Below are 144179 nucleotides of genomic sequence, written 5' to 3'. Positions count from 1 at the left end.
AAGACTGGGAGCTCTCGTCTGCACTGGGAGTGCTTGTTGTTATTGAACTGGCTCGGTCTTTCCTGATCCTTCCTTAGGGGAGCCTCTGAATGCCAGCTGGTTTTAAGTACATTGACACCGAGCTACCATTGGTTCCAGAGGTACCGCTGCTGGTGCTACCCTCACACACTCGGGCTGTGTCTCTCTTTCGACCCAGTTATCTTCTCTTCTCAGGTATTCTCTTGTGCCCTGCTGTAAAAACGCTTCTTCCATTTCAGAAACAAAGTGGCTGTGCTTTGCTGGGGATTCAGGCGGCAGCCCGTGTTTGGCGGACGGCTCTGAACTCTAGTAACCCCGACGAAGAACTCTTTCATTATTACGAGTGCTGCAAGAGGCCGCAAGGCAAAACCAGATCTTCCTGCCTGCCTTGAGTCACAGAAATAGGGAAATGCAAAATTCTCTTTTCCGCATTAGACAATGAAAAAAAAGAAAAAAAAAAAAGCATGTTTCACAAGGTGATAAGTGCTCAAGTGGGCAAGAGACAGAGTTAGGACCTAACTGTTAGGTGCAAATGTAAGGAACAAAGGGCCACATTTTAAATGCTTTGATTTGATTTTGCTATGAAATGCTGTGAAACGATTTTCTTTGTTACTGAAAATCTCACTCGGAGCTTATTGGCCTCTGCAGTCTCTGAACACTCTGTGCTTTCTCCCAGGGTCCCACCACGTGGCTGTCCAGCACAGTTATGGACATACTCTGGGGAGAGCACTCCTACAGTTCTCCCCAGTATATTATCAGGACGATCTCACGATGCCTACATTAAAAGTGTTGTCAGTGAACTGTGGGACCATTCAAGGAGATTTGCAGTGGGCAGACCAACAGGATTTTACTGGCAAAACTGCTGATAGGTCTTCATCTGTCTCTAAAGGCTGTCAGTGTCTCAAAGGCTCTCCTCCATAACAAAATCCAGTTAGTTTAGTAGACCTGGGCTTTTCAAGTGACTCCTTTGCAGCAGCAACACGCCAGGCAGCGTGAAAACAAAGTGGCTTTTAAATTACTCTGTTTGCTACATCCAGATCTCAGGGAAGATTTTGACCTTAATTTTACCAGAGATATTTTCTAATAGCAACCTTGATGCAGAGACTTACCAGATCAAGATAACACCTGCTTCTCCTAGGGCTTTTTCTCACCATGTGATTTTCCAAACAAACTGGAAGGATGGCCTTTTGAAACACAAACAAGACTCGCTGACAGAACCGTCCGCAGGTGGCTCAGTTGCTTTGCCTGGACAGCGTGATGCCAAAGACCAAGGAGGGCACCTCTCAGGCTGCCCTGCAGCCAGCTGCCTGACCCTCCTCTAGGACTTCTTTTTCTACTGGAAATTCAGGAGTGCCACGGTCATAGGCATTTTCCCTTAAATATTTTAAGGTTGGGGCTAAGCTTGGGTTCATAGACTCTGAACTCACAAGGGAAAGAGGAGATGAATCCAAACAGCCAGGACACATTGTCTCCAGAGGAGGATGAGACTGGTTATACCTGTCTTATTCATATGTGGCATCCCACAGTCACTTGGCCTGTGTTCTTGCCTTCATCTCAGCCAGACACTGGGCTAGGAAGGACTCCTCTGTGCCCTCTGGCTTGCTAGTGTGGTTGCACAGATACATCTGACCACTGCTGCTAATTTTTAAAATTAGAAAGAGCAACTTAGCCAGTGGCAGGGAATCAAGAGGCTGAACAGGGAGAATAGTGCAGACACACTTGTGCTGCCCTGATGCTGAAATTCATAATTAGTCTTTATTTATTTATTTATTTATTTTTAATTTAGGGAAAGAAAAAAGGAAAAAAAAAAAAGAGAGAGAGAGATGAAAGAGAATGGGGCAGATTTGGACCTTGCTACAGCCCTTAATACTGGTCTGTTTCACATACATTCATCCTGAGATTACCTGCACAGTCCATAACCTTCTCTTTTCCAGCATAATCTCTCACAGCTGCCAGGATAGAAGCATGCCAAGACAGGGCCAGGGCCTCTGGGTGCATAACAAAGTAGGTGGAAAAAGAGGAATTTAACAATGAACTCCAGAGTTCCCATGAGCTACAAGATTAAATTCCTGTGAATCTGTGCTTTTCTTTTCTTCTGGCCCATCATGTGTTTGGCTTATTTCATAAGTGTCCAGCATGTAAATAAGTTTGCCCTACACACAAGTAAGTCTCAAAATGTCTATGGATACGAAAATAAAACAGATAATGATCATTTCCTTCTCCTGAATAAATGAGTCAATCCCCTAAAGCAAATTCCTATCACTCTTCATGTCCACTTGCATTTAGCTAAATGTAATCCTTTTTGCAGCACTTACCACAAGCATGCCATTATTTAGAGGGTTCAGTTAAAAAAAAGTCTCCATCTGCCAGTGTTAGCATCACTGGTGTTTGAATATCATGGTTCATTAATCATACACGAAGGGCATGTGCAGGTGTGGTCAAGCTTAAGTCTTGGCACAAGCTCAGCTTCTGAATGTCACCTTCCATTGGGATCATCCAAGAAGCTTTTATTTCCAAGGGAAAGTAACACCTCAGGCTTTTCAGGAAGTTTTTACATCTTTCGCATTTTGCCCCCTGCTTCAGCTAAGTTTCATTCCCCTTCTTCTAAGTTACAAACCTGTTTCCTCTGAAGCCACAGTTCCTCGTACCAGCCAGAGGGAGCACTAAAGAACAACTCATGATGCTTTTCTGCAGTCTAATAGTGTTGCTTCTGCAGGGAATAGAGGGCTCACGCACTCAGTCTGTGCACATTTTCTGTCTTTAGCCCTCAGAAATCACTTCCACATTTCAAGTTTTTGTTCACCATCACTTGAATACTTGGGGTACAGGTGGCACAAGTGACAAGGATTAATTGACAAGTAGCCACTTTAATTTTTTATTTTTATTTTTTTTTTCCTGGAGTTGCACATTTTGATCTCTACTGGAGAATTTCTTTAACTGAGCAACAAGAATATATGTCTCAGATCACATTTGGGTCTAACATATGTTTTTGGCTAGCACAGGCTTGTAGTTTATTGTGTTATAAGAGTGCCCTAATTATGTACACATATGCACACATATATGCATTTCTATCAGGAGTTACCATTCTGTGAGAACTGTCTGGACTACTTATACAATCAGGCTTTTAATTTGCTTTTGTGGGAAATAAGTGAGTCATAGGTTTTCACTCAAGCTAAGCAAATCCACGTGTAAGAGCATTTCTGGGAAGTGATATAAAAAGCTTGTGAATGTGTTTAAAATGACCTTTTCTTAGACTTTGAAGCTACTTTCCTGGAGTTCTCCTTTGCCTTGGCTTTTCATTCAGCTCTGGTATTTCAGGAGAAAAAAATAATGAAAGCGGGGGATCTCTAAGGTAAGTCAATAGACAGAGTACCAAACTGCATATCTCAGGAACCAGAAAACTCTGTGGATACAACTTCAGTGCCTTATCTTTCCTCACACATAACCTTTCCTACCCAACTGATCCCCTCTTAGCAGGACCAGGACCTACACAGCAGCTACACCACATCCTATACAGCAGCTAGCACAGTGAGGGCTTGATTTAATGGGCTTCTAGGTGCCACAGGAATAAAAATAATTGTACAGACAGTTATTTCCCAAGTGCTGTAGAAATGTTTTTATTATTGCTTTTGATCACATCAGATAGGAAATAGCATGAAAACCAACTTTTTGGGGATGTTCCACAGAAACACATGCCATTAAAATAGACCACAATTATTAAAAGCCTCTGTATGTTGCTGGTAAATCCACAAAAGAAACAGTGATACTCAGTGACTTTCTAACTGTGTATAAATACTTTTTATAAAAAATAATAAATGGAATGCTCATGATGACAGATGTTTTCATATTTCTCATACAATGTTTAGCCACACAACAACCATTACTATTAATGGAAATCAAAGTCCTAAATATGTGCGTGATACTTCAAAAACTCATACACAGACATATAGTACCTAAAAACAGAATTTAGAATTTATTGGCAGCTAAATAGAGAACTGAGGCAACTCAGGTAGGTAGTATCAAAGTCTCAAAGAGAAGCACACAGGTATGCATTTACACTCTGATTCATACATTACGTGGTTTACATGGCAAGGTTTTGGTAGTGGGGGCTGCAGGGGCGGCCTCTGTGAGCAGAGCCCAGCAGCTGCCCCGTGTCAGAGCAGAGCCAGCTCCAGCTGCTCCAAAAGGGACCTGCTGCTGGCCAGAGCTGAGCCAGGGAGAGATGCTGGGTGGGTCTGTGGGAGAACAGGTTGAAGAAAGGGGAAAAAATACTGCTGTGCAACAGCAGCTGGGAGAGAGAAATGAGAAAATGTGAGAGAAGCAGCCCTGCAGCCCCCCAGGTGAGTACAGCAGGAGGGCAGGAGGTGCTCCAGGCAGGCAGCAGCAGTTCCCCTGCGGCCTGTGCAGGGAGAGGCCCCTGGTGGAGCAGGCTGTCCCCCTGCAGCCCATGGGTCCCACACGGAGCAGATCTCCACGCTGCAGCCCCCCCGTGGAGGAGCCCCCGGTGGAGCAGGTGGATGTGGCCTGGAGGAGGCTGCGGCCCATGGAGAGCCCCCGCAGGAGCAGGCCCCGGGCCGGAGCTGCAGCCCGTGGAGAGGAGCCCACGCAGGAGCAGGGGGTCTGGGGGGAGCTGCCGCCCACCCGGGGGGGACCCGTGCTGGAGCAGTTTGCTCCTGGGGGATGGATGGACCCCGTGGTACGGAGCCATGTGGGAGCTGTTCTTGAAGAGCTGCTGCCTGCGGGCAGCCCCCGCAGGCTCAGTTCGGGAAGGACGGCATCCCGTGGGAGGGACCCCACGGGGAGCAGGGGCTGACCACAAATCCCATTCCCCTGCCCTGCCTGAGGGCTGGAGGTAGTGTTAATAGGGGGAAGGTGTTTCCATCTTTTTTTTTTTTTTTTTTGTTTTTTGTTTCTCACTTCTCTAGCTTGTTAGTAATAGGTAATAAATTTCTCTAATCTCCCTATGCTGAGTCTGTTTTGCTTGTCACAATAACTGTTGAGTGATCCCCCCATCCTTATCTCAACCCTCAAGCCTTTTTCATCATGTCTTCTCCCCCTTTCACTTTGAGGAAGGGGAGTGAAAGAGCAGTTGTGGTGGAGCTCCACTGCCCAGCTGAGTAAAACCAGCACCACATGTCACAGAAAGACCTAGCAAAAAATCTAATGTGGGAATCAGGCAGACTCATATGAGGGGGTACATTACTGTAATTTTAAACCAATGAAAAAATCCCTCACAGTATCACAGTATCACAGATTTCTAGGTTGGAAGAGACCTCAAGATCATCGAGTCCAACCTCCGACCTAACACTAAGTACTCCACTAAACCATATCGCTAAGCTCTACATCTAAACGTCTTTTAAAGACCTCCAGGGATGGTGACTCCACCACCTCCCTGGGCAGCCCATTCCAATGCTTAATAACCCTTTCGGTAAAGAAGTACTTCCTAACATCCAACCTAAAACTCCCCTGTCGCAACTTTCGCCCATTCCCCCTCGTCCTGTCACCAGGCACGTAGGAGAACAGACCAACCCCCACCTCTTTACAGCCTCCTTTAAGGTAACTGTAGAGAGCGATAAGGTCGCCCCTGAGCCTCCTCTTCTCCAGGCTGAACAAGCCCAGCTCCCTCAGCCGCTCCTCGTAAGACTTGTTCTCCAGACCCCTCACCAGCTTGGTCGCCCTTCTCTGGACTCGCTCGAGCACGTCCATGTCCTTCCTGTAGCGAGGGGCCCAAAACTGAACACAGTACTCGAGGTGCGGCCTCACCAGAGCCGAGTATAGGGGCACAATCACTTCCCTAGACCTGCTGGCCACACTGCTTCTTATGCAGGCCAGGATGCTGTTGGCCTTCTTGGCCACCTGGGCACACTGCTGGCTCATATTCAGCCGACTATCAACCAATACTCCCAGGTCCTTCTCGGCCAGGCAGCTTTCCAGCCACTCATCTCCCAGCCTGTAGCTCTGCTTGGGGTTGTTGCAGCCCAGGTGCAGGACCCGGCACTTGGCCTTGTTGAACTTCATACAGTTGACCTCAGCCCATCGCTCCAGCCTATCCAGATCCTCCTGCAGAGCCTTCCTGCCCTCGAGCAGATCGACACACGCACTTAGCTTGGTGTCATCTGCAAACTTACTGAGGGTGCACTGGACGCCCTCATCCAGATCATCGATAAAGATATTAAAGAGGGCCGGCCCCAGTACCGAGCCCTGGGGGACACCACTAGTGACCGGCCTCCAACCAGATTTGACTCCATTCACCACAACTCTCTGAGCCCGGCCATCCAGCCAGTTTCTAACCCAGCGAAGCGTACGCCAGTCCAAGCCCCGAGCAGCCAGTTTCTTGAGGAGAATGTTGTGGGGAACTGTGTCAAAAGCCTTACTGAGGTCAAGGTAAACCACATCCACAGCCTTTCCCTCATCCACCAAGCGCGTCACTTGGTCATAGAAGGAGATCAGGTTCGTCAAGCAGGACCTGCCTTTCGTAAACCCATGCTGACTGGGCCTGATCGCCTGCTTGCCCTGCAAGTGCCGCGTGATGACCCTCAAGATAATCTGCTCCATGAGCTTTCCTGGCACTGAGGTCAAACTGACAGGCCTATAGTTTCCCGGGTCTGCCCTGTGGCCCTTCTTATAGATGGGCGTCACATTGGCTAGCCGCCAGTCAACTGGGACCTCCCCTGATAGCCAGTACTGCCGATAAATGATGGTAAGCGGCTCGGCCAGCTCCTCCGCCAGTTCTTTCAGTACCCTCGGGTGCATCCCATCCGGCCCCATCGACTTGCGCACATCCAAGCTCCGTAGCAGGTCGCCAACCATTTCCTCATGGATAGCGAAGGCCACGTCCTGCTCCCCATCCCCTTCCACCAGCTCAAGGCACTGGGTATCCAGAGAACAACCGGTATTGCCGCTAAAGACTGAGGCAAAGGCGGCATTAAGCACCTCAGCCTTTTCCTCATCCTTAGTAATTAGGTTTCCCCTCGCATCCAGTAAAGGATGGAGATTCTCCTTAGTCCTCCGTTTCGCGTTGATATATTTGTAAAAGGATTTTTTGTTGTCTTTAACGGCAGTAGCCAGGTTGAGCTCCAGATGAGCTTTGGCCTTTCTAATTTTCTCCCTGCACAGCCTCGCTACATCCTTGTAGTCCTCCTCAGTGGCCCGCCCTTTTTTCCAAAGATTATAAACCCTCTTTTTTCTGCTAAGCACAAGCCGCAACTCTCTGTTGAGCCAGGCCGGTCTTCTTCCACGCCGGCTCGTCTTTGGGCACGTGGGGACGGACCGCTCCTGTGCCATCACGATTTCCTTCTTGAGGAGCGCCCAGCCTTCCTGGACTCCTCTGCCCTTCAGAACCGCCTCCCAAGGGACTCGGCCTCCTTTCAAATTACTTTGAAGACATCAGGGTCCACCAATGCTGGTCGATTTTTAAGCACAGTGTCTCGTAGAGCACAGGAACAGGCAATTCCGTGATGTCAAAAGTCAAGCAGGCAGGGCAGAAGGCCAGCTAGGCTGAGCAGGGGACTTCGAGAGCTTAGGCCAAGAGGGAAAGTGAATGGATGCTGAAAGTGAGTTTGGGTTACATGGGAGGACTACAAGGGATGTTGTTCACCACTGCAGGGAGAAAATTTGTGTGGCCAAAGCTCAGTTAGAATTGAAGCTGGCCAATGTGTGGGGGGACAATCTGTGGGGGACAATAAAAAGTTTTATAAAAATATTTTAACAGCAAATGGAGGATTAGAGAAAACACTGGTCTGTTACTTAGTGAGGATGGTCACTTCACAAACAGGGACACAGACAAAGCAGACACATTTAATGCATTCTTCACCTTTGTCTTCAATATAGATGTTTGGCTCTGGGACACCAGGTGCCCTGAGTTGGAGGACTGTGACTGCAGTAATGATAGACTTCCAGACAACCCCAAACCTGTGTGGGATTTGCTGCTCCAGGTGGTTGCACGTAAGTCTATGAGACCCAATGGGTTTCATCCCAGGGTACTCAGAGAGCTGGCTGATGTTATTGCGAGATTTCCCTCAATTTTTTACAACAGTCTTGGGAATCTGGAGAGGTCTCAGTTGACTGGAAGCTGGCAAATGTGGTCCCAATTTTCAAGAAGGGCAATAAATAAGATCCTGATAGTTACAGGCTTGTCAGTCTCACTTCAGTGCCAATTATAGAGAAAATTATTCTGGGAGTTATTGAAAAACACCTGAAAGACAATGAGGTCATTGGTCACAGCCGACGTGGGTTCATGAGGGGAAGGTTCTGCTTAATTAACTTAATTTCCTTTTATGACAAAGTCACCCATCTAGTTGACCAAGGGAATCCAGTTGCTGTAATCTCCTTGGATTTTTGTAAAGCTTTCGATACTGTCTCTCACAGTATCCTTCTGGACAAAATGTCCAGCATGCAGCTAGACAAATACATAATATAATGGGTGAACAATTGGCTGATGGGTTGGGCTCAGAGGGTTATTGTAAAAGGCTGCATCAGGCTGTCACCCAGTCACTAGTGGGGTTCCCTAGGGCCTGTGTTCCTCATGATCCTGGTGTGTCCCTCCTTCCAACTCAGGATATTCTATGATTCTAACTATTACAAAATCGTTAAAAAAGAAAAAAGAATACTACTTACTACTAGCAAGACATAAGTCTCAATAATGATATAGTTAAAAACATTACGCACATAGTTCTTGGTTTCCACACTTTTTCCTGGTGTTATACTCACCCTCTACTGCTTTCCTGGGTCCTAATGTTCAGTTTCCACTTTGTTAGAGGGGAAGGGGTGGAATAAATTGTCAGCATCCACATTTCTTTGACAGGAGGCATATTATGTTGCTTTCTCTTTCTTACACTCTTTCCTATTATTTTTCACATATATGATGCTTTCTATGATGTTTTCAAACCTTGCTCTTTCTCTACCGGTCTGCAGTATTATACCTGAGTTTACTATGTACAATGTATTTTATGTATGTGAAAAACTTGCATTTTTTTGTTTCTCTTTGTTATTCCTACAGAGAGCTTTGCCCAGCTCCAGGTCTGCATTTCTCTAACTTACCACTGGGGATCTGGGGCCAGAACCAACCTGTGTCCTAGCTCTTGCCACTCCATGCCCATGCTCTTCCATACAGCATCCTGTGTCTTCTGCTGTCATACCAGGCCTGTTATTCCTCTACACTACATCAGTGCATTAGAGTCGTGTCTTGATCTAAACTGAATAACTACTTACTACTACTGATATAAAAATCATGGCTGTGCCATTCAATGATATGCAAAACTAAAAAAATCAGACATGGCTGCATGGTCATTAGAACAAATGACACTACAGCTAAATAAAGTAAAAACAAAACTCCAATCAGTCAAGAAAATTTCCAGCAAAGCAAGCCTGCTGTAGTTCTGAGGCCTGGCAAACTCTGTACAAAACCTGTGATTTTTTTGACCACTACTGCATTACTAGGCTATAAGTCTACAAAATCTGCCCCAGCTGTGAAGTTCACTCATGAGACTGTTCTCTCCACATTCAGGATGTATTAGAAGAAGCATTCCCAGTCACCTATGAAAAATAAAAGCAAGTTTTTAGCACTAATCTGCCAGCATCAATTATATGTCAAAGAAGGTGCAGTCCCCATGAAAGGGAGAGTTTGAAGACCTTCCTGTAAGTCATTCCAACCCTATCCCCAAAGCAAATAGGAGGCTTGCAGTGAGTCTCAAGCTCTGGACCCAGCTCTGCTGCAACAGTACCACGTGTCAGACATGCCTTAGAGTAACACCCATGCTTCTAAAAACATGCAGAATTATGCAGAGAGAGGTGACATCTGCTCCTGCCTATGAAAATGAGGGATTTCTAAGATTTCATATTGGTTGGCCAGAAATAGAAAATTTCTGAGTAATAAAAATTATGATTCAGTATTTTTAAATCAAATGGCTAGAAATCCATAATAATCCATAATTCAGCATAAATACCAGAAAAAGGTCCAAAGCAGTTTTGGTGCAGATTTCCAAATTCATAGCTGAAGAGGGAGTGGCACACACTTAACCCCAAATGTTAAATATGTAAACTCTGAATACATGGACACTTTGGCATTCTGCAGAGTAGTATGCCTGAAACAACAATCTAAATTAATGCTACTTTATAGCTCCTTTAGGAAAAAGAACAAACAAAAAATATCACAACTTTCACAAAATCCAACATCTTCTGCATATGTAGTTTAGTATTAATATTACTACATGAATAATTAAGCATCAAGCATAACATGAAGTTCTTTTGGACCTTTTGATTTACATAATAGATAAATATGAACAAAACATTTTATAAATACAGACAAAACTTAGTTAGTAAACATTTCTGCTTTTAAGCTTTGATTTTTGGCTACTAGTCATTAATATTTCCATAATGAATTTCATTCTTTAACTTATTAAATTTGGAGACTTTGGTCTGTCTCTAAAAAGCAAACTGATAGTCTGAGTGTATGCCAAAGTCTAATAGGTGTCTTTTACTAGGCATAGATCAGTACAAATACTGTCTGATTCTTCTTTTGCATTTAATAATGCCTATCATCTATCACTTGTACAGCTTCAGAAGTACTGCATATTCAAATTGCTTTAATATCTCTAAATTAAAGTCTGATCATGAATACACATAGAGCAAATAGCAAATTCACAGCTTTATAAAAGTAATATTAGCTGGGGAGAAAAAATATTTTACCCATAAATAACCATAAATTTTTAATAACTAAATACAGTACAGGAGCTGATATATTCTGATAGAAATTTTTGGTTTTGATAAAGTGACTTTTTCGCCACAGAGTTTCTGCTAAATTATTTGATCAGCATTGTTAAGAGACAATCCAGTAATTACAGAAACATGCAATTATCTTTAATCACCTGATCTGTCCATTTTACTGAGATAAGTGAGATCAGCTCAATGTTAATTTTTGTCCACTTGTCAAATAAAAATGATTCTCCAAGCAATCCATGAGATAATGGTGGTTAATAATTAAAAAAAAAAAAAAAAAAAGCATCCCCCTTTCTTTCGTAATAGGTTTGGGTCTCCTTTTTTACGTTTAAATCCAAGTTTGTGTACTCTTCCCATGGACAAGTATGTCTTGAGAGGATCACTTTTTTAAAACCTTTAGGTTTCATCACTCCTACACATGCCATTTTAAAAAGTTGAATTGATTTTACATTAATTCCTTGTTAAAAAGGGGAAAAAAAAAAAAAGTTGGGTCCCATCTACCCACAAAGGCTTTAAGCAAAGGGTGACCAACTCATGTTCTTGAGCAGATGATGCATTCCAGGTGCCGTTCTGGTGCCAGACAGTAATATTTTGTACAGGTGGGGATTGATGGGTAATCCAGACCCTACACGAAGGAGGAAAGGAGCCAAGAAGTGGCTCTCAGGGTGTCTTGGGTTGCCCTGAGGTCCATAGGCTAACCAGTCCTAACTCCACCTATAGTGGTGTGTAATCAAGCCCTGGTGATCAGTATTATCTCCTGCCTGTGAACAGCCCTGGAAAACCCTACCTCCTTGATCGTCCATGCGTGTAGTGCATTGCTTGTGGTTATCTGCCACGTGAAGACTTTGGTATATGTCTCACTGCCAGGAGGTTGGGTTACCCTTACTTTGACCCCTGCATTAATGTGAGTGATTGCAATATTTTTCTATATATATACAGTCTGTTCACATGGGGAGGTCTGTTCATCCAGGAACTGTCCCTTTGTTTCCTCGTTCTATAAAAACATCTGGAACAACTGTCTGATGGCACACATCAACACTGAATTACTTAGCTCCCTTGTTCATTCCTTGTTCTGCTTGCTTCCATAATCTCCATTAAATAAATAAATAAACAAATACCAATTGCATAGCTTATGTAATCCTCTGTTGTTTTTTGTTGTTGTTGTTGTTTGTTTTTGGGGGAGCGGGGGTGAGGGGATTGTTGTTGGATAGCAAACTAATTCTCTCTCATATAAGACCTAAGTGTAATTTTGGAAGCGGCTAACTCCAGTCAAAAGGCAATCTGGATAAAACAGCATCTCAGGTCTGCCATATATAATCTTTTCAGTCATATCCCAGAAGGTTTTGCACCCTCGAAACACCCCTGCACGCCCTCAGGCCACAGCCATTTCAGTTTCAGGCTAAAAACCATCAAGCTGCTATGCTGAACTCCCCCACCCCCAGCCATCACAGAAAACAGTAGCTGCCTCATGGCCACAGGGCATCACTACACCAAACACTTACGTGGTGTGGATGTGACCACCTAGGTCTTGAGTCACCAACAGCTGCGTACTTAACTCTGCATCACTTGAGCTGAAGAGAAAGAGCTGGATGCAGCTAGGCAGGATATACATCCAAGAACACTTCCCATTATCAATTAACTTGTCACTTCATAAAGTCTGTTTTAGCACAGAACTTCAGCAGCGACCTCAAATGTGTTTATAATAAAGCCAGGTCTGTACCACTGACAGCACACACTGCAGTAATGTTATTTTGTACTAATCTGCTTCAGGTCCTACAGGAGGAATTGGTTCTGCAGGGATTTACAGAAAACAGCTGAAGTATTAGGGAGAATAAGCTGGTCTCCAAGCTTAATGGTTATATGAGTGTTTAAAAAAGCATATTTACATGAAGGTGAAAGAGTGTGTCACATTTGAATTAAAGGTCTAGGCTAGGCTGTATAAAGGTTATTTGTCAGCTCTCTGGTAACATATTTGCAAAGTGGGAGGGTGGCTTATGTATGGTTGCCCTCCAGGACTCTGTCTCCTGCCTTGGTGAAGCACATTTGAATGAAAGTGACAATCTAGAGAGCCATACCCTGCTCTGAGGTGCACTTCAACAGGATGAGAGGTAACGCTACAAATCTGAGAAACTCTAATGTGGTATCAGTAAAAACATTATGAAGGTGGTCAGCCACTGAACAGGGGCCCGGAGTGGCCTGTTGGGGGATCTCCATTCTTCAAGGCTCAGCTGGGTAATGCCCTGAAAAACCTGGTCTCATTGACCTGCTTTGAGAAGGCAGTTGGACCAGAGACCTTCAGAGCTTCTTTCCAACTCAGTTACTCTAGGGATCAATGGTGCTTTCAAGTCTGTGAAAACTTCAATGACAAAATGTGGTTCTCTGGGAAAAGAACACTTTATGCTCTCTAGATCAAACCAATTTGCATCAAAGCACCTAGAAAAAGTAAAACTGCAATATACCTGTGATATATTTTTACTTTTCTAAAGCACTGACAATGAAATGATAAGCAATTCCAGCAGAGAAACATCCAGCAACACTGTAGTTACTAATGTGTATTTTGCCAGTGTTTTGGTTTCTGAGATTTGAATTATATTTGGTCATAGCTTTAAGACCTTCTAAATATGAAGAGTTGGAAACACTTTCAGAAAAATGTAAAAATGAACACCATCATTGCCAGTCATATGAATCCTGCTCCTCCTTTGATGACAACATATAATCTAGGTCTTCTACAGTGTTCTTCATCCATATAATTCAAAGTGTTTTATGAAAGAGACTGTAAACATCATCTTCATTTTATAAAAAGATGCTTGAATATGGAGGGAAGTGTTCAAAGTCACGTTGAAAAGCAGTGTGGTAGAGGTAGAAACTGAACCTGTCTCCCCTACATCAGGATAAATATATGAAGAACCTTTTATCTTTTGGTGATGATCACACCAAAAGTTGGGGAAAAAATCATTCTGGTTCAACCCAATCCAAAGGACATATTGGTAAGTCATCCACATACTGCTGAAGTGCAAAGTAAAAATTACAACATTTTCCATTGTTTTTCAAGCTTTTTTTTTTTTTTCTTTTTCCTGAATTCAATACAGATTCAGAACACTTTTACTACTTGGTGACCGTAATTATTTTTGCCAGCACTACGTGAGAGCTCCAGTTCAGTGTCACCTGGCCACAAATATTTCCAGCACATTGCAAGTGTAACATTGCAGAGCTAGATGTTAAATGAGAGGCCTGAACTTCTTTTTCAAAGGACAATCAGGAAAAAATGCTAGATGTTAAAATAACTTGATAAATAACCTGTAAATAGAACACTATTTTCTTTTGCCTAAATAGCTACTGAAGTATAAAAAGAAAGTTGGTTAAATCTTCTGTCTGTCTTACTTTTCTGGAAAGGGTAGAAGGACAGAAAAGGTGACAAAAGAGCACAATGCATTCGAAGATTATGTCTACAGAAAACATCATGTAAACTGCACCACTGCAAGGGACAGGGGATGTCAACAACAATCCAACTCTGTCTTATATTAACTCGTAGGCACAACTACAAACATGAGACATTCAGACCAGATGCCCACCGATCCAAGATCTTGTCTCAGAAAATGGCCAACGGCAAGGGTGTAGGAAAAACAATATAAGAACAGGATGATTGGAGAGAAAATTGTTACCTGATATACTCTGTTATCTTTCAATGTCTTGAGGGTTAGGGACTTCCTGTGGCAGAAACTGTATCCTCACCTTCGTGTTTATTAGCCTGCGATGGACTTCCATTAGTTCATCTAATGAAATTCAATCAAGTTGCCATCAGTTCTCTGGGGTGGTGCTCGCATGACCATCATGTGTGGTGTAGGAACACATTGTGCTGGCAAACTTTCATATGGACAAGGGCTAACACTATTGTAACACTCCACGTAAACCTGGACCTAGTGCTAGACACTCCCTTACAAATAAAGGTACCACCCATTTTGCTGAAAATGTTCCAAAGTTGAGGTTTTGCTGGTTGCTCTTGTTTTCGGAACAACTCATCAACACAATGATCTACCTTTGTGGCCTGTGTTTTGAGTAACACGTGCAGACTATTGAAAGAGTATTGTCATAAAGGGTGTTGGAAGCTACTGAATGGTGCCTACAGCCTTTTGCTGCAAATACTTCCTCTTCCCCCTCTTCCTGCCCATCCCCTCCATACAGATTTCAGAAGACTAAATTATGACTGCACTTTTATGTGGGTATTGCCTTAGTCATCTCTGGTGTTTTTACATTGTCCATATGCCCTTTGAGTATCACTAGTTTTGCGCATGTTCCTGGATCCCACCCATAGAACCTTTCCAGTGGACCCTGGTACAATAACTGTTCCTATCTGGTTCATTGCATGGCTGTAGATGATCTTCGTTCCCACTCATGGAAGGAGATGTGACAGTGTTATTGGAGGCATGCCGTGCTGTTAGATTGTTTACATTGTAGAGAAGTATCTGTCTGTCCAGCCAGGCAGATGCTACCAGTTCTTTATCTTTTCCATATGCTTAGCCTTTCACATAATGCATCTCTTTATAATGAGGCCTCTAGTGGAGATATTCTGCAAGTGTTAATAAACTCTTAACAACAACAACAACAAAAAGCCTAAAGTGATCAAAATGGAACAAACACCGTCTCAGTAATTCCCTTTCATAACTTCAAGAGTCCGTCTTAAAATAGGGAACATTACCTACAATTATAGGGACAGTCACCTGTCCTTGGGCTATGCAAATGTTGGAAGAAAAGCTTAATCCAATCTCATGTATACAAAACTCTTCTTTAATCCAGAATGTGTCTGATATCAATCACTCTGAATTTACATAATGCTGGAGACAAAGGGTGAGCAAACCCAGCTGCCATGCCTTCTCTTTTTTTTTCTTGTACATAAACATTACACGAGTGACTGACAGAATTTTTAAAACATTTAAAAGGCCTCAGGTGCCTGGTTCTTTTTATTATCATTATAATTTTTAAGCAGAAGAAATATCAAAGAGCAAACATTTTCACAGAAATTGCCGATGTTCCTAACTCAGCACTTTTGGACAATGTTTTCTTGGAGGGGAGGAGTGGGATATAAAATGATTTCAGCCAGATGCATCATTAAGCTTAGATGCTAATGACAAAAATACTGTGTTTAAAGACACTTAAGGTTGCATTAATATATCTGATCTATGAGTTTCAGTACGGGGGCATAAATACAGTAAGAATGTAAAGTCCTTTTGTTTAAAACTCTGAATGCAGGACAGGTTTCCAGAGCTGCTGATCATATATAGCTGTCACTAGCCTCTTTGGGATCAGCATGTACTTAACATCTGGAAATCAGACTAGCTTTGTTAACACACGTCCTGGACACTATAGTTTTGCTTATTGTTCTATATTTGTGAGGAATACAGAATAGTACAGCTAAAAAAAAAAAAAAAGAGAGAGAGAGAAAAACCAAGCTATCACTGTGATTGTTTGTTTGCTTTTAAATTGAATAATTTTTAGTGAATCGTGAGGTCAATTTTCTTTTGTTCGGCTTTAGTAATATTGTCAACTCTTAACTGTCTAGGAAAATACAAAGAATTCTATGTTCAGTGAAATATGCCACAATAAGTTTGCATCCTACTGTCAGGAATTAGTTAATTAAAGTGAGAAAAATGAGATTTCAAAGAACATATTTGTTATAATGAGAGGGCTTGATATCCTGAAAGGGTGGAATTGCACACCAGAAAGAAGGCATCTCTTTTGCCTGTCAGTTATTTTGTTCTAAACAGAGTGATTCAGGGCACAAGGCACAAGAAATGCTGACAATGCAAAGAATAATGTTCTGCTTCTCTGTTGGCTACTGGGCCAATCTTTCAGAGCCTAGGAAATGCTGGAGCTTTCATCCTGTGCCTCTTGATGTTTTCTATCAATGATGCCTTTGGAGAACAATTTAGCACTGTCTGTTACTGTTTCAGTGCTAGTAAAATTCCTATCCCACCGATAAAAACACCAGGAGCAGTATTTGTTTCTTTTGTGCCTCCTGATTTATTATATTATTACTATATTATTATAACTATATTATTACCTAGACTTTCCAGAATTTTCCAATTCCTTCTTGGCTATCTTAAATAATTTTCTTCTCAGCAGGTTTTGCTGCTTTAATGGGAGAGGAGTGTTTATTTTCTAACTAGTAACCAATTGTTAATCTTTCCCAGAGCTTTTTCATCCTGTGGATTTCAGCCTCACATAATAGCCTCCAACAAAGCACTTCAAAAAAGCCATTTAGAAAACTTCAGTTCTTTAGCATGAATGGTTTGTTTCACCCCCCTTTAGCTTATGTAGCTCAGCATTACAACACTGAAGTCGGGATACTCTCCTGTTTGATATTAGTTGGGAATCCACCAGGTAATAATTTGCTCCACTGGTCTTCCTAAGGAGTTTGCTTGAGAAGCGTTATTTATATAGGCACAACTATTTCATCCCCTCTTAGATTGTTCACATCACAATGCTAATTCCATCTGTAATGACTTACTTCAGAATATTTTCTTCCAACAGCTTTCTCAGAAGAGCAGCATAACTTGGGCCACTCTCCAGACAAGCAGCTGTTCTGAATGATAAAGAACATTTGTCACCAGCTCCCTTAGGAACTCCCAGCGAGGTGTCATACAGTCCTGGCAAACACTCGCCGATTCCTCGAGTTTTTATATCACATTTATTTTCAATGTCTCTGCTTATGACAATCACGGAATCACAAAATGGCCGAGTTTGGAAGGGACCTCTGAAGATCACCTAGTCCAACCCCACTGCCAAGCAGGATCACCTACAGCACACTGCACAGGATGGCATCCAGGTGGGTTTTGAACATCCCCAGAGAAGAAGACTCCACAGCCTCTGTGGGCAACCTGTCCCAGTGCTCTGCCACCTTCACAATAAAGAAGTGCCCCCTCTTATTCAGCCAGAACTTCCAATGCTCCATCAGCAGGTAAACATCAACGTATCTTTTCCCTTGCAGTGAGGACCACAGCAAAATGTTAATTTTGCTGCTGCCTTTTGAGGTTCTCCCTTTACAGAAAGTATTTATTTTACTTTATCTATTTATTAAAAGTTATTTATTTTACCTTAGAAGACACAATAAGGAAGAAACAAATGTAATTTCTGAAGAGTTTTTCTCTTTGGAAGGACAGTACCGAAGAGAGAAGAACCTACAATTCTAGAAGTTCAGATTATGATATAATGTTGCTCCAAATCAGGCAAACCCCACTGATTCCCATGCAGAATCAAAGCCTTAGTATTCAAGTCACTGCCAAATAATTAACCAAGAAGAGAAGCAGATGCTTACTTGAAGTTTATTCATACCTGGAGAGCTTATGTAATTTCTGGCATTTCCTGTCTCCAGCTGTACTGTCAACAGTGCTAAACATTTATATCTTCAAAGCTTTAATTGCTCTGTATAGGAATCTTAGCGACATATGTGCTATACCTACTATTATCCGTGTTTATGAAGAGCAGGTGACAGCCACGAAGGGTAGTATAAACACCGCTGGGAAGAGAAGGTAGATTCTGGGGTGAGCACGAGAGTGTTCCTGACATATAACTGTACCAGATCTTCTGTCAACATACACCTTCCCCTAGCTGTATTACCTATTCCACCTGAACTAGGAAATGAATCAAGGATGTAATCACACTTCGGGGGTGTAAATACTCATTCACATTTGGACTAAAGAGGTGCCTTTCACTTAAAAATTATCTGGAATTTCATTACAACCAAACACTTTGGAGATGTCCTCCCTGTTCCTTACACTCTTGCTTGATAGCTTTGACAGTGTACCTGCTGCATGGACATAGTGTCTACTTTGTAAGGAGGCTGCCTGCAGGCAGATTTGATGTGTCTGTTCTCCTTGGAGGCATCTTACCTACTTGCACATCCCAAGGATACCCAAGAATTTTCCTTCCAGAAGCAGCAGCAAATTTGAGACCAAAGTGAGTGCAGACAGACAAGGTGAGCAAGGTGACGGGGAAAGGACAGGTGAGCTTTAACAGCACTCAAGTCCAGGGCACACTGCTGAGTTTCTCAGGGCAGATCAAGGCATGAATGTAGTGCCACAGCAAGACATTGAAGTCCTGGGATGATGCTGGAAGAGTGTCCAAATGCAAAGCATGTCACTTTAGAGCAGAAACCCCTGCTTGCCCAGCTGTTGGTCTTCGTATCCTGGTAGTGTTTTATGAGAAAGATTTTCAGCAGTCACAGGCTGCAAATTTCTATGATTTCCCTAATAATTTCTGAAACCATAGGACAATAACAGTCAAATCAGACAGAGACAGCAATCATAAAGTTATGGAATTGCTTCAAGTTTTATGAAAATAGTTGTATGGATGGCAGAGTCACTGACTATTAGTCCGCTCACTAAGGAAAGGCTGCAGCTTTCACTAAACTCTGATTAGATGCAAAGGACACAAATGGGACAAAGACACTACCAGTTCTCCAACCACTGGAAAGCTCCAGTCAGTCATACTTCACTAACCAGAAAAATCCCCTCTACAATTATTTTACAGGTTTAATAAGGAGTTTACTGTTTAATTAGGAGTAAGTTCTCAAAGCAAACCATTAAAAAACCAAACAACCATAAGATGCATCCAGAGAAACAAGGATTCATGAATTCTCTGCTTCTGGAACTAGTTCTTTTGATTCAAGATGCAGAAATGAAAATTATACTTGTATTTCTATAAGCATCACTTGCTCACACTTTTATATCCATTTTTTTCTTAATTCAGAAAACCACCTCAGTTCAATGTGTACAGGCACAACCTGTTATCCCACCCTTGTTCACCATTCTATTCACAAGAATAAAACCTTTAATAGGACTTAAGCATCTTAGGAGAAAAAGTCATTAGAATGTTCCTGGACTTCAGCACTTTTCAAACTTCTGTTTCTTGAGTGCATCTACAGACATTTTTTTTCAAGTGTTTGAGATGTACACGAACATAACAATGGCTGTGTTGTGCCCTTTGCATGGAGTCTTGGAAATAGAAAAGCTAAGATAAAATTTTGTCAAAACAACACAATGTGACTTCAGAGTCTCTGATGAACTTTTTGTAAGATAGTTAATGTGACAGTAATGTCCAGACTTGCTATTCACATTCACATCTAGGGTTATGTTGACATTTAGGCTCATGCCAGGACTGTGCTGCTTGTCAATTACTCCCAAAATTAAAAAAAAAAATAAAAAAAATCTAGATCTGTCATGATCCTGAGTGTAATTTCTCCATCAAGATAGTCAGCATTTAGTCTTTGCTGTGGATTCTCTGTTTTATTAGCACTATAATATCAAACAAATGCAAAACCTCACACTATCTTTCACTCTCTACTTTATTATGATCTAAATTTCATTCTGCATTTGGCAAGGGTGTTCAGGAGGTGTCTGTTCTATTTTTGATCAGCTTTTCCATATATGAATTTCAAATTGGAGAAAAATACAGAAAGAGCATCTCTGAATTCTCAGCCTGATAAGTCAATGTGTAGTGAGATTTATAAACAAAATCTCTCTTTCCAATGCAATACTGAAAATATATAAATGCAGATTCAAACACAAACAGAAAATATTTTTCAAACCTTCTGTGTCTGAAAAGAAACCCAAACTCCACAGGCTACCTTGGCAGAACTGCCCAAGGAAGTTTTATTTCTCTGCACAGACTAAAACAAAATCCTTTGGGCTGGCCTTTCCCCAGCATTGCATTCCCTTTCTCCATGCTGATCGTCTGAGGCAGGAATGAAAGACCTTACTTGCTCACATCTTTACAATGGTTCAAGAGGTGACAGTGCCAAGAGGGATACTGTACCACCAGCTCACAGCCCTTCTGGAGGATATTCTCCCACTGAAGCGTTTCTGCCTGAAACCAATTCCTGCCTAGATTGCTGCAGATATTGTACTATTGTGCAACCCAGTTTTCTGACTATTATGAGACAATTCATGAGAAAAAGTAGTTACTTGGGATTTGCAAGCCAACACATGCTAAACATTTTAGTCCAGCTATTTCTGTGATGTTTTTGCTATGCTACAGCTCTGCAACATATTGTGAGACAAAAAAAAAATGTGTAGGATAATGCAGGCCTTAAACTTATTTCCCATATTGTGAGCTTGATTCCTTAAGAAAATCCAGGTAACACAAAAACACTGGCTACCCATCTCCTTTTCGGGCAGTCCCAAGTTAATGTAGATTTTTTAATCCACTGAATAGCTTTGCAAACAAACATGAAAGTTACTTATACTATAAATGTAAAAAGTAGAGACGTGGCAGAGGAGACAGGTAGACTTCCATAATTCCCAACAGAAAAGGCAGGCAGAACCCAACCCCTACATTTCTTTGAGCTGTAGTCAGTGGACTGACTGGCACTGACCAGAAGACCACCATGCACGCGGCTCAGGGCAACGTGCTGTTTGTTGCAAGGAGGTGTGTTGGACCTGAATGGGAATGAGGAGAAGCTGGGTTCGTGCGGCGAGGAGAAGAGAGTCATGGGACAGAGGACCCAACTTTAACTCACTGTACTCAATTAGTGCATGTCACGGAGCAATTAATTATCTTCAAATGTAATTAAGAGAAGCATTTTAAGTATTTTATTTCTACTGGGATGAAAGTCTGAAGATAGGCTGATTTACTTTTGCTCTAAGTTCCTTGACATAAATTCAGAATACAGCATCATAGAATCATGGCATATCCTGAGTTGGAAGGGACCCTCAACGATCACCACGTCCAACTCCTGGCTCCACACAGGACCACCCAAAAATCAGACCATATGTCTGAGAGTGATGTCCAAATGGTTCTTGAACTCTGGCAGGCGTGTTGCTTTCACCACTTCCCTGGGGAGCCTGTCCCAGTGCCCGACCACCCTCTGGGTGCAGAACCTTTCCCTAACACCCAGCCTGACCCTCCCCTGTCCCAGCTCCATGCTGTTCCCTCGGGTCCTGTCGCTGTCCCCAGAGAGCAGAGCTCAGCGCCTGCCCCTCTGCTCCCCTCGTGAGGGAGCTGCAGGCCGCCATGAGGCCTCCCCTCAGCCTGCTCCGCTCTGGGCTGAGCAAACCAAGGAACTTCAGCCGCTCCTCATATGCCTTCCTTTCTAGACCCTATGTTAACTTTGTAGCCCTCCTTTAGACACTCTGATAGTTTTATATCTTTCTTACATTGTGGCACCCAAACCTGCACGCAGTGCTCAAGGTGAGGCTGCACCAGGCAGAGTAGAGCAGGACAATTCCTTCCCTTGACCACCTAGCAGTGCCGAGCCTGATACACCCCAGGGTACTGTTGGCCCTTTTGGCTGCCAGGGCACACTGCTGGCTCATATTAAACTTGTTGTTGACTATAATCCCCAGTTCCCTTTCTACAGGACTGCTCTCCAGCCTCTTATCCCCCAGTCTGTACTTATAGCCAAAGTTGCCCCTTCCCATGTGCAGAATCTGGCACTTGATCTTGTTAAATTTCATAAGGTCGGTGATTCACAGCACTCTGTTCTATCAAGATCTCTCTACTGACAATGGAATCAACAGCTCCTCCTAATTTAGTATCACCAGCAAGCTTACTCGGTATGTATTCAAGTCCTGCATCCAGATCATTTACCAAAGTGTTAAAGAGAATCTTGGAGCCTTGGGGAACCCCACTAATGAATGACCGACTGCCAGCCTGATGTAACCCCATTTACTATTACCCTGTGATCCTGACCTATCAGCTCTCATTGTTCACTCATCATACCATGTATTTGTCTAGCTGTATGCTGGACATTTTGTCCAGAAGGATACTATAAGAGACCGTATCAAAAGCTTTACAGAAATCCAAGAAGATTACATCTTTTGGTCTAGCTGGCAAGAAGAATAGTGCCATCTGCCCATATGATGTTCACACTGCGTTCTCAGAAAAAACAGACTTATTTAGTATTTAAACATCCACAGAGGGGGGAGAAGAGGATGTGAATTTATTTTGTGTGCAGATGCTAATTCTGCCAAGTTAAAAACAGCAAGTGATGGGCCAGCCTACTGCACTGGAGGTCTGAAGCATCACTGAGGGTTATGGAGCAGGTATGCAAGAAAGAGGCAGTGAAGATCACATTAAGATTCAAGGGTAAGGACTTGAATGACTAGCATTTCCACACCCTCAGACTGACTACCTCAGAAATAGGAAACTGCAACTTAAGCAAACAAATTTGATTGCCTCTTCTCATACCTGAAGAAAGCCTACAGAGAGCTTGCAAACTCCCAGCTACCCTGAGTGCAGAACTAGGTCCTCTTCTGTAAGAGAATTATGTTTTCTGCCTATGAGATGTTCACACTACTTTTGCATTCTGAAAGTTTAGTGCCAAGCAGTTGGATCTTTTCAGTCTCTTACTTTTGCCAGTTTGTGGGTGAGCTTTCCACAAGCCAGTAACATGTCAAGCAGGATGCAGTCAAGAGGAAGCTGGAGGAGAGGGAGAGAGCTTTGTCAGAAAGCAGACTTCTGTACTTTTTATATTCAGACTGAGCAGGGAGTGTAGGTTTCTTCTGCACAGTGATGTTGACACTGCCCAACTGAAAACACCTCGTGACAACTGGACCAAAGTGCTGCCACAGAGGATTTTGAGCATGATTTTCTTTGAAGAAGGAGGAAATTACTCTGAAAAATCAGGAAATAGCTCTTCACTGGGAGGTGGTCAGGCACTAAAGCAGTTTTCCCAGGGAAGTCATCATGGCACTGAGCCTGCCAGAGTTCAAGAAGCATTTCAACAATGCTCTCAGACACGTGGTCTAATTTTTGTGTGGTCCTGTGTGGAGCCAGCAGTTGGACTTGATGATCCTTGAGGGTTCCTTCTGACTTGAGACATTCTATGATTCCTCCAAAACCTCTTTAGGTTTTTCATTTCTCAAAGGCGGTATGAAAGGTATAAAATTATAACTCGTCCTATGCACATAGAAGTACTCTAGAAAATTTACAAAGAGAAGAAGCTCTACAACTCTGCAGTCCTAAGCAGTGTTATACTTGATAAAGCATGTGTTCTATTTGCTGTTTGAGCAACCTGAAAAAATGAACACCATTCAGCTATAAACAGCCAGCCCAGAGCTGTCCAACTTCCTTTTGCCAGAGCATCAGTGATGGCATGAACTACAGAGTGAACTATGAAGGAAATGTTAACCACTGTATGAGACCAGACAGCTTACAAGGAGGCTTTCCACCCACTCTGATCAGTTCAGACAGAAAATTTACTTTGTTTTCCTCATTTGACCCCCTAAATTGAAAGTCTTTGGTAAAATCCTGTAGTAAGGTTTTAAAGTCACTGGACTCCTCTTTGGATTATTTCCTGGGATTTAGACATGATATGTTGTGCTCACAGAATAGCTTAACTCAGCATAGAATTTTTATTCCAAGCCAGCACCCGTGTTAACCTGCAGACATGAGTTTGATTTGGTAGTTGTATTACTTTAGTCTTACATTGTATTACTTTAATCTTTAATCTAAAGCAGTATAGCTTTAAGGAAATGTTTTCTTGATTTGATAGTTAATCGTATGGATAAAATCGGTCCCAAGTTTCCTTTTTCTTCGGTAGGCGACATGTGTCAAGGCTCCAAATCCACTCGCAGAGGACATTAGAGACTTCATACAAATGCCTCACCACCACACTTGTAGGATCTTACTCCGTCTTTTTAAAAACGCTAGTCTTGCCATTAATGTCTATAATTAAGGAGGAAAATAAATGCAAAGATATTATTTAGTGTCTAAAAATAACAACTAGCTATGCCATGAGATAAAATACACTTCAGCTCTCTGTGATTGCACCATTGGCAAAGGGTGGGGAAAAAAGACATATTCTCCCTGGGCAAATGCAAAACTTCAAAGGCAATATGAGCCTGTCAACCTGCTAATCTCAAGTGGTAACAGAGCTGGAGCTGCCAGGAAGCACTACTTCAGATAGAAATGTTTTTCCATAATAGAAATAATATCATTGAAAACACAGATTAATACTTCACTTAAAAACAAACAAACAAATAAACAAAACTATGCAGCACTATTATTCAGTACTGAATTGCAAACTGAATTCCATGCTTGCCATCTCTCTTCTTATGTTAGTTATTATATTCCACTATGCAGCAGCAGGGTGAGCTCAAAAGGAAGACTATCTGTTGAAGTGTAATGACATTTTTCACCCTGTATCACTTAATCGCAGAGTAATGGAATAATTCAGGTTGGAAGGGACCTCAGGAGCTCTTAAGTCCAACTTCCTGCTCAAAGCAGGGTCAAACAAGAAAGCACAATAGAATATATGACAGAATTGCTGGTGAAACTGGCCTAAGTCACTCTTGAGATAAATCAGCTTTTTAAAGTCAATAGAGCAATATAAACATTATACAGGAGTAATAGGTAGTAATTAGGCAGAGGGCTTTTTCTTAGCTGTAATGTAGTATGTAGCAAGGAAGAGTTGTATAAGTCTTGTAGTAGGGGGTTACATTTGAAAGACATTAGGAAGGGGAAGTGGAGGGATAAGGAAGTATTCTCCTTCCCTTGATGTAAAGCAAGAGAGTTTGTTGGGTTGCATTGTGTGGTCTGTGAAACAACATGTGGCTGGGTAAAACAGGAAGTAGTAAAATCTGCTGAGCTTCGATTGCTGAGGTGGTAAATTAGAGAAAAGGGGCAAATAAGTTTTGCGCCAGACTCAGACTAAGTCAGTAAGAATAGTTCACTGAAGAAAGTCATGCTGCAATGAGTTATCTCAGATCAAAACCTGGCCTGTGGGATGTGTATTTTTCATCCTACAGAAAAGTTAAATTCAAGATAAATTCTAGATTCCTATTCTCTCCTGAGCTCTTCCCAAAGAAAGGCTTACAAAAAAGTAGCAAGGTAGGCATGTAACAGGGAAATATGGAGAAAGAAAGTAAAGACCAAAACAGATATGCTCTAAAACAACAAACTGATAAAATAACTACAGAAAAAGACAGGTTGCTGAGTCATATTGAATATTTTGTGGTTGCCATAATTTCATCCTTATCTTCTCTGCCATACTTGCACCCCCATAAAAATTAGTAATGAAACCATGAAGAACCACATCCCGAGGGAGCTATCCAAGTATGCAGTAACTGAACATCTCACAGAAAGTCATGTTAGACTGCTGAAGCACGGCCACCTAGTGCAGGTTGCCCAGGACCATGTCCGGATGGGTGCTGAAGATCTCCAAGGAGGGAAGCTCCACCACTGGTCTGGGCAGCTGTGCCACCTGCACAATAAAGAATTGCTTCCTGATGTTCAGATGGAACCTCCTGGGTTTCAGTGTGTGCCCATTGCCTCTGAGCCAAAGGTCAAATATTTGATAACAACTTAGTTCAACTGTTACTGCCCATCAGGTTGGATTTAGTGTTGTTTATCCTCAGGAACAACAATCATACACTGTATTTACGGTACTCTCAAGAAGAGGAAAGAAACCATGTCAGAATCTTAACCTCTGTTACTACTATTACCATAAAATAAAAAGCAAAGTTTCAGAGTAGGGAGAGCAACAATGTTGAGATCAGCCTTGCAAATTGGATTTGTTTTGAATGAGAAACCTTCACTTTCTTCCAAAACAACTCGTATCAGGGAATCCAGATTAAAATAAATATTTTGGACAAGACCTCTGCATTCTCCTATACAGCCATAGAAATGGTACTTGTGATTTTATGAAGCCATCCCCTATGGCCCCTACATTGACAGCCTATGTTTAATAACAACCAGAGACTGGCTGTTTCACGTGACAGGATGAACAGCCAGATAATCCAGAAAGGCAGAACACCTTCCATCTCACTTGGAAGGCATCCTCTCAGTGCAGATAACAGCTATTTATCCTGCAATGTTCTCTTGCTCATTGGCAGCAAAAACTCTATGAGAATTGAGTAATCCAAGCTTTATGCAGCCCTTTGGTGAACTCTAGTAACCCTTCTGCCTGCTGCTACTTACTTGTCATGGACTATACAGACAGGTTCAAAAATTCCCTTGTGGGCTGGCACTTCTCAGAGACACGATTTTGCAAACAGTTGTTGATCTGGGTGGCTTCCATTGCACTAGAATAACCCCAGGACTGGGACAAAAACATCCACTGATAAGTGCCCTGCCGGAGAGGCTATTTAAATAACAATAGCATATGTTCTGCATTTAATTATGATTTTGCAAACATGCATTGGTAGTAAACACATTGGCTAAGCAATAACTGTACATGCAAGCACAAGCAATGAGTCCTGTTAAAGAAACAACATCCACTGAAAATTGTAACTATTAACTTAGTGACTGCTTGTTTGCACCTAGTTACTATAACTTCCAGGAGGTGTTGGGACATGTTAAATCAGTGACTTCACTTTGTGATTTTTGATTGTGATTATTCAAATACAATCTACAAGAACGACCATCTGTATCTTTTTCTGGTCAAATATGTAAACTGGGCACAGTAAGAGACAACAGGCACTAACAGAGTAACTCGGATTCAACTACAATGCCTGTAGCAATTACACAATATATCATCAGTACAATTACAGCAAGAAATGGTTCAGCTAGATCTACTGGGGATGTTACAACAACCAATACACCAAGCAGCTGAAGGCATACAGATATATATTACATATATGTAATATGTGTGTATATATGTATGTACATATGTATGTATATATTTATGATTTTATGATCTATAGGTTTGCTCATGAATTCTGGTCAAACAGTCTGGCAACCAAAAAAGTTCCATTAAAGTCTCAGGACACATTACAGCCAGCTCTGAATGGCCCAGAAAGACTTCTCATGCAATTCATGCACGAAGAGCACAGGATCATTAGATAATTCAGCTTGGAAGGGACTGTGGCAAGCCTCTAGTCCAACTTCCTGCTCAAAGCAGGGACAGCCATGAGACCAGATCAAGGTCCTCAGGGCTAGGTCCAGTCACATTCTGAAAACCTCTAAGGACAGAGATGGCACAACCTCTCTGAGCAATGTGCTCCACTGTTGGCTGTCCTCATGGCAGTACAGCTTCTCCTTATATCGTTCTGGACCTCTCCTGTTTCAAATTATGATTGTTGTTTCCTGCCCTCCCACCACGCACTGCTGTCTCCTCCACCGAGTTGCAAAAGTTAACCAACAGGACTCTGACATTAAACCTTCTTCAATTTGCAGACTTTCTATTTTTCCAGTGGAAATATGGATACCTGTATGGTAAATTTAAACCTTCTAACCAGGTAGTGCTTCTCTTGGATCCCCTTACAAGTTGTTGAGGACGATCAGCTGGAAAACACTGTCAAGATACGCTCCCAAACACAGGAGAGAATAGTTTGTCAAGTTTCACCATGGAGGACCGGGGAACAGAAGGGTAGTGTACCAGTCTAAGCAGAAAGATGAGCCTCAGCAACAGACAGCTAACAATGGAGAAACCTTAACACAGCAGCCAGAGTAATTTTATTAAGCTGCAGAGGAAACAGTTATAATGGAGAGAACATAATCTCAGGTCACTAATGAGAAAGAGCTGGCACCTCGACTGCTGTAAATCTGTTGTGCTCCATTTCATTCAGTGGAGATATATGCCTCTCACACCACCTCAGGATTAGGCCTGAAGTATCTTATTCCCTAAGGAGCTGTTGCTTGTCTCACTCTATGCATCATCTTCCACATGCTGCACATTATACACCAGCAAGGAGTTGCTTGTTATGTCTGTACAGTATTGCACTGCATGGTAATTCATTGCTCACTGACATGTCAGAAATTTTTTTAATGAGGTGTCTCTGCTGTTCCAAAATAGGGTGAACGCTGGATGTTAAGTTTTACTGTTTACATTCAGCATTCATTTAGATCAAGTGGCAATTCAAGGTTCTCATGGCATATTTTAAACTCCTTTTGCCACATTCCTACTGTTTAAGCAAATAATCATTACTCATCAGATAACCATTACTATGTCACAAGACAAAGGTGGAAAAGTCATTGCAAAGACAAACAGTTCTGACAGAAAGTTTACATGATGCTAGAAGGATGCTAGGCAGTCTGCTTGTGCAACTATATTGAGACAGAACAAGGACTATGTTAAACAGCTCTCCTTTTGTCTGCAGAATGGAAGGAAAGAGTAGAAGGACCTTGTTCAGGTTTAAAAGAAAAACTATCCCAGAGCAAAAGTAGTACATAATTTTATTCTAAGTGAGGCTGAATTTACAATCTGATGCAATTCTGATAACAGTCACTGAGTTACAAGTCATTCTATGATATCACTCTAGATCTTTAATTACATCCCCTGTCTAGGCAAGTACTTAAGTACATGCTAAACTCTCGCTTCAACAGGATTACTCACATGCTTCAAAACTAAGACACAAGTTTGATTGAGTGTCTATCTTAATCACGGCTGAGTTTGATCCATTCCTAAATCAAACTAAGTAAAGATTGTAACAGATTAGAAGGAAGTTAGATTTGCCTCTCAAAGCATGTGCAATATCCCATGTCAGAGCAGATAAGGCACAAGGGTTAAATAGAAGTGTGATAAACATGATTCACATTGCATTGATTTTTAATGAGGCTGTTAGGTAGATCTTTTGATGATGTAAATCAGCATAACACCATCAAAGCTGACAAAGTAATGCCAATATGCATTTGCTGAGATTTACTAGCAGAACAGTAAGATGGCAGAAAAACTCAAAAGTCCGGTATCCCATGGACACACACCATGTTTTAGCTCTGCTGTCTCATACCTATATGATGCTATTGTAATACAATCTTCAGTCCTACAAAACCTATTCACACTTTCTCTGCTTAGCAAATGAAGAAAATGAACTACATTTACTTTTATGTGAGCAAAAAACTAAGGGCAAATTGTGCCTAAAGAATCTGGTGGCCTTCTATGATGGAGTGACTGCATCAGTTGACAAGGGAAGACTTCTGTCTTCTATGTCATCTACCTGGGCTTCTGTAAGGCTTTTGACATGGTCCCACATGACATCCTGATCTCCAAATTGGAGAGATATGGATTTGAAGGGAGGACCATTCAGTGGATAAGGAATTGCCTTGAAGGTCACACCCAGATAGTGGTGGCCAATGGCTCTGTGTCCAGGTGGAGGCTGGTGACGAGTGGTGTCCCTTAGGGGTCTGTCTTGGACGGTACTGTTTAGTATCTTTAATAACTGTTTATTTTTGAGGAAGCCAGTATTGAACTGAAATAGAAATGTTTAGAGAAAATGTTTTTTTAAAAATATTAGAATGTTACTATATATGACAAACTTGTGTCATCTCTTATAAACTCCATCTCTCCAACACCAAAAATATACAGAAAAAAAATAGGGGCTTGAGATATACATGAAACTTACCTCTTGAGAGATACAAAAAACATATGTTTACTTTAAGAATAAAAAGGGAAAAGCAAAGTTCACTGAGGAACTTCACACTAAAGCTACATGAACTCATGACAGCAATATAGATAATGTGCTTTAACTACTGCTTTCTTTTCTCAATTGTGGTAAACAAGAGTCATCAGTGACTTTTAGGAGTATAAAGGCAGGAAGAGATAAAACTACATTTTTAGTATAGCTTATGTTTGGTGCTTACATTCATGAAATAGTAATTATAGCAAGGACTCTTAACAATATCTACCCCCAAAAAACATACATCAACAGGAATAATAAATCTGCACAGAGTTGCTATGATTTCAGATTAAAAGCTGTCATCAATAGGAGTTTGGTTCTGAAAAAGGAGGTAAACGCCTGGCAACTCTTGTGGATATGACCTCTATATCCATTCTCATCACTGACCATTAACAAGAGGAGTTGCCCAAGTGAGGTTGTAAAGACTCTGGAGCTCTTGAGTCACCTTAAAGAAGTGACAACATTTTAACTTTCCTCCTGAATCCCTCTGCTTTTACATGCTGTTTGTTGTCCTTCCCTCAGCCCACAAGAACACAGAATTTTTCCATAGGGTTAACACCAAACACAAAGCTAAATTGTAGACAGTGGTCATTTTTAGGAAAGCATAAACACAAAGTTAATCACAAAAAAGAGAAAAGGTGAAAGCAGTCCAGTTCTCTCCTCCCTTCTACACCTCATAGGAATTGTCATGGAATAAACACTCAACTAGTCTATTCTGTGGATTCGGGTCAGACAGAAGCAGGTTCTCTCTATAGCAAGAAGAGAGAACACAAAGTGAGAGAGGTTCAGCCCTCTATAAATGAACTCTGACTTAAAAGAAATTATCAGCGCATATATACATTTACAGCAGATATAAATTGCTTTGTGGAGCTGCCTGAAATGGCAGAGCAGCATCAACACAGAAGGGAACTTTTTTCCCGCAGATGTAACTGGGTGTGCCTGCAAACTCAGAATCTACAGCCACGTGGCCTCAACACACCTCTGTCTCGCTCATCCAAGACACTGCTGTGTCCTTGACCAGCATTCATGGTTAGTAAGGCCTGCTTCCGTACAGCTTATTACCTGAAACAAAAGAATGGTTCAAGTGTCAAAAGATTTTTATTTTGCTTCTTCTGTTGCCAACTGGTTTATTAGGACTTAACAATAATTCAGGTGGCATTTCATATTATCTTCCTGGTATGGGAAGATCTATGGCTTGAGGTGTTACTGATGGAACAGTATTGGTTGTTCTTTACTAAACTGTGCTTTACTCTACTGGCTTTGAGTTTATACAAGCTATTGCCCATCTGTTGAGTAATACATCTTTACAACTCTACAACTACCTGAAAGGAGGTTGCAATGAGGACGGTGTTGGTCTCTTTTCTCAGGTGACAAGTGATAGGATGCGAAGAAATGGTCTCAAGTTGCATCACAGAAGGTTTAAATTGGATATTAGGATAAAGTTTATCATGGAAAGGGTGGTCAAGCATGGGAACACGTTGCCCAGGGAACTGGAGTCCCCATTAGTACAGGTATTTATTTAAGAGGCGTATGGTTGTGGCACTAAGGGACATGGTTTAGTGATGGGACTTGATATGTCAGGTTGAAGGTTGGTCTTGATGGTATTGCAGGTTTTTTCCAACCTAGATAATTCTATGATTATATGATCTACGATCTATTCCAGGGACCACTCCCCCCAGTGCCTATGAGGCAATTGGGTACATGAACTTGCAAGCTGACACAATACCACCCTCTTCCCGTCCGGCAATAACTTCTGGCATTACCAAAAGTCCTATGTCTAAACTGCTTTTATTAAGTAACTTGCTACACTAACGAAGTTAAACTAGAAGCACATGATCCTCCAGCACAGTAGTCCACCAGATATGAGACCTTCTATCTGCAAAAAAATAACCTCTTTTCAAATAGTGGAGAAAAACATAATTAAAACGCTCTTCGAGAAGTGATTTTCTATAAGGTTGTTAATTCAAGGCTTGTGGTATTAAAGGATTTTACTTCTTTAAATTGAATTTTGGGAGACTAAAAAAAAAATATGTCATAATACCTACTGACCCAAAGCCACAAGCTGCTCTTGTATTTTCATTCATAATCAGGCAAAAGCTAAAAGGTCCAGGACTAATTTTGAACAGAGATTCTTCCTCCACCCTGAAAGGACAGTTTGTTTCAAAAATAGCACCAAGAAAAAAGGGTTGTCAGGCTCTCAAATTGCCCCTTTGGCACAAGAGTACAAGTGCAGGTTTCCTTCCCCTTTCCTGAGCCATACAAGCTGTCTGTCCCCTTTTTTCACTCACCTAACTCCCACCATACAACTTTCTGTGCTGGGCTCCTTGAGCGGTGCTCCTCTAGATACCACCGTGCTTTCTACTGGGCTTATCTCTAAATGAAAGGAAGACTTTTTGACTCCAGTTCACAGCAGCAAGTTCCTAAAATGATGTGCAAAGGAGTGAGGGGAAGAGGTGAGGGTTAAAGTCACATATTGTAGAGCAAAGCCTGTGGAAGGGCTGAGCAGCTACTACAAGTCAAGTGAAGGACTCTGTGGTGGGGACTATGAACAAGTCAAGAGTTTGAGGGCCACCTAAAGGTCAGCCCATAAGTACAGTACAGGCAGAACCTAATACATGCCAAGGTCAGGCAGGACTTGGCTTGGCATCACTGCAGAGCTCATGGTCACATGTGAAAGACTTGACTTACAAGCATAAAGTGTCCAGGTATTAAAGGCTGAAATGAAAATGTGACTGTCTGAAGAGAGTCTGCTCCCAGTAGGCAGAAAAAAGAATCGTCGTGTCCCAGGCACAAGCAGTTCAATCCCTTCCACCCATGCACATGCAGCCATTGCACTTTACCGTTCCATAGCTGAACATTGCTACTTGCCTGAGAGAGCAGCAACAACCCATGCAACAGCAGCTGAAAAGCTGCACCACTGAGACGTTGTTGAGTGCAGCACATTGGGAAGCTGCATTTCCTAGCAAAGGGTGCTGCCCAGCAAGCCTTCCAGATGGCAGCAGGAGCTGCAAACAGAGGAGCTACAGCTTAGCAAGAGAACAGGCTGCCTTTATATGTTTTGGAGGCTACAACATCCTGCTGTATCTACCAAAATGGGAGGCATATCCTCAAATGGTGTGAATCTGCACAGCATTAATAACTCCAAAGTACTGCTGCAAGTTTATGTAAAAGGAGGCGTAATCTCTGTTTTGGCAGACACCTACAAATGTCTTTGGGGCACTGATGATCATTTTGTCCTCTACTTGTATAACTCTCCCCATAATGGTACTTTGACCTACATGTGGCCCTTAAGTTACTAGGGAAACCAGTAACAATAATAACTAACAGCTCTCACAAAACACTACACAACACAAAAACATGCAAAGGGTAAATTATATGAAAAATTACAGGTTTACCACTTTCCCCTATTTGTAAGACATACACCATGTCCTACAGAGCAAGTAATATTGAGAAATCTATTAGTACTTTAACCACAAAATGCTGAATTGATACCGCTTTTCAGCTTTTATTTCATACAATTTTCCTTTATACGTAACAATTGCTTAGATGGCCTCAGATTTATGTCCTCAGGAAATCTGAGTTTGTTTACAGAACAAGGCAAAAGAAGCCACACTGTCCTTTACATGATGTTTATAACACACCATGCAAATGGTTAATTATCTCTTGAAATATGTGTATGTATAATATATGACTTTCATACCTCTATTTTTTTCCCTAACTTTTATCCAAGGCAGATCTCTGATCTATTTAAAATATTTCTGCCAGCATGAGAGAATGTCAGGCAGGAAACAGAAACAGGGAGTGGAGAGAAAATGCCAGAACTGGGGCTAGGAATGGGATAGATGCTTGCTATATCACAGAAGTCAAACTGCTTATGTGGTAGGTGTTTTTGTTTGTTTGTTTGTTTGTTTTCTGCTAGCACCTACATAGATTGTGTTTGTGATGTCCTAGCCAAAGGCTCAGCATTCAAATTTCTATGCCATAAAAGCAGTCAAAACGCAGAAATACAGCTCCATGAATAGAAAACTCTGTCATCTGAAATACTGCACATTGCAACATGGTATATCACATTAAACAATATTTGATCTGTCAAAAAAATTAAATGAAAGGTGCTTAAATTATCTAAACTCCCAAACATCTCATGTTTTTTTCCCAGTATGTTGCTTAAATGTTTCTGACTTTGCTGAACTGGTTATTTTCTGAGACAAAATTACCATGATAAATTCTGCTACAGAACTTTTATTCTGCTTTGCCTTTTACTTTTCCTAATCATTCTCAAATGTGTAAAGATGTGACAAATGCATTTGGTATGCTCTGAAACTGGAATAGAAGCATGTTATGCTTTGTTCACCCAGGTGTGAACAACATTACGAGGTACAAGCAGAAGGCATGGTCAGCCAGGACTTAAACCAGCTGATGTTGCTTACAGGGCACCAGGAAGGCAGTACAGTGTTGCAAGGTGCTTACCATGGAGCTACTATTTGCCTGCTGACACAGTGCTAGAAAAAGCAAATAGAATTGTGCTTATCATAGAATCATAGAATATCCTGAGTTGGAAGGGACCCACGAGGATCATAAAGTCCAAGTCATGGCTCTGAACAGGACCACCGAAAAATCAGACCTCAGATGTCTAAGAGCATTGTACAAAAGCTTCCTAAATTCCATCAGGCTCAGTGCCATGACCACTGCCCTGGGGGGCCTGTCCCAGTGCCCGACCACCCTCTGGGTGCAGAACCTTTCCTTAACACCCAGCCTGACCCTCCCCTGTCCCAGCTCCATGCCGTGCCTCAGGTCCTGTCGCTGTCCCCAGAGAGCAGAGCTCAGCGCCTGCCCCTCCGCTCCCCTCGTGAGGGAGCTGCAGGCTGCCATGAGGCCTCCCCTCGGCCTGCTCTGCTCTGGGCTGAACAAACCCAGGGACCTCAGCTGCTCCTCATATGTCTTCCCCTCTTGACCCTTCACCATCTTTGTAGCCCTCCTTTGGACACTCTCTGATAGTCCTTCTTATGCTTTGGTACCCAAAACTGCACACTGTATATGCAGCTAAGGTATTGGATTTTGAGCCTTGCTTGGCATGCCTGTTTTTATAAAAGTTTGCTGTTTTTATTATATCTAGATAGGCGCAATTAAGTTGCTAAGACAGGTGTAGGAAGTTAACCTATGTTGTGCCAATTGTTTTTGTCTCTCTTCTTAGCTAATATTAATACTTCTTAGCCTTTGACAACTGAGGGCAAATCTGGCCCTAGTTCTCCAAGAAGCATTGTCTGTGATGTGGACTGGACTTATCAAGAGAAGTGAATTCACTTTGTTGCAGATGAAGCTTTCAATATTACAGAAGTCAAACCGCTTATGTAGTGGCCTTGATCTGAGATAGCGTTTGTGCGTCTTCCATTATTACACTTCTCCAAAATGAAGGAGTAGTCCAGCCTGCAAAATTGATGTTCAGCTTTAATTGCTTAGCACTGTATCTTTTGCCTTACCAGAGACAAACATTGCATGTATATTTCAGCCCTGAATTATTTCAGGTTTCTTTTCATCTGCTGTTAATTCAAAGGCTTTGTTACAATAGTCATTTTCATTCTCTTTCTCTTTCATCACCTGTCACGTTCACTCCCTTCCAGTGTCAGTCTTCACCCTATCTCCTAACTGCAGGAAAAAGAATACCAGCCTCCAAACCAGGGAAGAACACATTTTGAATGACCTACGTATTTTCACCTTATCTTACACTATCTGTTCCTACAGTGATTGTAATGAATAGATACACAAATCAAGCAACCTCTTTTTTTTCCCCTTTATTTTTCTGTATTCTGGAGATGATCAATTTTAATGTCTATGACTCCAAAGCTTTAAAACACACACTTAGAAGAGGGCTTCATCTAAACTTTGTATTTTATTTTTTTTGGTCTGTGTTAAGTTTTTATTTTTCTTTCTTTCCATTTCTGAAGACATTAAACATAAACAAAAGACCTGGGGCATACTAGGTCCTATAGTGCATCCTGTGCTCTCCTTTTAACAGTTCTTTGCAGGAAGCCATACCTACAGAGTGGAAATTAAAACAGGCAAGACTGGGACTAGGAGTTCTGCTGAGGACAGCAGTATAAATCATCTTAGCAGCTACTCATCTGAGCTAAAGCAGCACATTTCTCTGGTACAACCCACTGACCAGGTGAGGACTTTAGTCTTTCGCACTCCTATGTTGTGGAGACTGGTCGTGTTTTAGTGCAGGCCGCAGAGACTAGAGGAAATCCTCCATTTAATCCCCTCACAGCAGCCATCACATCATCAAAGTTGAACTGCCAGCTACCCACATCTTCTAGCAGACACTTTTCTTTCAGAAGCAAATATCTCTCCCAACAAATTCTCAACAACAGTAACTGCTGTACTGTTTATTTTCTTTTTCTATAAATATTGAGATCTTTTAAGACAACTTTAAAAAATATTAGCCAACAAACAAGCACTCTAAAACACCACAGTAGCTATTTCATCAGGTGTGGGGGCATTTCCCACATTCAGGGCCTAGCTCTGTAAATGCCCCTCATCCTGCTCGTGACGCAGAGTACATGAAGTTATAGTGGCAGACTATGACAGGATTGGTCAAGGTAATATGCTGGCACCAGCTTCCTCCTATCACTGGTGGTTCCTGTGCCAATAACTCTACCGCTCAAATCTCTCAAAGTTCAGTTGACATCTCCATCTGCAAAAAAAAAGAGCAGTTGTGTTGGGGAACTCTAAGGCATCCAGCATAAGGAATTACTTTGAATAATTCACCATTCAGCATTTACTTCCTACGGGGTTATATAGTATGCACTATCCAAGCACCACGCACCCTGCCTGCTCCACTCCAGTGAAGCAGTGGGCTGCAACTGTGCTCAGTTTACCCATCAGAGATTGAAAAACATGATTTGCCAAAGCCACATAACACATGGTACTTTACTATGGCTCAGTCATCGCCTTCCCTAAGTACTGCAAGGCGCTCCTTTGAGCTGCTCTCCCCTTTTGTTGGAAGGGTAACAGTTGTATTGTTTTCCTCTCCTCCATCATCCCCTGGTGACTAGTAAGACTAGACACCCATCCTGTCAGAGTCAGGCTGAGCGACACTGATCCAGTGCTTTTGACAGCCAAGTCTAAATAGCATCAACTGTTATGCCTAAGTACAGAGCAGCTGCCCCTTAAAACAGTCACAGCTGGTTTACTGTGCAACAGGCCATCTGCTCAGCGAACACAGATGGCTAAGAACAGAGCAGCTCTGGCGTTTGCTCTCTTCCCTGGCTCCAGGTCAAAATAAGATGGGAGTTTTGATCTTCAGATTATCGGAGAGATGACCTCTCTCTGACTAAGGCTTCTGCAACAAGTAGGACAAAGTCACGGTCAGCATGGAGCCAGGCAGAGCAGCTGCAGGAAGCAGAAAGCTCCCGGGGGCTGCAGCAGCTACTCGGGTCTCTCTCCCACGGGAGATCAAGACGTCCACACAGCACAGCACTCTTCTAAGCACATGCACAGATACAGGAACAGAGAGCTTCTGAGGACCCTCATGTAAAGAGAAAGAAATCTTTTTATGATCTCACTTTACAACATTGCGAAACACTCAGACACCATAGCGGTGTCTAAGAAGAGAAAGATTATTTAAAAAGGAAGTAAGCAAGCTACAGAAGGTGTGAAAAAATAGGGCTTGAAGAAGAATATGGACTAGTCCTAAATCTAGGACTCACACCTCTGGAGTCTCATAGCTCTCCTCTATCTCAGCTGGGTGTATTTAGATGACTGTGTTACACTGCTTTATTTTCTGAGAAATCTCTGAGTAATTATGAAATCTATTCGAATACATGGGTAATTCAGCTGATGTAGAAAAGATTCCTTACGTACCTAAAGTGAATTACATGCGTAAATGTCTTACTGAATAGGGGTTAAAGTAATCAAAGCAATTTCTACAGGTGAAAAATTTGCCACTGACATATACGCATAGTGTATCCCTTACTGGAACCATGAAGCAACATGTTAGCTTTTCTTCCAGCTTTAGAAAATGGAAACAAAGAAAATGGATATATGCAAGATAAGATGTTCAGTGGCAATAACAAACAGTAACATAAGTGACAAATCTTTAGGATTCTCATTGTAAAATAACCTCGGTGTTGCTGTTGAGATGGTTACAGACTTAAAGCTGAACTTGCCCAGTTTCTGAAGGTCCTCTTATTAACATGCAAGTTCCTGAATGGACCAAAAATTCTAGTACAGACAGAAAAAAACAACCAACCAAACAAACAAAAAAACGAGCTTCTTTTAACAATCTGGTGACTGATACAGGCCTGGTTCCTAAAGAGCTCATTGGAGCTCTAGATGAACTGGAACAAAACTATCTGAATGAGAATTTGAATGGAAAGGGAAGGGTAAGGGATACAACAAAGAACAATGCTCTCAATTTCTGTTGCAAATGGGAAGTATCTCTGAGGTTGTTACTCATCTTCACATGAAGCCCATTTCCTATAAAGGTGACTTCTGTGTTTCATTGTCATTTCTTTTAAATGCATAAAGAAAAATAACAGGAATTAATGATTTAATCTTATGTGTCAAAAGTACATCCACAGAGTAGAGCTGAGTAAATTTGGAATTCACTTTCTGATATGGATTACCTGAGCCTCTGCATAATGCAGGGTTATGAGCTGCAGACTGAGAGTTTGCTAGTGCTGTACAAAAGAATGTTCTCTGCTGTTTCATTCTGGTGATTTTTGGGTCTGGATTGTTTATTCTCAGCAGCCTCCTTGTTCTGCATATCTTCACGTGTCCCTCAGCTTACTCTCAATGAATTTTGATTTTTCCCAGACCACCATCAGCTTCTGATCTCAACTGTAGCAAACCAAACACAGACTCAATTCAAAGCCAAAGCAAAACTGTGGCTCACTGAAATCTGTAGAAAAAGTTCTGCAGAACATACACAGGGAGAGCATCATTCTGACTGTGTGCCCTAGAGAAGCCTACCTGCAAAAGCCCAAAATGGCACCTCCCATTGCCTTTCACTCAGACAAGACCAGAAGCTCTCTAAGAAATCACTGACAAAATCTTTGAGATAATCTAGCAGGCATCTGCTTCTTCTTGTCACTGCAGTATGTCAGCATTTCTCATACTTTAACACATGTGCCCATGCCAGTCCTTGGGAGGTAAGCATGGGTTCTGGAAATTTAATTTTTTTCTTGCGACACAGATACTTTGAAGCTTTCATGGAAAGCAAGAAAGCACTTTCATGTCTTCTTTGGCTGATCCCATCTCTCATTCCTTCTCGGGTTCTGAGAAGCTGCTGTAAGTCCCTCTGCTCTCAAGACATGCTCACAGTATCAGAGCAGAGGGTCATCACAACTCAGATGCCGTGAGACAGACCAGTGAGTAAACTTCTCTCATGGCCATCAAAGAGCTCATCATTCATCCAGCACTTATTACACACAGTATTCTTACTGGTGTCACTTTATTCCGCATCTAACCTTTCCTGCAAAAAATGACTGCAATGTGAAACAGGCAAAGAGAGCAAAATCCAAACTGTAGTTATGAGTCAAAACAGAGAGATACTAAATCCTAAAGCTGCTTACTCTTTTCTCATGAAAGTTGTCTGGATTTGTGCCTTACAATTGATAACAATGTCTAGACAAATAGGACAGTGACTAGAAAATGAACTAGCACAATGAGAAGGAAAAAAAAAAAACACACCTGTGAATTCTAGCCTAAGTTTCAAGCAACATGGTATGGTTGCTGACTGAAAATGGATTCAGTACTACATCCAAATTTACATGTTCTGTGCACACATTCTATGAAACTGTCTTCTGTGAGATTCTCTTATCTAACAAAATTATTGTAATAGTGTGCTGCGAACAAGGAGGAGGTTAAATGAGATTTACAATTCCCCAGGATAGTATTTAATAACATGACAACAAGTTGATGGGATGGATGTTACTTCAGTAGCAGCACTCTTCCACCTGACATTGATCATTCTTTGGATCGCTTAGATCACAACATTTCCACTCTTTGTGTCTTGTTATGAAGCTTGCAGCTCCAGATTACAAGCTGTTCTCCAGGTACAAGTTTCTATACTTTGGGCTTTTAACTGCACCTGTTTGTATTTGCACAAGGGCAAGAATTGATGGAGCTGTGAAGTGTTGCCGCATATGCTGGCTGGTGTTGTGCATATGAATTTTGCCAGGCAAATCTTATTCAGGTGGTAGATACCCTGAAAAAGATAAACTGCCAGCATTCAGTGCTGTTCCTCACTGTAGTCGAAGAAGCATATCTCTTATAGAGGGCATGTTGTATAACTTCCCAGCTTCTGGAATTTGCTCTTTCTTAAACATACAAATGACAGTAGGTCTAGGATGCTTTTTTACAAATATGGTCTCAAAAAGCTTTCCTTTGTTGTCTCCTTGACATTACATATATTGTTCTGCATAAAAAGTTCTTTGGGAGGTGAGTGGAGACTCTTAATGCAGTAAGAAACATTATGATCCTGTGAGAAGTGCAGGAAGAAGACTATATTTTGACTCTCCAAACTGAGACTGAACTTGTTCTGTTATATCTCAGATCAGTGACCTAAACAGAAACGGAGAGAGATATATTGCTCTGGTGCTTTTCAATTCTATTTTTCAAAAAGGAGACAGTAGCTATCCCTACTTCTCATCTAGAGACAGATGTATGTATGCTATGGCAAGAGATAACAGCCTTCTTTTGTTACCATGCTCTTATCACCTTCATTTTGTTCTCTGGTCCTGAACACTGAACTCTGGTCCTGAACACATCCTACTCTGTAAAGAAAGTCCCCTCTGAAGGACTTTCTTCTAAAACTTCAAAGTACTTCAAAGATATTTGCTCCAGCCAAATATTTAAATTTAATTTAATCTCAAAGGCTGTAACATGATGAAAACAACTTCACACCCAACTCTAATGTGGTGGGACAAGAGAAAAATACAGCAACATTTGACTGACTACTGACCAGTAGGCTTGGCAGAATCCCACAGACATGCACTTAGGAGGGAGGATGCACAGTTTAAATAAGCACTCATGCTGTCCTGACCTGGGACTGGCAAACAATATTGGAACAACTGTGAGGAATTTTTTAGCAGACATGCATTTGCATGAGAAACTGGCAAATGCAGCTACAACAAATATATGTGTGTGTGTTGCTTGGTTCATTTGAACAGGGCTGCCTGCTGAGAATGACCTTCTGCTTTGCCTGCTTTCCATTTTATAGCTGGCAAGCAAGAGCTTTCTTTCTGAGCACTTCTACCATTAAGCAGTGCAGAGAAAGTGGGATTCAGAGTAAACAACGCTTTAAAGGCTGGATTGCACCTCTGAAAAGTGCAAAAGAGAAGCTTATTTGTTCCAAAAGCATGTTGACTCAGTGGGCAAGTGGGCATATTTGGAACTAGAAGAAGCATACAAAAGCTTGTCAGAGTTAATTCTGAAGTAGAGATTTCTGTCTACAGCCAAGATGGCATAAATGAAAAGATGTAATAACTGGCATTTTCAACTTGTAAAAGAGGTTGCAAGGTGTGCTGCTGCCAATTACAAATCCAGATGTTTGAGCTTCGTAAGATACAGCAAGATTCACTATTTTTAAAGATAAACCTTGTAGATATTCTTACAGAGTTTGTAATGACAATATTTGGTACAGCTGAAGACTATGGCAGAAACAGGTGGAAACAGATAGAAATAGGTAGAAAAAGAAAACGAGGAAACAGCCATCCTAGGGGCATGGACATGTCCTTTTTGGACATCTGAAATAAATACTGCTCCCTTATTAAGTATCCAACCAAGAACTATCTCAATCAAGCAATTGGTCAATGACAGGTATATGACTGGGAAAACAGCTGGAGGTGGATGCTTTTATAAAGGAAATGCCCAGATGGATGTTTTTATCCAGTGTATCTCTGTTATACGTGATAGCAGTAGCATTCTGTTCCCAGATGACCACAGTCTAAGGGAGACTTTACAAAAGAGACATATGCTTAATGTCATCACTTTCATGAAGGCACTGAGCAGCACTCAGGAGGCCTTCAGCTGTGTTATGTATGCCACGTTAATCTATGCAGAGGCTTAAGACCAAGAAGAGCAAAGTATGCATGACTCAGGGCAAAACAAACAAACATGCACCTGTGGTGCATCTCTTCCTGCTGTATAAATAAACAGAGCTGATTAACAGCTCTGAAGCAACTCATGTTTTCTGCAGTCTGCTTGTCTGATACTGATCAGTCAATCTTAGCTGTTACTCGTACTTCGTCTCTTGATTTCATGGAGAATAAGTGATTTGCTACCAGCCTGTTGTAGATGAAAAGCCAGAATTATACTCAAAAGCAAGTCTGACTTTAGTTTTAACGTTGCAAACCCAAGCTGAGGTCAATGTGCCTTTGCTTTCTCTCTGTGAGTGGTTTACAGTTCTTTCTTTGCAGTGTCATGACTACCCCTTTTTATCTTTCTCTTCATTTCCTCCTTCGGTTCTCCACCAACAACTGCATATCAGACTTTTCAATGCAAGGTTATACTTGCTTTACTAGCCTTCTTGTCTCATTGTTTTTGACACTCTGCAGCAAGAATGATATACTTCTGTTTCAATAAAGTGAACACTCAGTTTTGATCTATATGCCAACAAAGTCAACTAGGATAAGAACAGTAAGCCAATACACCCAGAGACAATAGAGGTAGGCTGTATTGTTACATTCAAATCTTTGTTGCATTCTTCTCTTCAACAAGAACTTCGAATCATGAATCTTAAACATAACTGGCTTTATTTTCATGGCACTGATGCATGAACCCATTCAAGAAGTGAAGATGGGGAAAAGTAAATATTATGATGCTTGGCACTGGATCCCCTTATAGCTTTGATGTTCTTTGAAGTTTCATGCTGCTTCAAAGCAGGAGTAGTTAGTTGCTTGTGCTGTTCAGATTACAAAGACCTGCCAACAAGGGTGTAGCTCGCATACTGGTCTACCCAGGTTCAGAGTGGCACAGAATCTGGTGCTTGAGATTCTGCTTCATTTGTTCTCGTGCTCATGATAACAACACAACAAAAGCTACTGGAACTTGTAAGGGTCTTGTACACCCAGGGACTGCAAAGCAGTTTGCAAAAGGTCAGTAAGCATACTGACAACATGTTAATGAGTGATGAATTCATCCACATTTTAAAGGGCTTTCTCCAACTACTTTAAGGTATTCATTGTATACAATGGGCCCACTGAATCCTCATCAGTCATCTGTTATGGCCAACAGATCACCTTTCCATTGTTATAGTAAGCTGACAGCTGGCTAGAATAGCCTCGCTATAAAAATACCATCTTCCATAAAACTAAAGAGTGGGTCATGGAACAGCCATCACGACAATTGCTGTTTCACTCTCACTGGAGCTCTCCATCAACTATTACAAAGCAGTTTCTGCTTCTGTCTTAGTACTTTATTGGCTTCTTAGTTTACCTGTGAACAACGAAGACTGTATATCAAGGCATCTATGTTGGAAAATATTGAGTTGATCAGAGATACATTTATACAGTTAAAGACATTGTTCTGTATTGGGTGCATATTTCTGGTCAGACACAGATTTAATCTCAGGTGGATATTATGCAAGTAGCATTCCAGTGACAGGCAGGTAAGCTGATAAAATTGTCCTTACTGTACAAATGAGTTTGCATGTATGTGGAGAGAAGAAGAAAAAGTGGCTATGAAAGCAGGGGAAGTAATGCCAGAATATTTATATAATAATAGTGGTAGTAACAACAAGAATAATAATAGCAATAATAGGAAACCATGCTTTTTAACCTGAAACAAATAGCACAAAATATTGAACACAGCTTTCAAGGACAGTTGTTTAGAAAAATAGAAAAGATTTACTAGGAAGTGAAATACCACTTATTTCATTAGTAAGACACATGTTAAATGTGAAGATCTCTCCTAACTCCACACAGTCACTATTTCAAAGAGCTAAGTTGACAGATGATTTTTTTTGAAATAAGAATAATAATAACAAAGTCAAACCTGACCCACTCAGTTTAACTTTAGCAGCCAACATTAAACAGCGGAAACACAAGAGTAAATTATGCTAAAATCTCAAGGTCAGAGCTGCTTAAACATACGCTGTTGTGCTGTAAATGCATCTGAAGACTTTGCTTGAGCCTCTTAGTACCAAGCATCATGTAAAAACATTTCCTTTTCTGTAGAGTTAATGGTAAAAATCAAGAAAGAGAAACGATTTGGAATGGAGAGAGGACAAGCACACTTCTGAGTTCCAAATCTTCTTTGTAGCCACTGTGCAGTACTGTCTTTGTGGATTGTTATGTTGTTAGAATCAGATTTGTTAGAAGACAGAAAATCTGGTAGCAGATCATCTTCAGTCTGAATAGCTCTATATGAAAAGCCAGAGTATTGTTTGAAAAAACAATCAGATACCCAGTCCCCTGCTTTCACTGATGAAACAATTTCTGACACGGTCTGCCAGGAATAATAGCATATAATAAACTAAGTGAAAACACAATCAAATTTATTATAACTGGGTCAGCTTAGGCAATTTCAGTTTGATCATTCAATGAAAACAATCCCTGTGTCCTGATCCACAAAACAAACTCAAATCAGAGACTAAATGTAGTGTTGTGCTAGCTGCACAAGCAAGTTCCTTGGTGATGAGAAAGACCAGTCACATGCTGATGGATTACAAGCAGCATGTAAGTAGCACTCTGACAAGTTATACAACTCTGACGCTTCCAGCCAGCAGCTAGCCAAAAGCACAGGGATCACTTTCCCTCTTCTGGAATCATTCCAACATTACTTCAGACCTGGGAGTTGTCACAGGTGCTCCCACTGGTATAGGAGCTATACCATCCGAATACACTACAGACAGATCTGCTTGATTGCTACACAGAAAACACATAGCAGAGAAAGATCTGTGGGAAAAAAAAGTCCCAACGTCCCTACCAAATTCTCTCAGTAGAGTCTGGGAGAACATTGAAGGATCCTTGCCCTGTTCTTACACTTCCCCCTAAAATCCGTGTTTTGGCTCATATTAGAGAACGAGAGCTGAGGTCTGGCCAAATATGACCATTCACATGTTCTTATAAAATAGAACAAAGAGGAGAGAAATGCTGTGGTCTGTCTTTGTGGAAGGGCAGAATAATCACCAGTTTAAACCAGCCACTTTTTGCCCCTTTTGCACATATTGGTGTATTCATATAAGGGTACGAGGCGTGGCTTTCTTCTGCTGTAACGGCTTGGAGAGATGCCTCCTTTCTGTTGCAAACTGCAGTATATTCACATGCTTTGGTTCAGCAATGGCACCCCTGCAGGTAAAGAGAATGACTGGAGAATGTAAGATTTTCTCCATCCCTCTGGTTTCGCTAACTGCCTGCCAGTCCAGCACTGCTCTGCTTAACTAAACACATGCAGATGATTTCTATGTGCTGACTTGCAAAAGCATTGCAAAATACAGGAAGGAGGGGAAAGGCAATGCTATTTTGCTGACTGGACAGAGAAGGAAGAGCCATCAGTCCTGTCAGTGAGAGCTACACCAATATGCCTGGCAAGTGGAAGCTCACAGTGCAGTAAATCTGCTGTTAGTGAATTTCTCATTTTCAAGTCCTGTCATGTTAAGCAGTAAGATTTTCAGATGAACTAATTGCAGCTAGCAGGAAGCAGGCATCATAGCAAAGACTTCGGCAGCTATTTGCAATAGGGTCCTTCCAGAGACAAATTCCCTCATCGGGGAAGGCAGACTCAAGCTGTCTCTCTCGCTGGTATTGCAGAGTTAATTCCTTTCGTCCTGAGTGGTTACCGACTCTACTCGTGCACTCTGAGACTATGCGACAGGACATTCCAACTCACAAACAAATACTGGGCCCAGAAGCCTGAACTCTAGCGTCTGGTAAGCAAAGCACCAGGCAGGCAGTTTAACGTTATGCATGTGTTTGAAGTTCATTATCCTTCAGCCAATTATTTAAGTATATGGTTGAAATCCACTGTGCGTGTAAAGTGCTTAGCTAGACTGGATCCCTATGTCCACCAAGTTCTGAGAGTGAGTTTTGCTACAAAGATGCCAGACAGACCTGCAAGGAGGTACAGTTGGAAGACTTTCTGATAAAGTCATTTAATTATGTTTTAAATAAAGTCACCTCCTGGGGAGAAAACAAACAAACAAACAAAAAAAAACAACAACAAACAAACAAACAAAGAAAACACAAGAGAAGCCTGTGGGGGATGATTTTTGCCAATAATCATCTCTGAAAAGTCATCAAAGGTTCTGAAGCATCCTATTGTCTTCAAAAACCCAGTAATAAAACAAAGTCTTATATCACTATACCAAAACTCCTCCCTTGCAAGAACAGCCAAAATATTGGGATATAAAAACTTGTCATTGCAAAACTATTTTTAATACAGTAGTTAAGAGCATTTCTGCTGACATCCAAATGCTGGGTGCTAAAAATATTTTCCGCCTTCATTCTAGTGCAGAATTCTGGTATGCACAAAGAAGTAGCTGCTGTCTTCTTTGAACACAGAACAGGTCTGACTTCTAAGGCTAGATGCTGAAAAAAAGCAGAATCCTAGGGCTGTGAGCTCTTTTATTCTAAATTAGATATGCAGTTACTGCAGCTCTGTGGCATATCAGGTCTTTGAATGTACAAATGGCAAGATGGCTATCTCACTGCAAATTCCAAATGAGGGTAAATAATATTTTTACGAATTGTACAAACACATTGACTACAGTGTTGTAAGGGACCCTTCCACCTTCTTGAAAATAAAGTATCATACCATATGAATAGTAAAATGAGACTGATTTTTTTTTCTCATGTTAAGCAAAAATACTTATCGAGGGCACTTATTCCCATAGACAGCAGAAATGGAATGACTGGATCCTCCAGAATTTCAGCCAAACAACTTGTCTTCAACAGCTGCCATATATGGCAGAGTCAAAAATAAACATTGCTTCCATCTCAAATGTTTAAGGAGATGCTGTTTCTGATTCCCAACTACAGGCATCACCACAGTATGTCATGAAGCACGGAGATTCCTGCCTTTCTCGGTGGAGAGAGGAGCAAATGCACTCTTAAGACTGTGAGATTTTCTTTACTCTCAAGTTTTCTTTCTATATGACTCCCTCCCTGTCCACCACCACAACCAGTAGCGATGGCCAGGTGTACAAGCGCAGAAGCTTTGCATTTGGCACCTTGATCAGAATATGTAGAAGTTTAATAGTGGGACACAATGTAAGCCTCAGGTTCCTAGCAAACAAAACTCTTGTTTGACATATTAGAGTTTGGATCTCATCTTTTACTATGTGTGTTTTGAATTTGGGTAAGGAACAATGCTGAACTTTTCTTGTGGCTTTTCTTAACATATGTCAAAGATTCCACTTTCACATTCAACAGAAACACTTTATTTTTGCTAAGAAAAATGAGGGAAAAAAAAGCTCTTAAAAGATGGTAACAAGACATTTGAGTACAAAGACCCAAGGGAAGCAGAAAGAAAATATAAAATTACTTGAATCACCACAGCAAACCAATTTCCTTCTGTTAAAAGCACTGAATTGTGCATACAGAATAATTCTCAGCGGGCTCAAGCCACAGAGTTGGTAGCTTGAATCAGGTTTCAAGTTTGAGGACACTGAGACCTGAGAACATGGTTCAGAATATTATGAAGCCTGTGAAATGCAAAACGGGAGCATTTTTTTTTTTTTTTTTTTTTTTAGCACTTGAATTCCTCTCAAGGTCCAAAGATTTTGGTTCAAAATCTTGAAATCTCACTCAGCCTCTGTGAACACTTGGAAGAAGTTCTCATACTAGCAAGTTCCTCCTGAACACTGCTACTACCATGACAACTATTTATTTGAAATGAAATGCATGGGGAGACAGATGTTCCTTCATCATCCATATACTGAAATATTATGCTTCTTCATGGACAGGCAGAAACTTCACTGTTTGGACAAGCTGTACTCCCTCCTCCAGCCATTCTAAGGGGAAAATTACCAAAGAGTCTCTCTCCAAAGTTTATAGGGCTGCAAAATATGATAATTATAGGATTAAGGAAGATGGTAAGAGTGTTTTTTTTTCTATATTGCATGACTGCCCTAGCACAGAACAGTTCCTAACCCTGCCTTTCAGCAGATCTACCAGGACAGGAAACAGCAGGATTATTCCAGACTGGGAGACCCTGTTCTCCCCATTTGTTGCTCCACTTGACCCACCCTTCCTATGGCCAAGGACAGAAGATACAGCAACTTCAGGATGAACTTATCAAACTAGAAGCTGATTGGATCTAAAGCTACTTCATGTATCTTTATGTTTAACTTCTCTGCAATGTGCCTAGATTTTTTTAAGTTTAATCTCTCTGTAAAATCACATTCCTGTTAAATGTGACTCCTGGGCATTCTCCATTGTCAAAAGGTGCTTGGAATTAAATATATTATTTAAATGTTCTCCCTATATTCTGTGGCCTAAAGATTCAAATCAACCTAGAACACTTTGCAAAAAGAGCTTAGCTCAAAAATAACCTGTGCTCTAGCATCAGTTTAGATTTTCGCCAGTGTTAGCCAAAAAAACTACGGGATTTGTCTCAGGGATACATTCCTCTTGAGGAAAAGCAGAAATATTATCCATGAAATAGAAAGGTTCCTTGGAATCAGGGTTGAGCCTCTGTTGATAACAAACCCAAGCCTGAGGATTGCGTGAATAGGAGAACCTGTCAAATCTGCCCGTGCCTTGAATCCAACATAATGCGAGTGACGCACCAGCTGCCGGACAGATCGCATCCTTGAGAGGGAGTCCTGCTTGCTCCTTTCACGTGGCTCCCTCTACCAGGACTTAACTCACCTTCAGGGACGGAGTAGTTTGCAAGCATTGAAAGAAAAAAAAAAAAAAATCCCGCGTGGTTTAATAACGCCAATTCTGCCACCTAGTGACCAAGGAACATTAACCTACAGTCAATGAAAGGCCTGAAGGCAGGTTGGCTCAGCTACAACGTGCCGTACCCCACCAGCGCCGAGGGCTCACCCAGGCAGCCTGCCTGCATGCATGCATGTTGCTCAGAGCGTAAAAGGGAATGGCTGACGGCATGCTGCTCAGCAGTGCATGGAGAAGATGGCTGTGCCAGCATGTAGACACCCACTCTCGAGGTTCATCAGCACGCATCAACTGCCGATGACTCTAGACCTTGCCTTCAGGGAGCTCAGCAAGCGGGTTCAGCTATTGCCTGCACAGAAGCACAACACTGGCAGAGGGGATGAAGGCAGACACCGATGTCCTTTTCCAGTCCTTCAGCTGATGTGGGTGGTGATTCCAGCAGGATCTTCCTGTGTTCAGACTTCGCATATGGAACCCTTGCAGAGTGAGGCTTCGCAGCACTGTTCTCTTACAGACTGCCAGCAATCAGCACCGTCTCCGAAGCACGTTGGCCATTAATATCCTAAATGGCAGGTGGAGTCCTCTGAGCCGAGCTATACATAAAAAGGACACCAATTGCATCCAGTGACAATTTATGTGCTCCTCTCTGTCGAAGATCTTGTGACCTCATTTTCATTGTCCTGTGCATGTGCCAAAGTTCCAGGAGGAGATAAAGTATTTAGCTAGAAAGTGTAGCCATGCCTGCTGTTATAAAGGAAAATGGCAACTAACATGGTGTTTAGAAATGTGTTAAAAAAACTGGCTTCTACGAATCTGCCTTGGAAGTATTCCTAGGACAGACAGTTGCAAACTCCTTACTACCTGTTGCACTTCACAGTGCCTACCTACAGCAGAACACTCTTCAAGCTTTTGTAAAGGGGTGAGCAAATGGATAGAAAACTGCAGTTGAAAAGACGAGCTTCATTTCTACACCTTGTTAAACTAAAGATGCATAAAGCTGAGCTGCTTACAGGCCTGTATTACTAATTAATAAAGCCTGCAATTAATCATTAAAAACATGGCAGGGCCAGAGCTGGAAATAGAACCCAGGCTTGCTATCTCCCTCTTCCTTGCAGAAACTAGTAGAAAATCCTTTGTCTCTGGGTAGTTGTGCATCTGCTTTATATCCTTAGTAACAGTGCTATAGAAAAAGCTACTGGAATGGAAAGCTACAGGGCTTTCATTCCAGTCAGATGGTTTGTTCTTCCTCATACATCTGTAATTCTGTAATTTCCATTAGAATCGGTGGAACTACAACAAAGTGAGAGGAGTGTGCAGTCCAATGTCTACACAAATGACGTGTTTCATACAGCCACTCAGCCTTGTCTTAGGAGAAGAAGGCTAGGTATTCAGGAAGCCTTTCAACTGCACTTCAGCATAGCTAGCTTTAGCTGGTTTCGCGGTTGTAGCTATAGTGTTTAAGCAGAGTTTTTTCAACTGTGAATGGGAAAAAAAAGGAAGTAAAACAGAAAGTATTTACTCCCCCTGATGAATGGCAGACTTTTTGTCACAACGCTATTCCTAAAATCTTTTGGAACCTCCTTCTGTACAGCACATATTTACCACTTGGAAAACAAGGCACCCAGGATTATCACAATGATGCTATGAAATAAATATATGCAAATCAACGGAAAGCCACTTGTTTTTTTTCTCCTCCATACTGTCACGTTAAACAGAAATGCTAAATTGTTGGTGATTAAGCCACGAATTAGAACAACTAAACACATCAAGATTCTGGTAGGAGAGAGAATGATGCCAGATTCTTGTTCCACAATACACATCTTTATCTTCCAGCTCCATCTGGTTTCTCAGCCTGTCCTGTTCTGTTCTGATCAGGGAATAAGAAAATCTAGTTACTGTTTGAAAGCAGAACCACTAAGGCAGCGTTTGTTTCAATAACAAATTGGATTCAAAAAATAACATCGGGGAAAAAATGGAAAGTTGCGAAGATACCAGAAGAGATCCAGAAAACATGCTTTTATCTCCTTCTAGGGAACTGATTAGCGCATATGTTACTGAAGACAGCAACTATGTCTTAGGGGCACAGTGGAGAAGGGTGTTGAGATCTCTGATGCAGTAAATCTAGAAGGTTCAACCCAGGTGAGATACCCTACTATTATATCTGTACTGTTTCTTCATACAGATGTGTAGGCAGCTTTGTTGTTATGAAATATACTGCCCTACAAGTACACTTGAAGACTGAAAATTCCAGCGCTAGCCTGGATATTCCCAGGTTGATACTGCAGACGATCCCTAAATGACTAATGATTTTGGTTCTCCATCCAACTCCATCTCCTCAGGATGGAGAACCAAAGGTCTGCTTTTCAGAGCTAACACTAGGTCTTGCATGTGTGTGTGCATCTTGAGGGTGGTTTTTGTTTAAATGAAAGAAATCAGAATCAAAGCACAGAGGCCTCTGGAAAGCATATAGTGAAAAGTCTTGTATACAGACAATCAGCTTGAAATTCACTCTGCATCAGAACCAGAACTAAAACATTTGTAGTTCTTTACATCAGAAGAGTCCCTAGACCACAACTCAGAACTGGGTACAACTTTCCTACTTCAGAGTAGTGAGGCATACTGGAATGGACACATGGAAATAAGAATTTTTTTCCTTCCAGATTTTTTTTTTTTTTTCAGACAGAACACTCCTTTGCAGAAGTCACAGTCAGCTCTGGATAATGTGTCACTGATTTCAACAACAACACAAAACATCTACTACCCTATCAAACGTGTAATACAGACTGATACTTATACCCACCTAGGATCTAACAGGGAAGAACAACTGCTGCAACATGTGTTCATTCACACCCAGGTCAAAGAAAATACAGTAACAACAGGAGCCAAAATCCTCTACCTGGAGTGAGAGCAGCTCTTCTGCTTCTCCTTTACCAGTGTATCACGTATGCCATTTAATGGCTTCTTGATGACTCACAGTACAAAACCTTCTCACAACCATGTGCATCTGCACTATAAAGCAAATGTGGTCCCTTATCCCACCTCATTAGCTGAGCTGGAGGTTTTTTATTCCTCCAAGTCTGAGAAGAAGATATAGAAATGTCACAGGAAAATACTCCATGGGAAAAATCCGCCACAGAAGAGTTGTTTTGAAGAACCAGATGTGGTCAGCTCTCCTTCATAGGTTACACTCGCCCATTAAAAAAGCTGGATCCACCCACTAGGGGATGATAGTTCCCTCTTCCCTTATCTAGCTACCAGCACTATGCAGCAGAACTCGTACTTTGGAGACGTGGAACTGGTGGCTCTGATCAGAAAAAAGCTTTGCAGCAGGATGACATTTACTCTACGAAAGCCCTAGAGGTTGAGCTGTTTGGCAAACATGATGGGATAAAAGCTGAAAAACAGGGCAAGTCTCTCAATCATAACTGATGCTTTTGAAACTTCTACTTTGTCATCACATTATAGCAATTGGATTCTTTTGCTGTTTTAAGAAATATTGCATAAGCAGTTTCTTACTGAAAACCACAAGCTTTTTGAAACTGAAACGCCTTGTTTCAATGCATAAATTTTGCTGTAAATCTGTGAGAAGATAATTTTGATACCTGAAGTACAATGCCTGGTCTATATTGGAGTCTGCCCTTTGTCATTAGCCCTAACATAACCGACTGTTCAAGGAGTAAGGCTTTCACTTGGAAAATGAGTAAACAGCAGGGGACTAGTTCCAACATCATCTGCAATACCTTAGCAATTAGCTGATCAACTCAGTAAGCAGCTTTTTTATATTTTAAAAAGAAAAAATGTGAAGTCAAATCTTATTTTATTTTTTTAAATTGCAGAACAAACAGCTACTAAAATCTATTATTGTGGGATGGTCACCTTATACCACTGATAAGGAGGTTTTATTGTGTTAAGTCCAATGTCTAACAAAAGCAGTCTGAGAGTCGGAGAAACAGTGTTTTCTCTGTTCATGCACAAGTCTTCTTGCCTTTTACTGGTTTCATTCATTCATCGCTCCTGTTCCCAGACACAGACTTGCCATGTCCTCGGCCAGCTGTCTGCGTGGGGAAGCAGCGAGGGAGCTGGCCCCTCCACAAGGGAAGGGGAACCTGTAGCTTTGTTACGGCTGGTGTGAGCAGGGACCTCACCAACAAGGTGCCAGGATGCAGAGCAGCACATCCAGTTCTGGGTCAGGGCCAGGGAAGGCAGGCAGAGTCAAACACAATCCCGTGACGAGGCAGTCCAGCGTCACGTCTGGCAGAGAGAGCAGTCAAGTGCTGACTGAGAGCTGCTGCCTCTGCTGTGATGCTGCGCAGGCAGGGCTCAGCGGTGAGGCCTCAGCATAAGAGCAGCCCCCAAGGGAGAGGGGGGAAGGCCTTCGCCTCCAGCTTCCTTCACAACAGTTCCTACCAGTGAGGGAGCTGACCTTGGGCTCTGACCGCTAAACTCACGCCAGCCAGCTAAACTCCCTGAAGGGGGTGCCCTCTGGGCCCTACATAACGAAAATCTGGAGCAAGCAAGGAGAGGATTCCTCACCTACTTCAAAATTTGCAAGAAGGCTTTTGGTAACTGGATATTACAAACCACTACCTTGGATAGACTCGATGGATAGGCTCCACCTCTGTAAAAAAATGTTCCCGCAGCACTGTTAAAAATCCACAGCAGCAGCAACAGCAACACAAACCAAGACTCTTCTTTCGTATTTAAATGTTTCCCATCTTTTGGCTTGAAAACTGTCTCACCAAATCTCTGGAATTCGAAAGTGATGCACTCTTTGCTCTTCCCCAACCCCTTACCAGAAATGGCTACAAGAACACCCCTACCAGTCACCGTATCCCACCCTAGGTGTTTTCCAATGTAACATGAAAACTGGTAAAGCCGCAGTTTTTGTACCCAGCATCTGTCGAGGTCTACATGTAGCTGGCTGCTTGGTCAGGTTTCTGGAATCTAATCAGCAAGGGGACAGTGACAGAAGGAATAAGGAGAACCTCTTCAGTTCATTATTAACACTCATCCCACCTTCCCCTCGTGTTCTTATGCCTGCTACCTGGGTCCCTTCACACTAATGTCTCATTTCTGTGTCATAATTGTACTTTCATTAGTACTGCAACAAAAGTTAAACACTTCTGCTTGTCTGCCACCTGTTGCAAGGAGACAGCGAAATAACTGTTTCTCAGTGTCACCTGCTCAACCAGTGAGGCTTCAAGTATCTTAAAGTGAAGCTACAACATTTGGCCTGTCAGCCTGTTATCTGCAGACAAACTATTCCTGCTTTTATTTTCAAAGTATTCTCTTCCCTGGAAACTTAAAAAGTATTGCTAACGGAAGCGGTAATAGCAGGTAAACCTGATGCAGGTGACTAGAGGCTGGCATCTGAATGATGTCAGGAAGAAGCAAAGAGAAACCAGAATATTGTGGAGTACTGTTCAGTTAACCGTTATGGGATGGGCAAATAAAAAAAAAAATCCTATAGACAAAGTCTGGCTTCCCACACATTATAAAACAATTTACTCAGTGGGTATTATTTGCCCATTACTTCACCAAATGAAACAAATGCCGCCAGAAGAAAATAAAAACAAACAAACAAACAAACAAAACACATCAACTGATTGTGTTCCTGTAAAATACTTCTGAGTTTGAATGAACAATGAGAAACAACTGTGTCTCTGCTTATTCTGCAGGCTGTCCATAGCCTCCGGGTAATCAAAGACCTGGTAATCAAAAATAAAACTGCTGATAAGAAGAAATGCTTGAAGAATTTAATAGAACATGCTCTTCTCAAGAATGATGTCAGCCATTATTCAATGTTTTTTTCTTTGGTGCTTATATGACAGTGAGTATTGCAGATGGGCAAGGATTTTTTTTTCACCCACCCATGCTTTTTGTGGCCTTGGACCCCACAGCTGTTAGTATGAGGCTGCATCAGCTACAGAAAGGCTGATATATGTGCCTGCTGATAATCTGGTTCTATGGAAAACTCTCCCTATAGATGCAAAATCCTCTCCCGAGATTGCAGAGCATTCTCCTACAATTAACGATCTTACTGCCCTGTATCTTTTCTGTTACAGGCACAATGCTAGCAGTGTACAGGTGGTATAAACTAGCAGTGTAAGCCACTGGCCAATCTAGAAACGGAACTCAGCTTGCTTGACCACCAGACAATAATCTACTAAACCTCATACAATGCTGACCATTTTATAGTCCTCATTATTGGAGAATTACTATGACTAGACTGCTGGGCTTGTTGTTGCTTTAGTCCTTTTTTTTTTATTTATTTTTATTTTTAAAAAAATTTTTAACCCATCTTCCCCTTGTTCTTTTCATGACATATTTTTGTGTACTAAGTTGATGGCACAAAACAGATACTGCAGATACAATCATCTTGATTTTTGTCAAAGTGCAGGTCAGCTTGCCCTGCACACAGTAAAAAGAGGCTTGTTTTTTTTGTCCATTTTAGTCGGTGGTTCTATTATATGTTTGTAACTTGCAAAAGCCAGTCTTTTCCATGCTGTATTGTTGAGAAAAAAGGCTGTTAAAGTAATTACCCAACTGATTATACATCCACTGCAGTGCACAGTAGATGTCTGCCATTTGTGCCATTGTAGCATGTTGTCACCTTGACCATGGACCTTTGCAGACTACACAGTCCAATACAGAAAGGAAAATGACTTTAAAAGAAATGTAGACCTGTTGGAACAAAGCAATGGAAATACGTGGAATCTGAGCGCTAGAAGAGCTTTATCCAGCCATTTAATTGAAGGGGATAAATTGAAGGTTTTGCAAATGTCATTGAAAATGATACAAGGTAGGAAAATTAATGTAGCACCAGGTCAGATTTTCCAACATTCTTATGAACACCAACAGGCTTTCACTAAGCAAAGCACTTAGTTATGAGCTTAAAGGTAAACATGTCGACAGTACTGTGGACTTCTGTGGTACTATTACAGATAAACACATTTTGCCAAACCGAGGCCTCAATTCTTAATAATCGCAGAATAACTTCTCAAACTGTTAACAAGTATTGTTCTAGAAAAACAAGTGCTGTTATGCTACAGTAATGGCTGAAATACCATTACTCCAGGAACTGCAGAGGAAAATAGATATGCTGTTCCTTTGATACGGGTGCTGTCAGAACACATTAAATCCATTATTCCCATAGGTAACAGAGGTATGCAGATAAATTCTCTCCTGAAACAACAACAGAGATTCTCACCTATCAGATTCACAATATTGCCATTGTCTTCTACAGAGCTCAGCGGAAGCGAATTAAGTAACGAAATGCACACTTCACACCTGTCCTCAGCCAGCAGAAGCCTGGTTCAGGGGTCACGGGCAGTGCAATATCTGATACCACTAAACATATGCAACCTGGAGGCATATATATGTTGTTCACAGCATCATACAGCTGTCCAGGACTGGTAAGGATGGAAGTCCTCCAGATAGGTCACACAAGCTCTATCACATTCAAAGGTTATTTGCTTAAAGAAGGAATGTTATTATTATTATTATTATTTTCTTCGGAAAGAAAGTTGAGATTCACAGGAGCTGATGGGTGCACAGAACTTCTGAAGGTCTCCGTATTTAGTTTGAGGCAGAACAATTAACCTAACACTCGTTTTTCCGACATCCTTATGAGCACTTACAGGCAAAAGCACTTAATAAGCAAAGCACTTTGTTTTGAGCTCAAAGATAAGTACGTCTGCGTTCGTAGGAAATGTAAATTAGGAACCTCAATTTCAAATAGATCTTGATTCCTCTTTACATATATTTGTACTTATTTTAATTGGAATGGGGGCACTGTATAAAAATAAATTGCTTTTCAAATTGTTGATACCCTCATTTTAAAGGTGAACATGAGTGATACAGAGAACAACCACAAGCGAGTTTCTTCAGATAGCCAGTCACAGCAACGCGGTTGGGGCCTTTGAAGCCCATCCTAGAGCAAAAACGCCATGTGCAAATCGTGGAGAAGCCCTTTACATCTTTTGTTAGCTGTCACTGCCGTCTGCACTGGTTGTATATGTGTTCTGCCATCTACAGTATGGAGCTGAGTTAGGTCGAGCCCTTTGACAGTCCCGTCTCTCTAACCACCTTGCTGGTAGAACTCACCCTCAAAGTTTCCAAACAGCCCCTTCCAGGACTCACACGCAGATTACCCATCAGTATTTTGATCTCCGTTGGTGTCTGTTCACCTACAGTGCATCCGTGTTTGTGTCAATGGTAAAGCGCCGTGTTTAGTCTTAAGTCTGCACCTGAATTAAATGCCAGTTCTGCAGGTGACGCAGACATCCACCACAGCCAATTGTCTAGAACAGTGTCATGGAACTGTGGAGCTGAGGAATGGTTTGTGTTGGAAGGCACCTTAAAGATCACCCAGTCCCAACCCCCTGCCATGGGCAGGGATACCTCCCACCAGACCAGGTTGCCCAAAGCCCCATCCAGCCTAGCCTTGAACACTTCCAGGGATGGGGCATCCACAGTCCAGCAACTTCTGCTTGGCCACTAATACAGCTAATGTAAAGTCCACCACAGCTTAAGACAGCTTCTGGATAGCAATGTCTCTGTCTGTCCTTCCCTCTCACACAAAGTACTATAGAGAAAGCCTGAGTCACACAACACACTGAATATTGCCATGTCTCCTTTCTTGTCTTGCTCTGAGAGTAAGCTGAATATTCCTTGACGAATACTTCCTTGCATGACATTAAGGAGTGCAGAGTGGAACAGAGCCTCCCTTCGTACCACCTTCCCTAAGAAAACAAATGACAAGTCCCTTTTAGCATAGATTTTGTTTTCTTTGTTTTATGCAGTAACTTTTCTCCAAGAGATTTACTGCAGCAGTAAAGAGATTTGTAGCAGGCAGTGCTCCATCTGTAGTCATACATCCTCAGTGTGAGAGCCATAATTCTCCTAGAGCGAAATGACAAGAGATTGTAATGGCTAATCATGTATTATGATGATACTGCCTCTGCTGGAAGAATTGCGCCTGGCGTTCTGTGTCTCCTTTGGGCAACACAAAACTTTCTCACAAAGCTGAAACAAATAACATTTTTCTGGTTACTACTGTGACATCAGTTGGACATCTCTCCTTCCCCACCGTGCATCAGCACTATCCCAGCTACTGTAAAGAATATTTTATGAAGAGTCTATTTCTCAGTGAGTTGGATGCTGGATATGGAACATTTCAGCTACAAATTGCCGGCGTGATTCCAGCTCAGGTTGATAATGATATAAATGTCTGACAGATGTTTTGCTTGCATGAAAGGATCTATTCATACAGTTCTTCATGCACAGGTGTCCAATATCAGAATGAAATCCAACAGGTTTTAAATTGTGCAAAGCAACATATTTTAATATAGAAAAGATATTTTACTTTCATTATACCATCTATGGACTACTGTAGGCAGAGAGCAGATGCTTACAGAGGCATTTTGCCAACACACCTAAATATTATTCTTCTAATGAGTCTTGAATTTTTTGGATAGCCACCAATAGACAGGCCCTCTACCGTACACTTCTGACCTCTCACCAAAATCTTACATCTCCTAGACCACAGTAGACCAAAATCTCGATTCAGAACTGGGGAAGTAAAATTTCGCTCTCCTGATTAATTCAGAAAGCTTTCTGTTGCTCTTTCTCTTTCCTTGGAGTCTCCAGTTCTCAAATTGAAACAGACTGAACCTGATCAATTTATGGGACTACAACAAAAAGTAGAATCACAGCAGGTTTTCTGAGCTTCCCGGTAAGTTCATTGAATTATCTGTTCCTTTGTGGTCTGAAAGGTAGCAAGAAGAAAATCTTAGCTCTAACCTGAGAGCTCAGTGTTACTGAGCGCTATGTAACTTCTCTTGGTCAGAGGTGAAAAATTCTGCAAGAATCCTGTCATTCTAACTGCAAAGTGGGATACCTCAAATGCTTTTGCCATGACTGCGTAACGCTTAACCAACAGGACGTTGGGTGTACAAGCTGCAGCTCGCGAGATACAGCTTCAGTTCTCTGCTCCATAACTGGTGTCCTGTGTGACTTAACACAAACACACGTGCCTTAATTCCCTAGTAGTAAACACGTGTAAAAGCACATTTCACTCTTCAAGAAGACAATCAGTTTCAGGTGGTTTATTAGGTATAGAAGATCATGTGGACTCAAAACCCTGAGTAGGGGAATGGGCTTTATCACCACATTGCTCAGAGACATACTATTTGCAGTGTGTTTACTGGAATGCCTTCTTACATTGTACTTTCATTAGTGCTCTGAAATCAGCAGAATCACTCTCAAATCCTGCACACGGACAGACTTGTATAAAGGAAGACAGCTAGTTTGTTCACAGGGCAGATTGTGAAGGGAATGTGTGTTATTCTGTATTAAAACAGATTAAAACAAACAATCAAACAAACAAAAACAAATACTGAGACTCAGCAGGGAGGATAGGATTTTAAAAAATACAGAGTCGTTGCCAAGCATTCATGCGTGCAAATTCAGTGGTAGGTGGAAGAAGTAAGGGTAATGATAACAAGCTGCATTTGTCTTTTAGAAGAGGGAGGGGAACACACTGACTGTGACAACACCTTGCTGCTGCAGTACTCAATATTTAGTCTGCACGGTGTAACTCTTACCTTCCATCAACAGTAAGGGCAGATTTGGACCTCCTTTTGATTAAGCAGCTAGCCCAATACTGAGCTTGCCTGAAAACTCCATCCCAACATTCTTATTTAGGAACATATACAACAAATCTGAATTTTATCTATGCTATTTGACAGGCATGTCTCTTGTTAATTTGTAATAGAAGCTATGGATTTTTTTCTACCTTTGTAAAATACTTAAGTGTTTAAACATGGGTGCCCAAGGTCAGGATCTTACATCTCGTGAGAAAAGGTAAATATCATCACATATTTCACACCTTCTGGAATGTTTCCTTATCTTCTTTTTTGTTCCCCCTCCCCTTCCAACACTTCCTAGAGTGGAAGCAGTCTGGATATACGCTACAATTTATTTAACTCAAGTACCAAAGCCATTTTGTCATTTTAGGGCCTTCTCTGTGGTGCTTCCTTTCGGAATATCAGATGGTACTTCAGAAACTCTAACCTGTCATTCTGAGTCTAGCAATGAAATGAAAATACAGATGAAGCTCATCCTTCTCAGCTGAAGGGAGAAGGGCAGATTCAAATCTGTTACAGAAAAAGACCTAGATTCTTATTAACTCCAAATCTGGGCAGTCAGATTTACACTGTAACAGCTTGCAATGTAAAGATACCTTAGAGCAGATTATAATCAAATTCAGAAAGAAATCCATAAAACATGACTTAAAAAAGGTACTTAGGCATATGCTTAAAGTTCAACTTATGTATTACTGAATTAAGATTCAGCAATCCCCCTTTCTTTACCTTGCAGTTTATTCCTGAAATACTAATCTGAATAAATACAAAAGCAAGTGCAAACATGAATAAGAAAGAACCTTTTAACTCTTCCTCTCCTTTGTGTGACTGGCCAAAGAAAGCAGAGCTGAACTAAGGAAAGCCAGACTTCTATTGCTGCTGCTGCATCCCTGTCAAAAATGCAACTAATTTCCTCAGGGCAAAAGCACAGATAAGGGCAATTACTCTGGTGATTACTTCTAAGGCTCGGATTTGTCCAATTGCTTTCCACAGTTGTCACATACTTACACTAAACCCCCGTTACCTATGCGACAGCTGGTATGTCTTTACAAGCTTTTACATAAATGCTCTTCCAGCCACTGAAGGCCCAGGATTCTTTAATCACTACAAATCTACCATTCCCCCTACGCAGAGCTTTTGACTATTGGCAAGAAAGAGCCCACAAACGTGGAGGGGCAGAGCCTGTGTTTAATCCATTACCATCTTCTGATAATCCTGCTGAACGTGTGAAGTCTGTAACTAGAAAGCAGAAGGCGGTATTTAATTATAATGACAACACTTGGATGAAACGCAAGGACTATTAAAAAAAAAAGGTCTATTTAACAAACTGACTAAATCACGTTTATGGCACTCTCATCATCCTGCTGTTACTGAAGCAAATGAAAAAGAAATGCTGGGACAAAGGTCAATTTTACAAACGGCAATACTGAGGAACAAAGAAACTAAAGTGACATGTCCCAAGACGCACAAGGAGTGTCTAGGGGTTTCTTGTTACCTGTCCCAGTGTCAGCCACAAAAGGCACATGCCTCCTAGAGCGCGTTCCTGCGGAACAGTTCTTTGATGGTCATACTTTCAAACACAACAGAAATATTTGGATAGAATCTGGCAGAGCGACCGAAAATAATGCCAGGGCGTGTACAAGTGGTAAAAAGATATTTTAGCCCAAGTGTTATAAAGTCCAAAGTGAAAATTGCGAAAGTGATGTTATTTGCCATTGAGGAAGAGCTAAAAAAGACTTTTGATTCACAACTCACCCACATGCCAGTTTTAGTTCTATTTTGGAAACCTCTTAAACTAGACTCCTTCTCTAGTCACAAGGCCTCTTTTGCCTCATTCTGCCTGTCAAAGGATCATTTTAAACTGACACCAATATGGTGTTATTCCTACTCATGGATCGCCTATTGTACTGATTGAATTAAACCCGCTGCAAAGATTCAGCAAAACATTTTAAAATTTGGAGTCTCCTAATGTATTCGGGCCACCTTTGGATAAAACTCCTGGGCCACATAAACTTATCTTTTGGGGGGCTGTGAGGTTCCAAGGGGAACGGCGTTTCATTCTGAGGAAAGCTGTTGCCTTTGCCGCCATTAATGACTACAAGGCCTGACCTAGTTCAAAAGCTTTCAGGCGCTTGCTAACCATGTGGTTTACAGCTGTGGTCCAGCCTACACCTGAAGCCTGAATTTATGTGTTATCGATACATCAGACACCGTCCTAATCCGGTTTGCATCGTCTTTATGTGGTTCACATGGTCCTGATGTGGTTCAAAACGTCCTGATGTGGTTCACAATTGTCCTAACATGCTTTGCGTTGCCCTGATGTGGTTCCCGCCACCCTAACGCGGTTCTCATCGCCCTAACGCGTTCCCGAGCCCAACTCTCCACAGCACCACGGGGGCAGGCACTTCAAAACAACCGCCCCCGAAACCCGTGCCGGGGCGGGGGGAAGGCTAAAGCCACTTGCCCACGCCGGGTTCGCAAACACAGGGCAACCAGCTGCCAACGCAGGGGTGAAGCACACGCACACCTCCTGCTGCCGCCGCCGCCGCCGCCACCACCACCACCAGCACCAGCACCACCACCACCACCCCCGCCGCTCCCCCACCCCCCCCACCCCCACCCCCACCCCCGCCGCTCGGGACCGCCATTTCAGGGGGCTGGCTGCCCCGCCGTGCGGCCACAGGGAGACGGGGCCGGGCGGAGAGGGAGAAACGGGGAGCGGGGAGGGGGGGGAGAGGCGAGGCCTGCGCCCGCTGTTGCCATGGCAACAGGGCAGCCGGGCAGACGAGCCTGCGCCACCGGAAGCCGCCGGCCGCGCGGGAAGCGGAGGCGGTGCTGGCCGCTGGCGCAGGTACCCCCCGCGCTGCGGCGCGCACCGGCCCCGGCCCAAGCCCCGCCCTCCCCTCTAAACCCCACCCCCTCCCCACAAGCCACGCCTCCCTCCTCAAGCCCCGCCCCTCAACCGCGGCCGCCGCCGCCGCTGGGGGAGGCTCTGGGGGGGGCGCCGCGGCGGAGCCGGTGCCGTGTCCGCGCTCCGGTGCCCGGCCCCGCGGCTGCGCAGCGCCGCCTCGTCCCCGCCGCCACCGCCACCGCCACCACACACCGCCACACAAACACCACCGCCCCGGGGCGGGCCGTGCCGCCGGGTGGATGCCGAGCGCCTGCCCGCCGCCGCCTGGCGCCTAGCGGGCACCGCCGGGGCGGGGACGCGGGGACGCCATGGGCTGCTGCAGCTCCGCCGCGCAGGTGAGAGCCTCGTCCCCCTGCCCCCTTGTCCCCGTGTTCCCCTTTACCCCGTCCCCCCCCCCCCTTAACCCCATGCCGGCCCCTCGCTCTTCATTTATTTATTCACCCCCCCCCCCCGCCCTGCCCCTTTCCCGAGGCTCCGCGAGGGACCAGCCCCCCCCCCCCCCCCCCCGGCCGTGTGCCCTGCCGAGCGCAGTTTCCCCTCGGCGGTGTCGCTTGTGGTCGCCGGATCCGGATCCCCCCCCCCCCCTTCCCAGCTTCGAAGGGGGGGGAAAAGTCCGCCCGCTGTCCCAGATGACTCATCACAGGGATGACTTTTTGCAAGCCAGCCCTTCAGGCGGGGGCTTTCTTCCTTTCCTTCTTGTTTGTTTGTTTGTTTGTTTATTTATTTATTTATTTATTTATTTTTAACGAGGGCTCCGTCCTTCCCGTGCAAAACGCTGCAGAGAGCTGTCCGGTGGACGTCCTTCCCGCACGGCAGCGCTGCAAAAGGCAGGCAATGAGCCTGTTGGGGGGTGGGGGGGGATAGGGATAACAGGGGTCCGAGTTGCAGAGGGATTTCGTTCCCCCCAAATGCGAGGAGGGGATTTGGGAACTGTCAGGCCACTGCAGCAGCAGGCTGCCGGGGGGAGCCCGTGGGGTCGGTGCCGCGGAGGTCTGCTGGAAGCACGGCAGCAAACAGCTGTCAGGAGCGCCGCAAGTGAAGCCGGTGCAGACTTGGAGCACCGCGAGCGAGTTTGATGTTTGCAAGCGATGTTTTGAAGTCCTTTCCGACCTTGTTTTCCGCGATTTCCCACCCAGATTGCTTTTCGTGAGTGTTTAATAGGCCCGTTCTGGGTGTTCTTCGTCAATCCGAATTGCCGTGCCCTGTTCCGTTCTGCTCTTAAAGGAAAAAGCAGGCTTGTTTGTGGGCGACGCTACACCAAAAGCAGGAAAAATAGAGGATTAGATGTTTTCAGCGTCAGTCCTGTTCAGAGGTTTCATGTAACTGATCTTGTTTTCCAGTGAAATTTGCGCTCCCCTGCCAGATCTCGTGATGTTAATAGTATGCTGCCGAACCTTTCATTTGCTTTCCCTGTGTGTGGCGAGATGTGGTACAGTAATTCACCTCAGCACCCCGTATATGTAACTGAGCTATAAACAGTGGTTGACTGTTTAATTCCTTAACCGTGAGCAATTGTGCATTTCCTCAGGAAATCCAAATCAAAAGGTGGTTGCTGAATATTTCACCAGCAACAGTTTCGTCTGGCATATTGTTTGCAGAAAGCGTTCTACCAATGGTACAACACTGCATTACAGTCTAACGTCTGTCTTCTCCTCCCTTTATCATTAACAATAGAGGTTGGCTTCCTCATCTAGCCTTGCCTTTTTATTTTCCCCTTTCCTTATTTCCTCTTAAGCTTTCCTTGGGCAGGGTTCCACCAGACGTTCCTTCATGTTGCCTCACTTCTTATTTCTACCTGTTTAGCTTCATCTTATTCTCTGATGTACAGTCATCACGATTCTTCACCCTCATTCCTTATGACTTTATCAAGTTGATTTCTCATTAAGTTTATTCTTCAGCTCCCTGGCCTGTTTGATCTTCATCTGCTAATCCTCATTTTTGCTTCTGAGAGAGGTGATTACTTCTGTTGTGACTTTGCCAGCCATTTTCTTGTTTAGTTACTGCATCTCCCAAGTCCTTTCTCATGACTGCCACCTCCTCATCTCATTTACGTTATTGCACATACCTGTGACTCCTTGTTGAGCCAGGTGGATTTCTTTAATGTCTTCTTCCTGTCTTATATTTCATACTCAATTGTCTATTTTGTTTTTTCGATTCATTTCCCATTTCCTTTAATTTGCAAGCTGTCAGGAGCTCTGCCGTAGGCGTTTTCCCGTATCTCTTTCCCTGCAGAATCTAAAGGTTTCCAAAAAAACACAATTGGAATTGGCATGTTTACCTTTGGATTCTTGTGTTTGCTTAAGCCTGGCCCCAAAGTCCCATTCATTCCATTTCAACTTCAAATGTGTGGGTTTTTACCTTTTCCTCGCATCATATTCCCTACCTGGTTTTTATTCTGAGCTACTGTCCTCCATCTGTAAAACTGACAGTCAGCTCTAGTCTGCTCTCCTTCTTTTCCAAACTCGTGGAACATGACATCTGAATCCGTTGTTGTACATTCTTTCCTCTTGCTTCATACTAAGTTCTTCCAATGCTATTTGTGTGCTGAGCTGCAATTTACTTCATTAAGCTCTCCACATACTTCTTCTGGCCAAGTTCAAAGGCTTCCCCTCATTTCTTCCTCTCCCTGGCCTCTGTTGCTTTTGGTACTGCCAATAATTCTCTATGTCTTGATGTTGTATTCTTGCAGAGCTTCTGTGATACTGTCCTGTTGTTACCCTTCATTTGCAAATACATTCTGACTGTTATTTTCTCTTCCCTGCAGCTGTGTGTGCTTGTATTTCCAGTTGTTTTTTGTTTTTTTTCCTTGACAAATCAATTAAATGTTTGTGATCTGAATCATGCACTTGAAAAATATCTGCATGATTATTTAAAAACACATGTTAAAAAAATCACGCTCTTAAAAGCACATGACAAGAATAGAGCATGGTTGCTGTATATCCCTAGAATTTTTTATGTATCATATTCTTTATGGAATCATAGAATGGTTTGGGTTGGAAGGGACCTTAAAGACCATCTAATTCCAACCCCCCTGCCATGGGCAGGGACACCTCCCACCAGACCAGGCTGCCCAAAGCCCCATCCAGCCTGGCCTTGAGCACCTCCAGGGATGGAGCATCCACAGCTTCTCTGGGCAGCCTGTGCCAGTGCCTCACCACTCTCATAGTGAAGAATTTCTTCTTAATATCTAATCTAAATCTCCCCTCTTTTCGTTTAAAGCCCTTACCCCTTGTCCTATCACTACACCCCCTGACAAAAAGTCCCTCCCCAGCTTTCCCATAGGCCCCTTTTAGATACTGGGAGGCCTCTGTAAGGTCAGCCTGGAGCCTTCTCTTCTGCAGGCCCCAACTCCCTCAGCCTGTCTTCATGGGAGAGCTGCTCCAGCCCTCTGATCATCCTCATGGCCTTCCTCTGAACTCGTTCTAATAGGTTTAGTTTCATTGAAGTAGAAAATTCAAGTCTGCAGTTGAGTAGCAATATTCTCTTTCCTGTCTTTCTGGTCTTCTCCTTCACCAGTGGTGTTTTCTGCTGTCTCATTGTGTTAGTCCATGATAAACTGGATTTGCAGAAGGTACTGTATGAGTTCGTCATTCCCATCTCATCATAATGTCAGGCTCTGCTGTAAATCTGTTTGACTGAAGTAATCCATACAGGTGTTTTTAAGCAAGCAACCTTTCTTTAATTGGGATTGTTCCACTGGTCTGGTTTATAGCACAGCTCCACAAAGTTAGCGTTGTTATATATGGAAGTCAGAAATTCATAGTTTATGAAGTGGAACAAGTTGTGGGAAGAAGTGGACCTTCTCAAACTACTTTTTGTTGGAGTAGTTGTGATACGGAATCTTTTCTCCATTCCTGCTCTTCTATAGATCAAGTGAAGAGGCTGACTGTAGTAGTTCCAAGGTATTTGCTTTGGCATGCTGTTCTAGGACCACGTAAACTTATTGGGGTCTTGCTGTTTGCGTTGGGTCTGGGAAATAACTATATTGTTTTTTGTTACTGTTTTAACCTTTACATCTTTCTGTGCTACAAGCTTAATCCAATATATTTGTGGAAGGAGCTTCAAATCTTGCTGGAAACTGGAGGTGCAAGTGAGGTGAACAAAGCACGTGTTATTGTTGGTGGTTTTATTGGTGGCCTTGGTCAAAAGAGCTTTCCATTGTAAAAGGAGGAGAAGACAGATCATCCATTAACTTTCCATTAAGCACCCGCTATCAAAGCATCACAGAATAAATGTAGAATTCTTAGCTTTTTAAGTATTTTCATAGTTCTGGTGACATTTAAGTCTGCTGTGAGGTGCGACGTATAATACCTATCATTAATTGCACTTCATCCATAGCTTTGTCAGAGGTTCTTGCCCTCAAATTTCTGCATATAAGGGGCACCAAACCATGCCTGTTTCATTGTGGACATGGATATGATGAAGGAAGAAGACCAGTTGAGTAACAGTGTTGACGGGCAGAAGCAGAATGAGTTGTGAGTTCTGCTTTCACCAGCTATAAGGTTTCGTTTCCCTTTCAACACCTTGACTCCAGATGAAGCCTCTGGCAAGCAGTATGAAGGATGAAGCATACAAGCAGGATTGAGAACAGAATAAATCAGGCACCTCATGGAGCTCTTTACTTTTTTTTTCTTTTTACTTTTTTTCTGTTGTATTTCTGGTCTGTGAGCTCCGCTCACTTCCTGTGAAGCATCAGGTGTATATGTTACAAATGCTGTCACAAGCAACTGTACAACGTGTGCGAATGATTCCTTTTGATCTTAGCACAGAAGGAAATATTTTAACTACAGAGCTACTTGTGAATACCCTTCTTCAAATTCATTGAGCGATGTTAGCTACTTTTGAAGTTTAGACTGTTTTTCAGCTGGGTCAGATCTTAAAAGTTGTAAGTAGCACATTACTTCCTTCTGCTTTGTGAGACAGGTAGCTCAGACTGGCTTTTTTTTTTTTTGGCACTTCAAAAATGAATTCGTGGATTAAGAGCAAGCATGGAACATTGCATCCTTACAAGACAATTCTTCTGCAAAGTGAGAGTGATTTTAGAAAGGATTAATTATCTTGCATCGTTAATAGTAAATGTTAAATTAAAAGCTTATGTTACAGTAATCTAACTGGCATCTAGATTGCTGTCAGCGATCAGGCTTGTAGGTTGATAATCATAAGGGTGTATTCAGCATCGTGCAACTGTCAACTTTTATTTTTCGTAATGAAGAAATGACACCGTGGTTATGTGGGGAAGTTGTCAGCTGTCTTCATGCTGTTAATTCTAAAGGGGAGCTTTGCGCTAACTATGCATGCCTTTTTTCTCATAATTATAATTCTTGTTCATTTAAACTTCAGTGGTTTTGTTTGTGAAAATCAAAACTTGCAGAAAAAAGATAGAAACTGTGTTTTTTTTTTTTATTGTGTTTGAATCTTTCTCACTTGAGGAAGCTGGGCAGTTGTGTAAATCTTATGGTTTGCTTCTAAAAACCACTTGCACAGAGTGTTGCCAGATTAATTCTACCCATGGAGTAAACTGATTTGCAAATTTTTACCTGTAGAATCATGGAATATCCCGAGTTGGAAGGAACCCACAAGGATCATCAAGTCCAACTCCTGCTTGGACAACCCAAAAATCAAACCGTATGTTTGAATCAAACCGATATGTGATTTGAATGGAGAGCTTTTTTATGCATAACTTTCAGGGGACAAGTCTGTGTTGGTGAATAAATTAGAGGGCTCTTCTAAGTCTTCCAATCACTTTAAACTTTTACAGATTTATGAAGTAAATACATCTCATTGCATTTAATGGCCTCTTATCCCTAGACTGTCCCCCTCTTTTTTTTTTTTTTTTTTTAAAGTCTTTTAGGTAAGCAAATTTGTAATGTGGAATGAAAGTGTATGGTTGTACACAAACAACCTCAAGAATGTTTTAAGTAGAGCAAAGAGTTAAAATTCAAAACCTTTCTTTTTGAAGTTCAGCTTTCCAGTCTTAAGATTAATTTTCTCTGCTTTAGTATAATTTCAGTGCCCAGTGTGCAATGCACTGCAAGAACGGGAGATGATTGCAGCATATAGGAAGGCTGAGATTCTGTCCTGTCTGTTACATGACAGTTTCTAGCTGTAGCTGTTTTAACCAGTAATAGTGCTAGAATAAAGTGGAGCATCGTGGCAAAAAGAATGCAGTAACTTACGCCTGATACCCTCTCTTAATAAATGTGATATAGTTAAGCAGCTGTTTACAACACAAATGAACTCTGGACTGGTTTTTCATTGGAACCACTGTTGCTGTTCTCCAGATGCATTATTTGACTGAGGAAGGGAATTCTGAATACCCTACTGAGGTCTGTAGAAACAAAACAGGAAACCCATTAAAGTGTTTTGTTCAAGGTCATTATCATCGTGTCCTGGGAGTGCTTTTTCAGGCTCCCCCTAGTTTGTTATGAAGAACTGCAAAATAATTGCCTATGTACAAGGAAGTGTGCTTATGTGATAAAGTGCTAGATACATTATTTCCCTTTTTATTCTCCCTCCACTGTTTCTTCCATAAATCATTTAGAGCCTTCTTAGCATTAGTTCTTATTAGTCTAATGCTTTCTAAATGTCTTCAGGCTCTGACTGCCCTCTTACTGTAATCCTGAGTGGTTTTTGTTCTTGTTATGCTAGAATTTTGGACCTGTTAAGTCAGGATTTTTTACTGAGGAAGCTGTGTAAGCTCTAGGTTTTCCTGATCTCCATTAGAGGAAACTGGTGCTGCTGATATCCTTTAGATATGGTTGGATATGCATATTGGCTTCTCCATTTCCATTATAGCTCAGTCTTTCAGCTTTTGTATGCAGTGATGTGGAATAATATAGGTGGCCAGCGTATGCAAGAGTTGGTTCCTAGTGTTCAGTGTAGTGTCACATTTTTTTTTCAGGATCATGTTTGTGTTGACATGTGCTAATATGAGCCCTCTAAATTCACAGAACCCTCTGCCCAGTAGGCCTTTGCCTTTGAACCATAGGATGCTCTTCTGTAACGACTGCAAATGCAATACAAAAATACACGATTTTATGATTTTCTGTTGACAGCTCTGTTTGAATGTGGGATGCATTTTGAAAGAATACTTAGCAAACTGCTATCAGTGCCTCTAGTATATGGTAACATCATTTTTCACAACAGTATTCTACAGGCCATGAGCTCTTAAAAAGTTGTGTTGGTTTTGGTCTTGAATTCTAGCTTTAGACAGTTCAGAAAGGAGAAAGTTCTTTTAGTGCAAATTACTCACAGACGGAGAGAGTGCACAGAAACAGGGGCAGCATTTTCTGAGCATTTTCTTTGTAATGTCCTTATTTTTACATGGAGCCCCACTCGTGGGGGCTTCTACTGTGTTTTTTTCTTCTGTTGCTAATGTCATGTTGTGGCAAAGCTAGCTTGTTTGGAAGCAAAGGGTGTGCTGTAGCTGGACAAAATTTTACTAGTCCAAAGTGTGAAGAAAAAAATTGTAATTTGGGACTTAGTCTCATAATAAGAATAAAATCTGAGGATCTGCTTGATTGATGTACACATAGAAAATTCAGCATGGATGAACTAACTTTTTAGGTGTAAAATATCATCAAACATGTTTCTTTTTATTGATAATCATCAATAAAACTATGGAAATAGGAAACATTCATTGAAATGTATGTTTTAATCATCTGAAAAATATTTGTCATATTTGTGAAGTGTTCTTATTTATTACCGCTTTCAAATAAGTGCTTAACTATGTGTAATGAAGAGAAGAAACAAGAAATAAATACTCTGAGGGTGAAAAACTGAGCTTTTATCTCCAGATGGCCTTATTTCTTAACTTCAAAATATCAGCAGGTGTGCTGATCGTGTTGGCTCTTTTTTAAACAGCTGTGTTATGTTGCAAGATAAATACTTAAGTTGTAGACCATGATGGAAGTGATGTCACAAAGGGAATTTTAGAAGCAGTGTTAAATAAGACTGAAATGATGTGCTAGCTGATACACAACACAGCATATGTCAGATTCGTAAGTGAAGTCTTCAAGTACGAATTTTCAGTGTAAGCATCTTGATATTGCACCATCACTAATATTCTAAGTGCTGTCTTATGTACTTTCTATTTCATTTACGTTATGTTGAAAACTCATATTGTGTGGGGTGTATGGGATCATTAACAAAGTAGCAGGTGCGGAAACACTGAATTGGAGAAGCACAGTATAAGTTCATTACGTTTCGGTCAATAACTTTGAAGTAGTATCACACGTTCAGAACCCTTTTTCTTTTCCTAGCAGGAGCTCAGAGCTTTGTACTTCAAAGAGCAGATACATCTTCTTGGTGGACAAGGTCTCGGGGAATGGCTGGTGATATGGAGCCATTAGGCAGATAAGCACATGGGTGCCAAAAGTTCAGCTAGCATCTATTTTGCAGTATAGTGAAAAATAAAGCATTTTGGAATGAGATTAAAGGAGACATTCCACAAAAATGGGCATTAAGCACCACCGTGACTTGCATATTCTGTAATACAGTCCCTTTTGGAATGGCCCGGAGGTGTTTGTGTTGACTTGCTGTCTGGAGAACGGTATCATTGTGGAGGGTGCGTTGATAGAACACGTTTATTACCAAAAAATAATATTTTATTTTAGAGATAACTGCCACTTGTGGCTGTGTATGCACCTTCTGTAACACAGTAACATGCTCTTTTGCCCCTGGAAGTGGGAGGCCTACTCTCAGTTCTGTAAGTCTGGGGGAATCCAAAACTCCTCTCCACCACCTGGGGAATGCTGTATCGGCAGGCCTTTTGGAGTGGGAGCCACACAAACAGGGGTAGACCCAGAATTTTTTCATTTGTGTGCTTATGGTGGTGTTTTTGTTGATAAAGTGTGGAAGTCTGGTTTTGCTGGTACACGGTCCTACTCTAGTAATGGAGGAGTACCAACAAATAGTTGTGTGATAAATTGGTTGTAACGGGAACCTGAGGGAACTACCAGAATCCACGTTAAGCTGTAGTGTGGCCTGCAGCATGCTGCTGTTAGGTATTTTATCTGAACGCTTTTAAGTAATGGTCAGGAAATCTGTAGTCAATGTTGAGCATTTTAACCAGTTCTGGGGTTCCTTTAATAAACAGTAAGATAGTTGATGAAATTGTGTGCTGCAGATAGTTTGAACACTCCAAGACTTTGCTTTTGCAATGCACATTCATCACAAGAAAATTTTATGTAGAGAGCTAATTTACTTGAGATGGTTCTTTTCTCTCGGAAGTTTGTGTATGTGGTTCCACACATATGCGAGCGTTTTTATTTTTTAGGAACTGAATCATCCAATCTTCAAAGTAATACAAGAGCCTAAAATAATTATAGGCTTCATTCCCCCTAGTGGTAACAAACACCAGCCTTCATATTGGAATTGCTGGGGACTCCAGGCTCAGTTTGTTATTTGTGAAGGCTTTAGAAAATGACCATATTTTTTCCTTTGCTCTCACTATGAATCCTTTTGTGCTGTACCGTAACAGGTTAGAAGCTGTCTAATGCTTTTGTTTGCAAAAGTGAAATGATTTGCTAGACCTTAATTTCACATTCAGATGTTTTACATACTTGCTCATACACAGCCAATTTAGTAGAAAATGACTGATCTGCAGACAAATCCTCTGTTTTTCATGAAGTAGTTTCTGACTCATGATGTTTTTACTGGGACACACTTCTACACCTGTAACTGGTAACACGTGTTTTAACAACGTTGTGGTCAAAACACAATTCAGGTACAGCATACTGGTCGTCTTGTTCACTGCAGCTTAACATTCATCATGAAGGGAGAGAAGTGACTAGATACTTCACTTACGTCAAAATGATGCTGCTGCTTATGGGATGGGAGGACTCTTTCTTGGTTTTGGCCTCCAAGCATAATCTACAGACATCCTGAGCTATTAATGGAGTCAGGACTCATCTCCCCTTCCTCTTGAGGTTCTAGAATTAGGATCTGTTCAGAGAAGTGGAAGAAGTTGTATTAGGACAATGTACAACGTGTTGCTCGTTCTTGTAAGCAGATGGATAGTGTAGAAAGGTGTGCCATACCTTGGACACAAAAGTGCCATGCTCTCTGGTAAACTAGACAATTACATTCTTGCAGTGATTTTTTGTCAACTAGTAAATCATGTTTCTTCTTTTACATAGGTGGCATGCATCACAGTAAATGAAAGCATGTGAATGGGACTATTTTTTAGCTCATAAAGAGATGTAAAATGATTAAAGAACCATCTCTTTAAATGATTGTTAGGAAGCACTGAAAAATGTTTCAAGAACTTTTTTTTTTTTTTTTGTAGTGTGGGGACGTTTCCATAACGTGAACTTGTAGTTTTAAACTTAGCTTGCTGGACACCTTCTGTACATGACACATTTTTGGTAGCAACCTCTTTAACCTGTCTTGACTGTTTCTGAAGGAGAACTCAGGAGTGGACGATGCCTCATGCGCCATTTTGTGCCATGCACAGTGCAGCAATGGGCTCAGCAATTCTGGAACATTAAACTTGCACTGTAGGTGAAGAATGACTACATCTGTACTCACCGTGCAATTCAAATAATCTGAGTGCTCTTCATGGAATTGGTTGAACCTCAGGTACTTCATCAGAACCAGTGTTCCTTGCAGGAAATTTGGCTCTGCAGGACTTAATGGCAGTTTGCCACACAAGATCCTCGTCAAGATGAGTATCTTTTTTTTGCCTCAAAGCACTGTGTATTAATTTTATGTGTGTTCTGTGGCTGTTTATCTCCCGTGTAGATAGATACATAGCTACACAGTCATTTCTGAATTCCTTGATTTACAAACACAAACATGGTTTCCAACAGCAGTCATTTCCTGCAGTGAGCTAGAGTTGCACATACTCTGAATCCAGATGCTACAGAAAAGTGATAAAGCAACAGGGAATTTGAAACGGATGAAGTTAGATGAAGGTGGTTCTTAGACTGGGGTTTTGTCTTTGGCATCTTTAAATGCCATGTCACTAATAATGTCCCTGAGGATTTTTAAAAGTCCAATAAAAACTATCCTTTCATTTAGAAAGGAAAAAAAAAAAAGGAAATACTTACAACCCAATAATTTTAAGTTGAAAAACCCAGAATTTTCAGTACCCCCTTAGCATTATTGGAAGCGGTTAGAAAGGATAACAATATTCCAAATTTTTATATAGTGACTCTCTGCAGAGCAATAAAAATACTAAATGAATTATAGCTATTTGAAAAGTTCATGTATGTGATCCTTTTGCAATAATTTAGACAGTTGGTAATTTATGTTTAAATAACAGCTTTGGAACAAATTGAACACATTTCATTCCTTCAGAAAAATACTTTTTCTCTCCCAAGTAAGTCTTAAAATTGTTGACCCAGCTTCAGCCAGCTTGCCAGTGGTAGCTAATTTGGCAGTGTTGGTTAATTCAAAGCTATTATAGTCCTGTGAATTAATGAAAGATTGAGGTCAAACTGTTGCTGCAGAGAAAGGGGCTGTAACAAGAGCCATTATTCTTAGATATCAGAAATCCTGAACAAGAAAAGAAAAAAAAAGTGTGTGTGGGGGGGGGAACAAAATAAGGAATTGTTTCTACTGCTGGAAGCACAACGATAACAACCTTCACTGTGTGTTACATACAAGAGGAACTGATGTAGTACTGTGTAGAAAGTGCAAGGGAAGTCAAACGTAACTAGTTCCATGCCTTCTGGAACTACTGATTTTTTTTAAGCTAGTTTCTGTGCTTTAAAAAAAAAAAAGTATGTCACCTTCAAAAAACAGAAGTCACAGACACCGTTTTGAGGAACAAACTGGAGTTCGGCTATTCATGTGTAGCAGTGTTTGTAATCAGCAACCCAACAACAGTTCTGTGGAAGCTGTATTTTAAATGTTATTAACTTTCCTAATTTGATATCAACATCCTTCTAGGGGAAAAATCTCTGTAAAGGGTGCGCAGTTGTTGTCGTCACTGAGATACTTGAAACTTGGAAGGTGGATGTGATAGAGGAGGGAGACTAGGGGCCAGAAGAGGAGGTCTAAGAAATTGAGTGCGTGTTGTTTACGAGAGAGTGGAAAGATGGATTTATTTTGTGAATTTATCCAGTCTTTAAGGAAAGGTCTAACAATTACTGAATGTGAATGGTGAAAGCAGTGGTGTGGTTTTTGTACACGAGACGTGTGTCTGTCATTAATGTAACCCAACAAAAGTTTCAGAAGAGCGGTAAAATCAGTCCAGTCTGATTTGGTCGGAAAAAGTCACATCATTAAAGCAAGGAGTGAGCTGCTAAGGGAACTGGGCCAACTGCTGAAGTGCCTGAGAATGCTAGGATCTAAAATCCTGTATAAATCCAGGCCTGATTGTTTAGAGAGATGAGTCAAAATGCCTTGTCTTGTATTCAGTATTGAATAGAAAAATAAGTGGCCATTTTGAAGTGTAGGAAATGTGAAAGCTTATTCTCGATGCCTGCAAATGGGTAGCTGGTTGTTTTGCAGCATCTTCATGTTTTACTAGAACTGGGTTAAAGGTGAAAGAAAACTAAAAGAAAATTGGTTGCTTTCTAAGAAGGAATGTCAAAATGTTTTGTGTACATGTGTTTTAAAATGATTTCTTGTCTGTCTTATCTTCTGTTATTTTTGTCTTCGAGTGGAACTGAATTAAACCAAATGCTGAAGTAGAAGAATAATAGGTCACTATGTTTTATCTGACATGAGTTACAAGTAGAACTAATGAATAATTTGTTCGTGGTTTTGGTTTTGGGTCTTCCAGGAGCTCTGAGGACCTGCACTGGGGAGCCCTCTCTTGAACCAGAATAGCCTATCTCACAACTGATAACTCATGAAGTTTGATTTTGCTTACTATGGACATTGCTTTAAAATGTTGTCTTTGTATGGCTTTGTTAACACTGTGTTTGGTAGTCTTGGAATTAGACTGGTTTTGGAAGATTGCTCTTCCTCATGATTTATGTATCTTGGTATCTTCCTATGGGGTTTTGATGGAACTCCCTTCATCCTGGGTCTTTTCTGAGGTTTGTTTTTGGATGAAAAAACGTGAGAGTTTTTTCCCTTTCTTTTCTTCCCTTTTTCTTTTTTTTTTTTGACCTTAACTACCCTGTCTTTAACTAAGCTGTCTGTATTCTTATAACCTATGCTAAGCAGAGTAGTTCTGTACTTTTCAGTTGCTATGTTAAACCTGCTAGCTAAAATAACCTAGAATCTTACCACTCCATGTCCTCTTCAAGCAGTGGGTATATTTAGGATTTCTTCCTCCTGCCTTTCTCATGGGATGCAACTTCCTCTCTAGATGGCAAATTCTGTCGTTATCCTGATCCTGTTCACATCTTTGCTACTTAACCACAGGCTTGATTACCCATATATATATATATATATATTATATATATATATATATAAAAAATCCTGCAGATGTTCTTTACTTGGCTTCCTGGTTCAGTCATGTTACTCCCAAATTGCCCATTAAACACACAAATGTCTCATGCAAAGAAAGTCTTTGATGCCTAATTTTTATGATACAAACATCTTCTGTGCTGTTTTTTTTTTTTTCTTTCTTCAGACCTTGTCAGGGAAGTTAATGTCCTGGGCATCTATTATAGCTTTTTTTTCTTCATGATTCTTTGTATTCTCTGTAATTTCGAGTATCTGTATTCTTTGCCTGATAGGCCCCATTTTTACACTTTTCATGTGCACTTACATTTGTGTTGCACTCTGGTTGGACAGATGAGTGCTTCTATGGTAGCCTCAAGTACAGTGATTACAATGATTACACACTCATTTGGATTCTTAAGTAAATAACTCTTAACCTCTAAAATCAGCACTGAATAGCTGTTACGGTCAGGCAAATGTTCCCAACTTGCACGTTTATCTTGGAGAGCGCTCTGTTGCATACAGCACTCTGAAAATGCTCCTGATCCTCTGTCGTAGTGGTGTGCAGGTAGCATAGCATAAATTATGAAAGCTCTGTTTGAAGAGGAAAAAAAAATAAGTCAAATTATTTTTAATTAAAAATATTTTTCCTCTATTTCACTTTATTGCATTGTCAAATGTTGAAGAGTCTTAATCTGACTAGAGGAAAGGTGGAAATCCATTAAGAATTGCAGGCAAAGCACGTCTAGTAAAATTTTGATGGGATTTCATTTAAAATGGAGATGGAGCATGGTCTCCAGATGGAAGAACAAACAACACTTGTTAGAGTTTGTGTTGAACATAGGTTGACAATTTCTGTTGCCCAATCATGAATATCAATCAATGTCCGAGTAAATATCTATGTGTGTGAGGGGAGTTGCCACTGGAGAGACCTAGACACCAGCATCAAAGATGAAGATTAAGGGTTGTAAAGCAATGGAAGAAGATTCAGTGAAGATCCAGAGTACAAGGAAGCAACTGAAAAGGAAATAGCGAACAGATACTGGCAGCTAGCTTGTGTTGTGCCAACCTCAGGAAAGAAGAGAGGAGAGCCTAGTGGAGAAGGACACTGTTCTGAAGATGTCATTTCTCATTATGTTAGTCTGATGCGTGGTTAAATTGCCAGCTGATAAGTATCTAGTGCCTTTTGAGTTGTCTCCAATGGCAAATTTCTTACTTAAAATACCTTCCTTAATGCTTTTTTCCTTTTTTTTTTTTTTTTTTTTAAATAGAAACTAATGTTTTGGAGTCAAATAAAGACTGCTGACACAGACTAAATTCTCCTGTGTGACTTTTTACCTACATGTTATGCCAGGGCTTTCCAAGTTTTCTTGTTGAAGTAAAAATTGTAGTCCAGTTAGTAAATGAAATGGGTTAGTTACGGTAACTGTGACTAGTCAGACAACCTAAATTGCCAGAGGATGTCCAGTGGCTTTTAAAAATCCTATTAAAAGATTTTGTTTGCAGATGGTTCAGAGCGGATAAAACAAACAAAAAAACACCGTGCCATCCTGTCCATCTTAGTGTGCTGCCTCTTTTGTCAAGGGCAGCTTACTCTTAGGTGGAGCTAGAGCTGAAGTTTTTCTCTGCTGTTTGTAAATAAAAGTAAATCTCTAAAATATCCAGGGTTCTTGGAGTGGATTTAGGAATATGAAGCTTTACATATTTTATGCAATTCTATTTATGCTAATTAAAACAATATAAATGTCACAATCTTGCTGTAAATGTTAAGTGTGAATAGTGTGTTAGTTCTAAGTGTGAACTCGCCAGGATCAGAAGACAGTTTTATTGAATGAGTGTAGTAGAGTGCATAATGTGACCTTTTAGCACCTCTCGCTAGTGATTATTGAGTAAAATAGAAAGAAGTTTGGCTGTTCAGAACTTGGTGAATTTATGCAATGTGAATTAACAATATAAACACATATATCTGCCAGTGGAGCTTCCTTAACATAAGATGGCAAAAATAGGACGGAATTCCCACATGAAAAGCCAGACTGTTCAGAAAACTACTTTTTGATATATTGTGCATGCAGGATTTCTTTTATATGATATGCAGTTTGTAGTTTTCTAATGGTATTATTTGTAAAGATTGCTTTGTACTTGTGAATTAACAAAAAACAGACAAAAAGTCATGAATACCAAAAAACACTTGCTCGCATCACAAAAGTTACATGCTACAGCTTCTTAATTAATTAATTAATTAAACTCTGCAAAAATACTGGAGATAGAATGGTTGGATGAAATGTCAACAGCATTTGTTTTGATTCAGTATTGATATTTACTGCCCTGTCAACTAAGTCTTGAAGATGCTTCAGAGTCTTGGGAGGAAAAGAAGTCTAAAATTTGAATAGCTAACCCGTTTTGAATCTTTTTCTGATGAGAGCTGTTGTGTATGCTCCCTTCCTCAATCTCCTTTTCTTCCGAAGTAAGTGTTTTTCAGGTCTTGATAGAAATGTGTGAACAGTAAGTACTTGAGAATTAACTGAAAAAGGTTGTCTGTGCAACTATGTACTTTTAAAAGTAGCTATAATTAATATTACCATTCTAATATCCACGTTTTAATATGGTGGCTAGTTTTGTGCTACAGCCTGTGTTCATTCTTTTTTGTAGAAATGGTTCTTTTCTTGAAGTATTGTTTTTTTAAAGCTGTATTGCCTAGACAGCAAAATGACTATTCTTTTCGTCTAGACAGCAAAAAGACTTCATTTTAGTGGTGTGTACACACCTATTTTACCTCATGAGCAGCAAACAATTTGAATTGCTTACAACTGCCTTTTTATTTGCTATATTGCAAAGATTAAACAGCTCTCAACATCATTGAGTGTTTCAACCTTTTAATACAACACTTTCCTTTATGACACCTGGGCAATACTGACTAGGGATTTCTTTGCTGAAGTGTTACGCTCAGCTGCCTCTTGACAGATAGAAAAAATGTTCCTTTAACAGCAATGTATTATATCTTTTCTGTATGTGTTATACTTGTTAAACCTGCCACTAGTGTTTTCAAACTCGAGAGTTTTTGAAAAGTTTAACCTTTTATCCTTTGTGGAAATCAAACTGTTGGAAAGTGGGTGTGGAAAACTACAATAGCAAATACTGCTGATTCCATGCCATTAGCATCTCTTTCCAGTGAATAAAAAAAAAAGTGAAAGGAACCTATTTCTTGGATAAAGAACTGTAAATTCCTGGATAAATTACCTGTTTCTTGGGTAAATAATTCTTTGTCAATCTACCTTCCAATGGAGGCACTTGGTTTGGAGTCTTTCATGAGCCTTACTCTTAAGTTTTTTGACCAAGCTGCTTCAGTTTTATAAGAGCTGAAAGATAACTCCCGCTGTACATTAATGCCCCAGAGAATTATTTGCTGCCTTGTTTCTGTTGAGAATAGGAGGCACTTAAATAAATGTTGTTAACCCCATTTCTCTCTTCTCACACAAGAGCTCCAAGCGAGAGTGGAAGCCTCTGGAGGACCACAGCTGCACAGATGTACCATGGCTGCTCTTGTTCATCCTCTTCTGCGTAGGAATGGTGAGTAAAGCTGAAAGGGTTCAATAAATGTTATGTAGTTGGTGAGTTTGCATTCATTTGAAGGCGGTTTTAAAAATCTTTATCCAGTAACTTATTTACTGGGTAAGGTCAGCAGGATATACTGTCATGGGAGCTGTGAGCTGTAGAACAGAAATGGGTCATACACACAGATGAAAAGCCTTTGATAGGGATTCAGAGTTAGTTGTTCGTGCCAGTTCTTGCTCCAGCTCCCTTTCCCCTGAAACTCCAGTTTCATTTGTATGTGATTTTCAGCACTTTGAGGTGTCACTTGACTCATGTTCCTTGTGGAACTGAGGATGTCCTGGAAATAATACTTTTGAGCCTGGTAAACAGTTCAGTGAATTACTGTATGCTTTTTGCTGAGAAAAAAAGATTGAGTATCCAACAGTTGACTATTTTCTTCTTGGAGGCTTACTAGAAGCACCGACTACTAACAACCATATTTCTAATGGTATGGTGTTTTAATCTGAGTTGTCCTATGTGTTGAAACCCTCATCTTGCTCAAGGCAACTTCACAACTCTGTGCACTTTATATTAAAAGATAAACAAATCTCCAAGAGCTGCAGATTGCTGAAAACTGAAAATCACAGATTCACAGAACAGCTGAAGTTGGAAGGGACCTCTGGAAGTGATCTGGTCCAATCCCCATGCTGGAGCAGGGCCACCTACAGCAGGCTGTGCAGGACCTTGTCCAGGTGGCGCAAGCTGTTACGATGTCTTTTTATCTTGTGTTGTTTCACGGACCTATGTATTCTGTTCTTCTTAAACACAGAATATCACTGTCTTGTATTGCTGCATTTTATACAGTAGCTTATCTGGAATTTCTTATTTCTAATTTTCCTTAGCTATCTGGTATTTCTGAAAGCTGTCAGCTTTCTCTTTTTGCAGTCCCTTAGTCTCTGGTGTTTGGAATTCTTAATCCATTGACTAATGTTTTTGTTTTCTTTTTTTTTATTTTCCGGAAATGTTTGTCATTGGCTGCGCTTGAAATGCAAAGATGACAGTTTTTTCTTTAAACTATACAAATTATGTCATCACTGTAACGTGGATATCTTAAAATCTTTAAAAGCACGGTATTTCCTGACAAACGAGCTAGCAGCTTTTGTTGTGGTTGTTTTTCTTCTGCCTGTGGTGTTCATGCTCTCTGGTTACTCAGTCTATATCCACTTGCTCCACCAGTCATAAATTAGCCTGCTGTGGGTTAGCGCCCCAGATTTTCCTGTCTAAGCAATATAGTATACAGAACAATTATCCAATTGGGTCAAATAACCTGTAAGTTAGTGTTCTAGGGGAATGTTCACCTGAAGAGTCAGGTACCATGATGGGCTGGGAGGTCATCTTCACATTATCATAACTTAGATTAGATGTGGGAGGAATTACGTAATTTCCCTTACTGTGTGTGTAGGGAAAAAAAATATGAACCAGCCAAGAGCCTGAGTTTTGTTGTGTGTAAAATGCATGCGAGTAAGTCCTTTATAGAACAGCAAGAGATCGAGAAAGTTGAGAGAGAGTGCTGGAAATCAGCTTTAATTACTATTTGTGATGATAGCCATTTGCTGACTTTGCCCTTGTTCTCACTTTGAGTATTAAGTCTGTAAGTGCATTAGTGCATTGGCAAGGGAAGGATAATGACCAGCTTGCTGTTGTCTGGGGTTTCTCTACAATGATAGCCTGTCCATCATAAAGATCACTCTTGTATCTTTAGACCTCTAAAACCACCCACATTTTAACTGTTAAATGCAGATTTCATTACCTGTTGTCATCAAGTGTGTATGATCCTGTTGCTCCACACGTCTCAGATGGTTTCTCAAATCTTAGCTTGCCTCATCTATAAAAACAGTTCATTGGTCGTAGTGGAGCAAACCTATGGTTCACTTTTCCCCTGTCAGTGACATTGCAAGACAGCTCGCGATTCTTTTGGAAACAGTCTCCTGTTCACATCATCACTGCCTTGATCCTGATTTTGCCAGTGTAGGAACTCTGAACATTCACAGCAAGACCCGCCTGATTTGGCGTATTTCTCATGTTGCTTCGTGTGCCGTTTTGCATTCTCTTGCACTTTACCTCCTTCTTTCCTGCATTTGAATCTGGCTTTTGGAACAGTTGGTGCCTTCACCTGGCCATTTTCTTCTTTTGCTTTAGAGCAAAAAGATTTCCTTAAAATGAACTTATGTCAGATAAACCTTGTCATTCTAGCTCATCTTGAAAGCACTAGATTTGAAGGAAGAACAAATCTTGAAGTAAGAAAATCAGGACGGTCTGGAGTCTTCTAAGACACATAATAACCCTTGAAAACTCCAGCTCTTTTTTTTACTGACCGCCCTTGGCCTCCCTTCTGTTTCATGCACCACTTGAAGAGAATATTATGACTCTCATAAAAACAACTACAAGATTTTTAACTCCGCTTGGATTATGTACAGTGTTAGATACTTGAGTCTTCTTTTTGCCTTGTACTTTGTTTTATAATTGCACAGTAGTTCTCTGTGGATTCTCCTTGTCTTTCTGTCTTTGATCTGAAAGGGTTTTTAAAGAAGCTGTGCTTAGAAACAAGTGAATTAAACTCAATTTTTCCAGCTGTCAAAGAGAATATTACTAACTTTTTTTTTTTTCTCCCAGGGTTTTATCTGTGGCTTTTCAATAGCTACAGGAGCAGCTGCAAGACTGCTTTCAGGCTATGACAGTTATGGAAATATCTGTGGACAGAAAAATGTCAAGGTGGAGGGAATAGTCAACAGTGGTCTGGACCTCACACAGAAGAAGTGAGTATGTGATTCAGTTGCTTAAATCTGTAAACCAGGAAATGCAAAACCTTTCTTCCTTTGAAAGTGGTTTCCAATAAAACGTGAAAAGGAATATCCTTTTTTCCTACTGGTCCTTCTCCACTGTTCTCACCTGGAGAACAACAATCTTTTATAACATCCATCAAAAGTACTTTGAAAGTGTATGTTGACAGAAGTGTAACGTGAACATAGCTAATTCATTGAGAGATGTCCTATTCTTAGCATTCACTTAATGTGGGATATTGTAGCAGATCACTGGAGAGTTGTCTTTTTTAGGGTTTTAAGTGTAATATAAGAGTTCTCAGATTTGAGAGTAGGCCTATGACATGTATATAGAAATGGTTTGACTTCTGACGTCCTATGATTCATTTCTGCCATTGAGTTTAGGGGAAACCAGGATATATCTGACACATTAAAATGAGACTTTAAAACTTTAAACCTTGGATTGTAAGTAGGATGCATAAAAGGTGCTCGTGGAGAAAATGCACAAAGCTTTTAATCAACGCTCAACTTTTAGTAAGCAGAGTCATGGGGAAACACACTTAGAGGTCAGAACCAGCAAAGGTATTTTCTGTCTATTGAGAGAAAAAAAAATCTTACTACAGTTGTAGTGCTAGAGCTGAGCAACAAGAATTCTGTCTGGAGTGAGGGCCCAAAAACCTAGTGAATGTCTGTTGAGGTCTGCCTGCTCAGAATGCATCTGTACAATTTGTGTAATGTTAGAAAGTAAGCTATTCAGTCTAACCTTAGAATAGTAGTATTAATTGTTATAAAATATGTCTCGTTCACTATTTGATTACATCAAAGAGCTAAAAATTACTCAATTTATGAGAATGATACTCTTTTACTTCACACTTCACTTTCAGATTAGCAGAAAATCCTCTATTTTTGGGGATTATTTTGGAAATATTTCTAATATATGCTGATTTTGAGTTGCCATAATGAAGATTTCTAAATAGCTGATTGTAGTGGGTGTGGCTGGGATGGAGTTAGCTTTCCCTGCAGCGGCCCATGCAGTGCTGTGCTCTGCACCTGTAGCTAGAGCAGCATCAGTGTCACTCCAGCGTGTTGTCATCACCGAGCGGTGCTGGCACAGCACCAAGACTCCCTCCATATCCCTCAAAGCCAGCGGGCTGGGGGTGGGCAAGAGGTGGGGAGGGGACATCCCCAGGGCAGCTGACCTAAACGGAACAAAGGGATATTCCTTCCATACGGTGTGGTGTCACACTCAGCAATAAAAGGTGGGGAAGGGGAAGGAGAGCGTTGGCTCTCGTCGTGAAAATGTCTGTCCTCCCAAGCAACTGCTCCACGCATTGAGGCCCTGCTTCCTGGGACGTGGCCAAACACTGCTTGTTGATCGGAAGTAGAGAATTTGTTTTTCTTCCCTCTGTGCTTCTGTGTAGCCTTTTTTTTTTTTTTCTTCTCTACCTTTTCTTTCGAGGAGGGGGAGTTGAGAGAGCGCTTGTGGTGGAGTTCAGCTGCCCAGCTGAGTAAAACCACCACGCTGGTTTAAGATTTAATGTTGCTAGGTATTTGGTGTGATATCAGGAAAATTTAAATTAAATAAAACAGCGTGAACATTTTTACATATTTATTCTGTCAAAAGAATCATTTTTTAATCTAATTGCAGCTTTTAGGAGGGTTAAAAAGCTTAAAAGTAATGCAGAAAAAAATTCCTACTGTACTCTATAAATATTTTAGTGCTTTCTAAAGTCAGGTATATCAGTACAAAATTGTCATTCCTGTGTTGTGAAAGATGATACAAAGTTCAAAATTATCAACATAAACATCTTTACCTTTAGAAAGAAATGATGTCTCTCTTGGTGTGAGAAGGTGGAGAAACTCAGGCACCGTATTGAAACACACCAAATAATAGTGTAATAGTCTCCCTAGAATATGTATGTCACAGAAATTAGGCCATCGTGAATATAAACGTCTAGCACTGCTAAGTGATTTTCACCTTGTAAAGTCAATGATTGAAAGATCGCAAATAGAAATTGAGAAAAATTTAAATGCAGTTAACATACAGAGCTTGCTGATTGTCAAGCCAAAGTCTTAGTAAGGTTCAAAAGTATATTTTTTGAAAAATGGTATCGTGGCTTGAAGCATGACTGAAGTGGGTACACTTACATGGGATATCATTGTCACTGGTAAGAGTGAGAGAAAGTCTTCTAGAAAGGCAGATTATTCTATAACTGTTCACAGTGAAATGTCTGGTACAGTCAAGGGTACCCAGCTTTGGTAGAGGCCAGTTCTTATGTAAGCAAGTGATCCATCTCACTCTCAGTGGCTTTTTATTTTTTTTAGAAGAAACTATCTGCTTTGCATCTGTGTCTAGCAGATGGAGTTCCTGCAGTGTCTGAGGTGCAGTTCAATGGAATATTTCATGCTATTTTATAGGAGTACTTTTCAGACATATGTAGAAATAAAGTCTTCTTACTGCTCCTTTCTATTTCAGTTTGTGAAGAGAAAGGATGGGCTTTAAGCTCTACAAATGTGATTTTCGAAACATAAAGTTATACTCATTTCATTCTGCTTGCGGAGTAATTCTGTCTTCATTTCTGAGTCCAAGGCAGAAAAGCTAAATCATCTGTAAAAACAGCATTTCATTCCTTGTAAATGACAGCAACCCATAAAGATTGTAATGAGGAAGTGAAATGTGGCCTGCATGGAAATGAAAATCTGGGTGGCAAGGGTAAGGAGGAAGAGTCCTCACAATAGTATGATCTGATCAGTGTACATCAGTTACGTTGACACCAGTGAGGTGAAATGTTGGGAAGGAGGTTTTTACAACATGATCTTGTCAACAAAGAGTGAATCAAGCATCTTTTTATTTTAGAAAGAAAATACAGCTTTAATAGACCGTGCTCAAGGGTAAGACACAGGATGATAGACCAGCCCTAGTTTAATGAATTCTCATTAAGCCTGCCTGCTTTAAATAAACTTCTTGCTTTTCAGGTTTTGGCAATTATGATGGGGTTAAAAATGTCCATAAATGATGTCCATAGTAGCCAAATATTCAGTCTTATTTTTGATCAGTAGTATTTTGCTGCTTGGGCAGAATCCAGTTAGTGCTATTCCTCCAAGTACAAGATGATGTTCATATGCTGCCATGGAGAATAGTTAGGGTGGTTTTCTGCCTTAATAAATGCCTTTGACTCAGGAAAAGGGTTGATTTTTAGCTAGTAAGAAAGCCCAGATAGAGCTTGCAGCATGCATGATGCATGCAGAGAATTTGGTTGAAAGAAACTGTATATGCCCTACATGTCATTTGTTTAGATTGGTTGTGATCATTTAATTCACTTCTCCATTATAGCAATAAGATGCTTGTAAATCACAGTAAATGGTTGTTCTGTAAAGTACTCATTTGCCTATAAAGAGATGCCCTGAGAGCTGACAGAAAATCAATGACACAAATATAAGAACGTACACGGTACTTGAAGGTAAGATAGGCTTATGTGGTGGTTTTACCTTTCTGGGCAGCTAAAATCCCACTCCAACTGCTCCCTCACTCTTCCACCTCAATGAAAAGCGGGGAGAAAATACAATGGGAAGGGCTCAAGGGTTGTGATAAGGACAGGGAGATCACTCACCGTTATCATCATGGGCAAAACAAACACACCACAGGAAGATTAGTGTAATTTATTGCCCATCACTAGCAGAATAGAACAGTGAGAAACTAAAAGCAAACTAAAAACACCTTCCCCCCACCCACCCTCTTCCACCTCCTTCTCCCCCAAGCTTTGCAGGAGAATGGGGAATGGGAAATGGGGGCCGCGGTCAGTCCCTGATGCTTCGTCTCCGCCACGCCTTCACGGTCCCTCTCTGCCCCTGCTCCCCGTGGGGTCCCTCCCACGGGATGCCGTCCTTCCCGAACTGAGCCTGCGGGGGCTGCCCGCAGGCAGCAGCTCTTCAAGACCTGCTCCCACACGGCTCCGTACCACGGGGTCCATCCATCCCCCAGGAGCAAACTGCTCCAGCACGGGTCCCCCACGGGTGGGCGGCAGCTCCCCCCAGACCCCCTGCTCCTGCGTGGGCTCCTGTCCACGGGCTGCAGCTCCGGCCCGGGGCCTGCTCCTGCGGGGGCTCTCCATGGGCCGCAGCCTCCTCCAGGCCACATCCACCTGCTCCACCGGGGGCTTCTCCACGGGGGGGCTGCAGCATGGAGATCTGCTCCGTGTGGGACCCACGGGCTGCAGGGGGACAGCCTGCTCCACCAGGGGCCTCTCCCTGCACAGGCCGCAGGGGAACTGCTGCTGCCTGCCTGGAGCACCTCCTGCCCTCCTGCTGCACTCACCTGGGGGGCTGCAGGGCTGCTTCTCTCAGATTTCTGACTCCTCTCTCCCAGCTGCTGTTGCACAGCAGGTTTTTCCCCCTTCCTTAAACCTACTCTCCCAGAGACCCACCCAGTGTCGCTCCCTGGCTCAGCTCAGGCCAGCAGCGGGTTCCTTTGGAGCCGTCTGGAGCTGGCTCTGCTCTGACACGGGGCAGCTGCTGGGCTCTGCTCACAGAGGCCACCCCTGCAGCCCCTGCTACCAAAACCTTGCCATGTAAACCCAATACAGCTTGTTCATATAATTTGCCGCAGTGCTTAAAATGAACTGTTCATGCTTCCAGAATCAAGGTGTAGTGTATGAAGTTACCATGCTTTTTCTTCCTGTTTTTACATGGAAAGAAGAGAGTGCTGAATTTTTCATAGTCACAAATAGGTAATAACTTGTCTAATAAGCTACCAATCAGGAGTCGAAACTGTTGATGCTCTCTTTCTAACTTCTGATCATTTTGAAATTATATTTTGAATTACTTCCCTAGAAATCTGGAATTTTCTTTTAGACGTCTTAAAAAAAAAAAAAAGGCAACATTGAAATAAAAACTCAAAACAGTAGAAGAACAAAAAGAAGGCTATATATATATACATGTAAAATTTTTTGATACATTTTGAAAAACTATGGAGAAGTTCATTTTTAATTTCCTGCCTGAGAACGAACTACTTGATACTGATGTTATTTTCACATATCATGACTTTTGAAAAGTTACACAAATTCTTTCCTTCTTTCTCTGTACGTATAGGAATTACTTTAATATTAAACATGAGCTTAACATTTCTAGTTTTTATTATAGTTATGAGTGTAGATATATTACAAATTACATGCAGTTATTTTTACCTCAGGTAACTTTTCATCATGCCTTGTTTCAGAGACGTATGTTGATTTCCAAAAAGTAGATTAAGGTACAACATAAAGATGCTTTCTTAGGCTCTAAATCTGACATATGAATTTCCTGCGGCAAACAAATTTTCATTTCTAGTGCTGAAGCATATTCTAAAAATCTAATTACTTTAGTCTTTGTGTTGCCGATCTAAGTTACTTTCTTACCAGCAAATTAGACTATTGTTGATTTTAAAGAAATTGCAGCACAAGATATGAACAAAACCTGTTCTGTGGTGACATGGTTTGGAATTTTCTGCAATCAAATCAGTTGTTTTCAGTAAATCATAGCTTTAAAAACCAAACCTTTTCCTCTGTAATGCTGGTGCTTGGCATTTCAGTTCTTGTTTTAGCTGTTAGAATTTGAAAATATCTTGCATCAGATTTCTGAAACCTTGGATTGAAGCCACATATTCATAGCTTGGAGTTTGATTTGCAGCTGCCTTGTTTTGGTCAGAGCCATCTCTGAACCGCACAGTGTGGTGTTTGAATTATATGTGTCTGTTTAAGGGTATGCCAACACAGCACGCTTCTGTCCAAATTGGATATGGCCCTATAGTTGCATCATATTTCTCAATTGCCAGTCTTGACTTAAAATTGTAGTATTCATTTTACAGAGTACTCCACTTTCTTCCAGCCATTAAGATTATAGTTTGGTCTTTGACTTGAAATGAATGTAGAAGTGGGCTGTAGTCCAGCCTGTGAATGCCAGAGTTGGTTTCCCTGGGCTTTTCTCAGCAATATGTGTTCAGAGATGCTAGCACTGGCCTCCTGCCCAGGGAACTGGGGTCTCTGCCCAGGCTGAGGGATGCAGATGGACAGACATGCCCAGAGGACACTGCAGGACACAGGCACACAGACACAGCCCTGTCCCCTCCTGCCCTGGGGCTGCCAGAGCCAGCCAGCCTGGTGCAGGCCCACACGCAACACCCCTGGGTCCCCATCACAAACACATCCACCTCCCTGGTGCTGCCGGCACCAAACTGACCCGTGCTAGTCCCCCAGAAGCTGTTATCTGGCAGCAGACTTGAACATTGCATGGAGCAAGATCACACAGAGACGTTGAAGCAAGGATTTAATGAGAAGATGGGACAGGCTCATTCAGACGAGCTTTAATGACCAGCCCCGGCTTACACAGAACTAGCACGTTGCATAACTTTTTCTGTCTCTCCAACTTTGATCCTCCCTTCCCTGTACATCTCATCAGCTAGTGTAGCTCCACTGACCTTCTCCAGCATCATGGACCATCATGTTTGCATCCTTACCGGTTGAGAAGTCCCAGTTTGCCTGCAGCTTCTTGATAGCTCATCAGTTGTTGTGATTCTTGTGTTGTTTCTGGTTGTTGTATATGTTGACAATAACTGCATGCATTTTATGTCTGTGTGTTTGTTTCCCCTCCCTTATCATAATTTGATGAGGTCCTTAATAATGCAGCCTCACTGCAAAATAAGTGTTCTTTGCATATCCTTACTAGTTAGTACAATGACCAGTTTTTGTTCTCATCACTGCCTCCCTCATCGTTTCTTGGTCAGGTTTGATTCTTACATGTTCTTGTTGATGGCTGCTTTGATCAGATAACCTTACAGGAGCAGATGCTCTCTTTCCACATACCCGTACAGAATGGAAGAACATCTGTAGGGACTTGCCCTCAAGAAGAGGAGGCTGTAAAAGGAGTGTCCAGTTAAAACCACTATTGTTTTTCTTAGTATCAGTTGGAAGGTGTTTTCTTTGAAATAAAGGAAAAGCGTGGAATTCATGGCTTGTTGCTCACACCCAGTTAGTTACCTTGGAGACATGGCAGAGTTTTTGTGTGTGCTTGCTTCCTAGACTTTCATGGTCTATGGAGTTCTGAGGTGTGTAGTATGTATTCAGTAAAAAAAAAAATAAAAATAAAAATTCACAGAAATAGGGACAAAGAAAATGAATGTTTTAAGAATTCAAGTGGTGTATTACTGCAGTACACTTGATATAGATGAAAGTTTTGATGGAGTTTCAGGAGGTAAGACAAGAAGTCTTTTGAAGCTAAGGACTGAAAAAGTGTGCTAAGTAGTAATAATTCTCATACACTGAGATTAGGTAATAGAAACTTCCCTGTCTTTTCTCTGTGTGAGAAAGTTAGACAGCAATTGGCACATAGACTGAAAGTGTTCAGGCAGGATCTTAACTCCAGCCATTACACATGTGGCCAACTGATATGACGTATACTTTTTTTTTCTTTTCCTAGGATCTGCACAGCAATTTTCGAACCAGCTTTGTCCCAGTTGTTTAAAAAAAAGATTGATGGTTTGACATTTTTGCATGGTCTGTGAGATCCATTATCAAAAATACACTTGAAAAGTATTATCTCTAAAGTGTGTAGTATCAAACGTGTTGGGACATTGCCTTTTTCCTTGTAACACTTTCTGTCATAGCACATTCTTCTTAAAAGTTCCAGTTCAAGTTATCAAGTAAGACATCAATCTCTTTGAAAGTTGTATTTATTTCTGATAGTGTGCTTGTAAAGGAGTCTTCTTATAGTGTACTATGTAACTTAAAGTGCACTTACAACTATGTATAACTATGTGGTAGCTTAAAAAAGTATTCTGGGATCAGAAGGGATTTTTACTGATTATGAGTTGAATTTCCCCTATGAGAACTGCAAAAATAGAAATGCTATTTTACATGGTAGTTTTGTTTTCCCATTTTGATGTGAGATGATATGAAGAGAGTATTTCAATGCATAGCGTGTCACCAGAGTTACAGGAATTTCAAACACTCGTTCAACTTTCACAAAAGAAAAGATGCTGTGTCTGCATTACACCATGAATGGACAATACAGTAGGGCAGTGTTTGCGATGTGATGTGTGTAGTCAGGAGAAATGATGGCTAGGAAGCTACAATAAGTACTTCACAAAGTGGGTTTTTAAATGACAGTGACCATCTTGAAAAGTTATGAAATAGAATCTCTTTAAAATACTTCACCCGAACTGTAGCTACTAGAAAGAGCTGAACAATTTTCATTTCAAAATAAATACTAACATGATCTATGGTATGGGTATGGGCTGGTGGTGTGGAAAATCAATCTAAAACAAAAAGCTGTTCTGAATTGCTTTTATCGTGTGTGTTCATTAAAATAATGACAGTCTGTCTTTTTTTTTTTTTTAATAGCATAAGTATAATCTTAGAGGGCTTGTTTTGTGTTTTGGGAAGAAATGGAAATTATGAAGTGAAGTTATGGAGTGAAGCATTAGCTCTGAATTGTAAGACCCATATCTGTGAAGAGGCATGATAGAAGTGCTACTCTTTTTGTAAACAATACCATTTGAATGGACTTGAATCTGGTAAAGTTACGTATCTTTTCTGTCTGATCCAACAGTCCGTAAATATTAGTCTTTTTGGCGCATATGTTGAGTACGTCAATTATTTTTACCCACACAATTATGATAGTAGCAAATTTCCCATGTTTCTAGGTAGACTGAAGGTTAGTCTTGAATGAATCTTTTAGTTTGAAATGAAATCAATTTTGTTCAGTGTAATTGTTGATTAAAATAGAAGTAATTCACATCTTTTTCTTCCCTAGGTATGTGTTCTTTTTGGATCCGTGCAACATTGATCTAGTACATCAGAAGATCAAATCTCTTGCTTTGTGTGTATCAGCTTGCCCAAGGAAAGAACTAAAGACTCTGGCTGATGTTCAGAAATTTGCAGAAACTAATGGTATGAAAAAAACATATCTATTCATGTACAAATTTAATAGGATTAAAGAAAGACTTGTGCTTTAGCTGAACTAAAAATGAAATCTAGTTTAAGAAATGTTGATGAAATAATGCAGTATTTTTTTGAACTAAAACTTTGCTAAAACTTACAGTATCGATATGTTTCTGTTTGTGTGTTGGACAGTTTTGAAAGATCATTCTTAAAACAGGACCAGAAAGTATAATGAGAATTAAAGAGAATGGCCAAGACTGTTGGGTGTGTTCTCAACTCCTATGGAAACACTCTGATTTGTTCAACAGTAACTGTTGAAATATCCTCAGGTATAAGGGCCAGTGAGAGCAGTACTGCTGTCAAACTGTGCTTGGAGCATGTCTGTGGGTGTGAGAAAATGCCCTCCTTTCCTTCAGTGCTCCAGTGCAGTGCCTGTTTTTCTGGTGGAATTATAAATAACATTACTTGTCTGTCTCCATAGCAGTGCGAACAGCTGTGCCAGCACTGTGCAGGGTTAGACCAAGAGTGGTGGCTGCCTCATGTAATTTGTGCAGAGTCGCCTAAGATAAGTCCACAGTGAAAGTAGGCAGTGTTGGAATATGATTTCACTCTTTACCCCTTAACCATGTGTTTCTCTTACATAAAACAGGTCAGTTATTTTTTGATGTGAAGTTAACATCAGTGGAGTTTTGTAGAATCGTAGAATCACAGAATGGTGTTGTTTGGGAGGGATCTTAAAGGTCATCTAGTTCCAATCCCCCTTGCCATGGGCAGGTGCTTGAAATAATGAAATGCAGCTATGTCTTGTTTTACCGCAAACACTGTTTCTATGTTTATAGGTTAAGTCTTGTATTAACTGTGCCTGAAATATGTTCAGCATAACTATTTTTTAAAGTACAGCAAAACCCACTCTTACTAAAAAACATGCTGTGTTTTGCCCAAATGATTCTCCATTCTGTTATTTATGTTAGCATTTTAGGTTTTAAAATAGATCTTTGACATTTTCATTAATTAATATCAGAGCCAGGTGTTTGAGCTGAGAGAAGCTTGGCCAAAAGTGTGAAGTCTGTTGTTAAAGAAGAATGGAATCATTCATGAGTTCAAACCCTGATTTTCATTATGTGATCTTGAGCTTGTTGAAAAGGAGTACTAAACTAAATTGAGCTTTCCTCTTGTAGATCTAGGCTGTGCAGGACTAGAATCACACAGTTCTGAGAAGCTCATCTTCATGGTTATATTTTTGTTTAAAGGTTCACCAACCAGGGCAGGTTCCAAAAAGTGGTATTTTATGGCAAGTGAGCAGCTTACCTACTGAGCACCCTAAATGCTATGGTTCCACAGGTAGCGTATGCATACTATGTGTACAGTAAAAGTTAAAGCATTATTCAATCCTATGATAGACCAAGAACAGTGAATTCGAATCAAACCTATAGTACTGAGTAAACAGAATCATTTTTCTGAGAGACGCTTTGTAGCTCCTAGAGTAGGTTTAAACTAAATAAAACTAATAAATTGAACTGGCAGCCTGTTTCAAGTGACCTTAGAAGGTCACTTCTACACTGCAGTAGTTGACTGTAAAACAAATAAGGAAACCTGAGAACTTTGAACATTTCTGCACACAGCTTAACTGGAATTTCTATGTTTGTGATGTTATGAAGTCAGAATTTTAGAGTGTACCTGACAAGATCTGAAGAAGGCAAGAGAGATGTTTCATTTATTGTGATAATCAATGCTGAGTATTCCATAGTTGCAATTTTTAGCACATAACAAAAAAACCCACCTTAATGTGTGAAGATGCATGGGTATAGAATGCAGTCAACTCTTAATTTTGCTCTTCTGAGCCCTTCTAAAAGCTCTAACCCTTTCTACAACCTGAAAATAACGATTGTGCTGGGTATAGGCTCTGTGGAGGCTGTTGCATATGCATTTGAAGAATTAACCGTTTTCACCTGGCTCATATGCCATCCCTGAAATCTGTTTACTTGTCCATACACGTTCGAATTCTTTTATAAATTACTGCTTAAGAACCCTTCCATCCCGAAGAAATCCTGCGTTGTCCCTCAGCCCATCAAGAGATGATATAGTAAATTCAGATAAAAAAAAAATTACCTAAATGTCTTTATAAAAAGTTGTAATGTAGTTAAACATACTGCAACATCACTGGATTAATTCATGATTTTATCAGTATTAGGTATGGTTCTTTAGCTAGTTCAGCATTTATGGTATCTTTTCCGAAATGGGAGAGGAACTTGACTGTCTATACAAAAAGTGACAAAACTGCTTGCTAACTCTAGGTAAGGTTCAGAGCATTTATGGCAGAATTCTTACTTATTGTGCAATGCAACTTGTGTTTTTCTGTAAGCAAGATTATAAATAAGTGTTTAGGGCAGAGGAAATGCTTGCTTGAAACATGAAGAACATTTCATGATGAAGCAGCCTTCTGGTTTCCTGAATCTGTAATGATGCACTTGCTATTCTGCTGTAATTTAGGAAAAAGAGATGATGTGGTGAATAATGCTGCACCATTTCAGGTCAGTAACCTCTCACCCCCATCACACTTGCTCCCTCACTGTCAGGTCCAGCATTTGCAATACCATCCCATCTAAGAAAAGGAGAGCTCTGTCCCTTAGAAAGCCTGGCTGATGTTAAGAAAACAAAGCGTGTGCCTTCAGTCTGTTCAGAATGATTGACACACAGAACGCTAGCAACTGGCTGGGGCCTCTTACGAAAGGAGACACAGGGAAGGAAAAAGCTGTGCAGTTGACCACTGAGATTTTCAGCCTATACAAAGATGCGAGTTGAAAATCTTAGGAGTGCTCTGAAGCAACTCCTGAAGCTGACGCAGTGTTGACTGGGAACACTTTCTAATGCTTCTCACACACAGCCGTGCTAATAATTGAGTTTTTAGATCTGTGGGTTTTGTACAACTGAGAAACTTGTGTATTTTGAACTGACTGTTGCTGGTCTCTCCTGGATTTTCTCACCCAGCAGAACACTTTAGGCAGGGAGTGCTTGGGATTCAATGTTTTTATTGGTCTTGGCACTTGAAAAACGATGCATATTGAGTATTGTGGCTAAGAGCTCTTTTTTCCAGAAAGGTGATTGATGCTGCAAAATGTAACATCCATGAAACATTGCAATGACCTTTCCAAGGTCTTGCCAAAGCATTTTTAAATATCCTTGAAGATATAATTCATTTCTGACTGTGTGAAATGAACAATGACATGTCATTATCTAAAAGAAACACTAAAACAGGTGGCCATAATTTCTGACATGTTTCATTCACTAGTAAGTGTAATGACTAGTCTTTATGAGAACCACTATTCCTATCTGTTATGTAAATGACCAGATGCAGATTTAGGAATCTAGAATATTTCTATTTTAAAATGTGTTGGCAGGCATCTTGGTTATCAGAATACCGTAACTAGAACAGGCTACTCGTGGTCCAGGAGGGCTTAAGAGCTCGAGGTAAAACCACAGTAAGTCTGCTATGGAGCCTGGACTGAAAAGTAATCACTGAAGGAAATCAAGCTGCCTAAGTCAGCATAAGGTCATCTCTCTGAGCTACGGGGAGGAACCAAAGGGAAAAGAAAAAGGATTTTTCTTTCATTTGAAGATAATGAAATTGTCAAATATAGTAGTCAAAGTAAGCCTTTGTGGCATTACCTTAGAAATAGTGGTTACATTGCTGCCAGCTTCCGACATTTTTCTTCTGCTCCTGTTCCTATCCCAACCTTTCTTTTTTATTGTTATTTATTTATTTATTTATTTTTAGGGGAAGTGTGCTGGTTAAAACTTGATCCCTTGTTCATGATTTTCCTGAAGCCTGTTGTACCAAATTAGTTACAGGCATATAATGGTTAAATTGATTCTGTACCACTGGGTGTTTGGGAATCTGAATTTGCTATTAATTTTGAGTGTGTTTTTTTTGAATGTCTAGTAATAATAAAAGTACATTATAACAATAATAGTACAATAGTACAACAACAATAATACAATAATAAAAGTACATTATAGCTGGTTTTGAGGTACGGGGCAATATGGTTACTCTACCTTGTTACTACAGCTGCCTGTCAGAATTCTGTTGAAAATGGACCCCCCAGTTAGAATGAAACAGTTCTCACAATAGAGATAGGCTGCGCATGGAGTCCTGCAGTAATCTACACCAAGATGGCGTTATTGATATAATTAAATGTTTGATAACATTGATAGCATTGTCCATAAGTGCAATATTTATTAATTGTGAAGAGAGAAAAACAGGGACCACATTTTGTGTGTAAAACTCTTGCTCTGATGCCATCTTAAAGGCTGTGTTCTGGTCCTTGCTTTGCAAATGCTTTTTTACTTTTTTTTTTTCTTAAACTTTCTTTAATTTTATGTCTGTTGATGGTAGTAACAAGAAAAGTCCAAAGACTTTTTGCCTGGAAAAAAAAGAATGATGTCAAGAAGAGTAAGGTCTTGAGAAAAAGAAATAGCTTAGAGAAAGTTAAAACATGACAACAAAATGCCCTATTCTTTGGTCTCGTAACTTGAGTAGCATGTAACTAGAGAGTAAAATGAAATTACCAGGCACCAAATGGCCAGATATTTTTAAGATTAGTTATGGGTAAAGTATGAAACTTATTGCAGTATGGCAATATTTTAGATACCAAAAGGTAAACAGTTGGACTTACAATGTTTGGACATTTAAAAGTAGAAAAGGACTCAAGGAAACCCACCTGGATGCCATCCTGTGCAGTGTGCTCTAGGTGGTCCTGCTTGGCAGGGTGTTGGACAAGATGATCTCCAGAGGTCCCTTCCAACCTCAACCGTTCTGTGATTTTGTACTAACGTTGAGCCATAAGTGGTGAAGAGCTAAAGATGCAGTGGGAGATAAACAACAGCTACTAGGCTAGAAGCGCTTTTAATTTGGTTCCAGAATAGCTGATTTTATTTAATAGTGAGAAAAATATGAGTGGTTGAATGAGTAAATTAGTATTTGTTTTCAAGTTCCTGTACTGCTGATTGAGAAGGGGATAGTCTGGGCTTTTTAATTACAACTGAAAATACATCTCTATGAATTTTAACTCTAGGACATTAAGGGCTTTTTTGTTGTTGTTGTTACATACAGTTATTTGTAACAGGAACTGTGCTCAGCTGTTGAAGTAGTTCTCTTCATGGCTTAAATTCTGGAGACATCTGAAGGGTCTAAATTGTGTTGTTGGTTTTTTGTGTGTGTTGTGGTTTTTTTCTTCAAACATTTTTGCAGGCACTGGAGGATACCTCCTTTAATTTCAGTCCCGTATTTATTTATAAAAGCAAGCTGTGATTTCTCCTACCCTCTGATTCTCACTCTTTTCAGTACGTCCCTTTGGAACAACCAGGAGTTTAGACACAGTCCTTACTTTCCTTCCTTTAAAACACACTGTGCTTTTGAAAGATACTGGTGGATAGATCTAGAGAAGGAAGCTTCACTGAGAATAAATCTTTTGCATTAATATGAGAACTCAGGACCAGAGTGGTTTGTCCTATTCCTTCTTGCTCGTCTCAAGGCATTTTTCTGGTTTCTATTGGGGTCCAGAGGTTAGGTTTAGGTGTTCAGGTGAAGTTACATCTTTGTTTGGCCTCCTGCATGTATTCCTGCACCATTCGCCCAAAGGGCTCTCTACAATATTTAGGAATGTTGCACAGTCCTCTGATGCTTTCACATTAGCTGCTAGTTCAAAGAAGTGGAGTTCTTGTTTTCTTACTCATTTCTGGCTCTGATGGTAATTTGTGCATAGCTTAATGCTACTTCATTCCTAAATGAAGCATCAAATGTGAAATGTCTGCTTCTGGAGTGTCTTCATTATTCTAAAAACCCAAAGGCAAACAGGAAACTGATGCAAGCCTAAATTTTATGTATTCTTAGTGCTTGTGTTGTGAGTGGAATTATTTCGTATGGTGGTTGACAGGGTATAATTACAGTTGTCAGACCTCGCAGATGAAGAGTGAAGAAGTCTGGTCAGCATCGTGTATTTTCTTTCATGATAGTGGGAGTCTTTTTCCACTTGACAGGAGTTTGTAGAGAGAGGGTTTTGTTACTGCTCCCCATAGGGACTTTTTCTGAGGTCTTGCAACATTGTGCTCCTCTGCTTTTTGTTATTTACAGAAGTCAGCAATGAATGGTAACATACCTTCTTTTGTGCAAGTACTACTTGGCATCCTACCCGTTTTGTGCTCTTTGGCTGTGAAATTTGCAGCAGAGTTCCCCACAGGTATACGAACCAGTGTCTTAAGCTTCCATTTTCCATTTTTTAAAGGAAATGGTGGTTGTTGTTCCTATGGCTGGGTTAAGGTTGAAAGGAAAGTTTGTTTTTCGAGATACTTTGTTCCAGTCGCAGCCCCAGAATATTCTAAGGCCTGGAGCAACTCTTTGTGGAGAAGAAACCATGGATCAGAAACTGTTCTGTCTCCAGAATACCACCTAGTAGGTGAAAACAACTGATAAAACTCTGTCGAACCAGCAAATTGTATGTTTTCATTGCTGGCTGGGCACCTGTTGCCCCACATAGTTTAGAAGTATTTTTCTTTAAGGTTACGATGTGTTGGTATCTCAAATTCAGTCCCTGTAGGACAGTTTAATGTTACTTGCCTGATGATTTCTCCAGAAGAAATACATGGACATCTGTAGGGAGCAAAGAATATATTACTTCAATGATTTTTCAGTTTGTTCTCTGAATTCTAGGTGTAATGCTTTGCAAACATTTAAGAGTGATAATAATTTAGGAATGATGGTAATGCCTCTGGTAAACTAGTTATCTCGGCAAGGTAGATCACTGAAGCTCATCTTTCAGCTTTTCCAGGCCTTGTAAACTCAAACAGCAAGACTGAGACTGGCTACGCTAAGATAGACTCTGGTAGCCCAGACTAACTAGTATTGGCTGGAAGGTTTGGCAAAGCAATCCATTCCTCCCGTTCTCACCTTACAAAATTCACTTTTATTTACTGGTGCACGGCTGCTCTCTTGTTAAGAAACTCTGCTTGATGTACAGTGATACAGTATGCAAGCATCCAGCTCGGTTGTGGAGCTCTGCCACACAGTATTAGTGAAGTCAGAAGGTTTTCAAGACAGAAAGAAATATTTGTTTGAACAGTAAAAACTTTCTCTGCCTGATTGTGTAGGACAAAAGGACAAACAAATCTCATGGGCATTATTGCAGCTAATTTGTTTTGACGCAGGGTGGCTAATGTCCTTAGTCAGACAAGCTCCATGAAAATACTTTCCTGCTTGGCTGGGAGTCTAAAGAAGTATGTAATATGAGGTGGAAAGCAAAAGGCAGGAGACCCACAGGAGCCTAAAGAGCAGTTCCCAGGCAGGAGGAGATAATGGCAGCCAGAGTCATCCACTGATCCTTTGCATGGCGGGAGGGAGAATGCTCGGGAGGGTTCTGGAATGACCTGGCAAGGTGTCTCGTTTCCTCCGCAGTCAGGGACTTGTTGGGTTATCCTAGCCTACAAGTTCTGCTTGAATAGCTTTGTGCAGATCAGGAGCTGGCATCCAGTTTCGATTCGCTTATTATGTGGGTTGGCATACAAACAGAAGAGCTTCAGGTGTACGTTTCTGTGCACAGACAGGGTCTAGAACCTTCTTCCCAGGCTGTAGTAAGTCCTGTCCTTTTCCCCTTCTGCTGGAACTGGTAGGAGGTACAAGGAAGCATGGCTTTCCACAGTTCAGCTCTCTCCCTTTGGGTTATGGGGGACCTCTGCGTAGCTGTAGTGAAACACTGATAGTGTTGAATGAAAAAGAGACAAAGCAGGAACCAAAAATTCTTTATCATAAATCGATATACACTTATACAGTTCCTTTTCTTCTTGCTATGGACTTCATGTTCTGGTCATTTCTATTATTTACCTTTTGGCCTATATTCAAAGCAAAACAAAATATATATATATATATATGCAGTATTCTTTTTCCTTGTGTTTGTAAGTGAGGATACACGTGTGACTCTTTCTACTGCTGCCTGCCCCCGCTCCAAATTCCAGAATTGTTTATACACTCATTCAAAAGTTTGCATACCCAGAGAATGATGTCCAGAGTAAAAAAAATTCCTCATCAGTATAGTCCAAAAAGAATATTAATTATTTTACAACTATGATGTAAAGAAAGTAATTTTGTCTGATGTCTGTGTATTTGATGCCGTATTTTCCATGTAATAGCACTGAAAACAGAATTCAGATGTTTTACCTGATACCTTCACTTTGCAAGAAATCTAATTTTCTTCAATGATGTACTTGATGTTTTGGACTGCTCCCAAAATACTAATCCATGGAAGTGATACTTAACTAGTGTTCCAGAGACTGCATGGGATAGGCTCCTCAGCTACTCTCTTCTCTTGCAGTCTATAAACAGATGTCTGTTCACAGGGACAGCAACATGGCAATGGTAAACAAGATTTCTACAAATAATATTCTACAATTTCTGCAGATACTTCCAATTTCTCCAAGTAATACTTCTGCCTGCTGTCACACAGGCTAAGATAAGACTGTTTCTCAAAAGTCTCAGTTTAATTTGTGTAAAGACGCTTAGATCCAGTTTGTATAGCTCTCTGCTATCAGGCATTTCTGGAGAGGAGACTTTCAGAATACAAAGAATTGAGTATCTCTGGGGAAGGTCAAGATGTCCTTAACTTACTGTGTAGGAAAAAGAATGCTAAAGGCTTCAGGGAATGCTGCCCATTGCACTGGGCAGTAAGCAAGCTGTTAGCAAATAAACTTGGGAAAGAATTGTCTTTGGATAGGGAGCTTATCCCATTGTAGGCTTTCTCTCTCCCTCCAGTTTCAGAGAGACCACTGCTCCAGTCTGATATGGCAGTCGCTGTATTCCTTCAAGTAGTGACTCAAATGTTCAGTGCCTTCGTCACAGGCAAATGAGGAGGTATCTGTCTGGGTGATGTACTTCCATGAGGCAGTTTGAGTTCGGTTAAATTCGGTTGCGAGCAACTTGATCGCTGTAATGCTGTACTGACTTGTGTATGCAGGACATTCAGATTCATTTCCAGAGCTTTGGACGTCTGATGCAATAGCTGTTGTGTGCAGCCAACTTTCTAATCTCAGCAGTTTGGTTGATTTGGTCCTTTCTCTCAAGTCTGTAGACCAGTACCATTTTAAGAACACCAAAAAAATCCCCTCCACAACACTTGAAAGTTTTCTTTCTATGAGGAATGTTGTCTTATGTAATACTCGTACACTGAAAACAATACAAGAAAAAGCATGGTGGAGTAGCAGGGAAGGGAGACTGTGAAGTGCTTTGTGTCCTACTCTTTTACAATAGATCATGAATTAGCCTTTTCCACTTGAATACACAAATGCTGGAGGACCCAAAGCTAGATGGAAAATGTAATTCTGTTACACTGAAGTATGTGCTGGCCTTGATTCAGTGTTGCATTACCGGAGGAGCTGTGGCAGAACATTGTGGTAATATCATGAGGAGCTACAGAACCAGGACCTATATCAATTTTAATGTTGTTTGCGAAGAATATTTGATTTTTTTTCCCACCAATCTTTTTTTTTTTCCCCTCTCAACAGGATCCACTCTGTGTAGCTATGAACTACAGCCATCAGAATACACTACAGATCCAAGGGCTGCCAAGTTATGTCCTAAATACCCTGTTCCAGAGAGGTAATATTAACATCTTGTCTGATTGGGGATGAAGGGAGAAGAGACTTGTTTTGTTTGTGAAAATAGCGTAGAAAATACTCAGCATAGATTTCTTCTGTCTTGCAGTTGGATGTTTTATTGTATTACTGTAACATGTTTTTAGAACACATTGTGAATGCAACTTGTAAAGAAAAACCTGAACTATCCACACGTGCATTAATAAGATTATTGAGCTAATATCTTCAAGTTCTCTTCTGTCTCATGTAACTGATACTGTGCTGAGTATCAGCTGTTTTACTGCCTTTCACCCTACAGCCAGCTGCCTTCCAGCAGTGCAGTTCAGATACAATTTCTGAGGCCCATTGGATCTTTGAGAGGGAAAATGATATAATCACACGTAGTTCTCTTGCAGTGTTCACTTCTAACACCTTAACCTCAGCCAGTCAGATTGAGCAAATTGCTTCATTTTTGATTCTTTCAGTCCCCAAATGACTAATATGAGGATGCCTAAGAAAAAAGAGGGCTATATTTTATAAACAGATTGATTTGAGTTTTATTGTTCAAAATATTATACTGGACTGCTTTTTGTGAAGTAGAGAGAAAGGATTGTAGCTCCAGGAACTCTGCAAGCTGCATTGGCTCCACTGGAAATGTAGAGATAAACATTACTGAAAAAAATAAGCGATCTATTTGCTGTTTTGTACACCTTTCTGTCAGAATTCTATTCGCTGAAGAAGAATCAAATTGTGTTTCCACAAATTTTAGCTTGTCAAACATACGCAGTAGAGGGTTGTAATTTGTTATTCTTGCCCTATGGATCATCTTCTGTTACAGTTCATTAAATGTCAGTTCTAGAAACTCTGATTTTTAAGTATCTATTGTCTACATGGTAAGCTATCCAGCGAATAATTTTTTTTAATATTGTATTGGCAATAAATAGCAGCTGGAATATAAACTTTTTTTTTTTACTTTTCCCCACAGCAAATCAATATTCCATGCAGCTAACCAGCTGTTATAGCTGTAATACAAAAACAAATGAAAATTTCAGTGCCAGCTTGCATACTGAAAAGGCTCGTCATTCTTAATTTTTGCTAGAATTATATTGACTTTTCTCACTGTGTGTTCCCACATCATTCAGTCTGAATTAATATAACTTAGTAAGAAAACAGGCAGATAGAACAGCATGTCAGAACTCTAATGATACTATGTAAATTCCTTGCAAAAACTACCTAGAGTTATTTCTAAAAAGCTATTGTGCCACTGGCATATTTCCCCTTTGTTGTTTGGCATGAATAAAATGTACAACATTTGAATATTTTCTGCCCAAAGGCAGAAAAGGCCCATACTGTATCTGCAAACCACTCTGGTTTTCAGATTTTTATGGTTAAATTATTGGAGAAAATTGGTGTAATTTGGAGGGGAAATGGAATCCTGTGGAAGGAGACAACTGAAAAAGCAGCAGCACACTGTAGGCTGAAGCAATCAGTCAGAACTTACCTAGCCCTCGTTTTCTCAGATTTGATCTGTCAGAGGTATGGACTATAAGGTCAATGGAATGGAGGTTGCTCAATCTGTTAGGCCCATCCCTTGATATTTGATGACATGGCTTCTTCACACCCTGCAGATGAATCTTCTGGTCTCAAGGGACTCTGATCCACAAGCTTCAAGGCACTGTGTACAACTTCGGCTTATCAGTGCAGTCCAGCAATGCAACCAGTGATTCACATTTCTTCCAGTGACTGCCTACAATCTCTCAGTCTAAGTAGATCATAACCTCACTTTTTAGTTTTGGAATAGAGAACTCCAGAGGAAAACCTATACAGCTTTTCCTTGCAGCATTTATCTCTCGGCCAGCTCTGCAGAAGTCTGTTCTGTAGAGGTTATTAAAAAAAAAAAACAACAAAAAAAAAACATTTAACAGTGGCATTCCAGCCAGGTTCCCTACACACAGGTTTCTATGTATGCCTGGGTGTGGCTGTGAGACAAAACAGTTATTTTCTGAGGTCTAATATTTGAACAATTAGGTGGGTCTCTTAACTTTGTCTGCTGGCTTGAACTTCACTTGCTCTTGTTCATGATTAACCAACATACTATTATTCTCAGAAACTTGCAATTCCATTTGAGTATGCCATCTACCAAGTAATGACCAAGAGGCCATATAAGATAGTACAGGACATAGGAAATAGATCTATTACTGCATTTTTAATTAAACAAGAACCTTACCTACTTGTTGAGTCAAAACCACTGAAATAGCAGCAGATCTCAAAAGGTGGATTCTCAGGAGTCCAACTTATTCAAGAAGGCTTGTAGGAACCACTAACCTCATTTTTTATTAATTACAATAAAGTTAGAAAATAAATATTGCACATGAAAATAGGTAACTTAAAATGCGTAGTGAAATTACTATAGCATGAGAGATGTTAATTAATACAAAGTGGTACACCAGAACATTTTTTCCTCTGTTAGGGTGTACTTTGGAACAGCATTTTAATCCTCTTAGTTTTACTCTTCAGAACTGGTATTTTCTTAATCAGATGCAGAAATTACAGTCCTTTGCCTACGCCCAGTCCAAAATTTGGGAGTTGTTACTGGTACTGGCAACTTTTAAATATTCCAGGCTTTCTGAAAAGTTGGATCAGTTAACAATTGAATGAAACTCGTATTTCAGTATTTCCCAACATTACTGTGTATGATGGAGAGTAGTACTCTGTGTATTCCGAAATCGGCAATGTTGTAAAAGGCTGAGAGGATACACAGGCTGCCTTTTAAATACAGCAGCCATAATATTGGTTAAATTTTTCTTTTTTCTAAACAGTTGTGAATAATACAGTATTACTTTGCTGTGCTTAACTGCGGTCTTCATCGTTAACCAAAAGTAGAACATCAATGTGAGCACCTGCGAATGTGTTTATCTACCTAGCACAGTGAGTTTAAAACCATATAATTTACAATTGTCAGTCACTTCAAACAAAAGCCTAGGATCTATTAGTTATCTAGGTATGGCAGGTGATCATAATTACACCTGAATTATATGCAGAGTAATTACACACACTTGGTTTTCAGAATGTTGTCTCCCACCTGTCCCCTCTCCCCACACCCCCACCCCCCCCCAAAAAAAAAAAATAAGGATAGAAAGGATCTGGCTGAGGCAGTTGGTTTACTCACTATGTGTTTAAGATGGAGGTTAGAATTTCGGAAGGGCTTGGGATTAGCAAATTGTTATAGAGTACAGGAAATTATTGGTTTGCGGGTCATTGCTAAAATGGGAAAACCACAAAAGATTATGTGCATTGCTTCTGCAGTCCACTGAAATCTTTTAAGTAAGGAAGATTGGGGAGGATGAAATAAGTTTAAAGGTTAAAAGAAAAGACTGACTTGATACAAAAGACATTTCTTTCGTTGGATCCAATTACAGGAAGGAACATGTAATTCATGGAATATGCATCTGAACTGGAATTGAGAAGAAGGATCAAAAGATGTAATAGGCCACTTTGAGATCTGACATAGTTCATGAGTCAGAAAGGCAGCTACTTATTGGGAAATACTTGGAAAACAAAATTACCCACTTTTAAAGCAAAGTTTTTTGCTCTCTTTTATCTTCCTCTGATGGACTTGATAGCATGTTGTGCTGAGCATTTGAGAAGTTTAATGCATAACATCAGTACTTTCAGGGAGGATGCTCCCAAAGCAGAAATAAGGAAACCATAAAGGCATCTTTGCGTGTTTTGCAAAGGATGTGGTGCATTATTTTAACAAAGGTAATGAAGATAATCCCTGTGATTGTAATCTTCAACAGAAAAACAAGCCTAGTGTGGGGGAAGACTAAGAATAAATAATATTAGTTTTGCTTGACAACAGTTGTAAGTGCTGATGTCTTTTAGTGTAAAATGTATCCTTGCAAGAAGAGTATTGTCAGTCCAGGATTTCTTCGCTGCAAATATGGGCCAGTACTCCGTTCTAACATGAGTGAAAGGCATTGTTTCAGCTGCTGGTTCACCATGTGACGCTTGAATGTGAGATGTTTAACTGGAAATAGGAACATGTATTTTCTGAGACTTGCTGTTTAAGGGTGGGAGGGTAATATGCTATTGGAATGTGCACTGCAGCTTCACAGGGTTACTTGTAAGAACATCACTTCCCATTATGATCATCCTCATTCCAGCAGCACTTGTGCATTCAACACATGGTTTCTGGTTATGATGTTATGAGGGTGGAGTGGTTGCATCTATTCACCTTTCATTTGTGTGTTGATGTGGCATTTATATTAAGTAGGAGTAATTTTTTTTTCTGATTTTTTTTTTCTTGTGTCACCAGTGCACCTATTCCATTCTTCCATCGCTGTGCTCCTGTGAACATTTCCTGCTATGCCAAGTTTGCAGAGGCCCTGATCACCTTTGTCAGTGACAGTAGTGTCTTACACAGGCTGATTAGTGGAGTTATGACCAGCAAAGAGATTATAATGGGACTTTGCTTGTTATCACTAGGTAATTGTTTTTCTCATTACTAGCTATTTACTGCAATAGGAGATTGTTAACACTCTCTAACAATATGAGAAAAAAAAATACCGCCATGTATTATAGTAACAAGCCCTTAAAAATGGTTCAGAATGATACGTATTTTTTGACAGCTGGATAACTTCTTCAGAAGCAATATACATGTGCATTCCTGTTTTTTCTCCCCTTCCGTGGTGAGGGACAGAACACTTGGGGCAGTTGATTAGTAAACAAGAGTCTTGACATAATTAACAAAGCACCCCCATTCTCCTCCTTTTTATTGCAATATTCACCTTTTCTTTTTATTATATTAATCTTTTGCAAACTGAAGTCCCTTTTCCAATAAAAAAAGACAGGGTGAGAAGTGCACAATAAAGTACTTCTCTAAAATGTAGATTTTTTAGGTTGTTTCACTTAATTGTACAGGCTTACTGGAATGTTCAGAAGGAAAATGTGAAAGTTAGGTGCCTATTTGTTGTATTGTATGTTACTTCCTCCTTCCCCTCCCGTTCCCCCTAAGTTTAAAAACAAACAAACAAAACACTTCATGCCTTTGAAAATCGCAGCATTGTTGAGCTGGAAATTCCCAGCTGTACAGAGGTGCTGAATGGTTTTTGCAGTAGCAAAATGCTCGTTTCTGGCCTATGGAGTGACACATTTCACCAGACGAAAGTACTGTAATGAAGTGTTGTAAATTAAGGTGAAATGCTATTCACCCATGTAAATTACTTTCCCAATGGGTATATTTTAGTCCTACTGAGTATAAAATCTTTACACTTAATATACTAAGTATACCTAGTATAGTAAATATTAAATGGAAAGCTCCAGATACTAGCCATGTAAAAAAAGTAAAAAAAAAAAAAAAAAAAAAAAAGGAGGATATTAATTACCACTTAAAAAATAGTAAGACTATTGAGTATCTTTTCAACTGTAACTAGAGAGCTGTTTATTTTTCTAATCTTCTACCCTGACAGCTGTATTAGTCTGATAGTAATGGTAAAATGACTATTCAAAAGCTGAAACCTAGTGGCTGAATTAGCTGTGTTACTGTTGAGTTAGAGTCAGAAGTTAATAGAAGGTTTTATATACATTTAATTTTAACTTAAACAGTAGGGTAGGTTTTGTGATTCACAAAGCCTGGTTCAAGCAGCTTTCATGTGGAAGTGTTAACTACTGTGCACAAATAAGTATGTGCAAAAATACGTGCATGCACTTATATAAACCACTCCCTAAACTGTAGTTGTCTGACACTGAAGAGGTCTTATTAACATGTAGTTCCTGAATGGCAGTGGAACTATTGAACAGAGCTTGTTAAAAAAACTCATTTTGAATGCTGAAAATAAAGCACAAAGCTCTGTTCCTTGAGAGGTGTGCTCATGTTAGTAGCCTCAGAGTACTATCATGTCTTGCTGTCTGTTTTGTCATTGTCTAAATACATCTCTGTCTGTACATACACGTTATGTCTTGTATGTAATGTACCATGTAAATGTACTTATGCTCTCTTTGTTTTAATCAGCAGCACCAAAGCAGATGTAGAGGTGCCTAATTTCCTTAACTATCTGTGCAGTGAGTTTGTAAGCCACAGAAAATAAATCTCTATCTAAAAATTCTGTTGGAAGACAGTTATGTAGTGCAGTATGAGAACTGGAAAGGCTATTCCTACTTGAAATAATTGCTCTGCTTATTTTATTTGTCTTTTTTTGTCTTTTTTTTTCCAGTGTTGTCCATGATTTTGATGGTTATAATCAGGTATATTTCAAGAGTGCTTGTCTGGATTTTAACAATTATTGTCATTCTGGGATCACTTGGTAAGTCATGTTTATCTCCTAGTTTTTGAGTGCCCAGTTCTCATGTTTATCCTCCATGTCCGCAGGTCAGCTAAATCCTATACAAATCTTGGGACCATGCCTGTTACTTCTGCTTTCCTTTGAGCCCCTTGCAAGATAAGTGTTTCTAATTGCAGTCCTCTCCCAGATAGCATGCTGCTCCGCAGGGATTTGCTGCACTTCCTACTTGGCAGGCAAGCTTCCTGTCAGCCTATCTCGTACAGCCCTAACCATTGTCTTCTTCTTAACCTACCTCCAAGAATGTCAGCAAAGCAGCTGGTCTGGATATGTTGATGGCTTACCAACCCATGGGGTGTACTGAAGCATGCAGGAATCAAAGGACAGCTATTGGTTATGTGGCCTTAGGACATAGATGTGTCCATATAAACCTGACATCTTCACCAGCCCTTTCAGTCATGTTAGCAGCTCTGTAGGCATATCTAAAATCTGTTTTGAGGAGAGGATGCAAAGATGCTTGTCTGTCACTTCTAATCAAATCCTCGTACTTCCGTATGACCCAGGAAATCCTGCATGACCTAGGTCATGTTTGAAGTGCAACCAGCTATAACATCTTGGGCGTAACCAAAGATTGTCTTATTCAGAATGATTTAGTTTTCATGAAGGTATCGTTACTTTATCACGTTAACTTTACAGTTATAAAACTATTATCCTATTTTTGATACTCAGTAACAAAGCCACAAGTAATTAGAAGTAATTCAAAGTATCATTTCAAAATGATCAGAAGTTAGAAAGGGAGCATCAACAGTTTTGGCTTCTGACTGGTGGCTTGTTAGACAAGTGTCCTATTACCTATTTGCAACTATGAAAAATACAGCAACCTCCTCTTCCCATGTAAAAACAGGAAGACAAAGCATCATAATTTCATACACTACACCATGATTCTGGAAGCATGAACAGTTCATTTTAAGCACTGTGGCAAATTATACAAACAAGCTGTATTGGGTTTACATGGCAAGGGTTTGGTAGCAGGGGCAGATGAATGTACGGAAGGAACAAGAATAAAATAATTAAATTAGGAAGTACTTGCAGTGTAATAATTGCAATTCATAACTGCAATGGATTGAAGAAAAATTGCAGGCCATCACTTTGTTTTTCTGTTTAGTGCTCCTGGGATCTGTGACCACAGAAAAAGGAAAAAACGGATTTTTTCATTTATATTTGCTTTAGAGGCTGAGCAACCATGCTGAATGAAGGAACTGAATGACTTATTGCCATCTGTTACTATGTTCTAAAAAAATATCACATCCATTACACAAACTGAATAAGAACATGTCATCTATATACTGCTTATTCTGTGTTCACTGTTTGTTAAAGAGATGCCAAAAGAACATCCTCCATTTAAGATCTGAATGGAGTACCTTCAGCAAAGACTTGTGATCTCTAGATAAGCTTCTGCAAGTGATTCACAAAGAGCAAAAGAACAGAGAAGGATACGCAAATGAGAAAAAAAATGTGTTCAGATGAGAGGTTAACTCCCTGAGGGGCTGGTTTCCTGTATTTAAGAAAATTCTTACCTTGGAAACTCAGCTAGAGTATGAGATTGAAGTTCTGGCCCTAAGAGTAGGTTTTCATAATTGGTTAGAAGAAAGTACCTCACACTATATTGGCCTCCTGGACCTTATGGTGATGTTCTTCCAGTGCCTGAAGGACATTGTCTTGATGCAAGCATAGCTGCGTGTCATTAACCCAAGGTGCTGTTGTCAGGGTCAAGGCTGTCCCTTCTTTTCTTTATAGATCTTCTCAGGGATTATAGACTCCTCTTCTTCCTCTTGCCATTTTGCATCCTTATCCAAAGATATCTCGTTTCCCTCTCCTAGATTTTTATATACATCCTACAATATAATTTCTCTATTTTTCTCTTTATCTCTATTTCTTTCCTTTCTTCTTCTTTTTGTTCCTCTGTTACCTGGCTAATGGGCAATCTTCACTGCTAGGGCTCCCAATGAACTAGTCTTCTCGCACGCTTCACCCTAAACCACAAAGAGCTGCAAGTCTTTTAAGTAAGCTTATTGGGGTGAGACTGTGGAAAGAGTGTATCCGATTGAGAAGAGGTCAACAGAGGAGAATTGAGCACTTCTCCATCCTTTGAAGGTCCCGTTGGGTTGTCTGTCGGTTCCTGTGAGTCTTCTATTCCAGACCAGACTTAAGAAACTAAAGGCTTTTGGTCTTTAGGTACTAGGCAGTATGATTGTGTCACATAAAAGAAGCGTTTTTCATTTGTCTTTTTTTTTTTCCCTCTAAAACATAGGTGGTACAGGAGTCCTGTGGTGGCTGTATGCTAAGCAACGAATATCTGCCAGTGATGTTGAGACTCAAATAGCCAAAGAAAATCTTCAGGCTCTCCTGATCTATGCCATTTCAGCTACAGTCTTCACAGTATGTTTTGCTAATGACCATACAATTTTCTTGTTCTACATTTCTATTTGTCTCTTTTGTTTTTTTATTCAGGTGGAAGGTTTATATTACACAAGTTTTAAAGAGTTTATTTCCATTACAAGCTCTGTTGGTGATATATATATATATATACATACATTTTTACCTTCCTAACATTGCTCTGTAATATCTGTCTGTGTGTCAGGAGAGAGTTCCTGACCCTGCACCTTTTCTCCTTTCCTCTACTCTAAAACCTCTACAGGGACCTCCCATAAATAGCTGGAATATGAAACTCCCAGTTTCACTCATGATATTTTTGTGAGATCCCCAGTTCAGAGGTACTCTGTCATTTCAGTTTATTTAAAAGTCCTTAGACCATTTACACTTCTGAAATCAGTTGTTCCCAAACTTCTTCCACTTACACATGGGTTGTTGTGAACTGAAATGCTAATGACTACTGAACTATCGTATGTTCTTCTGGCCTTGCTGTTTGTTTCAGAGACAATGACCCTGTAACTAAAAGTTGTCAATGTTTGACTAACTTACATGGCAAGTACACCATGCAATGTCTAGAGAGAAATGTTAAATTGTATTCTTTGTTAAGTTTTGCAGTCTGCTGATTTTGGTGGTTTGTACAACATAATTAAGGATGGAATCTGGCCTACTCTCATAAGTCTGAGGCTGATGATGATTCCAAGTAAATAAGTGTGAGATTAAATTTCCCCAAAAGTGTAATTTGGAAAATACTTTCTCACTAGAATAAGCTGTTAGAGGTTTTACATTTTGATCTTGTGATCTTACAAGTAGAGAATGTGTTAATTTTCTGAGTTTGATTATCCTAGCTATGCAAAATAATAGCTTGCTTATTTTTTAATTCTCTAATATGCGATTTGGAAACTTCTCCCTCTAGGTTATATTGTTCTTGATAATGCTAATTATGCGCAAACGAGTAGCTCTCACCATTGCCTTGTTCCATGTGGCCGGCAAGGTCTTCATTCACTTGCCGCTGCTAGTCTTCCAGCCATTTTGGACATTCTTTGTGCTTATCCTCTTCTGGACATACTGGATCACAGTCCTGCTTTTCCTTGGTACTACAGGTAAGCAGCTCACAGGCTTAACTTAAATAAGATACTGTACTGTATTTTAGCCTGTTTTCACACACATGAAGAGATAGTAATGAAAGGGCCGTTACATGCATGTTCTGTTTCCCAAAACATAGATACACTAAAAGCAGCTTCTGTTCTTCATAACTTAGGAATCCAGTATTTTCTAGATTATTAGTGAAATGTTCTTTGATTTTTGTGCTCTTCATATGCCATATTCTGAAAGTAGCAAGTGTACTCTGAATTTCTTCCTTTTATGAAGAGCATAAGTGAGAGCTTTGCTTGTGTTCTGTGTCTGACAAGAGCTTCTAGAATTATTCTTACAGGTCCAAATCTTAGTTACTTCAATAGAGAAACTTAGCAACTGCTTTTTAAAATGGGAGATCTGTGTGTTATTTTGCAACAAGTTGTGCACAATAGAAACTATCGTTCATCACTAGAACCTTAGAATTTTGAAAATTACTGCTAATCCAAATGCAGCAGTGTTTCTGGTCACAGAGCTATTTCCACATAATACAAATTAAATATTTTGGATTTTGTCATCTGAAATTTTAGCAAGGGACAGAGGTAATAGAATCTTGTTCTTATTACTGTTGAAATTTTTATTTTTCATTACATGATGTTCTGTGTGCCTAATGAATGGCAAGTTAGAGAAAATGTTTACCTCCAAAGTCCCAGTCCCATGCTTCACGCTGCAAAGGGATTAAATCTGTAGGAGAATTTAGACTAATACTTATGTTTAGCTGACAGAATTCTTTGGTGGACCTTGATTCTGCAAAGACTAGTGTATCCTTTTAGCTTCATATGCACTCAGTTTATTCACTGATGTCAGTTGAAAAAAATCTTTGTGCAAGTAGAACCACATCTTTTCAGTCCAAACCAGAAGAATTGACAAGTGCACATTATTTGTGTACAAAAAAACCCTACATTTTTTGAAGAGCTTGTTCTCTAAAATTGAGATTTCAATAGTTCAATTTATTTACAGGAAAATACATTTTTTATATACACGATAGCACAGCTAAGAATGTAGAGGAGGTATTAACAATGAGAGGTCAAAACACTGGTTTTCAAGGTAAATATCTTATACACATGATATTACTACGCATTTTTCTGCATCTCATCAGCAGTTTACGTAACTGTTGCTTAAGATAAACATTATTAGTGTGGGCTAGTATGTTGAGATAGGGAATTGCCTAGGATGGTTTTGACATGGACTGTAAATCATCGTACATCACACTATTCAGATTCCACGGATTTTTTCTGAATGCACACATTTAGAATCTCTAATGCTGTTCCTCATGGCTGTAAATACCTTTAAAGATATAAATGTTCTTGAAATGCATGCAAAAATACCTGCTACAATGGAAACAAAATGTTGTTAATGTTGACATCTAGATCTAAGGAGCTATGATTCTCACTATGTAAGTTATATTAAGACAGCAACAGACAAGTCAAGAACGACTAAAACAAAATTCCTTTTAGTATGTTTAATTATAGGGGTTCTTGCTACATTGTAACGGTGGTTCGTCTTGGAAATTTTTACCATGTGGCTGCGCAATATTGAGTATGCTCAGAATTCTTTAGTGCTTTTTTTTTTCAAATGCCATTATACTCATTATCTCAGAAGGTATGTTTTTCTTATGAACCATCCTCCTAAACTTGATAATTAGTAGTGTTAAAAGAAGCTAGAGCTGTTCTTCTTTAAATGGTTATGAACTGCTAACACCATATACTTTCTTCTTTCACAGTTGGTGTAATTGTTGTAATCCTTTTTTGACCTCATTAATTTCTAGGTAATCCTGTCCCAAATGAAGAAGGATTTGTTGAATTTCGGATGGTAGGCCCTCTGAAATACATGTGGTGGTACCATGTAGTGGGACTGATCTGGATTAGTGAGTTTATCTTAGCCTGTCAGCAGATGACAGTAGCTGGAGCTGTTGTGACATACTATTTCACAAGGTAAGAATAACTTATCTTTATTGTGAACAGCCTAGAAATGGAATTAGCAGAAATAATGAGAGATAGAGTTTTTGGGAAGAATACTTCTTGCCAGAAAGCTGAAGAGTAGTTGGATTGTATTAACTCTTCTTAAATCATGTGAAGTCCTAAAATAATCTGCTTCGCTGGTTATGGATGGCATTCTTAGTATTTAAGACTTGAAGTCGTGTTTGCCTTGTAAGCTATGCACATTGTAAAAACATGAACGCTTGTTTACAAAAACGAATGCATCTGTAAGACCAACTTTAATGTTAATAATCAATGCTGATAAACTCGTCAGAGATCAAAAAATTACTGACAGCAATTCATTGTTGTTATTGTAATTTTAAAAAATGCTCTTTAAATTAATCTTCGTTAATCATTCTTGCACAAGATTACTCAAGGTCTTAGTAGATTCATCACTATATATAGATCCTCACAAAATCATGTACAAGTACAAAAATAATACAAAATATGTGTGCATTGTAACTCCCTATTTCATTATTTGTATCGCAGTTGTGTATGAGAGCGTACTTCACCTTGGCTATTGTGCATGTATCTGCTAGCTGTTCAGGAAGGCAATACTATTACTTGAACAATGCTTTTAACAAATTTCAGGCACAAGCGTTTATCTTTACAGAGTTAAGAGACTTATTTCAGAATCACAGACTTGTCCAGATAAATAAGACCCTGCTTTAGGGCCTTGTCTCTAGCATTTGCAGACTTCTCTGAAATTAGGACTGCTCAAAATTTGCCTTAAATAAGTGAAAATTAAGTTCTTGCTTTAGCTATTTAAGACCTATTTTTAAAAAAAAAAAAAAAAAGGCTATTGAATGCACCTTCAGCAAGTTTGCCAATGACACCGAGCTGTGTGGTGCAGTCAACACACTGGAGGGAAGGCATGCCATCCAGAGGGACCTGGAAAGGCTTGAGAGGTGGGACTGTATGAACCTCATAAGGTTCAACAAGAGCAAGTGCAAGGTCCTGCACCTGAGCTGGGGCAATGCCGAGCACAAATAGAGGCTGAGTGGAGAAAGGATTAGGAGCAGCCCTGAGGAGAAGGACCTGGGGGTGGTGGTTGACAAGAATCTCAACATGAGACAGCAGTGTGTGCTTGCAGCCCAGAAAGCCAACCGTATCCTGGCTGCATCAAAAGCAGCGTGGCCAGCAGGGCTGGGGAGGTGATTGTCCCCCTCTGCTCTGCTCTTGTGAGACCCCACCAGGAGCACTGCGTTCTGCTCTGGGGCCCCCAGCACAAGAAGGACATGGACGTATTAGAAGAAGTCCAGAGGAGGGCCATGAGGATGCTCAGAGGACTGGAGCACCTCTCCTATGGAGACAGGCTGAGGGCATTGGGGATGTTCAGCCTGGAGAAGAGAAGGCTCTGGACAGACCGCATAGCAGAGGGTGGATTTTCATTAGATGTAAGGAAGCTATTCCTTACTCTGCAGGTGGTAAGGCACTGGAACAAGTTGCCCAGAGAAGCTGTGGATGCCCCATCCCTGGAAGTGTTCAAGGCCAGGCTGGATGGGGCTTTGGGCAACCTGGTCTGGTGGGAGGTGTCCACGGCAGGGGGGTGGGAATTAGATGTTCTTTAAGGTCCTTTCCAACCCAAACCATTCCATTATTCTATGAAGGATATGATACATAAAAATTTCTAGGGATATACAGCAACCACGCTCTATTCTTGTCATGTTCTTTTAAGAGTCTGATTTTTTTAACATAGGGTTTTAAATAATGATGCAGATATTTTTCAAGTGCATGATTCAGATCACAAATGTTTAATTGATTTGTCTTTTTTTTAATTGAGGCTGTTATCTGAATTATATTTGATTCCTTATCTGCCCTAGTATCTTAAAATATATCAAAGGTGAGGAATTAATTTACTATGCTGACAGAAATTCTGTTATTTTATTAATGATAAAATCCTCCAGTATACTGGTGAAATGCATCTGTGAAGTTATTACAAGATGCTAGAGGGATGTACGCTTGTGAATAATAAAACTAGACCGAGTGAAAAACTGCAAAAGTACAGAGTAGAGAGGATAGTTTTGCGTTGGTACAGATGGCCTAGCAATGCTTATTCTTCATCTGTACTTTTATATATTTTCTATCACCTGAAAAGGAATGATTTTACTGTTAACTGTACCTATCATTCCTTAACAGGAATTTTAAGTTAGCATGTATCAATTGCTCCCTACTGTAATTCTTTCTTGCATTTTAAAGTAGATTTCTAACCTGAAAAGGGACTCAGTAAAAAGGAAAGGGCGTTAATTTGGAGTTCCCCTTTATTTTGGACATTAGCAGCTTTGCACAGAAAATTAAATGATATTATCTATGGAAAAATGTTTTATGTATGTTCAATATTGATTCACTGTGGTAGGATGGATTCCTTTCAACTCATGCAATAATAGATCTCAGCATTGTGCATTATAGAGTCAGCAGTCAGTTATGTTAACTTGAAAAGGAGAACGTGTTTGGGTTGTATAGGTATAGGGATTAGACCGTAACTTTTTATGTGATTGTGCCCAAGGGAGAGTAGAATTTGGCTTCCCCCTCCTGAGCAGTAAAAGTTAGTTGGAAGAAAATATAGGGAAAACCTGTTTTAGTTATTAGCATCTCATGATTAAGTTGCTTGGAGTTTATTTTTATGTGATAAAGACTATTTCTTGATCTTTTTTGAATGAAATTCGCATGAAAATAATTTTCTCCCAAGCTGGGGAGTTATTTTATGTTTGGAATGTTAACACTTGTTCCTTTAATACTTGCTGTCTTGAGGATATAATAGCTAAATTAGAAATGCAAAGCATCCGGAAAAAGAAATTTACATAATAAATTAAAATAGTAATATCCTCTTCAAGAATGTCTCAATGAAGACCTTAAACAGAAGGGGAAGACAAGGTTATCAGCAGGCTGATGGAAAAATGCTGTTGTTCTTTTCTTTTAAAGGGCTCGAGTTTCATACCATGAAGCATAGTGTAGAAGAAATTGTTATTTGGCAATAACTGAAACACATACAACTGCTAGTAAGACTACCGTTAAGGTGTATTGTTTCTTTATCCTATTTCTATTACTACATTAGAGCCAAAGTTGTGACTTGCACAGGCTGTCCATGTTTTATACGGAATACACAATACACACTGACAGCCAGAAGAAGGATAAGAAACTCCTTTTGCACGCTAGCCTTTCAGGAATTTGTAGCAATTCTATATGACGACATTAAATATATATTGATCATTCTACTTAATTCTTTTTCTCTTTTCAACAGGGAGAAAAGGAACCTGCCATTTACTCCTATCCTGGCATCTGTTAATCGCCTTGTTTGTTACCACCTAGGAACGGTAGCAAAGGGGTCTTTCATTATCACATTAGTGAAGATACCACGAATGATTCTTATGTATATCCATACACAACTCAAAGGAAAAGTAAGAGAAACAGATTCCATTTTCTTACTGAAACTCAAGGCCTGATGTGTTTACAGATAATTTAGTTAAACCTGGAGGGAGGTCTTTGGAAGTCTCAGTTTAGAATATTTGGTCTTTCAAAGGCCACAGAACTGAGAGTAACTGCTGGAGTTACTGAGTATCAGTTACTGAAACACAAAGGAATATTGTTTTCTTGTTTTTCATGGTATGTCTTTTTGCCTCCCACATTTTATGCTTTCCTAGGAAAATGCTTGTGCTCGCTGTATGCTTAAAGCTTGCATCTGCTGCCTTTGGTGTCTAGAAAAGTGCCTGACCTACTTAAATCAGGTAAGATTTCCAATATTCAAAAAAAGATAAAATATGTGATTTCTAGAGTGTAATCTGAGGCTGACACATAATGTATTGTACTTTGTAACTGACCCGAGGGATGGTACTTAAGTTTTGTTTCCATTACTGAAATTAAAATGCAAGTCATTGCATTAGTCTTTGTTCAAAGGTGAAAAAAGGTGAAAAACAGTCAGTATTCATCTTTGAGAACATTGTATCTCAACTTTAGATGAGATCTCAACAGATTTGATTAGTGGTTGGAGGCAATCCCCCTTACGTCTGTTCTTCCGAGCTACATCTGATTTTCAAAATACGTTTTCTGTGACAAGGGAGCGAACCTTTTCCAGGTGTAATATTTCATGTTCACAGGACTGAAAAACAGTATGTAACATCAAATTGTCATTGTCATCTACAAAGTGGAGGAAGAGCTGCAAGTTGCAACACACAGGCTGGTCAGGCCACCTCATCAAAGACATTCGTTTGGCCTGTGGTTCCACCTCTTAAATCATCTCTAACTCCCTTTTACTGTTTTCCACCCTCCCTCCCCCCCCTAGAAATAGAGAAAATAAAATCATAAGGAAACAACAGTGTAATCCTTGAAAATTGTCCTGGATAATTTTGAATGCAGTCTATTGAATTATCTAGAAATTACCTTGGTGGACTTGTATGACTCTCAAACTCTTATATTTCCAGAATTTTTTCTGACAATTTAATTGCTGTAGTGATGCCACTACTCACCTCCTGCAGAGAAACTGCAAATTCTGTTTAATTAGTTTTTATTGGAATAAACTTGTTAATGCATAAATCATGAGCAAGGGAGGAAAAGAATGGTAATTCTCTATTTCGTATAGTCTTCTGTCAGCTGGTACATACTGATTGTTTCAACAACTCTCATGGGAATCTTTACTCTTTAACATCATATGACATGTGCCTTTTTCACAAGCCATGCCTGCCTTACTCCTCCCTCCCTACTCTTCCCCCTTTAAACTCCTCTCCCCACCTCCCTCTGAAACATCTGATCATTCCAAATTTTCACTTTTTTTTTTTCTTTTTCCCCCAGAATGCATACACAGCCACAGCTATCAACAGCACCAACTTCTGCACCTCAGCAAAGGATGCCTTTGTTATTCTAGTGGAGAACGCTTTGCGAGTGGCTGCCATAAACACCGTTGGGGATTTTATGTTGTTTCTGGGAAAGGTGCGTATGCTGTATACAGTTGTGGCTTTCCATGGCAGCAAGCTTCCCTTAGCAACAACTTGCACCCCCAGATACAAAATGCCTTTGAACTCTTGTTTCTGAGCATGACTTTATCACATCTAGCCGCATCCTATAAGGAAGGGACTGTGAAGCATGAGGGTGGTTAAACAAATGATCCACTTAGATCAAGCAGAAGTCATCAGAAAGGAATGGCTGAGGATGATGACACTTTTTGCATGGATTTATTTTAGGGAGTCAAGAGAAGTGTGACCAGAATTACTGAGTTTTTGATTGGTTTTGTGGTTAAAAACTTAAAATTTTAAGGAAAGAAGACATTTCCTGTGAATTCAGCTCTCTAGATTTTTATTGAAATTTGACAGTTTATTGATGACCATTTTTCTTAAAATTGCACTGGAAGGTAGTATGGAAGCCTGCAATGAGGAACTGTCAGCTTAACTTACTAAGTTACTTTTACTCTGAGGATTAAGTTACTTTTATGCTGAGAATTTAAATAGACTAGAATAGTTGCTGTGGTCAGCTTTTTGTCTCTCCAGGAAATGATAGAGATCTACTTTATGGAAATTTAATCCAGTGAATTATTGTTATCCTTTTAAGGATTTTGTGCCATTGTTTACTAAAATACTTAATACCTATCCACTTAAATCACCTGTGCTTAAGCATTTGGACATTAATTGAACTGAACTGTCCTCCTTATTACATTATTCTATTTAGTCAGAGTACAGTGGGCTGAACTTTTAATCCAGTAATTAAATCAACAAGATGTGAGGAGAAGTAAATACATAATGAAGATACAGATGCTTTAGAGATCATGAAATGCATAATGCAGTTTTATGGAGGAATCTGAAAAGTGTTAGGGAACATCTCCTTGAAAGGATGTCTCTCAAATTATTGGAGAAATGCACAGGTGACAGAAACATTAAAATGAACAGTGCAGCATATCAAAAATGGTATCATCTAAGCAGTGCTAGGCTGCCAGCGTATCTTCTCTACAATCTAAGCCAGTGTTTTCATAATACAGTAAAGCTGACCTATTTTACAATTTGATGTTTCTCTGCAGTTCATAATAAAAGGTTTAGAAATGTTCAAAATGTTGAGTGGCTACAACTGTTTTTTTGTTTTGTTATCCCTAAAGACCAAACTGGTACTCAGTGAAATATCTGTTAGGGCCTCACACGTAGTGTAGTTCAATGAAAACAGATATGATGTGCCTTACCTGAATTACAATAATCTCTTATTTTATTCATTTCTAGTCTGACCTATAATCTAATCTACTCTGACCGTTTCTAATTCTGATATACTTTCCTTATATGGAGACAAGACAATGATAAGACAAGCTTGAAAGATGTTTTGGCTGAATTGTTTCCTCCAGCAAAATGAAACCCATGTCCCCCAAGTCCCACCCTCCCAAAACAAATAAACCAAAACCAAATGCAATTGCACATTAATTGTTTGGTAATATCTGGTTCTATTTTTTTATGTATATACAATTGACAGGGTAAAGTTCTTTTTTTAGGAGTATTCTGTAACATTGTGAACTGTGACAGCAAGATATAATTGTCTCTGAAAAATACCGTTTGTGTTGACAGATGGATTTGAAACTATTCTGACTTGCACTTGCTGGACCAACAGATAAAGCATCTTTCCTACTCAGGGATGTGAGGAATCAAGGCTGTAAAGATGTCATTAGCACTGGCATCTGCAACCCCTAATTTTAGGATTGGTAGAGCAAGGAGCACATAGGTTGAAACAAACAATCAGAAGGCTTCTGTCGTTAGAATTCTCTTATTCGTATGTTTTCTTCTTCAGGTCCTGATCGTCTGCAGTACAGGTTTGGCTGGGATTATGTTGCTGAATTACCAACGAGATTACACTGTCTGGGTGTTGCCTCTCATCATTGTCTGCCTCTTTGCGTTCCTGGTTGCTCACTGCTTCCTTTCCATTTACGAAATGGTCGTTGATGTCCTTTTCTTATGTTTTGCCATCGATACAAAATACAATGATGGAAGCCCTGGGAGGGAATTCTACATGGATAAAGTTCTCATGGTGAGTTTCCATTGCACTCTAAGAATATGGTTCCATAGGATCAATTTATTGAGAGTGGGGTGAATGCACTAGCTGAGTATAAAATTTATTTATTTTCAAAATTGGGATTACCACGCTGTCTTACTCATGACTTGATCAGCCAAGAGTGGTGTGGTAAACATTAGATTAGTGATGCATCCCCACTGCTATTGACTTCTACTTGCTGACAGCTCAATGAGCATTCCTCATACAGAGTCATACTCCTGGGTGTCATTTCTTGTGAAGGATGCAGCGCAGAACAGAAGGAAGAAAACAATGGGTAAAGGTTTGCGTCTTGTTCTTTCCTGAAAAGGACCTCTCCTGAGATGTGGAAGAGAACAAATGTCAGAATATTCCACCCCACACAGAGCTAGTGACTATGTTGAAGAAGCAATCAGAAATTGCTTCTCAGTCTCTCATGCACAAAAGCAACAGGTTTTTCATTCTGTGCTTGAACCTTGATACTATGTCAAGGCCCTGTGCACAATTTATTTTTAATTTGTTTGTTCCATCTTATTACCAGTTCACTCTAACTGTACACCAAGATGTAAAAATTGTGTTCCTCTGACCATTCAGTTTGTTACTGACGGTCATTTCTTGATAATGTTTTTCCATTTTAAGTGGCAACCACAGAATATGTCCCTGTAAAATGCACCCCCAGGTGTGGGCTCGTGAAAGAGTCTTGTGACTTCTTAGCGAATTTTTCCTTCCTTTTCTTTTTTTGAATACTTGTTGGAAAAGTGTGCCAAGAATTTAACTTTATGTTTTGGTAAAACACTACAGAATCTAGAGTATATAATGAAAATGCTAGCTGTTGACTTGCTTTTTAGCAAAATGTTGTCTCAGAAGTAAATCATAGAAGCCTTGCAGTTTTCTTTAATCAACAGCAGGTATCACAAAACGTTAGCAGCTAAAGTATACTGATATTTGTTCCAAAATGCCTCTTACCTTTAAGAGAAAAGAAAAGATTGAAAGGGGAATTATTACCTTTGTTAGTCTTTGAATAGGTAATTTTGACTGGGGAAAAATTGAAGAATTTGCATTCAGGGAGATCAGCAAGACCTTGCAAGTAATTATCTTCAAGTTCCATTTAATGGTTCTAACATTACACACAGTTCACAGGATAGGGTGTAATAACTGGTGTCTCTGTTTTTGTGACAGTCACCCTTCTACATTCCTTCTCGATAAAGGAGAGCTTAGTGGTCAATATGTAACTTACAACAGCACACAATGACAGATACCTGTCTGGCTTCTAGTTCTTCAGAATTAGATGATGGAGACCCTTGTGGCTATCTGGCAGGCTCTTTTGATGTATCATGGGCAAGTTTGAACAAGAGGAGTGGAAGAAGCAAGTTTCATTGACATTTTGAGCAGTTAAATCTCTGAAGTTTTGTATATGGATTAGATGCTTGGAGCCTGCCCTAAGAAAGTACTTTTCACATTATTGCTGTTTTTCAGGAGTTTGTGGAGAATAGTAGGAAATCTATGAAGGAAGCTGGCCGGGGAGGTGGAGCTGAGGGCAGAGAGCTAAAACCAATGGTAGGTGCAGATGAGGAGGTGGCGATCCTCCAAGAGTTTCACTTTTACTTCTTCTCCCTCTTTGTCTTTACTGACTGCACTTCTTCAGGAGAAGTTTTTGTTCTCTGTATCACTCAAGATGTTCTGCTTTTTCTGTTTGTGAGCTTGCCTATCACCTGGATGGCAGAGTTTTTGTCACAGCTGAGACCATCTCCTGTAAAAGTAAGATGAAAGGAACTGTGTCATATGAAACAAATGCAGTATCATTTCGTCAGGATTAGTAGTGCATGCTATGTGGTATACAAACAGTCCCAACTGCTGAGTACTCTCAAAATAAGATGATGATGGAATTCATTACACTATTCTGACTTCAATCCTCTTTTCAGTCCGGAATTAAACAATTTTTGTTTATCTTACATACACTGTAAGAGCCTGAAGAATACTACTGAGCACATCCATTGTTGCAAAGTAGGACCAGGCATTTAAAGCTCTCACCAAATTATTTTATACAGTGCCAAGGGATTGTATACAGTGATTCCTTTCAACCTGCTCAAATGACATTTCTCCCAGTTGTTTGTTTTATTGCCAACTACTTATGTTGCTTGTCTCTTGTGTGCTCTTTCCATCTCACACTGTCAAATATGCAGACAGTGAACAATGCATCATTTATGCTTCTGCAGCCTGTCTTACTTATGATGTGCCTGTTAGGAAGGCATTGCATGTCTGAGTAGTCTGGAATAAGGAACAGCCTTACATGGTACGAGTAACAGATAGGTGATGGGTTTGGAAAGTGGAGAACTGGGAGCATATGATGGAGAGCCAGGCTGGGCAAAGTATGACTTGTCATCATGCAATATGACTTTGTGAGTTACAGTCTTCTTCCATCGTTACTTTCTCAGAATATTTGGGGCCTGACTCAGTTCCTTAACAAGTGTACATTTTGTTAATGTAACGGAATCCAAATAAGTGTATGATAACAGTAAGAATTTTTTAAATGATGTATGTGAAGCCATGTTGCATGAGCACTTTTTGACGTGGCTGGAATGAGTTCCTGCTGTAGAACTGATAGATGTGTAGCTTTGTGTGTTTTGCTATTTCATTATAGCATAGCAGTTTCTAGATTTGCTTATGCCTAAATGCTGCTGTGTTTATACATTTAAAAAACTAATTTTGTGCTCATTTAATGTTTTCTTCAGGGAGTAATTCTAGCTGTTCAAACAGACACTTACGTTGGGATTTTCAGAGTGGCCTAAACACTATAAAAATAAAGCTACCATTAAAATGGTTGAAAATTGGGTTTGCAAACCCTCTAGTCATATGCACAAAAAATCTTCGTCCAAAATTTTATGTTAATCTCTTAATTCAAAATACTGGTTTACATTAAGTGGTTTTCTACTTATGTTCTCCTCGGTGCTAGCGTAGACCACTAGTCAGACTTGTACTTGAGTAACTAAAGCATGGATACTAAAACCTATAATCACCCCCTTGTAAAAAGACAAACCAAGTACTTGCAAGTCAAGCATCTTTTTGTTCTTTTAGAAACTTGACTCTAGGCACTTGAGTCTGGCAATGACAAGAAGTCCTCCTAGGACTGCTGGGGAAGATGCTGAGCACTTGGGACTCAGCCTGAGTGTCCTGTGCTGAATTACTCCCAGTTCTGCTGCTCATTTGATAGTCTTGTTTGGAACTGACTGGGCCTTGTTTTCTCAAGAAGTCTTCCATTTTGGGGTGTTAAACTCCAGCTGAATAGGTTCTGAAGTATTAGGGCCTCGCTTACTGACAAGGGCTGCACACAGCATAGGTAGTAGCAATTACTGCTTCTGTGAAATTTATAATGCTTTGCCCAAAGGCATTGTTAAAGGTTTCAGATTCATCTGGATTAAGATCATTAACAAGTCTATTCTAATAGTAGCACCTGTAGTCGCCAAATTGGGTGTCTCAAAATGAGCTTAATTTTTCTTCAAAAAAAAGTAAAATAAGGTCCTTACTGTTTTGCCTCTGTTCCATTGAAATGGATATTTTGTAGGTATGACAATTAGTTCTATAAAAGTCAAGTGCCCTAAATGCATTTCTATTTTAGATAGGTATTAATAGCAGAGATGAGGAAACATTTTGGACCTTCTGTCTCCAAAGAGACTGTCAAGGCACAAGAAGAAAACCTTTTCACACTTCTTTCTTTATGGTTTCCAGTGACCTCTTTGACTCAGTTTCTCCTTGTCCTTTGGCATTTGTCTAAGACTATACTGTATGACTTTGTTTTCTAGGCCTCTGGAGCAAGTTCATCTTGAAACTAGCCAGCCATATTGGAACCCATTGACATTCCAAAACAAAATATATATATATACATATATACATACATATATATATATATATATAAAATAAACAGCCAAAATCAGAGAAAAGGAACAGGGATTTAATACTTTTTTTAACAATTATTTTTGTGAAACATGTACTCTTTTCATACGGGTGGCTTTTACAAGCAGCTTTATCATTGTTCCATTTTTTAAAAATTATTCATTGAAGTCATGGAAATGTTGATTCTTATCTGCTTGATATTTTACAATCTGGAGGAAGTATTGTAAAGATAATCTGAAATGATGATTGCGTTTAGGGACAGATTTCCCATGACACGGCTAATCTGCTGAGTGTTTTATTTGTTTAATTTGTTTAAATTTGCATTAAATTTAGGACAGCCACATGTGAGGAAAACCTTCAAATCAAGACAAGTCTTAAATATAGGTTTTTAAAAGGCAGTTTCAGTGTGAGTTAGTTCAGTTCTAACTGGTTTGTAAGCAGTCATTTTATTTCATAGCCCTGGTAGGGCACAGTTTTGTTTGTCAGTATCAGATATCACAATAACCAACTCCTCAGGTATTCAGGTGTGTGGGAGCCCTTGCATCTCCTATTCAACAGAAACTATAAAATGGGGAATAATAATTTTTATATGCAATCTACTTCCCGTTTTACCTTACTTACCCTCTTACCTGTTCTCCCCTATCCTCCCCTTGAGTTCAATAGCCTCCTTCAAACTTCAGCAGTGCTCCTTTAAGGGTATGGATTCTTCATATGAGCAATTCAAATAACAGATTATTAAAGCTCAGTCTTAGCCATACTCATGATTATTTCATGACTAGATATAAAGATGCTGAGGATGGGAAAAGAACTGTCTTACTGTACAAAAAAGTACTGTATGTTTCATTTCATTTCATGTCAGGGAGGTCTGGGATGTGGAAGGGACCATTCCTTGCCCGTTTTTTCATCCATATTTCTATGTACTTTAGCAGGTGGTTATAACAGGAAAAGGGCAGAGAAACATTTCTTTGGAAGTGTAACTGCCAGGATAGTTATCTAAAGTCATCAAATAATGATAAGAGAACGTGTTTTTTGTTTTCTTTTTGCTTTAAAAAGAAAGATTATTATGGTTCTGAGATATTTGCATATTTTCAGTCTGGAAGTTCACCAGATATGAATGCTACTATTGAATTGTTCAGCATATTGTAATGGTAAATGCTTAGAAGTGTACTGCTAAGAATTCATGATCTGTCAATGCTATATACTCCTTTTGTTACAATTTTTTTAAGAAAACTATTTTTGTTAATGTAAAGTTAATATTTCAGAGCAGAATTTTTAAACTTATTGCACTAAATATAAGCTCTGTACAAATAAGTAATGCCTCTATGGTTTGATCACTCCATTCAAGAAAATCTTTTGAAAGAGAAAAGTCCTTCTGTAGAAGCTCTACAATGGAGTGGAGGGGTATGTCTAGGTAAGGAAATGCACAACTCGTATTATTGTGGTTTAATAAGTAAGCAGTTCTCTGTGCTTCCTTTCAGAGGATCAGACTTTTAAATTGCTGCTGAGGGTTTAAAAAGATAGAGTATCATGTAACTAATCAGTGCTCTTACCTTTTAGCAATAGTGGAATATTTCACTTTTGCTTCTGTAAGTCATTTGATTCTTAGATTTGCTTAGTTTTCTTTCAGTAAGCCAATTAATAAAAAGATTTACTGTTTTCATATCACAGAAACCAAACTGTATGAGAAGTAAGAAAATAAAAGTACATTTAGAAATGCTATCTGGGGGGGAGGCAGACAGAATTATCCAGTCTTGCAAGCATTAGACACTTGTTTATCTGAACCATATCAGTAACTCCACTGACATCTGGAGGGCTCTCTTACGTAGGGAAATTGTAAGTTATACACCTGTGCATATGTGTATGTTAACTGGACTAGAACTTCAACCTAGGATTCAAACTGGAGCACTGTCGAGGCCTCTCAATGTGAGTTAGAGGTCAGGCTATCTAGAAGAAGCAGTTGCGCTGAACACTGATATTCATGTAGATCAGTGGGTTTTAGCAACAAAAATTTTAAAACTGGCTGAGATGAGTCCTAGAAACTGGATTCCAAGGCTAAGAGACTTATCACATACGCAGTTGCTTCCAGAGAAACTGTAATTTCTGTCTTGCTTGGAAATTATTGGAGGTGCTTTGATCGAAGCCTTGGATTCTACTCATTTTGACAACAAATACCTGCCGTGACAAGTTCTGCAAGTTTGTGCTCTCTGCTCACTCAAAGTGGGAGCTTTTCTCTGCAATCACAACTAGGACTGCAATTGGAAACAAATTTTGTATTTTTGTATGACTTGACTGTGCACCATTTTTATAGCAGTTTATCCTGTTTTAAAAATAAATTTGTTTTATTAACATGGTGTTTAAAAGATACAGGCAACACTTTTCTATGGGTAGCTGTAATGTTTAAGTGACAAATCTATATCACTACAGAGTTCTTAATAAAGTCATATGCACCATTCTTGAGTGTGTATCCGGCATGCAGAGCTTTTCAGTCATGCCAAAATGCATTCCATCCACATGCAGCCTTTCCAGTGGCCCTTTAAAGCTTTTGAATGTTCTTTGAAGTTCACTTGCAGCCAGACTACAAGCTGCCCTCTTCCAGTGCGGTCTTGTGCAAGGAGATAAGTAAAAGACTGGAGTCTAAAGAGACAATTTCCAGGACAAATTTAGCCTCTGCTTTCCTCCCATAGTGGAGGTAGCGGAGAACATTTGACATGTAAATCCCTAGTTGGCAGTAGAGTTGCTGGGGACTGCCAATTGTGATGGATTAAATATTCTTTTTGCCAGCTGGTTATCAAGGCCAGTATATGGACTGCTTTTTGGGAAGCAGTCTAGACCAACTAGTGTGGTGCTGCACTGGGAATAACACTGCAGGAGGAGCAGATGAGGCAGCTGAGATACAGAAATCATCTCCTTGGAAAGTCCACTGAATCAAACAGTGCTTGAGGACTGGTGCTTCAGGCTGGACAATCTGGGTTTAAAAACCAAGCCAATATGATTACTGGTTCCCAGCATTTGTTTTTTGCAGCCAGTCTGGACCATAGCCTCTGATCAGCTAGGCTTAAAGGAAAAAAGCATGCCATTCCTTTAATTGTTTATTTTTTCACATTATATTACCTTCCTTTTTGTTTTTGGAAGCTAAGCAACATGTCATTGCTTCTTTCAGCCCTAGAGAATATTTGTTCTTTTAGCTCTCATTTCTGTATTGCTCTTTCAGCAAAGGAGTGCCAAGCGGTCAAGTGTCAGCTCCCCTTGTCCCACCGATCTTAGCACATGCCTTCTCACCTTCCCAAGGCAATGATTCAGGATATCACATGGACCGAATGGGAGGGGGTGTAGGTGCAGAGCTGAAGTTCTGAGATGGTTTTTTTTTTTTTTTTTTTTGTGTGCGTGTGATACCACTCCGTCACGATGCTTGCTGTGATTAGGAGTGCAACCCATCATTTCTACAATGTCGGTGCTGCTCCGCAGCTAGACAAAGCATGTGGTATGGCCAGTTTAGATCTGCATCTTCAGCCTTCCGTTAGCTTACGTTCACGCTCCCAGCTGCCAAAAACAGGATTGGATTTTATATGTGGCCTTAGCTTGGCATGGTAACCCAAGGACTTTCTGAGTTAGGAAAGCATGTCCTAGAAGGGACAACCTGAAGTGGAAAACCAAGTACATGTTGTGGTGGGTTGACCCTGGCTGGCAGGTAAGCCCCTACTTAGTCCCTTGCTCCCTCCCTCCCAGGAGGACTGGGGAGAGAATCAAAAGGGCAAAAGCAAGAAAACTCTTGTGGGTTGTGGTAAAGACAGCTCGTTAAATTAAAGGCAAAAAATCGAGAGAAGAAAGACAACACCAACCAAGTGATGCAAAGGCCATCACGCACCACCTCCCACCAGCAGACCGATGCCCAGCCACTCTCTGAGCAATGGCTACTTTGGAAAACTATCTCCCTCACTCCAGTTTTATTGCTGAGCACAGCGTTACATGGTACGGGGGAGGTTTCCGTGGCTTCTTCGGGCCAGCCGTCCCGGCTGTGTCCCCTCCCAGCCTCTTGCCTGCTTTGTGGGGAGGGCAGGGGGGGAAACGAGAAGGCCTTGTCCCTGTGTGAGCACTGCTCAGCAATGGGTAAGGCACCAGCGTGTTTTGGTCACGCATCTAAAACACAGCCCCGAGCGGTCTCCTGTGAAGACAGTTATCTCCATCCCAGCCAGACCCAGTGCACAGGTCCACTTGCCCAGTAGTTAATCCAAGACTCACTTTCCACGTTTCTGTACAGCACCTTCTCAGGGTGGTTACTTCTTTCTGAAAGGGCTTTTTTCAGAGTAGGCGATTAGCCTGCTCCACAGTGCTCCCTTTTAGGGAGGGAGCAGGGTATGCTGACTCTTACTCTTTCAGCACAAAATGGGGATGTAAAGCAGAAATGAGCCCTGTCTGTATCAGCGTTCTGGCAACTGAGCAGCCAGCGCTGGAGACAACATATTTAATGTGCCCTCAGGGCCTGCACTTTAGTGGTTTGCTCTGGGTAGTTATGATGTATTCTATGAATGTATGTTACAGAGTCAGAATAAAATGCATGTAGCACACATATACTCATCATCATCATCCAGTGATCATTTGGTTCTGAATGCGTATTACATGCTGTATTGAACATAGCATAGTCATTTTAAGAGACACTAGAGATTGAAAGTAGATACCTTACAGTGCACATCCCGGTTTTGTAAATCATGGCTTTGCCTGTGCAGATACTGTTTACTAAATCTAAACAGCTCAAGTCCATTGTTTCTTGAACAGCTTGCGTGTCACATTATCACTACAGAAATCCTATTTCATCTTTGTGGAAAAAAATCCAACAACTCCTTCCCAAAGGAGGAAACTCCTTCCCCTCTGTGGGAGAGAAAAAAAAACAAAAAACACCATTGTTTCACAACACAAAACCCAACAGACTTACCTGAAGCATTTCTTGCACTCAGCTTGTTTGTTGGGATGATGGAAGTTTACTCTAAATATTTAATTTTTCAGTGCTCTTCCAACTATTTCACCTCTGCTGTTATTTCCATCACATTGCAAGAGAGATAATGGAGATTAGTAACTTCGTATTTCTTGTGCTCTGTAGCAAATACTGTTCTCAAGATATATTTTTTCTTTTATATTTAGAGAGATGAGGGAGGAGATAAAACTTGTCTCTTCTGATGTGGGTTGTGTATGGAAGGCAGAATTTCTGGTCCAGGATGGAACTGTTGGGGTATCTTGCAGTGTTTGCAAGCTGATGCAACCAAGCCAAAGCTCTTCAGAGACATTAGGATTATGAAAATATTTCCAGGGATAATAGGTAGCATGAATCCATCTAAAAATACCCATTTGGAGGCTAAAATACTTGGCATTCATTTGAGAGAAATCAGCTAAAACAGAACTATCAGAAAACTAACAAACACCATCAGATTCTACTCCCCTGTCTCGCTGAAGCAGTGATGTGATGTGTGAATATGCTGAGAAGCATTTGGTACTTTTCTGTAGAAGTGTAGGGCTCCCCGTGGAATCAAAGTTGCAAGAATTTGGAGCAAAAGTTCTAGCTAACCAGCAGAATTAGCTTGATTTCAGTGACTTTAAAGACAACTCTGGCATCTGAGTGTGTGTGTTGGAACATCCTGGTAGCATTGGGGGTTACCATTCCTCAAATGTGCCACCTCTCCCCTCTGGATTGAGTGAAATATGGGCAGGTAAGGAATATTTCAGAAATATTTAGTGTGGTTATGAAGCTGAATTACTCCTGAAATCCAGCAGAAGTTAGGCACTGACTGGAGTTCCTGTGAAAGTCATAAATTGTAACTTTCAAATAAATACTGTATGTGTTGGTATTGGATGGGTCCATCCCTGCTCAGACTGAAAAAGGAGAATCTCTCTCATTAGAAAAATAGCGCAGCAGACAGCGAGGTCGTCTGTGTGAAGGGGGCGAGTGAAGAGAACACAAAAAAGGTTGTTTTGTTTCCAATACAGTCCAGAGAGCAACTGCCAGAGGATAGGTGGAGCCATGGAGAGCAGAATTTCAGAGTTAGAAAATATTTCCCAGGATCTTTACAGTAGTTAAGAAAATTCACATTCCATTTTCAGATAACCATTCACAGATATTTCACGGCAACATCCCCTGTGCCCTGCTTTTTGTTTTCTAATTATTATTATTATTATTATTATTAGGCTCTGGAGCTCATCAGAGCAATAAAGAAGGTATAAGCCCATACCTATAGAAGGGAATTATTTTTGTACTGTGGATTGTGTTGCTGGTTACAGTAACTGCAGTAAGGAGACAGGAAAATCTTCTGAACAGATGCTAGAGGCTTGACAGTAGTTCAAACAATACTTGTGTTGTCGTAGCCCATCAAAGCTTTACACACACACACACACACACACACACAGTTTTTCATCCTCTTTCGCTCATAGTTCTAACAGGGCAGTCAAACCCCTGGACTAGTTTAGTGATTTACATTCAGTAAAGATGAATTAACAAGTGCTCCTTTTTTTCCAATGGAATGCCACCTCCTTTTGGAATGGGAAAAGTAAACATGAGACTGTTTATTGTTGTCTGAGAACTTGAAATGTTTTATACTGCAAGCTGTGAATGCAGGAAGAGAAGGGAAATTTAACAGTGCTGATCTAATCTTAGATTTTCTGTGTAAACTGACATTGTGCCAGAATACTGATGCAAAACTGTATTTTAGTCTAAGAAATGTATAGATTTTTTAATGTATCAAAATAAAGTTTGTTTTTGGTTAAATAAGAAAGAGTTCCTGTCTCTGTGGGGTACTAAGACCTCCTCTTCCTATTAGGAATGCTATCTTATAGCCCTGAAAGCAAGCAGAGTCCATCCAGGTCTTTGCTTAAGCTTTGCTTTGCTCTGTGCCAGCCTGCCCTTTAGATGAGAAGCTGCAATAGTGCTGCGCATAGCTTTTTGTCTCCCTCACTGTCCTGGTGCCAAAAAGCAAAGTGATGCTTGTGCTTTGCTGAGCTGGGTGGGAAGAATGGGGTTTTGCAGAGCAAGTGTAGTGGTTTTTTTTTCTTTTTTTTCTTTCTTTCTTCTCAGTAACCTCCCGCTGCTCAGGTTCTCTCCTGGAGATTAGGATGTGCCCCTTTTACTTTACATGGTCTATGCAAGTAGTCTCCCCATGACCAGGTTCCTCGGCCTCTCTGAAATGTAGGCCTTCGAAAGGTCAGTCCCACACAGAGAAGGTTGATCAGCCTTCACTTCCCATCGCACATGCAAAAACTCCTGCTCACACCCAGGATGCCAGCCTGTCAGGACTGCTAAGGCTACATGGCTCAGATTATTACTACTACTAGTAGCAGAAAACATTAATAACAATGTGTTAATAATACATTAACAATAATTAATGTAACATGCTTTGCCCTGTAAAGACAGTTTAGGAGACAATTTCCCTGCAGAGCAGGGAAAGGTGAAGGACGTCTTGTTCTGTACTATGAGAGCTGTGCAAGTTGTGCATCCCAGTGCTGCATCTTCTGTGGGGCCAGCTCCTCTTTCTGCAAGGTCCTGTACGTGTCCCCTGCTCCCAATATTTTCTGCAGAAATATTCTTCTAAAGAGGTTGGAAAGCTACGGACGGGTGGTGAATAGAAACAATAACAGCACCTGTATAATTTTACTAGCAGATTTATGTGCAATTGCAGACTAGTTTCCTTCTCCTCTGCCTCTAATGGGCACAGCAAATTTCTGCTTTCGTACTGCCGGTTTTTTAATAAATGTGCCATGCTGAACAGTGTTTTCTGCTTGTATTATTATTTACCGCGAACCACTTCAGCACTGCATTTGCATAAAATGGTTTAATTTACCTGGGAGCCACCTCTACTGCTGACTCAATGTTGAAGCCGCTGTGGCGAATCCCTGAGTACAGCAGGGATGGCAAGGACCAGACGGCCCCTCTGCAGCACCGGTGGGGTCCCCTGCTGTGAACCCAGGCGTCCCTGTTTTGTCTGGGATCTCCATTTCCAGGCGGTACCGAGGGGACGTGACATTTTCGGTCGTAACAGCTGCGTTGGTTGCCTGTACACGGGAGTGATCCAAATCGCCATCCCTGGGCCCTGCAGGCCTCAGCCAGGCCTTGCGCTGCTGCCTGCTGCCTGTCTGCACGCCTCGGTGCCTGTGGTTCCTCTGAAGGTGTGCCCCCTTCTCTCTGAGAGCCCTTTTCATGGTTTATTTAAAGGACAAAGCTGCTTAGCTTGGCTAGGTGGGTTTAGTTGCCTGGAGCAAAACAAAGGCAGTAGATGCCTGTTGTCAGCAGGGATGTTCGGGGCAGGAGGCTGTGAAAAACACACCTGGTTCCCACTGAGTTTGCCTGCGTGAGAACTGCCGAACAGGAGCACTTTGTGAGAGACTGAAGCCCTGCTGGGGAGAGCAGCGCTGATTTCTCCAGCTCTTGAAATGTGAGAGTTTCTTGGCTTCCTAGGAATCAAAAAAAAAAAAAAGAAAAACAAAAAAGAGGGGGCTAAAGATGGGCTGCAGGGAGGGGACTGGAGAGAGAAGTAAATGCAGAGAACCGAAGGGAACACGGGACATGATGTGGGTGGGGTGGAGAGGGCAAGAAAAGCAGGGACTGGGAATGCAAAAGCAGTTGTTGTCGTACAGCAGTAGGATTTCTCACTGCCAAGACACTGCAGGCCCAGAAGCTAGCTGCAGGGCCAGCTCCCTGGCAGGTACCTCGTGATCCCTGCCCCTTGCTCCCCTACCACAGCTGGAGGATCGCTCGCCTTGCTTGGTGGACAGCACAGGTCTCCTGCCTCTCCTGGACTTGGGGACCCGCCCAGCACACCACAAAACAGCCTCCTTCTCCCCGCAGGTCCTCTGCTGCTGGAGTCTGACACAGCTCCTTCCTCCCACTGGCGGCCGCCAAGGAGCTGACCCAGTTTCATTCGCTGGTGTTTAGATGTTTAATGAAGACTAGATGTTTAATGAAGACTAGCTAGTGCCCAGGGAGATATTATTTAGAATTTCTAATTACTGTTTAAATTATGAATGTGTGAAATGGATGAAACTTGCACTCCTGTACACAAAGCACCTAAAGAAGCTGTTTTTCTGACACCTACTGTCATACTCTGCATCTAATGCTCAGTCCTTGTTTACCAAAAATAAAGTGGAAGAGAGTGGAGTGCAAGGGCAGATTTTATGAGAACCTTGCTAGAGCAGTCAAAGCTAGAAATAAAGCCTATGACAGAAGCTACTAAATTGTTTTATCTAGCCACCTGAGCTGACAGTAATCAAGTGGGAGACAAATAGGTGGATGAGCAGGCATTTCACACTAAAATGCTTTGAAGAAGAAATCACAAGTCTCAACCCCGTGCCCTGCTGGAAAAAATAAAAAAATAGTGAGAGTCTGCCACAGTCCCAGAAACAGTGATAAGATGTCCCTTATTTTAATTATTTTTCCAGCACCTCTTAGTTGTATTCTGGTTCTAAATACTAAGTCCTGGAGGAATGCAAACCCTGGGCAAAAAACAGAGAGTAGGTGTTTGCAATGTCAGATGGAGAGGGTGGTCTGGCCACCCCTCCAGATCGCAGGGCCTGCCACGTCCTTCGTTCTTTGCTCTGGGGACTTCCAGGTAAAAGCAGGACAGGTAAAAGCAGGACAGGTAAAAGCAGGACATCCGCCTGGGCTGTCCCAGTGCTGTGCCTCCTCTGTAACTTGGGGCTCATGACCCACAGTCTTTGCGCTTGCCTCTCCCTGCTGACGGGGATGCGACGAAGGTAAGTATGAAAAATACCTGACGCTGGAACACTTCTAGAGAAGGTAAAGGGATTTCAAGGCATGAGTTTACTGCCTGTTTCATAAAGCCTGTTAGGAGGACCGCAGAGGACTGCATTGTTCTTGTGAGTGCAGAAGTCCTGCTGCCTCCATACAAGGAACACCGCAGTTTGCTTTTGAAAACTCTCTGGTGTTGCATCCATTCTTTGTGAGACAATGCAAGGACAAGAAACCTCAAAAATACTTCCTCAGAAGAGAAAGCTCGAGAGCTTTATCAAAGTGTCATCTGCTCAAAAAAGCCCCACCACTAATAAACACAAAAAGCACAAAAGTGTGCAGGTCTCAGTTTCCCAGATTTGCACATCTTGAAAAGCTGTTAAGCTTCAGAAAGAAATAATAAGGAAGCAAAAAATAAATGAAAGGTGCAGAACTGTACACTAACTTGGTATTTATGTTCACAGCATTTTGTTAATGGGCCAGGGCCCCCAGCCATCCTATAAAAGCTGAACACCCTTTAGGAACAGCACACAACGAGACTAATAAAGAGGCCATTGAGTTTTCAGGCAATGGGCACGAGGCAACTGTTGTTCAAAGCAAGGTAAACTCTCAATATGTGGTCACGAGCTGTGCTTGGGCCCCAGAAGGGGGCTGCAACTACATGTTCCCTGCTGAGTTCTTGCAGATGTTTTCAAGCCAGTCCTTCTGGAGGGATCAGGCTAGACAGGCAGTGAGTAGGGAATATGTAAAAGGCAATAAGCAGTGATATGGGATGCAAACATAGGTAGAACACAGCCTCTTCAGGAGTAGGCTGTGAGAAAGCTCAAAGGGTATCCCAGAGCGTTACCCGTGCCCCTTGTTTTGGAGAGATGGTAACAGTACATTTCTTTGCAGGGTGAGTATTTGTGTTTGTCACTGCCTTTTACAGCTATCCTGGAAGAACAAAACTGCTCCTACTGGCAAGTAAAAGGAATTAGGTCGTCCTTGCCTAGTATTAAACATTTGCATGGAGCTGTCTGGGAAAACTGCGTGAAGACAGATGAGTCCCTGAAGTCTGGGGATCATTGGATTTGCTGCCGGAGAAACCGTCCCTTGAGCGTCTTACTTTTGCAGGGGATCAAAGCTGTCCTTACTGCCTGTAGTGGGAGAAAGACTGTTAGGAGGCCTGGTAAGAAATAATGCACCACTGTAAACCAGGACAAACACCATTGTGCTGTGAAAGCAGCAACACAGCAGGTGAGTGGTGCTGAGCATGTCACGTGTATGTGGATTTACATACGGTGCTTGCTCAGATTAGTTAGTGGAAACTATTATAAAAGATCACGTTGAAGCAGGCTTCTCTTTAGAAAAGTGCAGCTGCTTCTGAGCCAAAGGGTTAATTTTTTATATTAAAAAAGCCTCAGAAATTTCTTCATGATTTCATTCTTCCAGATGTGCCCTGCCAACTTGCTCAGCCTAAGGCCACAGCTCAAAATAGGGCATCGGCAGCATTATGAGCCTAAACAGTAACAGCTTCATCTGCTATTCTGTTCCTTCCTTTGCAGTCACAATAATGAAATCCAGGGGGAATTAAAAGCACTCTGACTGCAGAGCCCATCAGCCAGCCATTGTAATTTGGCTATGAAATAAATAACCATTGACTAGCAAGCACAATTAGCTAATAAGATTGGTGCTTCATCATAACCCCATTTCAAACAGGCTGCTGATAGAGTAAATTTGACACCAAAATAGCATCACAGGAAATGCTTATTCCTTAAAACTGATGGTGTGTCCAATTAAGCAATGTTGCAAAGAAACCGGCAGTGATTTTCTTCACGGGCTGCCATCTGGAGGGATTTCTCTGCAGGATGTTGTGCACAGACCTGTGCTGGTGAGCAGATTTTCCTGTTTGGCACCCTTCCCCTGGGCACAGCCAGGAGAGGATGGCTAAAAGCACTAGCTGCAAAGGCCATCCTGCCTCACGCTCTCCTCTGTGATACCATCCTCAAACATCTCTGTCTGGCTCAGCTCACCCCTGCACCCTGGGACATTCTGCTGGGACACAGTGCCTTGTCCCCTCTTCATGAGGACCAGGACACAAAAATGCCTGTGTTTTTTTCCCTGCAGACCATTTTGGTGGCTCCTAGAGAACGGACCTCACTGGGGCTGCAGGGTCTCATGGGCAGCCCACCCAACTCCTGGTGAGGCACAGCTCGCTCGCAAGCTGCTCTCTGAAAGGAAATTTGCAACATGCTTTATTTTTACTTGTACATAAAAGCCAACTGCTCATTTTTCTGTCTGTCCCCAGCCTCCAGCAAGCCACAAAAGGGCAGTGCATCTCCTGAGAGCCTGTGGCATCACAGGGATAATCCTGGTGCCGTGAAATCTCCAGCCTTCAAGGCACCTCCGGGCAGTATCAGTTGAGGAGAGCCCTGTTACCGAGATGGATGCTGCTCCCTGCTGGGCAGCGTGGCCTCAAACTCCCCGTCCTGTGCCTGCTGCCTCGGTGCCCTCTCCATCTCCTGAGCCTGCCCAGGGCTGGGCTCGCTGTGGTGCCAGGAGGTGCCGGGGCTGCCGTGCGGCTCGTTGCCGCCTTAGGAAAGGGCATCACCAGCTCCACAACCTTCTGACACACATCCACGGTCCCCCTCCTCCTGAGAGGGTTGCCTCCTGCCAACATGAGTCCCCCCGCGGCCTGGCGCGGCCTGGCGCCATGTCCCGCTGGGCGCCGCCGGCCTATGAGCGCTGTGTGAGCCTGAGAAGATAGGACACTGGCCTCGCCACTGGCCCCGGCCACGGTCAGGAGATGGGCCACAAGGGTCCCTGCACCGGCACTGCTGGTCCTTGACCTCCCCCTGCTCCTGCCCCTGCCTCCCCCAGCTAGTTTATCAGAGCCTGACCCGAGGCAGTGCACCCGAGGTTATTGCTCTGCAAGAGGAAGCAGAAAATCAGTCCTCGGGGCAAAGGTTCTCTCTTCCCTTTGCATTTCGGTTGCAGCAACAGTAGGGCAGGGTCAGAAAGTCATTTTATGCTCCCCAGCTTCTCATGTGCAAGGAGAGTTATGGCTCATTATGCCCAACCGTGCCATGTTTTTCCCTGCTGCCAGTCTCGTTTCGCTCTATAGCCACTCTTCCCTGTAAGGTGTGGGAAGTTATGGGGCCAGATCTATCATTCACTGCTGCTCTCCTAAGAGGAAAATGCTGCCTTCATAGAGGTGCAGAGATGTAACTTTCAACCTTTTTCCAATTCTCTTCTTGTCCCTGAGGCTCATATCCCCTGAACTACTTTTTTCTTTTCTTTTTTTTTTTTTTTTTAACATCATCTAAATCACTGCAATCATATTTCTTTCTTTTCTCTGAAGAAACACAAGATCTTCATGGCATGGGTGAAACTGAGCCTGTGCTTCCACTGTCCGTATTTATTCTCAGCTACTGTTCTTTCCTCTGTCTGCCTGACACTCCTTCTCTTCCCCAGCTTTCCAGCCCAGGCATTGCCACAGTTGTGCCTCCCAGTCACCCATTTGATTCTCTGCCGTACTCTGCAATATTCCCACATTAAGCCCTTGGACACCATGCACAATCCCCACTTCTGTCTTTGGGTTTAGACACCCCATAGGGAAAGAAAATGGAAGCTGTCTCCACTCTGCAACTCTTCCTTGTCCTAATAACTTCAGTGAAGGTAGACAGATGGACAGCAGCTTCAAATCTGTGCCCAGCATCTTACAAGATCAGTTGATGACCATGCAGTTCCAGTGTTATTTTAAGCTATAATCTCCTTGCTTTGTAGCTAAATGCTGGTAACAGAGAACACAGCTCTGTTGCTACCTTCTTGCATGCTCCATGCTATGATTCCAGTTCCTGCATATGTGTGTCACTGTATAACACTAGATAAACCCAGGGCTCCTACTCTAATACAAAATATTACTCATGGAATTTCAGTTGCAGTTGGCTCTGTCTCCCCTTAATCATGCTACAAGCAGAGTGGAGAACAGAAACACACTTTCAAGCACTTGTGAATAACTCACAATGAAATGGCTTGAACAAGGATCCAAAGGACTTATGCCCTTGTGGTTTTTCAACTGCACTTTTCAAGTAGCATTTAAGTGAAAGGGCAGGATGCCAGGTCCCTGCTTGGTACAGCACTGTGCATGTAGTCACAACTGTGAATGCAGGTGGCAATCTCTTTGCAATCCAGTCAGAGTTAGAACACAGACTCATATCCAAACAACCCCAAAGTTTTGGATTCAGTGTGTGTTTTTTCTTGGGTCCAGCTATAATTTAAATATTGTGATTTACTTGTAGCGCTCCCTTTGAGAAGATGTGAGGAAGTTATCTACACCACACTTGTTACAGGTCAGGTAGCATGGAGAGACTCACACTGATTGCTGCAGGATTTTGTTGCACCTTTCAACTGAAACCCAAGAGCACCTGAAAGTGACTAATGTCTTCAGTAACTGGCACTTTTTGATTAAAACCTCCCTCAGTTAATGATGTTAGAAGAGCATAGTGCCACATGCTGAGTCCCCAGAGCTTTTGTGTTCTTTGTTACTCACCTCTCCTCTGTAAGACCACAGCTGGAGGGTGGCAGACCACCCTGGCCCTGTACACATGGATATATACATGCAAGCTCTTCTAACTGCAAGTTTGGCCCTGCATTGGTCTCATGGTGTCCTCTTCGGCACAAACCCTCAGCACCATCTGCTGAGAGTAAGGACTGAAGGAGCGTGGGACAAAGGTGGGTAGAAGGAGTGCAGCCGAAGGGGGCTGCTGAAGCCCAGGTGTAGGGATGCTTGTGGGGACACAGCACAAGTCCTGGGATAATGCAGACTGCTGCAAAGCCAGTAGAAGTGTTTGCAAATTTGGATCCCCCATGTTTATACTCTTCGAATCTCTTACGAAGTTTCTCAAGTGTCCCTTCAAGTGTCTTTGCCCTAGGATAACCGCAGCCACTTCAGAGGAGGACGTGCCCCCCATAGGAACCGGGGGAAGCCCCCATTATAAATGCCTGCCACTGATCACTGAGCTATGCATTTAACTAGCTCATCAGCAAACAGCAGGTCCGTCAGGCCAGGCACAATGCAGGCAGCTGTTTCCTTGATGAAAAGCACACACACCGTGCAACCATTTCCTCGAGGACTGCAAGCCTGCTTTCTGTCACAGGTGACAGTACCACTGACCACAGTGGTCCCCTTCTAGAGGAGCACCTTTCACTTCAGAGAAGGCCAGAATAAACCTGCAGAGCTTTGCTGATCTGGCCATCTCCCCTCAGTGCCTGTCTTGCCCCCAGAGGGCAGACAGGCACTGTGGGGAAGCAAAACAGGTCAGCTTGGCCTCAGGGTGCGAATGAGGGCTGGTGCACCCATTTCCTCCTGTACGGGACAATGCTGGTGGTGCTGGGGACAGGCCTGGAGCTGGCTGTCCTTGGGAGGGAGCTGTGCTCCTCGGGCTTTCTGCAGAAATAGAAATATGTAGCAGTTTGACACTAGTAGATGAAGTGGATGGAGCCTTAGGCCAAGAGAATGTACTTTTAATCTTTTGTTTTTGAGCAGAGGAAGTGTAACACAGAATCAGTTGAAACTAGAATACCAGGGAGCAGGAAGAAGACTTTAATTACAAAGTTTCCTAATCTTGAGGTAAGAGGAACAGAGAAGCCATACATAGAATATGTAGAGAATCACCGGGAGACATACAGAGACCAGCCAGGAGGAGGTGAAGCCCCGGGCCCAGAAATGCTGCTGCAGGATGTAGACGGCATGCAAAGGAGATGTGGAGGAGGGAGGACTGTAAATTAGGCTAGTGGAAAACCAGGTTCCCTCCTCGGAGGCACCCAGCTTGAGCTGTAGCACTCATAAAGAAAACTTTGTAGAAAAATCTCTCAGCTTATCGACTCAGCAGAAACCTAAGGTCAAACCCTGTTGTGGCAGCTGGCGTGCATAATCCCCACAACACTTTCAGGCCATCTGCACCCCCCAAGTGAAAAGAAAGAGGATGGCCATCCAGGCCGCAGCCTCCTCCGCCACGCCTGGTCTCCTGTCTCCATGTGTGCAAGAGTTTTCTCCACGCCCAGCCTCCAGCCCCTGCCTCCCTGCTCAGTCACACACCTCCTCTTTCCCCCCGCCCCGATCACCCCTGGCTCTCCTCCCAGCAGGCGACTCACAACCTCACAGTGCCATCAGCTGGGCGACCGCGGTGACCTGCCTGTCCCCGGAGCACCGAGGGCCTTCTCTGCAGGACGCACACACACACACGGGGTGCATTCGCATCACCACCGCTTTCGTGCGCCAGGAGAGGAGGGCAAAACACAGGAATGGGATGAGCAGGTCCTGAGCACGTTTGAGAGGGCAGTGGCTGATCACAGTATCATCACACAGTATCACAGATTTCTAGGTTGGAAGAGACCTCAAGATCATCGAGTCCAACCTTCGACCTAACACTAAGTACTCCACTAAACCATATCGCTAAGCTCTACATCTAAATGTCTTTTAAAGACCTCCAGGGATGGTGACTCCACCACCTCCCTGGGCAGCCCGTTCCAATGCTTAATAACCCTTTCGGTAAAGAAGTACTTCCTAACATCCAACCTAAAACTCCCCTGTCGCAACTTTCGCCCATTCCCCCTCGTCCTGTCACCAGGCACGTAGGAGAACAGACCAACCCCCACCTCTTTACAGCCTCCTTTCAGGTAACTGTAGAGAGCGATAAGGTCGCCCCTGAGCCTCCTCTTCTCCAGGCTGAACAAGCCCAGCTCCCTCAGCCGCTCCTCGTAACACTTGTTCTCCAGACCCCTCACCAGCTTGGTCGCCCTTCTCTGGACTCGCTCGAGCACGTCCATGTCCTTCCTGTAGCGAGGGGCCCAAAACTGAACACAGTACTCGAGGTGCGGCCTCACCAGAGCCGAGTACAGGGGCACAATCACTTCCCTCGACCTGCTGGCCACACTGCTTCTTATGCAGGCCAGGATGCTGTTGGCCTTCTTGGCCACCTGGGCACACTGCTGGCTCATATTCAGCCGACTATCAACCAATACTCCCAGGTCCCTCTCGGCCAGGCAGCTTTCCAGCCACTCATCTCCCAGCCTGTAGCTCTGCTTGGGGTTGTTGCGCCCCAGGTGCAGGACCCGGCACTTGGCCTTGTTGAACTTCATGCAGTTGACCTCAGCCCATCGCTCCAGCCTATCCAGATCCTCCTGCAGAGCCTTCCTGCCCTCGAGCAGATCGACACACGCACTTAGCTTGGTGTCATCTGCAAACTTACTGAGGGTGCACTGGACGCCCTCATCCAGATCATCGATAAAGATATTAAAGAGGACCGGCCCCAGTACCGAGCCCTGGGGGACACCACTAGTGACCGGCCTCCAACCAGATTTGACTCCATTCACCACAACTCTCTGGGCCCGGCTATCCAGCCAGTTTCTAACCCAGCGAAGCGTACGCCAGTCCAAGCCCCGAGCTGGGAGGGGACACAGCCAGGACAGCTGGCACAGCCTGGCCAGAGGGATGTCCCATGCCATGGGGTGTCATGGTCAGCTAAAACAGCTGGGGTAAAGAAAGAGGAAGGGGGGGGATGTTTGGAGTGATGGTGCTTGTCTTCCTAAGAAATCATTATGCATGATGAGCCCCGCTTTGCTGGAAGTGGCTGAACACCTGCCTGCCAATGGGAAGCAGAGAATGAAGTCTTTGTTTTCCTTTGCTTGCACATGTGGCTTTTGCTTTACCTAGTAAACACTCTGTATCTCAAGCCATGAGTTATTGCACTTTCACATTTCTGATTCTCTCCTTCATCCAACCTGGGAGAGTGAGCGAGCAGCTGTGTGGTGCCGAGCTGCCTGCTGTGATTAAACCACAACAGCATGCCAGCACATCTTTCCCTGCAGGTTAAAGCTCTTCCTTCCTCATCCCTTCTTACCTGCTGCTCCCTCACCCTCTACAAAACAAAAACATTCAGTAGCAGACACTTTTACCATGATGTGCTTGCTTTTATACCTTGTGAAAAATCTCCCCCTCTTTGCTCTTTTTCCTTCTGCTGTTTCCTCACTTTGCCTCTTTTCTTCCTGCTCATGCGTGCAAGAGCTTTTCAAAATGTTCTTTTAAAATGTGAAGTGACTTCTGGGCTGGTGGCTCCAGGCCAGCCCTTCATATGTGGTGGCTAAGAAAATGTACTTATTCACTGCTTTTTGACATGGGTCAAAGCTTACTGCAATAGGCACTTCAGCATGAGAGGAGCAACCTCAGAAACTGACAAACTGTTACGACCTGAAGAACTCAGCCTTCATCTTCTGGGACAGGTGGCTCCTGAGCAATATCCTTAACTTTGTTTTCACATACTGGGATTTTCTTTTCTTTTCATCAGGTCTTGCAAATTCTCTTGGTTCTACTTGAATGGTGCACATAGTTATATCCTACCTGTATAGGTATATCCTGCATCTTAAAGGGTACCTCCCTCTCTATATATATATGAATTAAACAAACAAACAAATTCGCAGTAGTTAACAAAAATTTACCTGAGTCCTTTAGATCTTTACCTTGTCTGACATAAAGAGTAAGTAGTAGGAGAACAAAACACAGAGGGGCAGGCTGAAGTGGCCTCCACAGCAGCCAGCACTCTGTGAAGCAGTGACTCGGTAGGAAAAAAGGCAGCCCCCAGCTACTGGAAACGAGCACCAGGCACCGATCCTGCTCTTCCTAGCACTGCCCGAGGAAGTGCTGAGTGCTGGGGAGGGTGCACGCCTGCCTCCCAGCACAGCCCCTCAGGGCACTCCTCCTGATGCTGCAGAGAAGGACACTTTGCCCTGGAGGGGCTGTTCTGGATCCCAGAGGTGTCAGGAGCTTGGTGCTGTGCCAAGGTGGTGCTGTGCTTCCGGAGGGCTGGCACCAGCACGGGGCGACAGACTGCCCTCTGACTTTGTTACCAGAACTGGTTTTACTGGGCTTGGTGCTCCCTTTTATTACTGCCAGAGCTCATTTATTTTCACGTAAGGCCAGTTTGCTGGGAGGGATATTTTATTTCAGTTCTAGTAATCGTGAACTCTGTGACAATTCCGGGCACCGAAGTGGTGCTTCCCTTAGCGTTAATTGCACCAAAACCACGCAAAAACCGTCTCTATTCTGTGTCCTCCGACACCACTCACAGTTTTTGTTATTGCCTTACTGACCCGAACAAGACTGAGACCCAGAGCTCAGCTGCAAAAAAAGAAGCCGCTGTGATTCCTCTGGCACCACGGCACATGCTGGGAAACCCTGGGTGCGGGAGCCTGCCCCAAGGGAAGGAAACAGGCACCTACAAGAGATAGAGGAGAGGACTCGAAGTGCAGGTGCGTGGTGGAGTGGTACTTGTGGGATGGCAGCAATCTAGTGCCTGAAGCTCACATATATGAGAATAAGAAGCGGGAAAGTAAATAACTGCAGGATCTAAAAGTTAAAAGGCAGTTTGGAGAAAAACAGAAGGGGGCTAACCGAGTGGCTTAGGAAATATTCTCTCTTGAGACTTCAGAAGTGTTTTAAAGCAGGTTTTGGGGCACATGCAGGTAATGACATTTGTAAGAACACACAGAACACCAGGAGCACGCACAGGCCCTTTCACCAAAACCAAAAAATTAATCTGTGTAAAGTGGATGCATAAATAAAAATGAAAATTGTGTATCTGCATTTGTGTATCTGCCTACAACACATTTAGTAGTAGCACATTTAGTACAGTATGTGTGGTATGGACACACGCAAAAACCTGTGTGTAACTACAGAAAGCTGCCTAAGCAGTATAAAGCAGGTCAAGACTGCATGTGTTGGGCTTTCTTCGTCTGAGCAGTGCCCGTGCTGACTCAGGGTGTGCAAGTGTCTCGTGCCAGGTTGCGGCCAAGGGAAACACAACCTTCCTGACCCACGCAGGTGGCAAACCCTGGCCCATTCCCTGCTCACAAACCCTCTGGCTGGTGGCGTTTTCCATCCAAATTCCTTCACATCCGCTGGGCAAAGGTAAGGCTGAGCATTGTCTGGCCCCAGCCCTCATCCCTGCGGGGTGTTTGGGTTTCTGCCAGGGGCCCCTGGCTCGGCAACGCACCGGCAGCACTTCTCTGGCAGTGAACACATCACACTGGAGCTGGGACAAAAACGATCTTATCCTCCTTGTCCTGGCGGTGTGTTTTGTACCAAGCAGTGACTTGGCTTTTTCACCAACCACATCGAACCCTTTTCCTCCTTCCTCACAACTCAGTGCCACTGAAGACAGATTCACCACTGACATACAGGACTTTAAATGAGGAAAGTATATTTTAAAACCTTGGAGGGTTTTGACTACATCGTTTGACATTTTATTTCTACTGGCATGGGTCTATCATTAAGTGAAGAGCCTTTCAAACCTCATTTCTTTTTTGTATGTTTTCAATTCTGTTTTTCAAAAAAAAAAAAAAAAAAAGAATGCCTTATTGTGTACAAAAATAGCAATGCAGAAGATTTCAATCTATATTCCAGGGGATGGAAATTGTTGTCTCATGGATCAATTGTTCAAGTCTCAGAACGCATCTTGCTCTCCTCCCTTTCTGATAGAAAGGCTACTAAGAAAATTGACCAAAAATCAAAGCCCCTATTATACCATGTATTCATATATAACAAACAGTTCCTATCTCAAAGCAATGCTTCTGCGTGCATTTTAATTCTACTGTTACAGAGCCTGTTGAAATAGCAAAGTAGATTTGATAGCCACAGCCTTCATGTGCATCAATAACACCTTGTTGTGTTTCATTCAGTTCAGTGGCTGGCTGACGGGAGGTTGAAAAGAACAGTAGCAAGGCCTGTTTTCCCCGTCCAGTGTCCTCTGTTCTCCGTATGAATCAGAACACTATGAGAGGCGCAGGCCTCCATCAGTTTGGGAAACCAGCAGGCACTTTAATCAAAAATTCTCTGTTCAGTTCTTTAACTGCAGCTAACAGTTCGTTTGTTCAAAAAAAAAAAAAAAAAATCAGAAGTTGTTGGTAGGGAGACAAAAGTTGCACAGAACCTATTTTCTAAGAACCATGATCAAAACAGTGCAGTAATTACGGTCAGTGCAAAGGGCCACCTCTGGACTGGCTTCCGAGGCTTTGGTGTTCTTCAGAGTAA

General features: G+C 41.3%; 1 protein-coding gene across 2 annotated transcripts; it reads left to right on the top strand.

The window, feature by feature from the left end:
* Nucleotides 1-62500: 62500 nt before the first annotated feature.
* On the top strand, nucleotides 62501-130145 carry SLC44A1 (solute carrier family 44 member 1). 2 transcript variants are annotated; one of them, XM_080572919.1, is made up of 16 exons: nucleotides 62503-62799; nucleotides 79286-79375; nucleotides 82013-82155; nucleotides 90943-91079; nucleotides 100617-100710; nucleotides 105004-105173; nucleotides 106901-106990; nucleotides 109278-109405; nucleotides 110313-110499; nucleotides 112299-112464; nucleotides 115751-115907; nucleotides 116151-116234; nucleotides 117295-117432; nucleotides 119260-119496; nucleotides 120973-121053; nucleotides 123297-130145. In XM_080572919.1, the coding sequence occupies exons 1-16, from the start codon at nucleotides 62773-62775 to the stop codon at nucleotides 123318-123320; spliced, it is 1953 nt and encodes a 650-aa protein (XP_080429045.1). In that variant the 5' UTR covers nucleotides 62503-62772; the 3' UTR covers nucleotides 123321-130145. The 2 variants fall into 2 exon arrangements, with proteins under 2 accessions (XP_080429044.1, XP_080429045.1); XM_080572918.1 differs by lacking the exon at nucleotides 123297-130145 and having other exon boundaries at nucleotides 62501-62799; nucleotides 120973-123290.
* The last annotated feature ends 14034 nt before the right edge of the window (nucleotides 130146-144179 follow it).

This window comes from Anser brachyrhynchus, assembly GCF_964034855.1.
Source record: "Anser brachyrhynchus genome assembly, chromosome: Z".
In the NCBI taxonomy this organism is placed as follows: domain Eukaryota; kingdom Metazoa; phylum Chordata; class Aves; order Anseriformes; family Anatidae; genus Anser; species Anser brachyrhynchus.
This window is presented reverse-complemented; position numbering and strand designations above follow the sequence as displayed.

Bases quoted from the DNA above. Each gene is read 5' to 3' on its own strand.
- SLC44A1 (XM_080572918.1), top strand. From the start codon at position 62,773: ATGGGCTGCTGCAGCTCCGCCGCGCAG. The intron at 100,711-105,003 runs GTAATATTAACA...TTGTGTCACCAG, and splicing joins AAATACCCTGTTCCAGAGAG to TGCACCTATTCCATTCTTCC. The intron at 105,174-106,900 runs GTAATTGTTTTT...TTTTTTTTCCAG, and splicing joins ACTTTGCTTGTTATCACTAG to TGTTGTCCATGATTTTGATG.